The sequence below is a fragment of the Sparus aurata genome, chromosome 4 (genome assembly GCF_900880675.1).
Source record: "Sparus aurata chromosome 4, fSpaAur1.1, whole genome shotgun sequence".
NCBI lineage: Eukaryota > Metazoa > Chordata > Actinopteri > Spariformes > Sparidae > Sparus > Sparus aurata.
In genome coordinates this window covers 8,985,273-9,117,909 of record NC_044190.1, presented here as the reverse complement: position 1 = coordinate 9,117,909, position 132,637 = coordinate 8,985,273, and the positions used below count along the sequence as shown (strand labels likewise).

The window sequence follows — 132,637 nt, the reverse complement described above, 5'->3', positions numbered from 1 at the left end:
AATGAGAGCGGTACATGTAAGAGAGATCTGAGGACAATTGAAAACAGCAGACCATAGATGGTCCTGTGTGTCCATTTTAACAGCCGTAAATGAAAGAATTAACACCCGGGTGAGCTATTTTCACACAGATGATTGAGGAGTGGATGAGGTGGAGGGTAAAGGGTTAAGGGTTTAAGTTTGGAGAGTGTGAGGAAGTCTTTGGCTCTGGTGGAGAATCTGAGGCCTCAACAGAATGTGCTGCTCGTCCCCTTCAGGCTTGCTATGGGGATTCATCACTAAGACAGGGACTAGACCTCCCAGCATGCAACACAGCCTGCTGACATTTCTTAATTTAGTCAGTCAGTCAGTCAGTCCCTCATTCATTCATCTGCACAGTACCGCAAAGGAAAAGTGTTCCATTAAAATTAAAGGTCTTGCATCAACACTGCATTAAAAATCAAAGACAAACGAGTCTTCACATTAAACTTTAATCTAATACAAAAACTCCTGTTGATGAATGCTTTAAACAAATTAGAAATATGTGTATGATATCATGGTGCTGATATCATTAGGTTTGATTACATCATGAAAATATTTGGGAGTTAAATCTACAATAATGTATCTAATTTGGAGGAATTCATGCTTTTAGATTGGTTGGATTACACACTACAGAAAAATCAAGTGGTAAATGGAACCATAAATGGTTCTTGGGAGTGATGACATAGAAGAAACACTTTTGGTTCCAATACCAAGAATCCTTTTGCAAGAGGTTCTTTAAATAATTCCCAAAAGTGCCTTGAAGAACCATGAAGAATGGTTCCAAGTGGGATCAAAACATGGTCCATTTAAATAAGTTTGTGGTTTTTGGAGTCAGTTTGCACGAGCTACTCTTTTCATTGATGTCTCACAATTGAATCATCCTTAATCCGTCCATACATTTTGAAATTGAGTGCATGTTTTTATCCCTGTCATGGATTGTCATGAATGGAATTGAGATCACAAATCTGCCTCGAGGGAATTTAATAAACTCAGCAGCGTACATCACATTGTCATAGCCTGCTTGTCTCAGGTTAAGGCAGGAAAAGATGATTTAATTACTTAAACGTTAAGGTCTCTTCTTTTGTGTGTGTGTGTGTGTGTGTGTATGTGTGCATCTCACTGGGCTTAGATGTTATTGTTGATATGATGTTGTAAGAGAAAATCCCTGCGCCAAAGACGTATGTTACCTCATGGATCAATCCTCTTAACTGATTACAGCTTTACCAGAGGTTTCACCCCTGCAGTCGTCCGCAGGTCAGCTGTTACGGAACAAATTGGTTTATTAGGACAATCACAGCTGTTACCTGGGAAACACTGTCCATCAACTTTGGCTGTATATGAGCACCAAGCAGCGATGTTATGAACATGGAGTCCACTACTCTTCAACTCATCCAGCTGCAGTTCTGCGCTCTGTCGGCTCAGGACACGGTTCACCTGTCGAGTGCGGCAGCTTGATCCGAGATGTTGTTGTGAGGACAGCTCTCTGTGGGCGTGACAGTCTCTGATTTCAGGTTGTTGCCAGCCAGAGTCCCATTTTGTCCATTTCCTTTTCCTAGCCAGGAGCAGCCTTAAACCAAGCTGATTCTGGCTCTGTTACTCCCTGGTAGGTTGTGTTGGCCACAGATTTGTTGTCTGCCATGAATTTTTGCCGCTTCAGAGCGAGCACGCACAAGAAGAATTTATGAATCCCAACCAAATAGAAGCGACCGAAATCAGTGTTTACATGGTTAAAATTGCAAATGCATGGACCCTATTATGCCACTAATGCTTACAGGGAATTCAAACTTTGAACAACTTTATCTTTGTTCTCCAAATTCTACTCCAGACTTGACCCAGTTTGGACATTTCAACCATCCAACTATTTTGTGTCTGTACTTATTTGCTGTGTCACAGTAACAGAGACTGTAAGTAGGTCAGACTGAGCATGTGAGGGGCCACGAAAAGAGGCTACCCAGCAGGCAATTGTCCCCCTCACTCCAGGTACGATATAAGCAAGAGAGAGTGTGTGTGTGACTTCTCACTAATGCACTGGGCGTTTTCATTCAACTGATGCACTATTTGTGGAAGTATCCATGGTGATAATGATTTACAGTCATGGAAAAGGGGCGGATGGTCAAGTGGTTGTGTCTATTTTGCACACGGGTGAGATCTCTGATCTCCTTGCCAGTTTACTTACCGACTCCAACAAGAGTGAGGGGATCAGAGTGAAGAGTGATGAGGGTTTTGATGGTGACGAGTTCTAAAAAAAAAACAGGGCAATAAAAGACAAAAGATGGGAACTGGAAGTACAGAGAGTTCAGGGACCTGAGGGCTGACAGTCAGGCCTCAGGGTTAACTCGGATTTGTGAACAGACAAGTCGCTGTTCAGTCCCAACATGACTAAAGCTGCTGAGCTCTGCTTTCCTTGCTTTTCAACAATATAGACTATTACATAACCAGCAGCCTACAGCATTAACGGTGCTGTACCTTACATTTACAGTTCCTGATCACCAGAAACATAATGTACAAATTCACAGAGGCTCCCAAAGTTGGGAAACACAACATGGGGATGTATTTATATGGCTGACTGTAGTGTTGATTGTGCTCTGCAGACATAGAGGGAGTCAGGGTGGGGAGACAGGTAATGAACTGAAAGCAACTGTTACCTGGAGACCAGAGATGGGAATGGGTAGAAGGTTTACACACACACACACACACACACGCACACACACACACACACACACACACACACACACACACACACACACTCTTCATCATAACCACATTTTATAATTCCCTCTCCGTCGGGGGTCTGTTTTGAGTGTGGAAAAGGTGTAAGCTTCAGCAGAATGCTGCTTTCCCCCCCTTTCTGCAGCAGCCTGATTTTATAACTGCAGACTACAGAGGGGAGACAGACAACAGAGGCCAGGTCGTCAGGCATCAACTAATCAAAGCAGCCATCTTAAAGAAAGTGTCCCAAAGGGGGTATAAAGTTTCCCCCGGGGACTGTGTGGCCAGGAAGGACATAAACCTGAAGATTTGCTGTGATACTTTATAGTTTGAAATTTATTTCAGAGGAGCGGCAATGTGTCATATCAAATGCGAACTTGCCTTGCTTGCTACACGTAACTGATTCAGATCTCTTCAGATGTGTTTCAGTGTATGTCACATGTACTAAAAATTGCTGGGACACCAGTTCAGCTGCAACAGATAAAACGTTTGTAAATCTTTCTATGAAGAGCGCATCTGTAGCGTGTTACAAGGGCAGACCATCTCCTACTTGTACAATTATGTTACTCTTTTTTTCTTTGATTGTCATTTCGTCAGTTTTGTTCCAGATATATGTACTTCTTATGGCAGAAATACTGTCATCATCACTGCAGAAGAAAGCCGGTGTTTTTGACTAATGGCAGCAGGCCTACAGCTCACGCCGTCTTTCGACCATCCTACCTGACCAGCTCAACAACCGCAGGGAGGACGAGAGTTTGTGTAAGAATCCAGCTTGTTTAAGGCTGCTCCTGGCTAAAAGGAAATTGACAAACACAAAGGTGAAATCATTTACTGTTATGTCCACAAAGACCTGTCTCCTCCCCGACATCTCAGATCAACTCGATGGCTGGACCATGTTCTGAGACAACAGAGCACAAGACTACAGCTGGACGAGGAGAGGTGGACTCTGTGTTTATAATATCCATGCTTGGTGCTCATTCACAGCCAAAGCTGTTTCCCAGGTGTCAAACTTTTGATATGAAGATGTTGACCACATTATTTGTTTGTATATAAAAAAAACTGTATATATGTTCTGTCATTTGTGTAGCGTGAAGGAGTTTACAAACTTTTATTTCATTATGTTGTATAATGATAAATAAATTATTGTATACCTTGCATCTGTATGTCTTAAAACAAAGCTTTTTCTTTCATACACATTTAGGTCATTGAAACTGACCTACAGAAGAACTCCTTTTCTTTTCAGCTTTTCAGAAAAACTGTTTAAGTTGATGTCTAGACTGGGAGATATTGAGATTATGGAAATGATAATGTGGACGCCCATATTTGCTTTCTTATCAGCGTAGCATCACTGGCATGTTGTAGTCCAGCAAGCCAGTGAGCTCGGTTCAAGACAGCATTTGAATAGTAGGAACAACCGTTTTTTTTACAGGAGACCTCAAGATAACTTCCAGCCGTGACTTTATGGCGAGAAAAAAACATCAGTGTTTTGAGCCAAAACATGATCTTTTCTTAACCCCAACCAAAGGGTTTTTGTGTGTTGTTACAGCTTCAAAATTACATAAAAATAAAGAAATGTAAAGTTTCAACAGAGCCATATATTGCAGGAACTACCCTACGATTGTTCTCATGAAACTCCATAGATTTGATCTACATAAAAAGTGTTACTAAACATCCATCTATAAAAGAATAAATAATGCTTCCCAAATTAGACAGAAAGTGAAGCTGCTTTCCAGGCAATCAGGAATCAATCAAACTAATTTGATTATTCAACCAAAATCTGCGCAAATGCAAAGATGGTACATTAATCGTCTATTATCCTGCTCTAAATGCTCAGGCTTATCTAACTGGGGTTGAGAGGCAGCGGCAGACGAATACGATGTGAGGAGAGATAAAAAACAAAGAGGGAGAGAGAGACAGCTTGCTTGGCTAGCTGCAGGCAGGCTGGTTAGATAACTGAAGGTCAGAAGTGGGGTGTAATGTGCTGTGAGTCGCACCAGGCTCCGAAATACCACAAGCCAGGGGAAACTGAGTGAGCTCTCAGCCCACACCTGACCTCAGCATCTATTTCCCATCACCTGCTCTCTTTCGGGCCATTTCTCAACCGTCCTGACTTCCATCTTTAGAGGCGTTCCCTGGGTAAAACCCGGCCTGGTGGCGGACTGAATACCATAGTGAAAGTGAAGTTTATCGGAAACCAATCCATACACGAATGTTGTCAATTTTTGGCAGCCTTCAAACTGTGCAATCAGTATTTTCTTCAGAATGATAAGAGAAAACAAAAGTTGTCCCTTTCCAGTATAAATTAATGCAGACTTATACATAAACCTTGTGTTTCTGCAGTATTCAACTGAAGCTATCAGACTCCCTCCCCTCAGGCTTTTCAGTGTAAAAAAAAAAAAAATCATCTTAAAGTGAAACTCTCGCCAAAAAGCAACCGAGGCTTTATTTGTGATTAAATATGAGTCAAAACTTCGTGTAAAAACATAATTACGACGAAAGAGGCACTCTTAAGATTTACCGTAGTTTAATTTTCGGGCAAGCTCATTTTCTATGGAGTGTAGGGGCACTTTTACGCTAGCATCAAAATCGCTATTTTTAAAACACTAAGAAGGCGCGACACAACATGAAACTTTGCTTTTAGGATCACCAGGGTCTCTACACATGAACAGGAGCATTGAGAACATTGTTTGTGTACATAGAGTTTACTAAAAAGAAGGTTTTTGAACAACTCACGTTAGCAGTTGTTTCTTTGGCGCACCGCCGTCATGGCAGACAAAAAGTGTCGATCCCCGAGTGTGACCTAACAGGAAGGAGAGTAAAGGTGGACCGGTTCTCAAGCTTAGTTCCATATGAATGCACGGACAATTCATTGTTTTGTTGTTAGAGAAAAACAATACTGACCTTTGAGTTGAAAAAGGAGCCTCATATAAGGAACAATACTAAATCAAAAGCCGGAAAAGTGGATAGTTGTTGCCAGAAGACAGTATGCTCTCTGTGACCTGAGCAGTGTTGGGCATGTTACTTTAAAAAAGTAATTAGTTATAGTTACTAGTTACTTCTCCCAAAAAGTAACTGAGTTAGTAATGGAATTACTCCACTATAAAAGTAACTAGTTACCAGGAAAAGTAACTATTGCGTTACTTTTAATTATCCCCCCCCCCCCCTTTAGAGCTCGGCATTCATTTTAGCATACTCAGCATATGTATTTAGAAAATGTCTTTCTGCATGGCAGACCAGCACTTGCTTTCGCCGGTATTTCTCCATTGAGGGCTCTGAAGGAGTCTGAGTCAGCTGTTGATAACAGGAGCAAGTTCTCAACAACATACCTGCCTATCATTGCATTCAGCTCAGTTTGTGTCACAAGTTTGTGTGAAGCTGGAGCGGGCTCCATGTCCTTCTTTGTTAGCAGAGCTCACGTTAGCCACACCTGGCCTGCTGTCATCATCAACAGTGTCAGCAACAAAGTTTTTGGCCACTAGTTTTGTAGAAGCGTGTGCCACTGAGAGATGATTCATTAGATTAGAGTTGCTTACAACGGATGTGGAGATTAAAGTAGTGTCTGTACTTCCACTTTGAAAACGTTAACTTTCCCTCCGGACTCGCCATTGCTGCAGCTCACCTCTGCTAGTTTGTGTGTGTGAGGCTGCTGTGTGCGTGTGTTGTTTGTGTGTAAACTGAACACTGCCTCTGCTTACGAACTCTCACTCTACCTTAGAGAGCCAATCACCATCACTTATGCGGTTGACTCGCCCCTCCCTCATCCCTCACCAAAGCTGCAACCCCGGTGGCTGAGAGCCGAGTCGGATGGCAACAGCTTCTATGAGCAGCTTCAGTTTGTAACGCGCCACATTTAATAGTCGGTAACGGTAATGGCGTTGTAACGATGGAAATAGTAATTAGTTAGATAACCAGTTACTGAAAAAAGTAACGCCGTTAGTAACGCCGTTAGTAACGCCGTTTATTCTAACGCCGTTATACCCAACACTGGACCTGAGAAACACAGCACAACAGCGAAGAAGACCGAGAGGAGACACCTAAGTTGTCACAGCGTAAATCAAGATGGTTCATGTTTGTGCTTTTCCCAGATGTGGGAAGAAGATGAAAAGTAACAATCTAGAAACTTTTCACAGACTGTCGTTCTGGTGCAGTAGGGATATCCTTAATCAGTGGCTTATTGTTTTGCAAGTCGACATCAACACACCGATCGTCTAAGAAAGACTACCGAGTTTGTAGTGATTACTTTCACCATGACGACTTAACAAAGACTCCAACACGCGGAAGAGCAAAGAAAGTGTTTATGAGGAAAAATGCTATTCCAAGAGCTGTAAAAGTGGCTGCAGAAAGAGTGGAGGTAATGCACTTTTGGTTATATTCTACCGAAATGTTAGTGACGACAGCTTCTAGATAGGATGGGGGATGGGTGCATCATTAAACTTTGTGTGTTTGCTAGTCTTTGAATCACAATGTCGTAAAGTTTTGGAAGGAACTCTACATGGAGTGATATTGTACGTGGCATTTGGGGATCGACACTTTTTGTCTGCCATGACGGCGGTGCCCCAAAGATACAGCTGCTAACGTGAGTTGTTCAAAAACCTTCTTTGTACAAACAATGTTCTCAATGCTCGTGTTCATGTGTAGAGACCCTGGTGATACTACGAGCAAAGTTTCATGTTGTGTCGCGCCTTCTTAGTGTTTTAAAAATAGCGATTTTCATGCTAGCGTCAGAGTGCCCCTGCACTCCATTGAAAATAAGCTTGCCTGAAAACGGAACTACGGTAAATCTTAAAAGTGCCTCTTTCATTGTAATTATGCCTTTACACAAAGGTTTGACTCATATTCATGCACAAATAAAGCCTAGGTTGCTTTAGGCGAGAGTTTCACTTTAACAGCCTGCAAAATGTGGAGAAACCCGCCTGCTAAGGGGTTAATCGTGTCTGGTAATAAGACACCCTTTGACCTCCTAAACTCTGGAGAAAGGTTGCAGATCTTCTAGGCAATTTACCGACATAACTGTAAAGTGGAAACCTTTTACAATCATGCCAGTTTTACAGCCCATGACCAGTGTTCTGCTAACATGGAGCTGACCTATTTAGGACCCTTTTATGCCAAAAGCCTGATGTTCTATAATATCCCACATGTCAAGCTGTTTACACAAGATGCAGGCATGACGCTGGGGTCAGGAACTGTGTCACATCATCATCTGCTCTGTGTGTAATCACACGTCCTCTGTTAACCGTTTCTCAACCAGCCCAGGACGGAGGAAGTGTCCCGTTTCTTCACTTAAAGGGAAACTCCACCAGTTCTACACTATGTTTCCTTCAGCGATGTGAATCAGTTGGTAAGCTGCATTATGGGTAATGTAGGTGCCGCTGATCTACACCCTTAGAAATAAAAGGGCTAACTAGAACTATAAATGGCTCTCCGGTTTGTCCTCATAGGAGAACCCTACACTCGACCCTTTTATAAAGGTTCTACCTGGAACCCTTTCAGAGGGGTCTACTGAGAACCTAACATAAAGGATCATACCTAGAACCACCTGTGAAGGTTGCACCCAGAAATCCCTTACAGAGGTTCTACAGAGAACCTTTCATTGGTGTAATGGTTCCCCCGTAACTCTCTGCACTCTCTCTGGGGATTTTATTGAGAACCTTCACACATCCTAAGGATGCCAGTGTTACGACCACAAAGGTGGTTCCACTGAGAACCCTTTTATTTTCGAAGGTTTTCAACTAGAATCCATCCAAGAGGTTCCACTGAGAACCCTTTTAAATTACAACAGTTTAAACTAGAACCAGTCCAAGGGGTTCCAAGGAGAACCCTTTCATATTGAAAGGGTTTAATCTAGAATACATCAAGAGGGTTCAATGAAGAACCATTCTAAATTCCAAGGATTTAATCTAAAACCCATTTTGGGGGTTCCATGTGGAACCCTTTTGTATTCCACAGGTTTCAACTACAACCCATCCAGGGGGTTCTAAGGAGAACCATTTTACATTCCAGGGTACTTTTAAGTCATTCATATATTTAATCAAAAACCCTGGACAATGATGGATAAGACGGGGAGACAATCCGAAGAGAAGCCAACAGGAGAGTCTGCGTCGTTCTTCTGGAAGGAGTCAAAAGTGAGCTTTGAGAATAACTATCCTTTTCTTGTTTGCTTATGTAGGTCATGTAGAGGCATCAGTATTAAGACTGTTTCGTAACCAGTTCCTTGTAGTGCCTGTAAGTGCTGACTCAAATGTACTTAATGACTTTGCAGCACTGTGAGCAAACACATTTAATGTGCTTTAATGTTTGTGAACCTGGTCTCAAACATCGTTGTCCACATGGACTGCTGAACACATGTCAGACCTTTAAACAGGAAACCAAACCACCAAGCCTGTAATCGCCATCCATGTGAGCTCACAGCGTCACAAACCAAACAGGGTTTATATTTATGCAGTGGATTAGAATGAAATCAGAATATATGAAGTTTTGATAAAGTAGATTCGGGAACTAAGACCACGCCTCGAACACGTCCAATTTTCGCACCTGAAGCATTTAAGCACACCTTATGTGTTTCTTTCTCGTTTGACACAGTCTTCACATCCCTCCCCCCCAAAACCCTTCTTTTTCTTTTTTCTTTTTTCTTCTGTCCTTCTCTCTCCTTTGTCTCAATACAGGAACCACTGGGGATCAATCCCATAAGAGGACACAGAGAGACGGCTCCCCCACTTCCATCCTTGACTTCCCCGATTCCATCCTGTCTCATCACCACCAACTAACACCGGTCCATCAACCTTCTCCTCCATCCAACCGTCCACGACCCTGATTCCTCCCTTCAACCCTTCATCCCTTCATCCCTCTACCCTCATCCTTTCATCCCTCTACCCTCGACCCTTACCCCCCATCCCTCTAACCCTTCATCCCCCTCCCCGAACCCTCGATCCACCCCTCCCACACAATATTGGTCCTCCCATGTTTATGCTGTACAAATAAACCATTCTAAATCCATATCATTACTTGGCGCGGTCTGTGTTAGTGCGGAACTATTAAACATAATACAGGGTAGGTGGATCACAGATGCAGTAGATAATGATGCCGTTATTAAAGACGCACTGGGGACACGAAGCAGTTTTTGTGTTTAATGAGGCAGAAGAGTGAGTCTGGCTCTCCGTGTCACCTTGCTTGTGTTTTTTTCTCTGTGTCTGTTTTTGGAAAAGCTCAAGTGTAATCTGTGCACAGAGCCGCTCACAGTTGAAGGTAACCCGTTGTTTTGCAGATTAAGAGCCGGTCCTTCGGCAGAACACGCTGACCCAAATCGCTGAGGTCAGAAGAAAAATAACTGAATTGTTATAGTCGTGTTTGTGTGTAAAAGCGTGTGAGAATAATGCACACTGGCTTGTGTGTAAGGGAAAATGTTCCTGCTAAGACCCTCGCTGCAGTCTCTGGCCAGTGTCATGTGTGAATGTTTGAGGATCCCGTGGTGAGAGTAGAGTATTGTGTTTCTATTTTATTTATTAGCCTCTTATATAAGCACCAGCAGGGGGAAGGGACGTACTGAGACAGGGCTAAAGGGCACCGAGCTCTGAAATACAGTCTGGGTACACCGAGTTATTACACTGTTGTTGAGGTAGTTTGTAGAATGAACTGAGTTAAATTAAGAAAGAAATACCTTGTTATATATTTAGCAGCAATGATTCTTTCTTAAATCTGTACTTTCTTGAAGTTTAGTGCAAAAGGTTTGTGATTTTCTGTGATTCCAGCAGAGAAGAATATAAACAGAGCCAAACAATAACCCTCCAATCATAACACAGTGTCCGTTTTCAGTCGACTCCACTTCCTGTCTGAAGAGACGATGCATGGAGCAAAGCTTTAAGTTGAACGTCGTGTTTTTCTTGTATTTTAAAAACATTGCTGTATATTAATGAGACAAAATAGAATATGAAAATATAACAACAAAAATGCATGACAGACAATTAATTACACACAACACAGAAAAGGTTTTCACCCATAACGACAGAATACAAGAAGAGAGAAGTAAAAAAAAAACATGATGATGATGTTAAAAAAGATAATCATGGAAGTAGTTTTAAGATGTTTCGTTTGAGTAAAAGTACCGACACTGCAATGTAAAAATACTGCAGTTTACTTAAACCTACAATATGTAACTTCTGCCACCAGGGGGCCCTCTATCAAAACAGACAAAAGATGCCTATTAGTGTTGTGTGGAGGGCCGGGTGGAGAGTGGACAGTGTTCTGATCCGGAACCGTTTACTGACGGGAGGAGAGTTTAGAGATTGGCTAAACAAATATTGTGCAGAGTAATATCTTGTGTTCCAAGCTGGATGGAGGTTAAAAAAACAGATCCAACAAATGTGTTGAAATGATGTGCAAGAATCTCACAATCCGGCATCAAACTTAGTGTCTGAGCATCCAGTCAAAAAAAAAAATACGTGTGGTATGGAGATACACACACTCAGTTTAACCATCTCTGTGCACTTCAAAAAGCTCCCGAATTGGAACTAACCGAGCCGCTGTCTCCCTTCGGGTAGAATAGGCGGCCAAGTTACCCCCAAATGACTCAAGAGTCTTTCAGTGTGTGTCTGTGAGGCTGTAGGATTACAAAACACACCCTCTCCACTCTGCTCTGCTCTGTCACTGTCGCTGTCTGCGCTTTCTTTCTCTCCAGAAGAAATGACATTACGGAGTCCAGCTCCGGGCTGGACGGTGACGCTGGGAAGACGGGATGTCTGGGAGAAACAAGTGATACGGAGAGAAAGAGGAGATGAAAGGGGAGAACGAACAAAAACAGGGGGAAATGCTGCAGCCCTCCCCTCTGTCTCATCCCCCATCAGTCAGCGCTGACTGTGTGTAGCAGTGCCTCCCCCTCCCCTCCCTCTCCCACTCCTTACTGTGTGGAATTGGGTTTACATAACCCACTGCAGTCTGAGATAACGCAGCACACCACTACTGACGACACCTTCGCTTTCAGGGCAACAAAGACACAAACTGTTTGCATGAGCAGCGTTAAACATTCATAGTAGAGAGCAGACTATATATAGCGTACAGAGGAGGCGACTGTTTCTACTCATACATGTACCAACATCTGCAAACACACACACAGGCCTGTTCTGAGTCAATAACAGAGAAGGTAATGGGTGCAGTTTGCCCTCAGCAGTGAGTTGTTTAGCTGCACAATCGCCTCATTTCAACCGAGCACGAACGGCAGTCTGACTCCAAACACTGCTGTCCTGACTGGACCTCTCTCAGACCCCTGTGAACAGCACTCAGGAGGTCTTTGATGAGTCGCCCTGTGCTGAGTAGTCAGTGTCCACATCAAAGCTGTGTGTGTGTGAGTGTGTGTGTGTGTGTGTGTGTGTGTGGCACAGAGGGTCCGTTGCCCGGAGAGAGAATGCAGCCAATTTATGTAACTCTTACTTAATCACTTAAGTGTTTTACCAGTTTTGTATTCTGGGTGGCTGCAGCCAGTTCTGCCTGGACAGGGCGGCGGGAGAGGTCGGATTGGAGGGTTGTTATCTATCTCTGGGAACCCGGTTCAACGCTTCTCTCTCTGTGTGTGTGTGTGTGTGTGTGTGTGACACTGTGCGTCATTCAGTCTGATGAACTTGAATCAGTAACCGGGACAGTTGTCCTCTACATTCCCTTCTCACAAAAGGGATCAAGTCACAAGAACTCACCTAACCTCAGTTTGTAACAACTGGAGGACTGACGCAACATACAAGACTGAAATGCTTCTCAGTGTACTGCACCTTCTATTATTAAATATTTCATAATCATATCATGCAGTTGGTTTTGTGCTCTAGTATTTGACTTTGGCAGAGGTGGCAAGTAACAAAGCATTTGTACTTTGTGCACCAAGTGTAGTACAAGAGGATTTCTCCAAAACATTAACTCATTTAAAACTGTGCTACTTTGGTTCTGATACATCATCCTTTCATGTGTCGTGCCCATAACACCATCTGATTGGTCGAATTAACTGCCCTTAAACACTGAAGAATTTGAATCTCCAAAGTAACGTGTGACCCAAGTTATCATATTGATGTAGTGGAGAGGAAGTATGAAGTAGAAGAATGTGGAAATACCCATCAGAAAGTACAAAGAGCAGTACTTGAGTAAATTGTACTTGTTCCATCACTGATCGTTCTAAATTTTGAGTTTTTTTCATTTTTACAGCAAATTCATTTTCATCCCTCCCTGATTTCTAATAATCGGCATCAATACTGACCCTAAAGAAGCCATATCAGTCAACCTGTTAGTTTGAATGCATTTGAGGGGAATAATGGATTATCTTTTTCTTGTGGCATTGCATGCCACCTTCTCAAATCACAAGACCGATGAGGGAGACTGAATTGGGAAAAAAGTTATGTTAGTTTCTCATATCTGCAGAGACGATGCCTGGATTTTCCTTTTTCCTCACTCATTTGCTGCTTTACAAACCAAAATGTGTCTATGTGCCGTCCTGGAAATAAAACTCAACAATCAACTATCTTTGTGGTGCGTTTAGGAACAGCTCGAACAAATCCTACCGATTCTACCTTTAACTTTAATCTCTGAATTATATTAATGTGACATAATAGGACACATATGTAACGTGTGTTAAACATGTGTTTGCCACACAGCGTCGTCTTCCAGGTGTGGATGTTTTAATTCCAACTATGCTCGACTCTTTCCCCTCCGCTGGGCGGGAGCTCCTCTCACAGCTCCTTCATCTCAATTCCCAAATCCCCTAATCTCTTTCCATGTCAGGTGGGTTTAGTTGGTTCTTTCAATGCCAGTCTCAGTGTTACCCTCTCCGCTTCTTTCCTCGAGGGCACTTTTTAAACGCGTGTACTGCATGAACTTCAAAACTCAACTGGCACACGAGTAACTCATCAATGCTGCGTTTTGTTGCGACAGTGAGTGAAAGAGTGAGTGGCGGGTACCGCCGCTCACCCAGTTTAATCTGAAATCAACCTACAGCAGTTAGCCCATTAACCTCGTTTGTGTTTGGATACCAGACTAAGCGCTACGTTTCATAATCTCACAACACCACAGTGATTCATCCACATGAATCATTGTGGGTTTTTGTTTTTTTTTCAAAGATAAAGGGGAAGCTTTGGTTACATAAGACAACCATCTCTTTATTTCTCACCTCTGCTGTACACAACATAAACAAGCAAACACACAAACAGTCATTCACACCGACACACACACACGCAGGTCATAAGAAAATCTACAAAACAAAATATGGCTGTTTATATGCCATGTGGGCCGAGCACTGATAATACAGTGGAATGATTTTTAAAAAAAAAAGTGAATTATTCGTCGTCCTCTTCCTCCTCCTCCTCCTCCTCTTCGTCGCTGATGACATACTTCTTGGCCTTCTTGGTGGACGTTTCCTCCTCGTCCTCTGCCTTTCTCTTGCCTGATCCCTCGCCCTCCTGCACATAAGAAAAAAAAATAGAGATGACACTGATATATGAAGTCGAGTTGCTGACTGCAGCAGACATCGCGTTCGGCCTCCCGGTACATTCAGTTTGTCATGTCACAGCTGCATTTTCATTTCTGGCCTCGCCACATTACATTTATTTCTGTCCTCAAAAAGTATGTTCTGTAAAAGGACTTGTATTTGCTGTCCTGGTCGGTTCACATGGGGGTAGTGGTAGCTTCTCGAGCCTCCGCAGAGTCCTGCATCACGCTGCCCCCTGTCTGTGCAGCAGGATACTACACCTACCTCGTCACTGTCTAGCTTCTTGGCCTTCATTAGCCTCTGGGCCTTATCGTCGTCGGAGCCTTCATCACTGTCTGATGAGTAGATCCTGGCTCGCTCCTCTGTGTTGAATAGAGAGAGAAAAGGAAGATGTTCATTAAACTTCTGACTTCTTATAACGTGTTATTGGGAATAAAAAGTGTCTGGTGCATTTCCTCTCTTCCCCACCTCTCAGGCCTCCTCCTCCCTTGTATTTGCTCTTGATGGCTGCCAGGCTGATAGCTTCCTCGCCTTCCTCCTCGTCATCGTAGCGGTCGGGCTCCAGGTAGCTGCTGCTCAGGCCTCTCTGGTGCTGCTTCTCCCTCATCCTCCTCTGCTGCGACTCTCTGCGGATGGAAGCTCGCAGCCGCTCCTCCTCTTTCTGCCAGAAGAGACACCACATGGTGGGAAGGAATTATTCTGAGCTTCTGGATTAAAGGTTGACAGATTTTTGTGGTAATGGTACAGTCATTTTAATATTTGTACTGCATGGAGAGGGGAATGGTGGATTTGATTCATTTCTATTAATATGAGCTGTAAGGTGGTCTGCTGATGTTTATTAATCTGATCACTATGATGATATTTTCTGTTTTTCAGTGTTCTGCTGTGGTTTGGTTTGCTTATTTGTCAGGTTTAGGAAAAGAATCCTTCACAGCATCAAACGTAGAGAGGATAAAAGTGTTTCCCCTACCATTCTGTCGACGGGCCCCGCCCCCTTGAAAACGTGAAACTCTAGGCGCCATTACATTTTTGCTATTTACATTTTACACTTTTCATTCAAACAAGCTAACGTAGCTGCCACAGATGTTTATTTTCATCTATGAGATCTACATTTATCTTCCCAAATGAAGCTATCCAGCCCATGTTTAATCTCCAAAAAGCTGCAGGTAAATTAATCGGCTCGTGTTCTTCTACCGGTATGACGGTGAAGTTTGGGACTTCTCCCAGCACGTCGGAGCAATTGTGCAAACAAGCGTTATTTGGATAAACTGGCGGCAAAACGGGGAACTAAACGGCTACTTTCTCACACGAAAAAGCTTTAAAACCTGATGTTACCGGCGGAATTTAAAACAGAGTTACGGCGGTTTCAAGTTAGCCATAACGAGGGGAGGTTCGCTTCCTGTTTATAAAATAAAAGCGCAAATTCTATCGTTATGGTTTTCTTTATAATTAAAGGACAACGGGTGTTTTATTTTTGTGAAGATGACCAGAAGTGCGTTACTTACTACGGCTGGCTTGGGTAGCGCCGAATGAATCGGAACAAAACTTTAAACAGCTGTTATATTATGTTATGTAAGCCAGCTTGTATGATCCTTGCAAGATAGCATCCCCTGCCCCCCATCCCGCGGATACCACCCCGCCAACAAAAAAACCTAGGGGAAACACTGGATAACTTCTATCACGTCAATATTTTTTGTAGTCTTTTCCCCCCAAACTGCAAAGCTACGACATTACAAACATATGATGCGCCAGTAGCAGTGATGGTCCTGGAGCAACATTAATCATGATGTTACGTATCTGTATAACATCAATGAACAGGTTTGGATTTGTCAGTTTTTATTCTTTAGTCAAATACATTTGTTGACAAAAACTGTAGGCCGAAAATGAGGCTCAACAATCTCCATTTGTGGGCTATAATTATGTTTTTGTATGTATCCGAATATGAATCAAATGTATTCACCAAGCACTTTGTTTCTTATCTGCCTCCTCGAGTGCCCTTATCCTGCTTATTGTTTTGTGATTGATGGAACATGACGGCTGTAACAAAGCAATTCTCGACTTGGATTAATAAAGTGCTCCATCTGTCTTACGCCGGCAGCTCAAGGTGGAGAAAGGAAAGAAAAGGGAGAGCTGGGTCGGACTCACGATGAGAGCACGTGCTGTATTTACTTGAAAGTGAACAGCTGCCATGTTTATCCGTTTTACCGAGCCACAATGGGAGCGCCAAACCAAGCAGTGTCGCACTGGTCTGACCGACGTGGCAATCATATATCATCAGAGTAAACAGAAGCCATAAACATTATAATCCTCTGTCAAAGAATACACATTTTCTTTTCAGTATCAACAGTTGGCGTCCTCCCTCTCTCAACTTTGGCTGCCAATCCGCACGTGCTAGTTCGCCAAAAACAATTCAAGTCATCCCCTCGCTGAATAAGCTGTACTTTTGAAGAAAAAGCTGCTTTGTCGGCTCTTCTGAATCATAACTGAGTCCAATGAAAAACAAACAAGAAAGAACAACTTAACCTTCTGTTGTTCTTTAATACCAGAACAAATGCAACTGGCAAGGACAAGTGCAAATGGTGAGGAAGCTCACGTGTAGTCGTATTTATGAAGGTTGTTGTTGTTTCTTTACACGATCAGCTCCTACACGTGGTTAGGTTACAGGTCATCCTGATGTCCGACTACAATGATACTTATAGCAATGATTAAAAGTTCCAAATGATCCAGTTCATCCAAATCATATGCCGCTGATTGTGATGACTGGACTTCCTTTTATCAATAGAACAACTCACAATGTTTTTGATTTCGGGCAGAGACCCCTGCTTCGCCCACAGCTAACATACAATAAAATCTTTTTTTTATGCCTCTACGTGCTGTGTCGTAGACGTGTTTCAGTTTCTTCTAGACATTTCACTTTTTGTCACCTTTTGAAAGACCTATTTTAAACCCTGTGTGGGAGTGTCTTTACAGAGTTATCAAGGACACGCGTGAGCTCTGAGGTTCAGAGTCGTTAGGGCCACTTGTGGGTCGTTGATCCAACCGACCTTCAGGTGGGTTGCTTGGCTAGGTGAGCACAGGTGTGAATGGCTGTTAAGCTGTCTGGGGAGGGACGGCTCGGATTTACATAGCAATGGAGGTGGAAAACAGTGTACCCTCCGAGGTGGCAAATTGGCCGACCAAAACATACCGCCAATTTGCCGCCTTCTGTCTAAATCTGTGGACCTAGCCGCAAAAAAGACAGCAAATTAGTGGCTTGCTGCCCGGTATAAAAATGACTACAGACTCTGACCTGGGTGCCATTCCCCACCTCTTTTATGCCTTCACACAATGGGGGTCAACACACCCTGACTGTCTGGGAGGGGAATGCCCAAAACTGCTCTCACTCATTAATAAAGAGCCAGTCTGCACTCCCTGCACACAGGTGAATCAATGCAGAGGGACTGAAATCCAGCCAAAATGAAAAAGATAGCCAGTACTACTCAATGGGACTGATACATACTGTTATCAAACATATGCATCTGCACCCCTGGAAACTTGCAACAAGGCTTTATAGCTGAACGGAAGAAATAGTGCACAGCAAGGCTTCATTTCACGAAGAAAGGCAACATTGCAAGTAGTGCTGTCTATAAGATGACAATTTCAATTGAGTGGAAACACCGACAAAATGCTGAAACATCTTTCTATACAACGTGTGTTTAAATTCCAGGAATGCCATGTGTTTGACATTTGACACTCCAAACCAACAGGAGATATTATAAGTTATTATAACTTTATAATATATATTATAACGTTATTAAAACACTAACACAGGCAGGCTTGCAGATTTTTTTTCTTGGACTATGAAAATGTAAATCAAAGCTAATGCTGTGTTGTGTTGTTGCTACAGCTAGCTTTCAGGCTGCCTCCAGCTCGACTACAAATAAACAGAACCGGCAGAACCGATGATGGAACTGGTATCCTCGATTCCCCGCCAAAAATTATAAGCATGTATTTTAAAGAATGTGGGTGTAGGGAAGATTTGTGTTTCTAAGTTGAACTACCGCAGCTCGGGTACAGTCACACCTGCTCAGGTGTTCGCTGAGCGCAGTGAAACTGTAAACTGTGCTGTCAGCACTTCTCGTTTGGGGTGACACACACCCACCAGGCCAGCGTCACACTTGCTGACATATTTACATTCCACTGGCCCTTCGTGACCTCATTATGTAAGCATGTCAGCTTCTGTCTTCATGTTCCGGGCATGATGCTTGACAACAACTGACCTACTGTGACCCCTTTAGTGATCTCTGTGGTAACAAAATTATTCTCAGGCCACGCTGAGGACAGAAGAACACAACAGATGGACAGAGAGTGCGAGAGTGTTACCTTGATCATTTCGTTGCGATGCGACTCAGGATCTCGTCCCGCCATGGGAAGGATTCTGATCTTCTGCGTCTTGGAGCAACGGTCAGCCAGAGACAGGGTCATCTTCCTGTGGGTGGCGCTGTCTGTGGAGTGGGGCCTGGAAACACAGAAGACCACCAATGTCACATTTATGGAAGCCTGACTCACTGTGTGTCGACTGTGGGTGTAAGCTGGCCATTGGCTGCCTGTAAGAGGGTTGTGATTAGACAGGCTGCGTGCTAATGTTCAATTTTTTCCAACAAAACAACCTCAGAGCTAGTGACCTACACACTGTCAATGGCGAGTTACTGTAAGCCTAACCTGGTCACCAACAGTGCATCCTCGGTTTAGTGCCACCCAAGATGATAGCGATTGTTTTAAAGAAATACAAACGAGCTACAGCATTTTCCCTCCTATTGCAGAATGGTAACAGGTGCAGGCAGACCTTTCTCCAGCACTGTGTCAAAAAGTCTGAGATGCAAAACTAGATTTTGGGTGACTACATAGTTCTTTTTATTAAATTATTCCATCAAACATTCTCCACTTGCACAACTTGCGAGGTTAGCCTGTCAGCTAGCCTTGCTGGCTTCCTAAAAAGCTCTGTATATAGTAGAACCCTTCATCCTTCCCTCTGACTTGTGATTTATTATCTCACAGAGCAATGAAAACGTTGCAGTGTATGAAGGTGTATGTTGCTTTCACATCAAAGTCTCTCATTTTTAAATCTCTTCTCTGTCTGGCACTGTCAGAAAAGTCTGAACTCTGTCTGGCTTGAACGATTCTGTGAAGTTACGTAATGCTCCTCTTTAAAAAACTATCGAGCGCTAACCGTTTGAACCCCAGGGCAGCATCGGCCCTAATCCTAATCAAAACTCTGCTCTGACGATAACGCTCAATCTGAACAAGTCCTGTCTGGGAGCATGGAGGGCTGCTGTGCATTAAAGCAGCTTTGGCCAGTGTCCTACTAGACCCATGTGGTGTGGGAAGACAGAACATCCAGGTGGATTCGGGGGCGCTAAGAGGCTTACAGATTTCTTACTGGGAGAAACCTGGGCAGCTTGCATAAGGTGATCCAGGGACTTACAGCATAGAGTACATTTCTGAATGAAGTTTGAATGAAAGCTGCTATTGTTGTTGTTGTTTGGAATTAGAGGCAGCCTGGGGCTTATTTAGCGTAGGGACGGTTGTCAGGGAGCCAGACAGAGGACGAGTCTCCCTGGAAACTCAGAGGTTTCTGCCTTAAGCCTGTGTGAGACTCGGGTGTTAATAGCAGCCTGTCACCAGTACAACAATGGCATGTTACCTGAATGTGAGTTTGGTTTTGAACACAGCCTGTCCCTGCAGTCCAGTGCCCTGACGGATGAACAGGTGGTTGTGGTCTCCCTGGAGAGGCGCTTTGTAAACATCGAACACTTCGTTCCCCAAGTGGAGGGACATGCTGCGGCAGGAAAAAAGGCGTTTAAAAGCACGGAAAGTACAGAGCACGTCCTGCTCAGCGTGTAATAAACCCGACACTCTGCTCGATATCACACACACCTCCCGTCAGACCATTTGACAATGCGTGCGTTGCTCTCTCGGGCTTCGTTTCCCTCCTCGTCTTTCTTGGCTCTCCACCGAATTGTGTTTTCCACCTGTGGGAGAGGAAGAATAAACTCAGATCACACAAACAAAATCACTTCCACGCATATTGACAAGCATGGCATGCGAGATGTTTTACACAGACAACTTCATACACCTTCTCATATACAGACAAGCTGCACTGCATACCTTCAGTTTGAGCCTGGTCCGCCCCTCTTCATCCAACATTTCTTCATCCTCAAATTCATCTTCATAGTACTGCGGGTCAAACGGCCTATAAAGACAGAATTAATTAAAATACAAATAGATATGCTACTTGAGTTACACAGATGATTCTTGTTTATTCAGACCCAAAAACATTTCAGACTGCAGAGGAAATTTAAAGCTGTTTCAGTGAACTTTCACTGTAGTTGATTCTGGCGCCACCTGTGGACAGAAGCAGCGTGAGCGCCACCGTCTCCTGTCATCAAGATCTTGAGCACATTTGTTTTGGAGATGCAACACATTTTTATATATTTTTCTTTTTTTTAACCTAAGTTGTTTCCAGGATAATGAGGTATTGTAACCATGTGTGGCTCTGTAAGATCAATTATTACTACTATCAATCAATTTGCTGATTGACTACTTTCCTATTGCCAGGATATGAGTTTGTCTTTCTGTTTTATGTTTTCCTCGCGTGTCATGACCATTGTCATAAATGTGCTGGAAAACAGGAAACGGTAGAAAGCAGCATGTTATATACTTCATCAGACTGCATCCAGAGGATGTTAAATTCGTTTTGACAAAATCTTAATGAGCTTCTGAATTAGACAATGATTATCTGGAGCTGATGATTCTGGAGTGGGGCATCTCACTTCTTCTTCATCCCTCTTGAGAGTTTCACATGCACAGTACCGAGCGATAATGACAACTTTTCCCTCGTTATTTCCGGTTCCTGGAAATAACAGGGGCGATGACGATCTTTATTTAATAGTCTCGGTAACAACCTAATGGCATTTTCCCTTTAAATTCTGATCCTTAAATATTACAGTGGTTACCTTTTCACATCTTTCACTTCTACAAGTGGTGCTTAACAGAGATGGAATTAAAAGTATTAACAAGCCAGCGTCCTTTACTTCAGTGCACGTCACAGCATGTCTATGTCCAAATTCTTTTTTGTGAAAGAGGTGAAAGTTAAGCACATACTACAGAGCAGCTTCTTTCCTCTGGTTGTGAGACTCCTCAAGTCATCCTCAGCACTCCACCCCGAAAAACGGTTTTAATGTCACAACTTATTAAACCCCCATAAGTCACAATCCAAGACAGACTGAATGCTTGTTAAACCCATATGCAGTAGAAATAGCCGATCTTCTTGCTGATGGACTTATTTACTTTTGTAGGTCATAAAGAGGCATCAGCATTTATTTAAGACTGTTTCATAACCAGTTAGAAGTTATTTGTTGTATGTTGAAGTATAAGCTCTTACAGTTCTCCTCCTCAGTAGCAGCACAGAACAACTGTCTCGACGTAAATCACTGCAGCCTTTGAAAGAGTCCCTTCCCTAATCTTTTTCTTGCAATTTTTTTATCTTTTCCAAATAAGATCAGATATCATACTTAAAGTGCAATATCGGATTATCATTCCTCAGTGCCAAGGTTCTGACCTGGGCTCCACAGACAGGAAGTTGGGCAGCTTGACAAAATAAAGGTCAGATCCCAGGTCCGTGCTGACTTTTGGAATCTCTACTTCAATGCGAGTTTCAGGTGCGGGCTCCTCTTCAGCCTGCTCCCCCTCCATCCCATCCTCTGTATCCTACACACACACACACACACACACACACACACACACACAAAGAGAGGAAGATCATTTTTTTTGTTTAAATACGCTGTATGATTCAATGACCCATGATAATAGGGATCAGCTCAGAAAGGCTTAGTGAGAGGCTCTGAGAAAAAGAGAATTGGCAACTAAAAAGGACTCAGCACAATTAAAGAGGCTGGATGATGAGTGGAGGACAGAGACAGAGAGTGAGAGGTCAGACAGATACCAGGGGCTGTCCCGGGGTCGGAGGCTTCTCCGCATCGCTGTCTGAAGAGATGTCGTCAGCCTCACCAAACAGGTCGTCTGCTGCTGCTGCTGATGCCTTCGCTGTGGAACAGTACAGACAGGTTTAAAGTACACAAAATTCCGCTGCGCCTAATCAAATATAACTCAGGTGTGAATAAAGATGCTACCATGAACTAATAGAGTTCAGCTTGCAGTAAAAGCATCCGTTTCTTACGTTTCTTTCTTCCGATGTCGCTGTCTGAATCTGAATCGGAGGCGGCTTTTGCCTTGCTTTTCTGTCGGAGGAAATCATCTTCACTGTCACTGCCCTTAGCAGACTCTGAAAAGAAGACGCACAACAAAAACAGTTTAATCTTCCCATGGCTGCGTGGTATAAACAGCATAGCACCCACGGACGCATCTTACAGTAAGCCAAAAAGGCTCTCTATCACGTGCAAAAAGTTGAAAAGAAAAATTAATCTCATTTAATCTCAAAAGTTCTGAGATTAACCTCGGCGCTCAGGATAAAATTTTCACATACGGCCTGAAATCCTCTTCCACAAAATCGGATGTGTGAATATTAAAACACACACACACACACACACACACACACACACACACACACACACACACACACACACACACAGCTGGTTCATGATACAGTTCGTGAATAATATTTCACACTGACTGATTTACCTGACTTCCGGTTCCCCGGCCCCTCGTCATCAGAGTTCTCCCTCTCTTCATCAGAGTAATGGCGTTTCTCCTCCTCGTCCTCTGACTGGTCACTCTTCACCCCTCCTTCCCACTTCTCATCATCTGACTGGTTCTCTCTGCCGGAAACTTCAGCTTCAGAGTGAGGGGTACCAGGGCCCCGACTGAGGAGTCCCAGGATCGCTGTGCACAGCACTGAGGTTTAAAACAAGGAACAATAAAGTTGTTTTGTTTTCCGTCTTCCAAGATGAAGAAACAGGTTAACTTGTTAAAACACTGAGTAAATAAAATTATGACAAGATCAGTAATATACTATCTATTTCCATCTGACTTCTTTATATCTATATATCATCTTTGAGTTTTGGGGTGTTGACTACAAAATACAAGCAAACTGAAGATGTCCCTTTAGGCTCTGAGTTAGACATTTTCAACTATTCTTCCATTTAAATATTTAAATTGCAGAAAATATCTCAAACAAAAATAATTTGTTTGTTATTTTACATTTGATTGCTTTCAACAAATCCCTTGAAAAGACCAGAATAAACATCATGTTTAGACGGACAATATTTCATAATTCTGACTGGAGATTTTTGGTCAGCTGTTGACATGATGTCATTAACAGGGTCATGATGTCATTAACAGGGTCATGATGTCATTAACAGGGTCTGGTTGTATGACATGCGGATAAGACACCTCTTCCCTGTTTGTTTCAGTCAGTTTTTCAAACTTTCCTATAATCTACGCATCTATCATGTTAAATTCTCCAAGAAATTCGTATTAAAAACAAACTCTCCACAGTAGACAGTTCACCTCAGCAGCTGCCATCTTTATAGATACAGAAATGTACGTCACTATGCGTTTCCATGCGCAGAAAGCACGCACCAAGAAAGGCACATTTTAATACATCTCTCCTGTGTTGGAGTACCTTCTGTCTGAGCGGATGCTGCCCCTCTCAGAGCGAGGGCTCCCTCCTCCGGACATCCCGCTGCCGGCCGGGCTTCCTGCGTCTGACCGGTGGCCCCCGTCCTCCTCGTCTTCATCCTCGTCTCGATGGCCGCGCTCTGAGCCGCTGTGCTGCTCCGCGTCAGAGTGATCGTTGTCGCCCTGGTCTGAGTGCAAGCTGGCGTCCGATTGGTTCCCTGAGCGTTCAGACTGGTTATCGCTGCCGCTGTGTTGACTGTGCTGCTCGTCTTCACTGTCGTCACCAAACAGCTCCTATTAGGAGGAAGGAAAGGGGGGTTTGTTCAGCATTATAAAAATGACACAACGAAGTGAATATTTTTAAGGGCATCAAGCATGCGTGACCGTTCACCGCTCCCATACACACACTTGCACACACCTTGTTTATACTGGGTTTTCCCCCTTCCTGGCCTTCCTCTTCATCATCATCATCCCGTTCCCTCTCACTGCCGCTGCCGCTACCGCTGCCTGAGGCGTTGCTGGCAGATCGGGGTCTCTCCTGCTCCGAGTCTGATCCGGAGCCAGAGCCCGACTCTGAAACACAACAAATGGAAGGTTTGTCTTATGACCCAAAGTTCAGTTCATCGGTTGGATGCTGTCGTTGCCAAGTGAAACGTATGAGGCTCTCATGTTGTTCTTTATTACCAATCACTTCGCTTAGAACTAGAAATCAACCAACATGTTTTTTAAGGGTCAACACAAGCACAGGTTGTTAATAATCAAGGAGAGTGATAACCAACACTTAAAAATGTTAACTTTGGACTCCAAATGTAGAACTTTGTAGGAACCATTCATCTCCTGAACTCTGGAACTGAGTAAGCTTTAATGATCATGATAGAATAATTTACTTGTCTTGTGAATCACATTTCTTCCAGATCAAATCATTAGTGCTCTCAATGTTGCTGTACTTCTGTCAACCATCAGAACTTAGAACTAAACTCTTTAATCAGTTTAAATGATTTGATCTTGTGATGAAGTCAAAAAAAAATTCCCCCCCCCCCCAGTGTAAAACTACAAGAGTATATATCACATTATACTTTGATCTGGATGTCCAGTGAGTGTGTAGAGGAGGTTTAGATCTGTTCTCACATTACACATTCTTGGACTGCATTATAATGACAACATCACTGCACAATACATCCTCACTGACACCTATACGGTTACATGAATACCTCTCTGATGGTGTCAATCAATACTGGACATTTTCACCTTGTAGAAGCTGTAGGATTGCATTGCTTTACATTGTACACATGCATCTAATAAGGCTAAACAATAACAAACATTACAGATACAGTGATAAATGATTTTGCCCATGATTTCCACCCCAGCGCACACTGTGAATAACTTGGATATTGTGACATGCATATTAAGAGACTATTGAATTCACAGTGTATAGCTGAAACTGGTGTTTCTATGGCATTAGATTTGATTGATAGTTGGGGAGAGTATGTGGCTTAATTAAGTTGGTATATGTGCTGTTGGGATACACCATTGCAGTGTACTCTTAAAGAGATCAGATGCTTTTTAGCTGCTTAATTGTGTGAAATTAAAGCATCTTCATGTTGTGACAATGACGCAGGGGTTGGTGAACAGCTAAACAAAATCTCCTGACGCATTTGACTCTCTTTGAGCGTTGTTTCAACTTTCTGTCTGATGAGGAAATGTGCTTGGAAACACTCGTGTTATTGCAGTCAGTGATCAGACCGACTTCCAGCTTAAAAACAAAGAGTTTCATCGCTCCCATGGGCATGCAGTTTCAGCTAACATTAGCTTGGTAACTCTAGCTAGCTAACACAAACACCAAGTTTGGACTATATTAAGAATAGAGCACACTTAGACTAGTTTCTAACAACGCTCGAAGTCATCCTGTTTATGCTTTTGAGGCAAAAAAAATCAGTGTAACATAACATGCAGGGTTCATCTTCCCGATCATCGGTCGGGCTAAGCTAATGTTTAGCCCTTCGCGTCAGGGCAGGCTAACTAATGGGCTAGCTAACTTAACTTACATCCTAGACAAATCAGACTTTCAGCGGTAGAGCGACAACGTTACCTCGCTGTTCATTGTCGCTGTCCCCATCACTCCCGAACAATTCATCCATGTCCGCCATTTCTTCCAATCTGTAGTAAAAATGTGAGGACCGGAAAGAGACGTTTTGTTTCCGGGTTCAGGTCGAGGCGGACACGTCGCTGCAGTGAGCGCTGTCAGCCGCAGGGTGGCGGTGTAAGATCAGGGTGATCAGGTGGCGTCTGGAGCGCTGGTTGTCCCAACACAAAGTACTGTTAATGAATGAATGTATGTTTAATACATTATATCTCGTTTAAATAGTTTATTTTTAATGCAAAATAAGTAAGTGGCAAACTGTAGCTCCTCAGGTGTAATAGGAGAAGAAAAATAAAACATTGTGTTCCATGTTAGAAACAATCTTTGAGTTCATGTCTAAAATAAAAACTTCTATTTTATTTTGCTTTCCATTGCTTCTAATCTATTATGTATTTGTTGCATTTGTATTGTATGTATTTGTGTGATGTGTTTTTGTTTGTATCAGTAGAAGAAGTGTGAATTAATAACTAGTGATCCTACATGTTTAAAGAGCATTTTTATCGCACAAAAATAAAACTACATCAAAATCAATTAATATCATATTTAAATCAAATGTATTTTTCACTCTGTAGAAACATCTGGTGGGTGGAGTTGAATTTGGGCTTGAACAACCTTGCTATAGAAGATTATTTAAAAAAGTTAATCTAGAAATGAGTTACTGAAAACATGCTTGCAAGGCGGCTAAACTTAACAAGCAGTGATAAAAAGTACATTTACTCAAGAAGAGCACTTAAGAAGAATTTTGCCATACTTGTACTTGACTTGAGTATTTCCATTTTATGCCACTTCTACTGCATTCACAAGTTAAATACTGTGCTTTTTACTACACTTAAAGTTACTTATGTATTACTTTATAACTAAACCGACCAGTAGCATCCAAGGCATCTAAAATTGACTCGACATTGACAAGATAAAAAATTTTTTAGTGATAGAAATAAAATAAAAAATATAACAATGTAATATTCTACAATAAATACTCTGTGAAAGTAGCCATTCTGCAACATGGGTATTTTAGTTTTGATGCAATAAGTACTTCTTTTTTTATTATATATATTTTTTTATTATTTAACGTCTTTATTGACTTTTCATTACAAATGCAAATGCACGACCAGTACGTCTGTATTTTTACATAAGCAACATCTTTATTTCTGGACTTTCAATTAAAACTGTGTATTTTTAGACTATAGTATCATTAAACTAAGTACATCTTCCCTATTTATTACAAGTTGTATTAAATTGCAAGTATATCTGTTCCAACAGGAATATTACAGGAATATTGCAGTTTTTGAGTGTTTTATTGCACATCAGAGTTGTTGTAAATGTCTCTTTCTTTGGTATACTCAAATCTTTCCACTCATCCAGTGTCATTTCTGGAGGCCATATGACTGCTGATGTAAGCTCAGTTTTTACTGGTGTTTCACATGGCAGCTGCTAATAAAATGAGTCTGATTTTTCCTACAAGGATGGAAGACTGAGCTGTAAATGTCTGCCATGTTCCAGGGCATTTGTCTCCGAGCAGTCCCCTGAACCAGCTACCAGCCATACATCCATTAGCTACGCCTGTTTATGATCGAGGATTGCAGCACCTGGTTTATCTCCAGACAGCACAGAAGATAAACCATGTTGATTAAGGAGCGCTCTCACCCTGCAGTAAATTCCTTTACCTTCAGCCAATATGTATTGACGTGTGGACGTATATCTGGTGTGAAGCTGCTTAAAACAGCAGAAGAGTCGTCATCCTCTCAGAACATTTCTGCCTTTAGACTTGAGCTGATTACTATCATTCATCTGATTTCAGCAACAGGCTGCTGACATGTTTCAGCAGCCACCTCTCTGCGGCAGGGCATCTTGTTACTGTGCACATATTGTGTGAACCCAGAGAGTACATGAAACTCTACCTCCACTATTGTGTAACACAGTGTAGTAAAAGGAGGATGAGCGTACTCCTTTCTCTGTACAGTCCAGGGTAACGTCAGGTTTTACTGTACAGAATGTGCTTTTTGTGCGGGAGACACAAGACAGACAAATCTGTGTCTTTGTGAGTCTTTCCAGGTCAGCATGATATATTTCTATTTAAAGACTTCTCTACAAACACGTCTACATTTTGCCTGAAACAGTTAACTTATTGCACTTAACATTTTTATTTATATAACAATACATGTTATTAATTCTTAATTACTATCATTCTATTTCTTATATATTTTTATTTCTCATATTTCAAACAATTCTTCCTTTGGCATTTCTCTCTCATCTGTATACAACCTGACACCTCCTGTCCATCCCTGTGATGCTGCTCTGAGACAATAAGTGCTATAAAGTCCAAATCAACCTCACTAGACTTGACTTATCCACAGTGTGCTCTTGAGCTTTGCTTTAATGTAAATCAAACTGTATAGCTGCAGTCGTTTGACTTAAAAATAATCTAAGCTTAAGGTCCACTGCCTGGCTTTGACAGAGGCTTTCAAGTGACCCTCATTTCCTCCAACAGTAGATGGAGTTTGCTCATGGATCTGTCATACATATTTATCATGATTAGCTGAGGTGATGCAATAATTCAGCTCTAAATCAATGACCTGAGTAATAAGCGTTGTTGGTAATGGATCTGCCCAGCGTACAGATAAGGCTATTTCGTAGACAGAGAAAATATATTGGACAGAACTAGTGACCAGTCGATACATTTTAATTTGTAGTATTAAAATAAGAGAAAAGAGATAAGGCAATTCTTTATTAGAAATGTGCATTATTACAGCAGCAAAGGGAATAGCAAAAAAGAGAAGAATCAATGAAAAACAACAATAATAGATATGTTCAAAAGGTTTTTTTATTAGAATATCATTATTAGACTAATAATTATTTTTTGTATTATAGAATATGTACTAATTCTGAAAAATATGGTATTATTTTAAGGCAATGGGTATTTTTGCTTTATTTTATTTTGTTTTATTTTATCTAGTGACCAGTAAATACATTTTATTCTTAGAGAAAGAAATAAGTTTGTCTTTTGGAGAAATTTGCATTATTACAGCAACAAAAGGGATAGCAAAAAAAGCGTCAATAAAAAACAATAAAAATCAGTGTGTAAAACAAAAGTTGAATTATTAGATATTGTTTGAATAATTATTATATTTTATATTATAAAATACAAAATATGTACCTATTATAAAAAATAATATGTTGAATTAATTAAATATTATTTTATTTTATTTTCCCTTCCCTATACCTCATCTGATTGGCTCTTCTTGCTGTAAGAGGCGGACCAATTTACGCCATTGGCTCACGCCTGGCAGACTCTCCGTCTATTGGCTGAACCAGACGTCACTCGGTGAGCGCTCTAGCCTCGCTCTTCCTGTGTTACCGCCCTTGGGCTGAGTGAGAAATCAAGCAGTGAAGACATCGCATTCATTGGGAGGACTGGCGATTTTTGGTGACTCCTTAGTTAGGTCCCGTTAGCCTCAGGTAAGGAACTTGTTTTTTGGCCGGGGTTGGACCCAGTTTGTCAATTCAGTGACACGTTGGCCGTACTGTGTTACACACTGTCACTTCCATATGTGCTGGTTTAGCTAAAACGGCTAGCAACTTGAGTCAACTGCAAAGGTTAGCATGTTAGCTGCTACATGTCATCGGGCTTTTTCGCATGGTGTTACTGCATCCGACAAATGTACGAAGTTGCTAAAGTATGGTCCCGTAAACCTCTTGGTCTGGCTTTAACCATTTCGTAGCTAGGGTGTGGTATCTTTGGCTGGGCGACGATAATCATTATCGATTTGATTACTGTCAGCGTGGTAATCATAAACATGTCAAGAGCGAGTTAGCTAACGCCGTTCCGTAGCCCGCTATGACCAAACAGGAGAGGGATGAAACTCCTTCAGTCAGGACAGCTGAATACCACCAGAGTAACGTAACTTAATATAGATAAGAGTATGAGTGCAACATGTGTGTTTATGGCAGTGCTAAAAACCTTTTGATTACCTGTCAGGGCAATGGTTCTTGTTTTATTGTGTATGGGTGTTGCTAATTGTATTTACAATGCAGGTCTGATTTAATCTCATCTGCCCATCCCTGTCAGTCTGACAGCAACAGCACATTTCACAAACAGTCCATACATCCCGTCAGTGTTTGTCTGTTTGCTCTATCACAAGAGATTCACTGTTGTTAAGGACGTACTTCTGGTGGGTGACTCACACCACTGTGGTTGCAGGTTTTAGGGAAAGGCAGTGTTGTCAGCAGCAGTGCTAGATTGTGAGATAGGTGCAAGGTCACTGTGTCAGTAAATCTACAGACAGACGCTAATCTTAGAGTTGATGTGTGTGTGTGTTCACAAAGGGCTCAGTGGTGAATGAAGGGTGTGGTCCAAGTCTTAAGGAAGACGTCTGCTTCTGCTCAGGGAAGTGTGTTTTTCAGGTGGCACTCCTGAAGCTGTAAAGCAGGTAATGCAACCAAGAGCAGCGGTGTGTTGATGGCTGACATGGCATTTCTGGTGGTACGGCAGACTGTACCAAGTACTGCAGTACCGTATTGCAGATAAACAGGCTCTTGATTTGTTTAACCTGCATACCTTTCACTGGAGGGTGAAACCTAGCTGTGAGTGCCAGGTTTCACCCTCAGGGAATGGTGACTTGTCATTACTACTTTTTTTTTTTTTTTGTTACAAAGGAGTGAAAGTCGCAGCCTTTCCTGGACCTGTACTATTTACAAGAAAGCCCTTGCTGAGCTAAAGGCACTCCTTGAAAATGCTTCTCATTATACAATAATAGAGGCTAAAATGGGAGCATACAAATCACGCATGTTTGTTTGAGAAACACCCCACTTCCTGTACGACTCTGGCCAGGTCTCTGAGGGAGGTACAGAAATATTTGAGTGAGTGAACAAAATAACTGTTTTTCTGACAGTTTTATTTCCACTTTCAGTCTAATTTGATGCACTTATACAAAGTCAAGCATCCGCACCATAACTTACTACTTAAACACACTGACACTTCTTTCCTCTCTTTGACCTGTTTGTACTACAGTGAAAATATCATAGTGTCAGAATGTTCAGAGCTTCCGATGCTATCTCCGTCTCCTTCCATCTGTTTTCTATCATTTCCGACACCTACAGGCACCTTAGGAGTCTAAACTCTAAAAGGATGTAGGAGAATTGAGCAACACAGGGTGGAGAGGCATAATGGTAGAATACAAGTGAAGCAGAGTAGGTGGGAGGAGGAAGTGCAGACTCTTGTCCCATGGGTAGCCCAGCTGGGTCAGTCTAACTATAGTCTTTTTTGTGGGTGGTGCTCTATAATAATGTAATAACCATCAGGGCTTCCTGTTCATGTCTGAGCTGCAAGTTATTATTCATCCAGATTCTGCCTCTGAGATCTGAAATAGCACCAGGCAACCTGGATACAAACTGGAGATAAACTTACTTTGTTTTTTTTTCAGCTGCTGAGAGTTATATGATATCAGTCAGAGATATCTAGGATGGTATCTCATTTTGTATCATATCTATAATGGCTGGGATAGTCTTGCATTTTGTCTTACAGCATCATTATTTTTTTTTGAGAGAGAGAAGATGAAGCCCCAGACATTTCATTTAAAAACAGGGGTAAGGTTTATCAGAGGTAGTGAAACTGATATTTTATGTTGCACTTCCCCTTAAGGCTGCACAATTAATCAAAATACTATCATAATAGCAACATACAAATTGCAGACGGTGCAGTTGTTTTGATAGACGTAAAAGGCGTGACAAAGAGTGTTGTAATGAGGAACTGTAGTGCTGCAGAGATGTCTGGGGCTATAAATCTTGTTCTCCAGATGTTAGAAAACACATTTGTTTGGTAAAGACCCCAACAGATGTCACATCTAGGGATGGAAGGGTACAAGATTTCATTACAGATCAGGAGAAAAACACGCAGGATAATTTGATCATGGTGAATTTAGATTATTAGGGTAGTTGTGAATTGGGATAATCCGCACATGAGTGACTTGAAAAAGATATCGTGCAGTTCTATAATGATCTCCCTGATTTGTTTAGAATTTCAACAAAATCTTAAGCCTGTCACGATGACTGAAGGCTTGGCTTGCCAGTTGTATCACCTACAAGAGTCCCAACTGAAGAACAACAAGGAGATCAGCTGCCCACCAGTTATTTATCCTTTATTTCGGGGGACCCTGTGATTTATGAGGGTTAAGGTTGTGTCCTATCTGTCATGAAATAATGATATTTGTTTGTCAACATCGTGTAATGTATTCCATTATGTTCAGTGCCATTTAAAGAGTTTTGGACCTATTCTGACCACTATCGGGATGATATCGTGGATCCTCATGATTTTGGCCAGGATAACAGACATATGATATTTTAAAAATAACTTCCCATGCTTAGCCACGTCATTATGATTTTAAACGTTTTTTACATGCAAAAATATCTTTCTCACTAATTATAAATGATGTCACAATTGCAATGTCTGTCATTTTGTGTAGTCTTTCTTCCCCTTTTGTCCATAAAAGAAACAGAGAGACAGCTGTTCATGAACTTATCCTCAGTGTAACTGTGTTAAACGTCTTGTGATCTAGTTGTAAATGATCTGGTCAGAGATGGGCACAGTAGTCTGCATTAAAAATAATCTTTGAGGTTGAGCACACTCTTAAGAATACAATTGACTTAGCGGTAATCGAACCCAAGGGGAAAAAGGCAGAAAATAAAACACAGATGAAATTATATTATTGATAAAAATAAGCATAAAAAGACGACTGTAAAATCTAAGATAAGAAAGGTGGCCGACTGTTTCCAAATTCTCAAATTTAAACAGTATTGGTAATATTAATGATAATGACAAAAAGACCAGCAAGTAGGTGATATTTTTCTATGAAGGCTTGGTTTGACTTTGTTAATGTGGTTAACATCTTGCAGCCTTGGCTAAAGCAGACTGGAAAGTAAGTGCTAAACTTGTATCCTGTCAGGTAATCTTCAGTTTGTCCTTGTGCGGTCCTCAATAATATGTTTATGTGCCCAACAGTAGCCTGAGTGCAGGGGTCAGTGCAGGAAAGTGTAAGGTGACTGCAGCGTGCCGACAGGTTTGCAGTATTATTGGCTCCGAGCCATCTGTTGTTGTCCTGAAGGATTAACCGAGAAGAGAGGGAGAAAGGAATCAATCAGATTGGACTAATGGATCCTCTCAGTGTCTCTGCTCTGGCCTGAGCCCACCCATCGCCATCATTATCCCTGTCTGCATGCCCCATTACTCTGCACTGTCTGCACACTCACTTCAGTCAGTACTGAAGACCTCACTGACTCTAAACAGTGGCTGTTGTTTAGGATGTGCTCAAACGTAAAATGTTTTTGAGAAAGTAGGATGATTGATAATGGTGATGAATGGTGTTATTTTGAGCTTATCTTGTCATAAGAGCATTATACTCTGTGTGTGTGTGTGTGTGTGTGTGTGTGTGTGTGTGTGAGTGTGAGTGTGTTAGTGTGAGTGTGTGTGTGAGACTTAAGGCTTATCCCAGAACAGGGTCTCAGCTTTTTCAAAATCCTGTCCAGAAGTGTTATCTTGTTGTCTGCAGGACATCATATAATTAGTCTGGGTAATTTCACCTTAATTAGGACAAAGGAAGTCATACATCAAACTTCATATGATTCCATATGCTCTGACTGGCTAGCAAATATTTGACTGGTGTTGAAGTACATTTCAGGGTAGACATGTGAGTTTTTGGCAGAATACATCAAAGTTGTTGAAACCTGGCAGGCGGTAAAGCCTGGTTAATCACAGTGAGCCGTCAGATGTGTTTTATGTCCCTGAACATCTTGGTTGTTGATGAGATTTCTCTTTTCTAAAAACATGCAGGTTAGGGCTTAAAATGACATCATGAGAAACTAATCCTGGTGCTGTTTCAGATTGCTGTTGTGGACACAACACACAGAATGACTTCCATATGATATAAATCCATGGGATGTTTTCAATCTCGGACATAATGTTGTTTAAGTCAAAACTTATTTGCATCTGTCAACACGTCAGTCGTCTAGATGTTGCATGATTATGATTTAATTTGATTATTTATATATTTTGGATGACACACACTAAGCTATCTTCCCGTTAATGACAAGGCTAACAGAAAAAGAAAACAGCAAAAACTTGAATGAGTCTGAATGTGTCAAGCCACCAACAAAGGGGCAGCTGCCCTACTGATTGATAATTATATGTTTTTTTCAAGAGTAGAATTATGATGAAACTGTTTTGGTTCTCCAGTTTAAAGCTCTGATCACGCTTCCTTACAAATATTGATTTCACCTGTATATGATTTTCCGGATTTCCCTCTGTCCTTTCCTGTTTAAAGCGAAACTCTCGCCAAAAAGCAACCAAGGCTTTATTTGGGATTGAATATGAGTCCAACCTTCGTGTGAAAGCATAATTATGACGAAAGAGGCACTTTTAAGATTCACCGTAGTTTCGGTTTTGGGCACGTTAATTTTGAACGGGAGTGCATGGGGCAGGATACGCTAGCATCAAAATCGCTATTTTTAAAACAGTAAGAAGGCTCGACACAACATGAAACTTTGCTCATAGCATCACCAGGGTCCCTACACATGAACACGAGCATTGAGAACATTGTTTGTGTACACAGAGTTTATGAAAAAGAAGGTTTTTGAACTACTCACGTTAGCTGCTGCACCTCCTGCGCGTTGCCGTCCTGGCAGGCAAAAGGTGTTGATCCCCGAGTGCGACCTGACAGGCACGCTTGAGGAGCGGTTCACCATCCCTCTCCTGCCTGTCAGGTCGCACTCGGGGATCAACACTTTTTGTCTGGCATGACGACGACGCGCAGGATGCTCTTGTTCATGAGTGGAGACCCTGGTGATGCTACGAGCAAAGTTTCATGTTGTGTCGAGCCTTCTTAGTATTCTAAAAATAGCGATTTTGATGCTAGCATGTCTACTACGGTAAATCTTAAAAGTGCCTCTTTCGTCGTAATTATGCGTTCACACGAAGGTTGGACTCGTATTCAATCCCAAATAAAGCCTCGGTTGCTTTTTGGCGAGAGTTTCGCTTTAAATGACAGTTTTGTTTTATTAAATTATTTTATCACTGGACATTTTTTAACAAGGCCAGATGTTGATGTCCATTTGTACGGCTTCATCACCTCACCTGTCTGACATTTAAATAGTCGCAAGTAACGCTTATTTACATGTTGATTAATTATCAGTTGTCTCAATTATTGGATTCGTTGTTGGGTCTATTAAATGACCAAATGACAGTGATTAACTGATTTCACTTTTAACAGCTGTTTGAAATGTCACAGATTTGTAATGTTAAGAACTCTGCTACACTCAGTGTTTCTGTTCTCGCTCTCAAAAGAGTTTATTTTTCTGATGTGGCGATGGACTTTCAATGTAATCGCCAGTAAAAAGCGGGACTATACCATTTACAGATAAATTAAGGTTCATCTCATTCATCTCGAGTTATCAATTATAAAAAACTGCGTTTTGAACTGACTTTCTGTTGATTTTTGTATCATTTCTATTTCAAACGGCTGCAACTCAAATAAAAAGCCAACAAAGATGTGTGGAGACAAAATACAATAAAACCCAGCTAAAATGCTCACACATCCATGGTGATGTAGCATTAATTAATGCTAATGTTAATTAATTTGATAGATGACAACTAATCGATTTAGCTGGAATGGCTGATCTACTCTCCTCCCAGTTGGTTGTGATAATACTCTGCAGTGTCACTACACTAGACTTTACTGCACCGCCTCTGGTGTCCAGTATCTGATTGAATTACACTGCAGTAGAATATTACGAGCGATATTATTATTGTAGATCATCATATTCATGGGCTTTTATTAACGTCATTCATGCTGACATTTGAGTCAGGCTTCATCGCAGCCACTCAGGCTTGTGAATGTCCCTGCGGTGACTCTCATCATCATTTTAGAAATAGATGAGTGTAGTTAAATTTCTCTAATAGGGGAGGTGAAGGAAAGAATTAGTCCAGCACTGAGGCTGGATTGTGGAGCAAAAGAGCCAACCAGTGTGAGAGACACTGTCAGACTCCTCAGGGAATTCCTCTGTACTGAAGAAGTCGGTCAGGCGACACCGGGGAGAGGACACTTAATGTTTAAAGAATCTTTGGCTGGAGAAACACTGCTGTATTTCACTACTGACGTGACTCTGTTTCGAATGATGTGATATTTGTTCCCATTTTGTATTTCTCAAACATTCAGCTTTTTGTCTTTCCTGCGAAAAAGCTTTTGTTGAGAATAGTGTGAGCAAGCCAGTCAGGAAAGGAGAGTTTGAAGTGTGTGTGTGTGTGTGTGTGTGAGTGTGTGAGAGAGAGAGTGTGTGTGTGTGTGTGTGTGTGTGTGTGTGTGTGTGTGTGTGTGTGTGTGTGTGTGTGTGTGTGATTAGGACTGAGACCATCTGTGGAGTCCTGCAGGGAATCTGGAAATCATGAGGTCATTTTGTGTTCGGACTGTGGCGTGGGAGCGGGAACTGAAGCCTGAAGCGCTTCATTTCGTTTGACAGGACACGCACTCACTCTCTAACTCATTCACTTATCTGAGCTTTATTTAATCTTAACTCTGGTGTTGTTTTCTTACATACACATCTACTTGATGGTTTACTCCAGGGGTATTTCCTGCCACTGTAACAGTTTGCTTTATTTTCAGGCCTTTAAAAATGCTTCTTTTGTTTCTTTTTAAAAGTTTGTCATGTATTCGAAAATTGACGTTCGCAAAGAACTGTTGGTGATCCTCAAGGGAGCGGTCAGATGATTTGTGTGAGCCTGAGAAAGTTCTTTCTTTGTTCCAGCTGTGTGTGTGTGTGTGTGTGTGTGTGTGTGTGTGTGTGTGTGTGTGTGTGTGTGTGTGTGTGTGTGTGTGTGTGAGTGTTGCATCATTGCAAGCCCCCATTATCCAGCCCAGCTGTGATCGACTATTGTTTCTCAGGGATGAGATAAACAATGTCTAATCTGAGTTAAGATGTAATTAGCTGACTGTTTTAGTCGGCTACATAAAAAGGAATCTCATGTCCCGTCATCATGAATGTTTATTTATGTTTCTGTGCCTTCAGGTAGCCTCTCCCTGGTCTGGAGCAGTGTGTAGAGAAGAAACAGTGTGGCTGTGGTCTGCTGTCCAGTGTTGCTTAGCGAGCTATAGCCGGCACCATGGCGTTGTCGTACAAGAAGGACCTGGACAAGTACAAGGATCTCGACGAAGATGAAATCCTCAACAAGCTGTCGGCGGAGGAGCTCAAACAGCTGGAGACGGCCCTCGAGGAGATGGACCCTGAGGTCAGGACTCAATGGGGGCTGGGCTCTTTAGTGGGAGGGAGTTCCTGTGGAAAAAGGATTCACCGGACAATTTCACATGTAAAAATAAGAGAGTTTATGTATCTAATGCACTCGTGGAAGCTCGTTAGATCTTTGCATTTCATTTTCTTAAAGGGTCACTTGACCTATTTGACACATTAAAGTGTGTTTACAAAACCTGCGGTGTACTACTGCATATGTGTTAATAAGTACTGTAAAGCCTTTTGTGGCTCCAGAGGAAGCTGCAAAGTTGCATTGTGGGTAATGTAAGACAGGTTTTAGAAAATATAAGAAGAAGTGTGATATCTCTGGTTCTTCTGCATCAGTTCTACTGCAGCCCAAAAATACTTTTTCTCATAATGCTAACATTATGAAAGAAGCGTCTGGTAAAAATATTTGTTGGAGCATAACAACCCCCACGAAATGAGTTGTTGAGTGACCGTCATAATTTGAGCCATTCAGTCCAATAAGATTTGGTTCACAATCAGAGCAAATGTCCACTATGACTCAAAGATGAACTGATTAGAATTTGGTCGCCAAAGGTCAGAGGTCAAGCTCACAGTGACATCACAAAACTCAAGAATTCATAAAATAAGTACAATCAAATTTGACATATGAACGTCTAACCCATTTGATATCCAAAAGGTCAGCATTAAATGCACTGTGACATTGTAATATTATTCAGCACCGCAGCCCTGGAACAGTAACTAGACTGCGATGTGGTAATTCAAGTTCATAAACGCAGTAATACTCCCTAAAACCTGTAAACACACTTTGAAGTGTAAAATTGGTGGATTGAACCTTTAAATAATGGACAGAACTACTCAAACTCAGACTCAGACAACTTTATTAATCCCACCAGGGGCAATTGGTTTCAGCAGCTTGCATACTGGCACAGTACAACAACACAGTACACACTATAAATAGATAGGGAATAAGGTAGAGTAAATAAATAAAATAAATAAAATGCCGAGGAGTAAAGTGTCATCAAGGATCAATACTTGAATAAGTGAATAAATAAGTAGATAAATAGATTGGTTGCACATGTTGACCTATACGATGTACATGGTAAAGGAATAAGATAAAATCATTATGAAGAATTTAAGAGACGAATAGCAGAGGGGATAAAAGATTTTAAAAAGCGGTTAGTCTTACCGACAGGTGAGACATAGTGACGACCTGAGGGCAACAGAGAATTCACTTGCAAGCGCGTGACCAGGAGAAGACAAAATGTTGTTTGCTTTCCTCAGAAAAACTGGTTAGGTCCCTAAATGTCACTCCTGTGATCTTGGAACATGTTTTAATAATGCTAATGCTTTCCCAGCAGATGAAGGAGAAACACAGGAGACTTTCGATAAAGGACTGATAAAACGACAAAGTATAACAGGCTGACAGAAAAAGAGTTCAGTTTGCGGAGAAGATGAATTCTCTGTTGCCCTCGCTTCACAATGTCTGCAGTGTTCACATCAAATTTCAGCTTCTCGTCAAAAAAAGGTGCCTAGATATTTATATGAACTGACCCTTTCTACAGTTTTGCCATGGATGGTGCTATCTACAGCTGGGTTTTTGTCGCGTCTAAAATCAATTATAAGCTCCTTAGTTTTAGACACATTTAGGTCTAAGTAGTTTTTGTCACACCATGAAACAAAATCAACAAGAGCTTCCTCGTGTCCTGATTCGGATCCCTGAAGAAGAGACAGCAGTGCAGTGTCGTCAGAGAATTTGACCAGGTCGCTTCCTTGCCTAACGCTTCTGCATTCATCTGGACTTGAGGTTTTTCCAAGTCTCTATAGAGGCAGTCAAGGATAAAAAAGCTTGGCGTCCTCCACGCCTTTCCCTGCCTGGTAAGCAAACTGGAGTGGGTCTATGCTCCGCTCCATTTGTGAAATAATCATGTTCTTCATCATTTTCTCAAAGACCTTCATGCACAGTGGTGTAAGTGCTAAGTATTTGGGGGATGAGTTTTTTGGAACAGGGATTATGATTGAGGATTTCCATAAATCAGGTACTTGACTGCAGTTAAGTGACCTCTGAAAGATGTGGTGGAGGACACGGCTAAGTTGTCCTCCACCACAGCACAATACCTTAATGTGCGTCCACAAATTTCATCTGGGCCACAGGCCTTTCTTATATTGACTTTCTTCAGGAGGTTGTTTACACATTCCTCACTGATGACCATATTACAGTCAGTGACAGAGGAAATAACCTGAAGAGAAAATTTGTCTGAGAGGTCATGGTTTTCGAACTGGGAGTAAACTACAATCTTAGACAGTTTTCACAAAAGATGCACTTTGTTTAACCTGCATACTGAAACCTGCTCATGCTCTCTGGCGAGGTTGTAGTAAGTCCAGTGATTTGTAGAAATTGGACATGAAAAAGCCATGAAAAATAATATTGTACCATGTCATCACATCAGCTGAACTTCATGGAATGCTCTGAATGGAACAAGTTCAGATCCAAGGGTGGATTTTTCCCTTGTAGCCCTCAACCACACCTCCCAGTCCCCAGCCTCGGTGATTGGGGCAACAGGGGGAGTCTGAGCTGCAGTAACTCTGTCAGCAGGCTGCCAAGTGTTTGTGTGTTTATTTGTGAGTGGAGCTGAAGAGAATAATGAGCCCCCACCTCCCCTCCAGGCGCCTGGGTGTTTTATTTAAATTCCGTTTAAACCGAGCGAGACAAACAACCCTACATGGTGACCCAAGGGAAACGTGCAGCATCAGTGGGAGAAAGAGACATTTCTGAATCTCATGTCATTTAATGGATGAAGTAAAATTTAGTTTGACCACAAAAAAGAAGCGTATTGCGTCAGAAGCTGCTGTTCGCTAGTGATGTGTGCTGCCACGAGTTTCCTTCAGGTACCAACTAAAACCAAGGCTTGTATCACCAAAACCAAGACCATACTGATACTTGGAATTTAAACATTTTGTAGTTTTAACAATGTGGGGGAGAATCATCAGTTGTACATAAATTCTCTTTGTACCTACATAACGCCTGCCAGTGCTTCTGTAGACCATCGCTGCATAACCTCATCGCATTCTGTATTGTAATTGAATCTCAGCCTCTCAACAAGGTTTGTGGTGCTGCCACAGTACCTCACAGTCCTCCCACACATCACATACAGGGACGCTGCTGTTCTTAGAACTGAAAAAGCTCCGCACATGACTGCGTTTGGGGTCAGCCAACATCAATGCCAGCTCTCTGTGGCGCCGTACTATCTCAGGCGGAAGGAGAAGAAGTTCCTATCAACTGGGTATCATTTAGACTACTTAATGGTGATAAAACACACATTCCACCCAAGTTACAGAGTTAAGGTGTTGATCTTTTAATATGGGAATCAATCCTTGGAACAGAAATGTTTGGGATCAGACAAATTCATATTTCTGTATAGATATCTGGCTGGCTAGACACATTTTTTCCCACATCCTCGTTCACTGCGTCCCACCTGTAACAAATGGTCCACAGGTGGTTGGTTTCTTTCAGGTCTTTTAAGCTGTCAGGCTTTAATTGATTGACATGTTTCCACTTAGATTAGTTCATAGTATGTAAGTATACATCCTGTTCGAGCAATATTCTGGCATTTACTTGCAGTGCTGAAAAGTTTGATAAAATGCCAACATTTGGAGTATACAGGCAGCATTTTCACACTGTAGTTCACATGTACAAGAACACTAATATTGACAGGTGTAACAAGTCTCCTCATCTCGTCTCCTCAGAATGCTCTCCTCCCAGCGGGTTTACGTCAGAAGGACCAGACAACTAAGCAAGCAACAGGATCATTCAACAGGGACGGCCTCCTCAAATACCTGGAGAAGGAAGCTATGGAGCACAAGGACAGAGAGGATGTAGTGCCCTTCACTGGAGAGAAGAAAGGTGAGTGTGTTTGTCTGCAGCTGTCCACGATAGAGCACCAAACAGAGTCATTCCAACGTGAATATGAACTATATTTAAAACTTTTTGACCTTTAGTTAAACTCAGTTCATTGAGGTGAAACACAGATCAACACTGTTGATGTCACAAAGGGCTTTCCAACAAGTGATGCTATCACATGTTAGTAATGCATTTCTCAGGGGATGAAGAACCAAGGTGTGTCTGTGTACGTTTGTGTGTGTCTCAGCAGTTCACTCACACAGCAGTGATTACCACTCCGCTGTCTTCACAGGTATTATTAATGCATGTCTGCTCTTATGCAACATACAGCAGTGAGTGGGCGGTGTGTTTGTACCAGGGGAGAGGAGGCAGGGAGTGTCAAAGCAGCAGGCAAAGTCAAGATTAACTGTGTTGAATCTATTTGTTTGTTATTTGCGTATCGATGTTTGGTAGATTTGTTTCTTTTTGGTTCAGTTTGTAGACCTGGTACCACTTAGATTAAAATGAGCTTATTTTGAGTTAAACAAATACAAAAAAAGCAAAACAAAAAGATTGCACTTTATGAATGTGCTTTCAGACAGTGATGATATCCGTCTTCTTCAAGCAGCTAAAACCTTTACATTTAGCAGTTAGCCACTTTTGAGTTAGATTTGAGTTTTCTTTGGTCCGCTCAATTTGGGTCCTGGCAGACCGTATTGATAATGACTGTATCAGGATTTGAAACAAGGAGTGAAACAAGTACTGTTGCGTAACAAAAGGCTGCAAGTCAGTCAGTATGCTCCAGGCCTTTTTGTACATTGGATATACTGTATCAGCATTTTTTAGAGCCTGACCTATACTGCATTTTTGGGGGAGATGTTGAATACCGAAATACAGTAAAAAAAAAAAAAAAAAAAAAAAAATCCAGATATTGATATTTTGGCCTGTATTCTTAAATACACAGAATACATACAAAAATGCTAATTGGGGTTTTGGGGTTGATCCCTTACATTTTGTTAGCAAACACTTGACAGAGATGTGTATATAATGGAACCAGGATATATACAGTTTATACACAGTATATACAACTGTGAACAATTAAAATATCTGCCAGAATATTCACAATTTGAAGATGAAATGGTAGAAGTATAATAAAATGTAGTTATGTAATGTAGATGTTGCTTAAAACAATGCGCACAGTAATGAACAATGGCTGACTGACGACTGAGGTCAAGGTTGAAGATTTACTTAGACAGAACTATGCAAATCTGTGCCTACATTTGTGCACATGTGCCTTATTTGAATGGAAGTGAGTTCTCAAATTGGCATAGATGTTTTTTGTTTGGCTTTTCTCACTGAATTAAATGTCAATCATCAAATATCCTGATAGTCCACGTGTTGAAGATGTGTCCAACTGAGTCTAGCTGAAGATCTTTTGTCCACACAACGAAGGCCTCATGCTATAAAAATAAATGTGGTTGTATGTGATACTCACACAGTTATATAATCAGGCTTTCAGCAGCTGTGCCTGTAGTATCGGCATTGAAAGAGTGGAGTGTGGGATGGATGATCATCACAACAGTCTGTGATATCACAGAGTTGTCAAACCAAAGAGGAACAAAATGTGTCAGGGGATTCTTGTCACAACACAGCTGATGTGAGGTAAGGATGTGAAATAAAAAAAAGATGCTTTATGTGACGGCAGGACAGCAAAAAAATAAAAGTGAGTGGAGTAGAAACACTGCTGCGTCCAGGGGAATTCCTTTTGTTGTGATCTCCAGAGAACTGAACGCTGCTCCCTTCGCTGCAGAGGAAATATGGAACTGACATCTTCCCTCTGACCCAGCCCTGGCCTGTTAGAAATTATACTCCCTCTCTGTGGGTGTGTGAGTGTGTTAGCGCGTGTGTGTGTGTGCGCGCCCTGTGACAACATGGAAAACTCGACTCACTATGGTGGTTCTGTGGAATGTAGCTGATTCTCCCCTTGTTATAGTCACCCCCTGCTGACAGATAATGTGGTCATGAGTGTGTGTGTGTGTGTGTGTGTGTGTGTGTGTGTGTGTGTCTCCTCTCATAGGAAAACAACCTGCTGCCCTGGCAACCAGTGCAGCCGTTTAACCACTTTAAATGCTCTCATATTGGGCCAGTCCGTCTTATTACTTTTCTGTAATCCTTCGTATGTATTGTTCATTCTTTCGGTTCCTTCAGGGCTTGTCAACATTAAGAAGGTCTAGAAAGAAGATGGTGGAGATGTTTGTGTTGTCAGAGGTGTACAGTATTGCTGGCATGTTCAGTTCAGTTGAAAGGGGCAGAGTAGAGTGTAATTTATCACTCTCGTTGGAGCGTTCAAGGTCGTGTTTCCGTTGAAGTCTGAACATGTTTCTTAAGGTTACAGTGGAGGGTGTGGCTGTTGTTGAATGAAAACGGTGTTCAGTTATTAAAAACATATAGCATGTAACCTTTTAGCATTGAAATGCCCAAAGACGACGAGGCGCTTTTACCTCAACCAAGGAGGTTATGTTGTCACCCGTGTCTGTGTGGCGGTTGGCATGTCAGCAGGCTTACACAACTATTAAACAGATTGCATGAATCTTGATGGAAAAAATATATTCAGATGGCTGGTATCTAAATAGCACTTTCACACTGAAATGACCTTGTATGTGCAGGTTTTTTAAACATGGGTAAACCTGCTAATAATCGGCAGTTAACTTTTTTGACATTGCCAGTGGATGAGTTTGCCTTTCTGTTTTTTCCTCTGTTGTCTTTGTTGTCACGTACGCACCAGACAGACAGCAGCTAATCATGTGCTTCATAAAACTACATCGAGAGGGTGGTAAACTTGTTTTGAAAAGGTCTTAATAATCAGTGATATTCTGAATTAGACACGTGGTTTTTCCAGAGCTGATAATGAATGTTGCTGGAGAGTTGAGACATTTTGCTTCTTTCTGATCTCTTAGTATTAGTGTTGAAATTCCTGAGTCTTAATTTCAACACATCATAGCATCACACCCTGGGGAAAAAAAGGAGATTATAGTAGCGTGTTCACATCACGGCCGAGCCGAGCAGGAGGCGATAAATACCTGTGACTCCTGCTGAGTTAATTAGCCTGGGAGTAAATCCTGATAATACACATTCACATCGCACACCAAAGTCAGATGTTAGCGGGTGCAAGTTGTTTTTTGGCCAGTGTGAAAGGGACAAGAGTGAGTACAAAGAGGGACTGTTGGGCATTGGCAGAGGTATGTGCTCTACTGAGTGGCGTTCTAGTAGAGTATTTTGTTGAGTTGTGTACTTAAATTGATCGCAAATGTTTCCAACTTTGTTCAAGGTTCAAACCCAGAGAAATCCCAAATTCTATTCAGAGCAACAGTGCGTTTCATTTGGTCGGCTATAACTTCCGTGTAAACGCCAGATGAAAAGATATCTGAGAGTGAGGAAGGAAGTCAATGAACGTGACTAATCATAACATGAAACTTTAAACACACCTTGTACATGAACATTTCTGCCAGCCACTTCGATGGATTTTCATCTGCAGTGGTCGTTTAACACTGAAGACAGAAACTCCCAAGTCCTTCACAGTACCATCGGCATTCATTACACCATTACACCATTTATGAAGTTTTTTTTTTTTTTTATTTATTTATGTTGTTTATTTCGGGCATGTCAATTCATAAACATCACATTTCATCATTGTTCAAATAATACAATACACATGGCCGAAAGGGAAAAGCGGGAGAAGCCAAAGCTTATCAAGTCCCGCCCCCATTACCCACAGGATAAAATCTTCATCCTGATCTTTTCTTGTCATTTGCATTTTACATTTTCTTTTCTCTTTTTTTTTTTTTTTTTTTTCAACTTCTTTTGTTATGACCTTTGACAAAACATATTACAGCAGTAGCATACAGAGCTGAATTCAAGCTCTAGACAGTACATACAGATTACATGAAGTTATCTAAGGCTGCATCAGACGAATGCGGATGATGAATGGTTTGTCACGTTGGATTAAATACGCTTCAGACGTTGCTTGCATGAAATATGCTCAGGCTTCTCCTGGAAAATCATGAGTGTCAAGTTAAAACGCTCCACACTCAGCGTTTTCTGCGTCTGATACTCGTGTGACAGGCAGGCACTGCACTATTGATGTGCCCATTTTCCATCAGCGTTTGTACATTGTTGTACCCTAATGTGTTTTCCTCCTTTAACCCATGATTTATGCCCCTCTCGGATCATACAGACAGGACTTTGGCTCTGACTTCGTTTCCTTCTGAGGGGCTAAATGTCGCTCCAGAGGGACTGGCAGGCACAGGATGCTGCCTGATGACTGTATTTACTGTTTACTGGCTTTCAGGAAGTGCCAGAGCCCCCCCACTAGGGACCAGTTTGAACAATTTGACTGGCTTCACTGAGTTAGAAGGAGGGAAGGAGGCAGGGCCAGTTCTCGGGGTGTTTTTGTTGAAGCAGACAGGCAGCATCAGGGAGTGAATGGCACCCACTGGATCGTCGAGCCGTCCAGTGCAAGTGTTTGTTGCCCCAGCAGTGCAGTTTAGATTAGACTACAGTCATTGTTCCATGACTTCCTTCGCTCTTTCCGTTTCTTCCTTCAGATAGGTTACCATGGAAATACCATAGTTGTCAGACAGTCACGTCTGGACTGAGATCAGCTAGTCTGAGCCGCTGATGGCTGGGGAATGTTGTGTAAAATAGCAGGAGGCCCAGACGTATTTAAACAGCATGTGTCTGTTGTTCAGATGTCACCCCATTGTGAGGTATATCAACATCATTTTAAGATCACAATTTCAACTTATTTTGTATTCATTCACAATGGATAGACACTAAAGCTGCAACAATTTGTTAATCTCAGCTTTTAGACTAAGATGTTTATATTTCCTTTTAAATGTTTATCACTTCCAGTTATTGGTCACCCTAGATTACTACTAATCGGTTTCGTTTTGGCCCTGAAAAAATCATATCGGTCGACCCCTGTCACAGATGAAAACTTTTTTGTAGAGATTATAATGTAGAAAAAAACGATGCTTGGGATAGTTTGTAACTGTTTAATTCAGAGCAAAATGTACTGTTGCACTGCAATGATTGCATTTTAAACAATACATTTTATTGGTAAAATGACAAAAATATGTGTCGGCAGGATATTTAACAGTGTGTTTGATAACCACATTTGAGGGATCTGCACTAAAAATCTGTGCGTATCGCCCGATACATCGTTACTGACAGTTTTTTTTACTTCGTAATATCAGGATCAGCATTCATCTCAAAAATGTAGTTCTAGACTGAAGATTAAGCTTGAAACTAATTGGCAGATTAATCGATGATTGAAACAATAGGTTGTAGCCCTATGTAACACTGACTAACGAGAGTAAATGGAGTAAAAGTGAAAACACATTCTACAACTTGATATGTTCTGATTCCCTGTGCATTGCAGTCATTCAATATATTTAGATAAACAAGCCAAGTCACACACTTGGAGATCACTGAAAACAAGTTTTAGAGTAAAGGAGAGTGATGAGTGAGTCGTCTGATGTCAAACAGATAATACAATTAAATGTGTTGTGACTGGAGCCCTGATCAGTGTTGGTGTTAATTCCAGCCTACGTGTGAATATTAACGATACAGCTGCTTTGTCTTGGAATGGCTCCATTTGCTTTAAGGCACACTCTCAGTCACACAGCACTTGGCAGTCATGCAGTCTTATGACTGTGGAACAAGGATAGAATAGGAATGGCCGTAATGTGAGAATAACGAGTCACATTAACCAACAGTTAGACATTTTTTATAGAAGGCAGGGTATGTGTATCATCTCATAAAACCTGCGCTCGACTTGCATGTACCCGTTTCTTCTGGCTTTGCTGATGTTAAGGTATTGCCTCTCCATTTTATGAGGGCTGAATCATCCCCTTCTCTCCTTTCCTCATCGTCTTTTTCCTTCTGTCTCCACAGGTAAAGTATTTGTTCCCAAGCAGAAACCAATAGAAACACGCCAGGACGAAGTCACAACCCTCGATCCAGAGTTGGAGGAAGCCCTATCCAGCGCCACAGACACAGAACTGTGTGATCTAGCAGGTAAGAATGAAGAAATACCTTGGAGGAAGCAAAAAGGCTTCAGAAACACAACTCTGTATGAGGGTTTCTATGTCTGCTGTGCACACCATGACTGCGTGACATGCACAGAATATACAGTTTTTTGCCCTTATTCCTAAAAGATAATATTCTTACTAAGCTGTTCACTTGGCTAATGAAAAAAAAAATGCTCCACTGATATTCCTGTGTACATGCAGCCACGGAGCCTCTTGTGTAATTTTGCTTACTTGCTTCAAAGTAAGATTTCTCTCACTTGATTGTGGAATCGTGTGAACACAGCCTCTTTCATTTCTTCAACCACCTTTTTGAAAAGGTTGGTGTTGCAATATTTGTTCTCATCCCCAAAACCTGCTGATATTTAAGTCTTTGAATGTTTAAAAGTAGGTGTGTTTCTTCTTCCAACCAGTAACACGGGCTTTTCTGTAAGGCTACAAGCAGAGGGCTAAGACAGTTGGTCAGTGGAAGTCTCTAGTGTGCACACTCTATGGGTTGCACAATGTTGAAGATCTGGGTAATCTACATCCAGGAAGTTGAACTTTTTTTGGCTTTATGCACCACTTAGCAGCTTTTAAAGGAATGAATGGGGATTCACTTCCGATTCTGTGTCCAGGCAAGTAAACAGGCAGGTCTGGTTAATTTGATTCATATAGCCAAGAATCACCATCACATTGCCTCAGTGAGCTTTACAATGTGTACAGTAAATCACATCCTCTGTCCTTAGACCCTCATCTGTCCATAGATTTGCATAAGAAAAAACTCTCCAAAGAAAAAAAAACGTTGTAGCAGGAAAAAAAAATGGAGGAAACCTCTGGAAGAGCCACAGAGGAGGGATCTCTCTCCTAGGACTGACAGACATTCAGGGAATGTTACTTATACAGAAGAGAACAGCAAGATCACAGAGTATATGGATTTCATTGACCGATTACCTGATGAAAGTAGATTATATAAAATATAAATGAAGAATATGAATCCAGGAGGATGACTGTGCAGGCTGAGGAATCACCAAGCAGTGCACACAATGTCCTCTCTACCGTGGTGACCTGGAAGAGGACGGACCACTCAAGATAATTAGCAAGAAAACATCCGAATGTATAAAGATTTTGACTTGTGTGACAAAAGTCAATATATCAGAAGAGGCTGTGTGTGGCAAACTGAGGTAAAAACCCAAACTGAGACGCATATTTTGAATATTCTGTACACATGTCAAAGGACAGCGCCTAAACCCGAATAATATTTGCATATCCCGCATGTCTTATTGGAAAATGTTACATTTGGAAAAAGGAATGGAATATTCAAACGGGAGATGTTGTTAACGTGAGCCATATGAAATCTGGCCTATTGTCATACTCTGAATAATAGTAGAAATCAACTATCAAATATATTTAGTAAAACACAAACACACCACTGATCCTGCCTGTCTTTCACAAGGCTCCATCCTCTACCTTGTGTGACGATGAGGATCAGTCACCTCTAGATTTAGTTACTCTTTATTCACTTACTGCATTTTGCTTTTAAACCTTGTAGAACACACCGACACGATGATTCAGCTACTCAGTTTTTGGTTTGCTCTCTCTTGCAGCGATTCTGGGTGTTCACACGCTGGTCACCAGTACTCAGACATATGATGGGACTGGAAGTAAAGAGGGCTACAACAGTAAGTACAATCACAGAGATAGATATGTTAATTCCAATATCCCAAAAAGGATCAACACCTTGATGTCCACCTGTGTGTGTTTTCTAGATGTGATCAAAGGGGAGAAGATGAACCCAGTGTTTGATGAGCCTCCAAATCCCACCAACGTAGAAGACACTCTGCAGAGGATAAAAAGCAACGACAGCTCCTTAACAGAGGTCAACCTCAACAACATTAAGGTACGCAGAAACACAAGTGTGTATCGAGTGTGACTAAAGGCTGGTGTGTATCTCCGGACCAATGGCAGTGTGTCTGTTGGTTTTTCAGAACATTCCAATTCCCACGCTGAAGGACATCGCCAAAGCCATGGAGAACAACACACACGTCAAGAAGTTCAGCATGGCGGCGACACGGAGCAACGACCCAGTCGCTGTGGTGAGATGGAGTGCCTCGTGTGCTTTCTAATGACTTTTGTTCATAACTTACTTATCATTATGTTTTTAAAATCGTTGCTTTATTTCCCCGTTCCTCCTCCCAGGCGTTCAGTGACATGCTGCGGGCCAACAAGACGTTGCGAAGTTTGAACTTGGAGTCCAACTTCATCACCGGGACGGGGGTTCAGGCTGTGGTGGACGCGTTGAGAGACAACGACACGCTCACAGAGATCAAGATAGACAACCAGGTAACAGATGATTCGAAAGTGTTAACATAAATAAATGTACTGAAGTACTTCAGCTGATTACAGTTTACAGGGTTCGTACAGGTGCTTGAAATCCTTGAAAGTGCTTGAATTTCAATGTTGTGTTTTCAAGGTCTGAAAAGTGCTTGGATTTTAGTTCAAGTGCTTGAAAGTGCTTGACATTATAACTCTGTCTTTTATAAAATTGGGATCAGACTGGATAATTAATTTCTGAAGTTTTTGCTATTATAAAATATAATTTTAGATGTTTACAGCATAATACAATGTACATAATTGTGATAAAAAGTGAAGAAAAAAATCACAAGTATATATATTCCTTTAGATACGTATTTTACCCCAGCAGTAAGGGGCTGGAAAAGCTTAAAAATGACCCTTAAAAGTGCTTGAAAAGTGCTTGAATTTGACCTTGAAAAATGTGTACGAACCCTGAGTTTAGAGGTTAAAGTACTCTGAATGATAGTACTTTTGAATACAAGTGTAGATGATGATGAGTTAAGTAAAGGAAAAACATATTTTGACTTTGGGCCGGTTAACAGGGATGGTTCTGGAGCCCTGGATCAGAGGTTTCATAGTTCAGAAACAGTCATGGTAAAATAAAGATTACGATGAAAAAAGAGTGTGAATTTTTTTTCCCCGCTGTTTTCACTTGTTTTGTTTAGTTTTTTGTTATTCCTGTCATCATCCAAGGTCACTGTAGATGATTACAGGGACGTTATGTTGGGGAAGTCTTTGCACTTTTAAATGAAGTGGTTTCACGCTGCCCACAGTAGCAGAAAATGTTTGTGCTACAGTGTTCAACGTGCAGCTGGAGACAACGCCAACCAACACAAACCACTGCCTGAATGAAAACGTAAAAGGAGCAGTTGAGTGTTTCCAGTAGTGGAAAAGAAGTGAAACCTTCCATCTGTGGTCCAAGCCTCGGTCTCATAGAGTTTTCTCCTACAAATCAAAGTGAAGCCGTGACTCTGATGTTCAGATGTTGACCTCCTGTGTGTTTGTGTGTGTTTCAGAGGCAGCAGCTGGGCACCACCATAGAGATGGAGATAGCCAAAATGTTGGAAGAGAACAACAGCATAGTGAAGTTTGGCTACCACTTCACCCAGCAAGGACCTCGCTCCAGAGCTGCTGCAGCTATCACCAAGAACAACGACCTGGGTATGACGCACACGCACACGCACACGCACACGCACACACACACACACACACACACACACACATCCAAACGTCATCAAATTTCCCTCCACCTGATATCTGCCTCTTTGGGAGAGTGAATCATGACATTTTCCATAAGACGTCAGTCCACAGTGACGACCTCTCCTCTCTTTTAGCTCCTCGTCCTGTCAGAGTTGCGGTAGCACAGGTGTGATGCATGGGTGTGACTACGAGTGTGTCAGGGTTTGAATGAAGAATTCACTGCATTAACAGAATGAGGATTGACACCGTGTGAGAGTGACGACATCTCACTTCTTGTTTTCTGTTCACGCTGACACATGCTGTTGAAATGGATCAAAACTTTGACCGCACAGCTCGTGACGACTCACAAAGTGTTTTCATGTTAAACTAACACGCCTGTGCAGGTTGAAGGCTGTGTAGCATGTTTGCAGTTCATTCTTATAGTCTCTACTCTAGCAGAATTTGTGCTTTTGGCTTTCTTTAATCCTGTGTTTCTTCTCTAGTCCGCAAGAGGCGAGTGGAAGGCGACCTGTAGGGACGGAGCCCGACAAGTCTCCCAGCCAATCCTGTTGTTTCATCTCAACGTGTGGAATAATTTCAGCCAATGCCCTGGTCTCATCTCACTGTGTGGAAACTTTAGTCTTGTGCCAAATTACGGGGCAAGGCGTGCTCAACCAGAACATACATCTGAGAAGAAGGGAAATAACTGGAATAGCCCTCTCCCATACACATGTCCATACGTATGTTTATTATTATTATGTTGTTGTTTATTGAAGGTGTAAATCTGATTAGTTTTTAGTCATTTCATTTCAGCTGCTCCTTTTTTTTTTCTTTTTTTTGAGCCTTCATTTGATCTGTCCAGACTTTTTACTTGCTCTTTTTCCTTTTGTACTTTGCTATAATCCTTTGACGTAAACACGAACATTACCAAGTAACAGAAAACAACAGTAACAGCTTTGTGAAAAACAATAATTAACGTTGATAAGCACCTGTACCCTCGACTGTGATAGTTTGCTGTTGAGGCTTAAGCTTCCAGTGGAGTTCTGGTATTGACCCAGCAGAATATGTCATTTGAAAAATGGGGATACCATACAGCCACATCTACTAGCCAGTGAAGCGTGTCTGACTATAAGATAACACAAGTAAGCAAAAGGTAACATTAGTCACCGTTTAATAACCCGCTCGCTAACTCTTGTTTCTGATGTTGCTGATCAGGGGCCTCATTACAGACAGAACTCTAATGGCTTACCCTGGAAATTGAAAGCTAACAGGCTAACATCAGTGTTAGCTTCTCTAACAGGGGAACATCAGTATTAGCCTCTCCAACAGGCTCATGTCAACATTACTTTCTTCAGCAGGCAAAAAATAAGATTTTGTTAGCTTGTCCAACACGATCATCAACATCAACATCAGAGCTACTGTTTCCAACAGGCTAAACGTCAGTCTTAGCTTCACTAGTAGGCAAAACATAATTGTCGGCCGTCTTTAACAGGCTATCATCAGAGCTAGCTTCTCCAACAGTTATGATTTAAATAGCCTTTCTTAATTATAATGTTTTAGTGTTCTGATGTTCCCCATCTTCACTGTCAGTGTCGTACAGACCTGGAGATAGCAGCAACAAACTGATTTTTCACTTCAGACGGTTCTGTCCTTAATCCTTAAAGTTAATGTAGATGAGATTTTCCGTTTTTTGTAACGAGGCCCCTGATCACTGTTGTACATTCCATCTGCATGTTGGTTTGCAGGTGTTGTTTATTGGAGTTGCCTTGTAAAAGCCGGGCTGACCGTCTGCCTGGTGTGTCTAACGGTTAAATGTGTGCTGATCTCATGCCGTAGTCAGCTCAACAACAGACTCTGGCTCACGCCCTTATTTGAATTTATTGCTGTAAGTATCAATGCACAATGTTTTATATTACTTTACTGTTCAAATATCTTTTTTTCATGCGGTTCAAATTCAGATTTTGGTTATTCTGATTACTTATACCCGGTTTCAAGTAAAAGTGGGATTGTTGCTGTAAAAGGAACAGGATATTAACCCCAGTGTGGACTGAAGAGGCTGTGATCTGCTCTCATAAGGGATTTTCTCTGATTCTTAACCATGCCAAAGACTAACAAATGCAGAGCTTAAAGCATCAATATTGAACTTTGTGGTTATTGATTCTGGTTTAAGCCTCCTCGTAGTACAGATCTGGTTAAGGACAATAGTGAGATAGACATTTTTTACATCATGACGTTAAATTTTGCTTCATCATTGTAGGCCATCTATAGCAAAAAGTCCTTCACTGAGATGTGAGGAAGAGTTGGCAACCAGTTGGTGTGAAACTTCTCGGGTTGCGAATACTTGCGAAATGTTTGGATGAACGACATCTCCCAGATAGAAAGTCATTTACAGATTGTTGATTTTACTTTCCCTCACTCCCTCACACCAACACGTTCACTAGGCTTTCAGCTGTAGCAGGTCATTCATTATGTAACAGGTGACGACATGCTGTGTGTGCCTCAAAGTGAACTTCCATGGGTACCCTAACCTGCTCAACAAACTTGTAAAAGGACTTATTCAGGAGTTACTTGAAACTTGTAAATACTGTTTATGTGTAATAGGAACAATATACTGGCATGAAGTCTTCGCTTGTGAGCATCATGTTTCTGTCGACCAAAAATGCTCCTTCATCACAACAGCCTCACATTCCTCGGAGAAGAGCTGTACGGCTGAGTTCAGTACTTTGGGGTTTTTATATCTGTGTACTTCTGCCGTCTGCGAGTATTCCTCCCTGAACCTTTTTGTTTTTACATTCCTGTGACGGTCAGCTAAAGTGGAAAACTGCTTCTTTGCTCGGGCTTGTTATTGAGAATAATCTGTGACTCATAATACTGTATGTATATGAATTGTAAAATGCCATCTCAAATTCAAAGTGCACACAGAACACACACTTGGACTTGTGTACCACATAAATCTGCACAAGTCGTTGCTGAGATGTTTTTTTTGTACCTTAAATCAGAACCCAGGTGTATACTCGACATAAGGAATATGTAAAATCACAGTAAACTGGTAAAATGCACTGCTGAATATAAAACATCCTCAACAATAAATGTTTTTACATACTCTTTGGATTTTGTTTTGTTTTTTTGTAAAAATGAATTCTTTTAATGTATTAATATGTTTATATAGACTATTGAACCAGTTTTCTCTCCTCAGTTAACATCAGCAGACTTCGCTCCGACAAACGTGACTGAAAGCTCCATAAAGATGTAATGAAGTGGACCTCGTGCCGGTTTCTGTCATGCAATTTAGTAATAAAATGTCAGCTGTTTTTTGACATAGTCATAATTCTTCCTGACATTCTGGTCGACGTTTACTCAGAAAATGGAGCCGTGCTGATGTGAGGTTTTTCAGTGAGTCTGCGGTTGCAGTCTGTGTGTGTTTTAGCGTCTGGTTCACTAAAACGGCAACGCATCAGGCAGTCAGCCCCCGGTACTGGAGGAGAGATCATACGGGCAGTTCTGAGGTGGGATTTCTGTGAGGTCACAAAGCTCAGAGAGAAATATTATTGTGAAATTAAAAGATATTTACTGTTGCTGACTCGACCTGATCTAAGATCTAATTTATGTAGGAGGCAAAAAGGACATGAATAAAATATGTATGTTTAAAATAAAATATACGGAAAGTAAGCCTACACGAGTCACGACCAATGACTACAACATCCGATCACTATCCTCCCTTAAATAAGCAGAGCAGTTTATCTGAAGGTCAAGGCCGGCACACTGGGGGAAATAGAGGACTGGGTGTTCATGGGAAGAGGGCCAACAAAGATGTAGAATAAATGGATCTGGAGAGGAGCCCACAAAGAACCTTGTGCCACGCCCCCGCCTGCAGGCACTCTGGGAAATGAGACGCAAACTTCAGCCTGGTGCATCTGCTCGATAACTACAGCAGAACAACAGGCTCAGAAGTCTTTTTGGTGAGAGTTGCTGACAGTATGGGAACAGTTCAAATCTACTGTTATTCTCTGCATAGCAAACATTCACAGCTAATGATGCCACCCTCCCCCAGAGGGTCCGACAGGGTGAGAGAGTTTAAAACAAGACCAGACTCGAGCCTGCAGCCACGCTCATGTTTAGATCAGGGTCCTGACTGCTGATGTTCAGCAGGTGAGCTTCAGCCCATCCATTAGAAGTTCTAAGTTTATTTACAGTGATCACTAGATAGTTATGCAGAAATAAAAAAAGGCTACGTTACGTCTTTTGAGTATCTGGCCATAAACCAAAGTACAGAACAAATTAAAAATGTGACCTGAAGATGATGGTGCAAGAGGAAAAGTCAGCAGGCTTCTTCCCCATATGAGCATGAACTCAGTCCAGCAAGAGGAACCAAAAAAGTCAACCTGACACCAAGACAGAGGTAAGGACCATGAAGTCTGGACCTGTGTGGTCGACTGACAGCACTGCTTCTAGCATGAGGTAAGACACTGTGTGTAACTACTGAAGTGCAGATTTAAATCTGGTTCTGGCTACATCGTAAGTTGAAACAGTATTTTAATGACTGATAGACAGGCCTCTTTGGTTTGGGAGGCGCTCTCGTTGGTGTACGTATGCACCCTTTAATCAGATCCAGTTTTTCGGATTGTTTGCACATGCCTGAGAGATGATGTAACGATATGACTCCATCCCTCTCTGGGCTTCCTGTGCCAGAGCGCTGCGGTGAGCTGCTGTCAGAGAAAACTCTGCACTGCTGGCAGAGGGGGGTTGTGTGTGTGTGTGTGTGTGTGTGTGTGTGTGTGTGTGTGTGTGTGTGTGTGTGCCTGTGTCTGTGTCTGTGTGTGTGAATGACTCAAGTGTTTCCACTCTACGAGAACAGAGAGACGAGAACAGCAGGTTTTTGTCATCTCTGCTAATCACTAAAAGGTGTCATTTCATTTCAAAGGAGAATCCAAACGTTGAGTCATTATCTGACAGTAAACTATGTGCTTGTGTAAGTACAGTACGACTGTTCCCTCAGACCGTGACTAATAATAAACTCTGGGCCTCCGCATGCAGAGAAAATGGACTATAACAGCTTCGAGTCCAGGTCTTTATTATCGGGTGATGTCCAGAGTCATAAATAGGATGTTATGTTCAGCTTTAAGGAACAAGGGGAGTCTCTGGTGAGCAATGAAGCCTTAAAGGAACAGTTCATCCAAAATATAAATGTGTTCATTGTCTTTTCAAACCTGTGGAGGGAAATTCAGGTGAAGTTTCGCAACCTCGCAACCAAACAGTGTTTCAGCATTCTCCTTAACAACTGAAGTAGATGGGGACTTGTTTCAAAATGTAAAAAAGCAACACAATTGGCTCCATGCAGCTCGTCATGTCTCCAGAAGACCTGAGATCCCAAGTTGATCTTTGTCCACACCAGCCCTGTGCTTAAGCCAGCGCATGATAGATGCTGACTGATTTTTCACTTTTGGGTGCACTGCTCCTTTAAAGGAGATATTCTTAGGGCATCTCAAACCTACCTGAGAATACAAACACTGAGAACTACAACATCAAGCAGCCTGGTAAAGCAAAAGCAACAGCACATGATAATAATAAAAACTAAACATGTACAAGTAGCTGAATAAGAAATGGATGGTACTCTCCTCTGCACTTTGGCATGGACAGTCCAATCAGCCGTGATATGAAGCAGCTGCCGGTCAGGAGGTCGGATTAGCTGTCGTCCAGTCCCTGCAGGGATGCAGACGAGGATTAAACATCTCTGGACCGACTCCAACAGCACAGTCCACTCGCCTCCACATGACCGGGACGTGATGCAAAAACAGGCTGCAGATGTTCAGAACATTCACAGATATGAACTCATCCTCTACAGAAGAGGAAAAAAACAAAAAATGTTTGCGCTGACATATTTATCTGTGAGATCACCATGGTTACGTGTCAGGGTGTTTCTCCCAAACAGCACCTCTCTGCACTCTGCCAGCTGTTACACAGGGGCTTTGTTCTATAAACAGGTACGCTCACCTCAGTCTCACTGTGAGTCAGTGCTGCTCTGACCAGCTCCGAGCAGGCCCTCTGTCTTATGACCTCATGCCTGGTAAACAAAGGCTCACAGATTACAAGAGAGGAGAAAAAAGAGACGGGCCCTTGTACTGTACTCACAAACAGCCAAGCAAAGGGAGTGAGTAGATCATTCACTGAATCCAACACTGTGCCTCCGGTCATCTGTTTGTTTTAGAGAGAACGCAGGAGACAAACTGAGCTAACACCCTCAGTAGAAACACACTAAAAGGCACTTTATACTGGTCATCACACAGTCTCAGTTGAACACTGTTGCCTCTGTATGACAAATAAGACCACCAGTGAGAACATCAGCTTTTTCTATACATGCATTAGTACTTATTTTATGTCTATATTTGATATTTTCTATTCTCTGTATCTTATATTCATTCCGTCTTCTAGCTTTGGTACGGCACACTGAATCTCACTGAAATCTCACTGAACCTCGTTGTAAGTGTGCAAAGACGATAAAGGTGTTATTATTCTCATTCTTACTCTCAGAATAATTAACCTTCATACATGTCACCGGGGCGGCTGTAGCTCAGTGGGTAGAGCTGGTGGACCAGTGATTGGAAGGTCGCTGGTTCGAATCCCCGGCTCCCCTGGGGTGGGACGGAGCTACATGCCGAAGTATCCTTGAGCAAGATAGTGAACCCCAGAATTGCTCCTGATGTGCAGTTGGCCCCTGGGGCAGCCACTGTCATCAGTAAGGGTCCTGCAATGAGCTGGTGACTCATTCAGGGTGTACTCTGGCCTTCGCCCATGAGTAGAACTGGATTTTGCCCCAGTAAGCCCTGCAACCCCTCAGGGGGATAAAAAGTGGCAACATCCCGCAACCCTCACGGAAAAAGCGGAAAAGAAAACAAACGAACATGTCACCGGGTCAGATTCAAACTTATCGAGGTTGGAAAGCTGTTTTTCACCATCGTCATCTTTTGCTAGTGTCACAATATCAGATTTTCATCGCCAAAGAAATTCACAATCATAATATCGACAGAAATTTTAATTATTTTTTTTTTTGCTAGCAATCAAATCTATCTCTACCTTTTAGGTTATTGTGGGTTTTGTCTCTTTTCTGGCAAATAAATAACAGTCAAAATATGAGCGGATGGAGGTGGAGAGAGTCTGAAACCGTAACTTTAAAAAGAATATTGAACAGAAAAAACAAATGCGTTCAACTACTTGTGAAAAGACAAACAGATGAACTCGTAAAGAAGTGATACACAAGGTTGGACGACTCTGCTGGATTATTCAGACAATATTATCGTATTGTTTATTATCAACACAATGTCAGTATTGAACTTTTTGACATCACGATCATCGTGAACATCGCAGATATCGTGACACCCCTGCTCCTGAGTGAAGTGTCTGCCAGAATCAGCCAAAAATGAAAGTGTCTGTAGAAGCTTTAAGTAAGAAAGAAAGAAAAGCCCTCAGCATTGGAATCATTTACACTTGGGACACTTCATGTCCACATCAAAAATAGCCTGAGCCAAAATGTTAACAGATAAAAAAGAATTTTCAGGTGCCACTATGTATTTTTTCTCCCAGTATAAATATAAACTCTGACTTCACTCTCACCATAAATTACATACTGTATGTCGGAGGCCGAGCCCTCATGTCACCGCCGCTCTCCGACACAAAGTGACGCCCTTGGTCCTCAGTAATGTTGGGCTGAACTCACCGCCCTGCTCTCCTCCCTCTGCCGAAGCCTCTCAAGGTGACAGCAGACATGTTATCAGGAGAAGAGTAATGACAGTGACCTCCAAACACAGTCTCGCACCTGACTGACTCATGGAACCACCCCGACAGAAAACAAACCTTGGGAAGAAGTAAGAACAGTCTGTGACAGCCTGTTGGAGCTAATCCTTCTCGGACTGAACCTGTTGTCTAATTATTACCAAAAGCTGACGGATCAGCAGTGATGGTGAATTGTTACTTCTCTCAAATTTGAGTTCAGGGAAGAAGCCATGAGCAGGCCTAATGTATTAAATTTGCATCGTGTCCTGAACAGCTTTAAATGGAATGACAGCCACCTCTATTTGAGAGCAGTCAAAGCAGCACTGCAGCATTAATTTCCCTTCCTTCAGTGTTAAAAATAGTAAGTTGTCTCAGCCTCATAATGTCAAACACATTCTGCCAAGTGAGACTGCCAGTGCAATCCCCGCTCGGAGTGGAAAAATAATTAGTAGCAGCGCTGCAAAACAATGGCGAGCTTTGAAATGCTGTGTGTAGCAGCACACTGTGATCACTGGAGATGTGCTGGTTAATTAGTCTCTCATAATGGATCCGGTTAGTAAATATTTATGGATAAAAAACTATTCAAAACAGACGCTGTGCACTGGATAACAAGATCAAACCAACCCAACCGGTTGTCCTCAGTAAAGAGGCTCCCGTTCCTCCAAATATGATCATAATGCACGTATATGAAACTGACAAATACATTTACAAGATCTGTGGAGTCATCAAGTCATCAAGGAGAGAACGTGTGTCAAAGAGTTGACGAGGGAGGATTGACTGGTGAGTGAAAGGCGCCATCTGGTGTTTGAAACTATCAGGGATTTAGCACACGTGCAATGAAAGGGAAACCCAATAGAGGTCAGAGACAGCTGACTGATACCAGATAAGAGAGAGAGAAAAAACTCCTGTGTGTCTCATGTTGATCATGGTTTAAAGATAGTTCACCTCCATGAAGGACCACAAGAGTCAGTTATATGATTGATTAATAACTACTTCACAATACAGTTCGGCATCAAGAAATGTATTTGCAAATGTATTACTTAACGCTTATTTTTATTTAGCGATGGGACACTTTATTTCCATGCCTCTTGGGTTCCTCCAGACGTTGTGATACATTTCTAACAAGTCCTAACAAGTACAGGTACTTACAGGTAAGTACTTTAAATATAATGATTCACCGAGCTTATCTTATCTTACAACAACCATAAACCCTGAAGTCCTGCAGGCTTCACCACATGTGGTTCTACTGCCTGCTTGATTGATTAATTGTGTACACAGGTGTGCATACAGTGGTATAATTCAAAAGTTCAGAGATTCAGAGGTTCATTTAATAGTCATTTTATAACAGCAGGGTTCTAAAAGGAAATGTGTTGGAGGCCCTTTTTGTTACATAGGAAAAAACAAAAAATCATTTTCATGTTGGAGTGCTGAGCATGGACTGAGGAGTTTCACATGAATGAAGCTGCTCTGTAGTCTGGTGGTTCTGCTCATCAGCAGCATGTGGTTGACGTAAGTGTTTTTTGGGTGATTATTTATTTCATTGGGATGTTGCAGTTAAGTCAGATGACATATTTCCTTTGGGTTCCTGAAGTTTTAAAACAGGCAAAAACAACATACAATTGAATGGCTCCGAACAGTTCACACAACATAAACCCAAATTAATTTGAAAAAGACATTACTGACACTCTTTAAAAGCCAAAATTTTGCACTGTGGCTGCTAAGCTAAAACGTTAGCACGCATCTTTAGTGGGTGCACCAGCTGCATCGCACATCGAGGCTGTAAATGATGTCTCTTAAAATCAATTTAGGATCTTGGGGGCTCTGAAGACGCCAGACAAACTGTGTGGAGCCATTTTAAATGAACTTCTTTTGTTTTTTTGTGTCCCCAGCTACTTCAGTTGTTTAGGTGAATGCTGCAAAACAGTTTTGCTGTCAAGCTCCAGAACTGTTCTGGCGACTTCAAAACTTCACCCGACTTTCGGCCGCCGTTTAGCTCAGTTGGTAGAGCAGCGTCCCATGTGCAGAGGCTTTGTCCTCGCTGCAGCGGACCCGGGTTCAGCTCCCGGCCTGGGTCCCTTTGCTGCGTGTCACTCCCCCTCCCTCTCATCCTGTTTCCTGTCCACGTCTTCAGCTGTGCTATCAATAAAGTCAAAAGGCCAAAAAAAAAACTTCACCTGACTTTCCATCTGGAGGATTTAATGAGTGAACTGTCAGTTTTGGGTGAACTTATAACTAACTTATAAAGGGAAATAAACTAATTGCAGTAACTTCTCTCCCACCACCTGTGGGTGCAGTTGGACCTGGGAGACTGTCGTCATGGTAACGTTGTAACAGATGACTCACGGTGATATTGCTCGTCCTCCCACTTAGTTTCCTGTGTTTGTTTTTTCCTCGTAGAGAACGGGTGGAGATGAGAGTGGAGTAAAGCGACTCTTCAGGTGGGTCAGTCTGCTAATGCGGTCTCCTGCTGTAGCTCTGACTCCTGAGAGGATCCCAGAAAGAAGTGCAGCTAGAGATTTTTAAAAAGCTTTTGGAAAGAACTTTAGATTTTCGTAGTTTTAACTTAACATGGCAGACTACTACCCACGTGCGTCAGCCAAGTACGGACCAGTGATGTGAAGACAATACTACGGGCTTATTTGCAGTTCAATCTAAAAGAGAATCATCTCACATGGAGAGCATCATGATTAATTAATGAGTCGAGCTCCCTCCTCCTGATCTCTCTTTGTACTCATAGGTTTAATGACCTGATTTCCATTAGAAAATGTAAGACAGTGGGATTACTGCAGCATCGTCTATAACCAAGCGACCAACTGAACACATGAATCATTCAGAGATCATGAATCCACTTGTTGCATCTCAGTATTAGTTCCTCAGAGTTGGATTTCATGGAGGTGCATCTCAAAGTAGCACCTGCAGCCTTTGTGTCCTAATTAAATTACGTATTACTATCTCTCACCAGCGCTACATCAAAATGACATATTAGGTTAATGATACATGTACCATCATAGCTTTCCACTGCCAGCACTGTCTATAAGTAATAACATGGTTTTAATGTCCTGACAGAGCGAATCAAAAAGGAGAAAACAGCTTCAGGGAATTCATCCTGCGTTCCTCTGAATAATCATAAACTGTACACAGACATGAACAGATGACAGGGACAGACGCCAAGAGCTCCAGTAATGAATACATAATGAGAAGAGTACTGAGTGCTGAGTTCACATATTGGTCATCGTGTACCTTCAACTTGGATCCATCTTGTTGTTCATTTATGGTCTTTTATTTACAGTTCTACAATGATTAACTGACCTGCTGCAGGCTGCCGGTTCATATCTGATCATATTACCCAGATTTCCATCACACCATTTAGAAAAAAAGATCAGGTACAATGGATTTTTATTGCACGTCGTCCTGTAGAGGAAATCATTCATGCTTGGTGACGGCAGTGTCCTACAAAGAAAGCACCCATTCATTTACTGCGAAACAGGCGTTCCCATTTTAATAATTGTTGTAACCGAACCAAAATCTAAATTAGATTGATATAAAACAGTGCAGCCAGTGGAAAAACATACGGCAGCTCTGTATTCTCAAACATGCCAGGATCTACTTTTAGCATTCAGAATCTGATCATATGGGTCAAAACATGATTCTGAAGTGAAAAATGTACCTTTGAAAAAGAAATCCTCAGAGCAATTAAATCAAAAGTGTAAGAAGATGAAAATATATTCTTTTCAATATCTAAGTCTTTTTTTTTTTTTTTACCATAACTGCATCACCTTGATTTTATTCTCCCTTTACCTTCTAAAAATAAAGGTCACTGTTTTGTTTGCACAACTGGTCTCAAGATGATTAAAATGTATATATGGAAAAAAACTGTTCAGTATATGAACAGTCAGGTTCTCATTTACTTTATGACACTGATATCCCAACGTAGGAAAATCCCTCATATCTTTTATAGCTGTTACCATGTGGTAATAATCATAAAGACGTTATTTTTAAGCCTGGTTGGTCATGAGACTGTTAACCAGGTTCCTCTCACGCAGACGCCAACTACAGTCATCCTGCATTTGGCAGCACTGGCTCCAGATGTCACATGCAGCAGTTAGTGGTCACAGAGACCTGCTAAATGTTTCCACCCACCATGGAACGATCTCACTTCATCATGTGTCACACAATAAAGTGAGTTAACTAGTTGCTCAGTCTTAAATCTAAGGACCTTTAATTGTAGCCTGTTAATGAGGGAGCGTTGTTTTATGAGATCAGTGCAGTTATCAGAAAGCAGATATCTGGTACAAGTCCAAACTCCTGCGCTGGCTTTTAATTAGTTAGTGATCAATCACTTGTGATTACTGTATTACCCACAATTTCATTTAGGAAATACAGTATATAAAACCAATACATCCCTTCTTCTATCCAGCCAATACTTTCCATATGGTTCTGTTCAACATAAACTGGGTCTTGTCTTCGTCTTCTCTCAACCTCAAGTCTAAAGGCCTTCTATAAATATTGCTTGATTTCTCTTTTGTGATTATTTGTTTGTTGTTTTCAGTTTTCTTTTAATGTCTTGGGTCATCTTTAAATCATATCACCTGAGAATGTGTTTGTGCATACTTCATGAATGAATTAATGCGTGAGTGTGATGTTGTCTGATTTATAACACTTAACTGTAACTGATGGGTGGTTATGGGATGAATTATTGACAAATAATGTCTCTGTCTTTTACTGTGCTGTGAATTTAATTCATACTTATAACTGTTTAATTTCTTGTAATCACTTCCTGGAGAATGCAACTTTTCAAGCCAATGGAAAATTTTCTATTTCACATTCTTTCTTTTTTTGCATTGTATATTTTACTTTTTTCATATGTGGACTTAAAGAAAGTTAGAAACCGAGAAAGCCCTTTTAATGAAGTCTCAAAATTGTGTTATAATGCAGGTGTTCCTTTGGTCCCATTTCATTTTATACTGTGATTTGATGGTGCATATGATATTTATAAACACATTTGGCAAGTAATTAATTTACCAAATATGGCAATTAAAATGTTTCACTACATACATAGGTGACAAAGCTGTACAAATGTCTTAAGAAAATAATTATAATTTTGATTAATTTTAATAATTTTAATTTTCATTGCTAGTGAATGCATTAAATTCTAAAATGTATATTCACACACACGCGCACACACACACACTTTGTTATTCGATGCTAACCGAGGCTAAAGTAGCTAGCTAGGTTAGCTGTACGGTGCTGTGGTTTAAAGCTAGCTCTCGTAGCTAACATAATTACAAGTTAGAACCGGTAACCAGTGACTGTCATCATTATCATTACATATTTTCATATATGTTCGTTCATGTCCTGATAATTATTTATCTGAATTGGTCGTAATTATTTTACTAGTCTGTGGTATTCTAAATTATTTTGAAAGTGTTACCGGAAACTGTATTTTTGTTGTTCCTCCTGGACGCTGGGACGCTCTTTACGTCTTTACGTCAACGTAACGGATCTATGACCAAAGCGAGCCGTGAGGTAGTGGTCCCCGAAACATGTCTCTTCTCCCCCGGGTTGACGTGCTGAAGATGACCGGGGATGGGAACCTGCCTGCCGCCTAAACCAGCGATCTGCGTCACTGCAGCGACCCGACCGGAGCGTTAAGACACACAGCGGCGGCAGGGCGCTTTATTTATTCAAGAGAAGATGGCGGAGTTTTCGCCCGTCCTGCCGATGCGGGATGGAGGAGGACGATTCGGCCAGCCCATCTTCCCCCGGTCCAGGTCCGGTTCCGAGTCAGAGAGCGAACTGTCCCAGAGCCTGGCCCGGACCAAGATCCGGTCGTACGGAAGCACAGCTAGCGTCACGGCCTCACTGGGGGAGAAATACATAGAGCATCGGGTTACAGACAGTGACACCCTGCAGGGGATCGCTCTCAAATACGGTGTGACGGTAAGGTTTCCACACAGCCGCTGCAGCGTTACTGTGAGCTCCGATCTGACGGGACGTGAAGCCGGTTTCAATTCATTTCATCAGTCCTCAGTGAGAGATGAGAGGAGCCAACACCACGCCTGTTTAACACCATGTTTAACACCATGTTTACTTTGTGCTCATCCTTGTCAGAATCAGTGTTTACAGTCAGTTCATGGGGCAGGAGTGCAGAAATATTCCATGAAAGCTTCCGAACATGCGGTGTAGATGCAGCCAGAGCTCGGTAGAAATGATCTTACTGGCCTAATAAAGGGGATTTTGATCCAACACATACTAACACGACAACTTCTGTATTCACTTTCATCTTGTGGGAATTGGTGATGTAACTTTCATATTCCAACATGTGCCAACAGCGGTGATGTTGACAGTTGTGAAATGATGTAGATCACACAGAGGTGGGGAGTTAAGGCACAGTCATTTATTGGGCTCAGTCATGCTCCTGCAAGCAACAACAAGTCACAGCTGTCTAGATCGCTGACTGAAAGAGAAGCTTTGTCAAGCTTGCAAAGTGGCAACTGCCTTTGGACCCAGTTCCCAAGAGCCCACATGCCCCCCAAAGCCCAGGAGTCACTGTACGTCAGCACGTTTGTTAATTTTCTTTTGATAATATTCCGATTAATTGTTCTGGTCTACGCCAACATGTATTACACCAGGTCACAATGGCTTCATTAACAGGTGTCCAGGAGGAAAAATCACAGGCACCCCGAGCAGATTAATGGAGCCGATCCTCCAGATACTCACAGAGACTCGTTTCATTTCAGACAATATTCTTCATTCTACTTTGATTCTACTTTTTGAAGAAGAATTTCTTATCACCCAGAACACAGCCTCTAATATAGCTTTTACACATGTTAACATTAAAGGGGCGCTGTGAAGTTCCTTAATATTTACAATATTAATGAGGTCGTTACATAAACAAGCTGCTCTTGCCTTGGAAAACAAGGCACCAAGAACACTGTCTGAAGCTAGGAAGGTGGCAGGGTCCGCCACATATGAACAAAGTACAGCAGTATGAAAGTGTGTTGTCCTCTAAGGTCAGTTTGTTTATTCCGTCATGGAAACTAAGAGAGTTTGTTTATGTAGTTGTTATGTTGTTCGGGCATGAAAAAAAAAAAAATCAGTCAATGAACTGACATGAACTTTCGCTTCTGATTGAAATTTCTTCACCACAACTACAAAGTGCACCTTTTAAAGGCTCAGTATGTAAGAATTGGCTGCTCAAGTAACTGTAGCTGCCATTAGCTTGTTAGCTCAGTTAGCCGTGCAGCTAGCGGTTCTGACTGGGAGTTCAGAGCATCGGGGAAGTGTTGGTGTTCAGACCGCTAGTTTTAGTAAATGTTGTAGCCTAAACTCTTACATATTGCAGCTTTAATTTAATCTTTATAAGAAGCTAAATCTCCAGTTAAAGACAGAATTACATTATTTTCCCTATAAATTTCCAATGCATGCTCAGACAGCTGCTTACATTCCTAATCTCAAACCTTAAGGTCAAAGTTTCTGTGAGGAGTTTTCAGTCCATGCACGTTTGGTTCACTCGCAGGGAATCAGTACGATTTAAAGACTGACCGTCTTGTCGACAAAATTAAAGCAACTACCTGTGTTTACATCAGTGACTTTTATTAGACTCGGGTCAAAGACTAAAGAAGCATTTCACTGCAGGTGAGAAATCATTGCTAAAAATGAGAAAACCTACAGAAACCAGAATGCACTGCACAGCACGGGACCAGTCAACGCTCATGTACAAGTGCAATCTGTGGTAGATATGACAGCACAAGAATCTGTTGGATGACTTGTTCAGCATCACTGGTGACTTTCTGCTGGTAACAGAGTGGGAATCTTTGGGTGGCAAATGGAGAAATGTTTACCACTGTACATGTGCATATTCTACCAACACTGTAGTGATACGAAGCTGGTTGAAAGTCTGCAAAGTTCCTGTTTAAGTGCAGAGATTCAAAAGAAGGAAGGTTTAGTCATGGAACTGAGCCCGTTTTAACCCGTGTTCTCTGTCGTCCTGATGCACCAGATGGAGCAAGTCAAGAGAGCCAACAAGCTGTTCAGCAATGACTGCATTTTCCTGAGGAACAGCCTCAACATCCCCGTGGTGTCGGAGAAGCGCTACATATTTAATGGACTGTCTCTGGAGTCTCCTGACGGGGACGGCGAAGCAGCGTGCCAGGAGGCGGACTCACCCGGCGTTGTGACGCGGGACATCGAGGGGCCCACGCCTCCTCCTTCCCCGCCCCCCGCGGACTCCAAACCCCCCCAGCCCGAGGAGCTGTCAGCCAAAGACTTCTTACACAGACTGGACTTGCAAATAAAACAGTCAAAGCAGGCAGCGCGCCGGCTGAAAGAAGAGGAAGTGAGGTGAGGCGCTGAACTACCCGCAAACCAAACATCTGCTTGTGTCTGTCTGTCTGTGTGGGTGCAGGTGTTTGGTCTTCATCCTTCCGTACTGATACATCCACAGACACGAGTTCCAATTGCAACACATCAACTCAAAACATTTTTTTTATTGAATACACTGAATTGATGACCGGCTGTTTTATATTGACAGTTAGATTGTATCTAATTCCCATGAAGTTATCTTTCATTTAAAAAGTTAATATAGGTAATCGACCACTTGCCAGCAATTATCTCCAGTTAGATGGTGTTAATCTTTGTATGATGACCAACTGGTGCCCCACTAAAGTGATGGATACTGGTCAGCAGCAAACTACGCTATTGCCTCTCAGTTTGCCCACCAAGGGATCATAAATGCTGAGCCTTTTCTTTTACTGTCAAACTGTGGCATAGACAGCGTTTAGACAGGACAAGAATGTTTTCTCTGAGAAAGTCCAGCATCTGTAGTTGTGCATCCTGAAAAAAGTCTTTGTTGTTTTGTCACTTCCTTGTTACCGTTCACGGCCCCATTTGTCACCTAGCTTTGAGATGCACACAGGAAGCGGTGACCTGACTCTGTGCCATGTGCTCAGTGGTCTCGATCAGCAGGAACAGAAACCAAGCACGGGGAATGAAAGTGTTCTGACAGAGGCAGGATCGAAGATGAGAAGAATCAGGCTCTTACTAATCTGCTGTACTAGTCAGATGCCATGTTATGCAACACTCAGGTATTTAGAATGGAGGTTTGGCCTCGCTGACTCAGGCGTGTCCTCCTGACACTGCAAGCTGAGACAGAGAACGCTCTCACGTCTGCTCAGTAGTGAGGTAGCAGTGGACGCCTGGCTGGCATGCACCCATTCAAGGAGCAATAGGCTGTGTTGGTACTATCACCACTGAGTCACACTGCAGCAGTTTCTCCTACAGACGAAGAGCATCAGCTGTTTATCCAATTCAGGCTCCCTGTACTCTCTGTTTTGCTCATACGGCTGTGTTTCAGAGGATACAGGCCTTCTTGTGGCAGCCGTTAATTTCCTTCCTGTGAGTAAAACAACCTAACCGGTTTTGCAGCTGAGCTCGCATCAACTGTCCCTTCTATCTGCTGTCTGTTGTCACCGTGGGTCTGAAGACATGATGTACAGCTTATGTCCACTTTCTCCTGATCGAATTAAAAGAGTCTTAACATAAACAGCAGTGCTGGACAGTACCTGAGTACATTCGCTATTATTAGGTACAATTTGGAGGTACTTCTGCTTTATTGTGCTTCAGTAATGCCGTAATTCAGTTTTCTGCTGCTGACAACAACTGGTTCATAGTTACATTACAGATTTAGTACTTTTGTTTGAGTAATAATACAAAATATAGCAAACAAATAAACGATGATGGAACATGATCGTATAATTAACTCACAAGCTGCTCAACTACATAAAGTAGTCAAACTACCGAGGCCAGCTTCAACATTAAAGTTATGAATGAGTAATTAAAATGCAGTGATATATGTTATTCTGAAACTTGTCATTGTGTAAAATGAGTACTAGGAATAGAGCGATGATCCAGTAATTGGTACTGGTAGGTTTTTATCAGATAGCTGATAAAATGATTTAAAAATGTGCTGCTTCAGCTTTGGATGAGCCTCCTCCGGTCTGTGGTCACCAGTCTGTGACCTCATCGAATCTCCTGCCACGACACGATCTGATTGGTTAAAAGGCCACAAGCGATGGCATGTCAACAATTCAGAAAAAGCTAGTCCCATTTAACTGAAGTTATCAAAAACATGTCGTGGAAAGGAAGTACCTCATAATTTTAGTCAAGTACAGGACTGTAATTTATACAACATCCCGTGACTGGTTATTCCGAATGTTGACAGTCTGACACCAGGTTTTCCTTTTTGCTGCAGATGTGTATCAGTTCCAGATATCAGTGATCTCCTTGCTTATTAATAATTGGTATCGATACTAAAAAAAACACAACACCTAAAGAGAACTTTCACTTTTGGTACTCTGAATACACATTTTTGCTAAATCTTTTGCACTTTCACATGAGTACAAATTTAATTGCGCGACTTTTGTTTGTAACAGCATTTCTACACTGTGGTTTTGCTACTTTTACTGAAGCACAAGCGTTAAGTACTTCTGCCTGTCTAGTAGTTCACACCTTATCATATCTTTCCAATTCAACCACATCGTAATAAAATGTGGGGCGTCAAAAAGGTCATTTTGCACTCTGTCGTTAATTTAATTTGTAGTTTTTCGTTTTATATAATGATCTAATTTTCAACAGCTTTTTTATTTTTACATGAAAAAACTCTGAGGAATCTTTATGGCAACTGTGTTTATTAACTCGCTCATACTGGTCCATGTTTGAAATCCAACAAAATACTGTAAACACTCTCTGTCAGCGCAGTGCATGCATTTCATTATTATGCAACCACTGTTTCCGCATCATTTAATTTTATCATCGCGTGCTAGTAACTGCAGACCGCGTCTCGGTTTACAGAGCTGCAGATTGTTCAGGACAAAGTTTTTCCTCTTTAAATGTTTACGTGCCAGCTGAGGCAAAGCCGAGCCTCGTGTGACTGCAGCCACAGCGGCGGCCGACCTGCAGAGCTGTTGTGAGTTCAGACAAACAGAGGCTCACTTCGCTGTGTCCACACCGTCCCAGAGCAAACACGGACCGCACGCCTGGCTCAAGTGACACAAACCACAAACCATTCAAGCTGAGCTGGAGGGAATAGTTGACTGATTGACACTTTTTTTCTTAAGAAGAGCCTAAATCTTCATATAACTCAGTTTGATGTCAGTAGCTATGACAACACTGTGTGGATTTAAATTGGGAGGAATGTTTTTCGTAGCCTGCGTGTGGCCTCGTCATTCAGACTGTTCAGTCCTGCAGTTAATGAGTCTTATAAGTCAACATTCAAGTTTTAAGACATCCTACACAATCCATTCATCTATTTTTTGTTCACTGATTCTTCCCTCCACAGATCATCACCACTGTAGGCAAACTCTACTGTAGTCATCTCAATGATTTTTCATCCCCAATTTGTTAAAGTATTCGAGGAACAACGTTGGATTCCTCCACTAGATTCTCTACTTAGTTTGGAGTCTGTCGTTCCGATGAATGGTCTTATAAAGACCAAGCAGCGCTCGGCTCTTGTTAGCAAGTCCTTCTCAGTTTGATCCCGTCACGCCTCAGGATGTTTTCTGGTTCAGAAGTGGAAAATCAATAGTTCTATGCCAACACTCTTCCCGCCTCCTGCCTTTACTTTCCTCCTCTCCTCTTCCCTTTTTCCCTGCTCGGTCATCGTGTACACCCTTCCTCTCCGTCCTCGATTGATTTTGATCTTTTGGTATTTCTTTCCCTGATTAATTGTGACTCTCGGGAGCCGGACTGCTCTCTCAGCCTTGTGATTAGTTTGAACATGTTTGTACAGCAGAAACTAAGGAAAAAAACAAGTCTACTAAATGAGAATGCCTGCACTTCTGAGGTACTGTAGGTCTTCTAAAGAGACTTTATTATCAAGCTCAAGACAGTGGTGTGTTGTATACCTCGAGGCCAGATGAGCCCTCAGCTGTGACGGAGAACAACACGTCTCTCTGGTCGGCCTCATCCATTATTCACACGCCTCGACGCTGCGGTGACCAGTTGAAGCAGACGGAGAAGGAGAGGAAAGGAGTGAAAGAAAGTGTGTGTTTGTGGAAAATGTTTCTGAAGCGTTAAAGCTGTTCTGTCTTCTTCTCATTTGCAGGAGCGACGAGGACTACACGGCCCCCGCGACGTCATATCAGGAGATTTAAAGGAAAAGTCTGTTTACCTGAAGCCCTGCCTCAGACACACAAATGCTCACACACGCTGCATACGTCCACACACACGCACACGTGCACGCACACACACACACGCGCACACACACACAGACACACACACACACTACCACAGCCTCATCGCTGTTTTTCCCTCCTCTTTACCTTTTTGCTTTTACCAAACCACGTTGAACAAAAGTGTCATGTTTGCCTTTTATTTATTGATATGCAATTATGATGATGTACATGATTGTTGTTGTCCTGTTCGGTTTTACTGGGAGACTTAAAGGGACAGTTTCACCCCAAAAACAAAACGTACAGTTTTTCTCTTATTGTTCTGAACATATCATCCGTAAAGTTTAGAGCCTGCCCGACACGTCAGTTGGCCTCTCACAGATGCATCTGCGTACTCTGTCGTCCATTCTTTGTGAGTTTTTTTTAAGAGATAAAATGCCAAAAAAGATGCTTATGAAATTATTAAATTCCCTGTGAGGTTTAATGTTTCAGTACACTGATGTCATTGTAGATAATTTAGTTTGTTGTTAAACTGCCTCTATGACATATCTTTGTCACGACCACATTTCAGGGATAATTCCAATTCGATATCAGAAATCGTTATTCCAATATTGATATCTGTCCCAAAAATGCCGGTCGAGCTGTAGCAGAGATGTCCTCCTTCTCTCTAATACAGTAGAACCGGATGGCACTTTGCTTGTGGGGCTCGAAGCACCAAAAAATACATTTTTAAAAACTCAGCAGCAAAGCCTCTTTCCAGAAATCCTGACCCAGTTACTGGAGATAATCAACAGATCCTGTTGCGAGCAGTTTCATGTAGGAACGTGACGGAGCACGACGTGAACATTAATGGTCATCTCCTCGGCTGAGCTGTAACCATGAATGTATTCAATGTATTGTTACAAGCTCAGCTCAGCCTTGCTTGGGATGTTGCTCAGTGGCCACTTGCTGTACTGCAGCGAGACGTCGACCTGCAAACATGGACAGTTACGACCCTTCCATAATCATTTTTTGTTACACAGAGGTTTTATACTTGAAAAATGTTCTTTGGGTCGAGAAGATTAATTAAAAAAGCAAACATATTTAGAGGGCCGTACGAACAGGAAGTAAACCCGGAAGCTAGGTAACTTTTTTGGCGTATGCACCAGTCAAGCAATTCTAATTGGACTGAATTGGCGCCACCTTTGCGCTCACTAGGTAGTTCTTTGTAACGTTAGCTTAGCAACCTAATCTCTCGTCCATGAGTAGATGCACGCTTCCTTCTGCTGTTGAGTTTGTCGACTGTTTTGGTTCTTTGGGCCTTTTGAGCGACATCTAGCTCCATAGTATTCCAGAGAAGGCAGTCATCTGTACGGCCGATATTTTCAGAACTGTGCGACTCCCACTAAAACAATCCAGACTGAAAAAACAACGTATGTTTTATTTTAGGGTGAACTATCCCTTTCACAGCGCAGGGCAGCATCTGATATAAATAATATCTGAGCACACATCCACTCGTCATACGCCTCTGAAGCTGTTGTACAGAACCCACCTGCTGCATACGTCCACACACACACACGCACACACACACACACACACAGCGCTAAGCAATTCCAGAAGGATTAGCTTGTACAACTTGCTAACAGCTTCTGATGTTCTTAATCCCCTCCTAGAATAGTATCCATGGAAAGTATATCCAGGCCTTCCTCATCAGTGTTTACCCCGTACGAGCACTCCACAATCAGAAGCAGTGGACGGACTCAAGCCTTCGAACATTTGCCTCATAGAAGCTGTTTTGTTTTTTTTTGGGAACAGAAAGGGACTGCTCTATTTTCGAGGTGTGAATGCATTATTTATATGTGTGGAGAACTGTCTATTACAGCTGTTTTATTGTGCTTTAAAGTTCTATTGGTTTTATTTGGGAGATACGAGAATAAATGTGTATTTAAACCAGGTGTGAAGTTCTCAAAGTGCGTTCATGTCGATGCAGGCTCACGTCGGTCATTCGTCAGCGCTGCTGCGTTATCACAGTTGAGTACACAGATAAAGAAAAGGCAATGCTTTAATTGCTTTTAAACTTTAGGAAAAAATCACAAATATTTACATTTAAAAATACTTATCTTCTGTCTCTACAGAGATGGAAACGTTGCACTCACAGAGACATGCAGAGAGAGTTGATGGTACAGACACGGCCCCCTAGTGGGCCCCAGAGGAACAACAGCAGAACTGAACAGAGGAGTACGGAGGGCACTGACATGATACACGACAAATATATTTTTGGTAGAATAAAAAGCAAGAATACATTAAGATCTTACACATACACTGGAGAAAAAAAAAAGAAATATAATAGGCTAAGACAGGTTACACGGAATGAGTACAATTTGATATAAGTGTGTGTTGTTGCAAAAAGATGTGCTGGAGACGGTTGTAGATGACGAAGCTACAGCATCGTACTCTCTTAACATTCATTTCCCACGGGAGTCAGGTTGGAGTAAATGCCAGCGTTTAGTTGGACGTGTGAGTCGGTTACTTTGAATTCTCTCACAGTAATATTCTAGTGATTATTTCTCTGCGATCATGGTGTGCAAATGTTATCAGTTAGGTAGCCGTAAAGAGTAATTTCGCTGATTTTTTTCATAGTGTTATTAAATCCCACTTTGATACATTTTTGGGAACGTCCGGGAGGGTGAACAAGTTCCCCTAAGCAGGTAGTTTTGAACACACAGTATATGTTTTACCATGCCATGGGAAATAACTGTAAGTAGATGGGCTTTAGTTGTTGTCAGATTGAGTCCTGTGATTTAAGAGGAGGGGCGACGGCGTTACAGGCTGCTGTAGATCCTCTTGATGGTGTCGCCTTCATCCTTGGCGATGATGCCCTTCTCGATGTAGGAGTCGACCTGCTGGTCCATGAAGTCCTTCAGCTTGGAAAGGTCATAATCTGGGAAGACAAACACAGCAAAAATGGGTTTACGGTGAGTTCCAAAGAGGAAGATCATGAGGCTGTGGTGTCTGGCAGGATAGATCAGACATTAAACTCCAGGAGCTGTCTCTTCTTAAGACGCCAACACCCAAACAGCCATAATCTGGCACGGTAGTTCATTATCAAGGGGGATTAAGGTCAGAGCTGGCATGTCTGGGGTTAAGGAGATACCACATACAAGCATGAATTAAGAAGGTCGAAAGATCACAGGGTGGAAAATAAAGTTTCACTACAAATGAAATGATTTCTGGTATTTTATCAAATAAAATTAGTTTCACCCACAAAACATGGGCCTCATTACAGAAACGTCCTGAGACTGAAGTTATTACCTCAATTAGTTTCTGAATTTTAGAATGAAAGAACATGGTTAGCATGAAATATAGCTAATGCAGAAATGTAAGAACTTTCTAAATTAGGAACTAGGATTTCACGGACCCTGTCCTAAATTCAAAATAGCTGCTAAAAATGGCAGCACAACTGTTGTTAAGTCTCTAATGCCGACTAGTACATTGATGTTATCCTGTTGGAGGAGCAAACATTGATGTTATCCTGTTGGAGGAGCAAACATTGATGTTATCCTGTTGGAGGAGCAAACATTGAGGTTAGCCTGTTGTATCAGCTAACATTGATGTTAATCTTCTGGAGAAGTTAACTATTGACTATTAGAGATGATACCAATTGATTGAAGCCTGTTGGAGATGCTAACAGTGAAAAGTTAACACTGATAGCTGAAGAAGCGATGACCAAAGTTAGCCTGGTGCAGAGGCTTACATCAATTTAAGCCTGTTTGAGAAGCTATTATTGATGCTAGCCTGTTGTATAAGTCAACAAAGATGTTGGCCTATTAGAGAAGCTAAGTAAGATGTTAGATTATCGGATATGCTAACATCAATACTAGCCTGTCAGAGAAGCTAACCTCAATGTTAGTCTGTAACACAGGGACTTTGTGGATATTTAGAGCCTCGTACACCTTTAAAAAAACGGTTACCTTTTTCTTCGAGGCACCCTGTGTATTCACCTTGCTCTAGACAAGTCAACATAATTCAGCACACCAGAAGGCCGCAGCAGGATGGGGCTATATTTAGAGGTGAACTCAACCAAACTCTGTGTTATCCATCATGGTAACAAATGAGTTTCAGGGAGCGAGCAAACAGCTGCTGCCCCTCTCCTCCCTGCTCCTCCCTGCTCCTCCTGCCTCTGAATAACAGAGGTACAGGAGGATAGAGGAGAGCCCAGAAGTCACAGAACAACTTCTGCGCCTACCTAACGACATTTAAAGAGATGGCATGTTACTGCACTGCTTCGAGATACAGTTGCTGTGCTGATGACAAACAGGACGTGCGGGAGGGATTAACAAAATGTGATTAGGGACGGCGACGCTTCTCTCAATCTTGGCCGTGAGGCGCCAAGAGCCGAAACCAGGATGTCGCCTCTATGTCCATCTGCTCCTCTGGCTAATCTGTGTAGTGTGTGGGCGAACACACACACACACACACACACACACACACACACACTGAGCTCGCTGAGAATGTCCTAATGGGTGCTTCTGGTAGAGTAAACACAATAAATGGCCCGTCGCCCACTCTGTTACTATGACACTGCTCGTTGGTTGAAAAGGCTTTTGTTCTCCTGCAGCTGTACTTTCTCCGAACTGAAAGGGAAATTATGAGAATAATGACGAGGTGACATTTTCAATGTGGCACAATGAGTGCTAGAAAACTAGGTCCTGATGGCGGACCATTTTAGCGACTGAGAGTCTCAATGCAGGAAAATCTGTGTGTTTTTGGAGGCGCACTCTGACTCTCTGCATGTGTTCATCTCTTCTGACACCATTATCTGTCTGTGTCCTCCGCCCGGATCATTGACAGGCAGGCGGGGAGGCCCCTGTTGTCCCAGACAACCACTGCACTCACCAGAATGCTAATGAGGCGTCCTATATAGAGCAAGGTTGGAGATGAGCACCGAACAAAACTTCCCTGCTGTTTCGGCCCCTCTGTTCTGGACTCTGCTGCGCTATAAGCTCAGCGTCTCCTTCTTTCTCCTGTGTTTAAGATGCGCTCGAGAATCTGGGTCAAACTGTTTTTTATCTGCAACGTCTCTGTCTTTGAGTTGTTTTTCTCCAGCTCCAGCAGAGGTGGACGAAAATAGCCGACTCAGATTTACAAGTAAAATGTGCGCGTGTGCAAGTCTAAAAGTATCAGCATCAAAATCTACTTTGAGGTACCAGACCCAACAGTGCTCAATATGCGGTTCAAAGACTTGAACTGGCTTTTACTGCGAGGTCTTTGAGATTAAACTGATCTGAGAAGATCTGATTTTGGTGTCTCCACCTCACCTTTTAATTGTTTTCTCTCTCTTTACTTAAGAAAACATAAACTGGCTCCATACAGCTCATCTGGCGTGATCCAAGACTCTGGCAGCCCTGAGATCCACATTTTTTAAAGAAAAGATGTTATTTTTCCCCGTTTAGAGCTAAATTCTCCACCGGAGTGGTGAAGCTAAAAGTGCGCTGGACCAAGTCTTTTCAAATCAATGTTCATCAATGGCAAGTTGCCTGAAGCCTTTTGTACTTATCTATTTATTTTTTTGTTGCTTTTTTTACGTTTTAAAACAAGCTTCATCCCATCAGCTATTAGCAGAATGCTACAACACTGTTTTGCTGTGGAGCTCCAGAAACGACGTGACGACTGTGAGACTTCACCTGACTTTCCATCAGCCTGGAGGGAGGAGACGACGACTGGATATTTATTTTTGGGTGAACTTTTCCTTTAAAGTTAAAGCTGCTGAAGGCGGTTCACCTGTTTCATATAGTTCATCTGTTTCGTTGGTGTGTTGTGAATTTCAACTCAGATCACTCAAATAATCAAGTTAATAATTCTGTCATAATTTAAATGTTGATTTTATATTTTGTTTCATTCAGCTAAGTCTGAAGGGGAACTAGTAACTAAAGTTGTCATAAATGTAGTGCAGTACAGTACTGAGTACAATAATTATAATAACTGTCATGGAGTAGAAATATAAAAGAGTAGAACGTAACCTTAAATTTGTCAAGTACAGTCAACAACGATGATTTTCTTTATACTTCCACTCCGCTACATTTTTGGAGACAAATATGTAACTTTTTTAATACTTTACTGCTATTTTACTGCTAAACTTTAGTAACTAGTTACTTTGCAGAGGTGCTGCATCAGGGGCGAAGTAGCATATTTTAAAATGTATTTATTGGATCAGCCATCAGAATCCGATAACTGATCGACGCATAGCACACAAACACTTTTACTTGTGAGTTTGATACTTAAGTACATTTAATATGAGATGCCAAAAGACTTTTACTATTCGTACTTGTACTTTAATATTTCAACATGATATCTACACTTTTACTCGTATGGCTTCAGGGTACTCTCTACTACACTGAGTGCAGTACTTGAGTAAATATACTTTTTTGCTCGTCTGCTCACCAGTGACTCACCTATTGATTTGATTAGATTAGATTAGATCCGGCTGAACAGCAGTAAATGTAAATCTCACAAAACTAGAGCGTTTGTCTTTTTGTGCCTGAGACGTCCCGCTGAGACGATCGCCGGTGGACTGATGGCCTGAATAGTGAAAACTCATTAACATTTCCTCCTCCGCTGCTTAATTGAGCACCGCTGGGCATTGATTGTACACAGTGGAGAGTCCGGCAGCAGGCTTCTCCTGGTGTGTGTGTGTGTGTGTGAAGATACATCAGTTTTCACAGCTCTGCAGGCTGGTGCAGTTTCTGGGTCACTAGCTGCTTCTTCCTTTACAAGTACAGACAGCTACAGTGTGACTCGGGCACCAAATGTCAATACACACTCACCGATATTATAAATCTTGAGACTTTCATCACATAGACATGAGGGTCTTTTGTTGAGACAGAAGTGCTAATTATGCACCAGGACACGCACACAATAACTGTTATTGAACAGGTAAGAGGGAGCAAATGAAAAGGCCTTTGTCTCCGAACAAGCAAGCTGTATCTCGATTAATTAGGACAGACTCATCAAGAATGATCCATATTCATGAGCTCTGGAGTGAAGCATCCGTCCCGCGTATCCCACACTCATTTCAATTGCAAATCAGGGCTGACAAAAGAGGCTTCAAATTTTGTTCTCCTCAGTGCGGCGCCTCCGACCTGTCTGCGAGCCACCGCGGTGAAGTGAGGAGACGAGGCTCTTAAAACTCAAAGACGGCAGAAACACAAGATTAAAGGTCTGCTTTCTCTCATCTACCCTCTGCTGTGCGAGCGTTTCTCACCATCTTTGCCTTCTTCTTTGCTGTGTTTCTTCAGCCACTCGATGTTCTTCCTGATGGCCTCCAGATACGTCTCTGACTTGCCGGGCTGACCTGGGAACAGACGCAGAGAAAGAAGGAAAGGGGACGTGAAAATCTTCCTCTTTTTAGACAGCGGAGAATAATTGAATAACTTCTTCTGAGGCACGATAGCACTCAGAGGAGCCTAGTTTCCGTCCGAAAAGTAAGCTAGTGCTATCTAAGACTTATCAATTATTTACACCACTTAATTTTCCTAAAGCAAGACTTGTGCTTTATCTTTCAAACTTCAGCAGCGCTGGGAACACGCTGGCAGCCAGAGTTGTACTTTTATATTAAACTTGAAGCACAATACTCTCTCAGAGAGGAATGTTTGCTACAGTATGTAATGTCTACAGTTTGAGATATAAACTGACGTCACTAATCAAGATCAGACTATTGCTTAACCGCAGATTACATTTGGATAATAATGCATGGCCCTGATATTTCCATAAATCTTACGTTATGCAAGCTAAACGGACGTTACTCAGGATTTAATTAATGTCCTGTTGAAATGAATTCCCTGCTCGTAATCCTGCTCTACATTTCATTCTGTTTTTGTTTTTCCCTGCGCGTGTGTGTGTTTGTGTGGATTAGACTGATGAGCTGGTGCAGTGCAGTGTACACTGACAAAGACTAACAGCATCCTTCCTGTGAGTGTTATTGGACTGGCCTAGTTCAGGGACGAGCAGGGACTTAACTATGATTGGCTGCACAGTGTTTATTTCCTGTCAGCCCTACTGAGGCCAAACAAGAGGACTGAAAAAGGGTCACGGCTGTTACATTCAAACCGATGTTCACTGAGGTAGAGCAAAGAAATCAACGGATGTGGTTGGGATTTGCTATATGTGAGGATTCTGAATTTATTTGAGACATTTGACACAAAAAAAACAATAAAAAATAATAGAAAAAAGAAGCAAAACATACAAAAACAAAAAAAATGGGTCATGAAATCATATTTGTCATATTTGAGGGGCAAAATGGTAAAATCATTTAAGATTATTTTATGAACTATCACTGTCACTAAACAGAAAGCTATCATGTTCCCTCAGGCTGTCAGGAGTGGGTGGTAGACTGACTGCTCTCAGTTGACGGCTGCTCCTCTTTGGTTGAGTCTTTCAGGTTCTCATACTCCTTCTGCATCTTAGCGGCCTCCGCCTTCGTGTTGTCGTCCTCGTCCAAGTTTTTTCCTGAAGCACAGAAACAGACCGCGGAGCATTAGAAAATGTTGTACTGTAGGGGAAAACCAACTGTGACCCCATAAAAGTTGGGACGCTGTGTAAACTGTAATTAAAAGAAAAATATAGAGACAATTTATTTCATGTAAAACGAGCCACAGCTTCCCAACATTCTTTCTTCCAGTCAGGGCTGTACTCTTATTCGAGACTAATTCATCAATTAACATGTTATATATTATATATCTGCTGTTTTACGGGGGACTGTGTTCAGGACTACTTCCTGGCTGGGGGCAGTGACTTCCTGGAGGTGCTGTTTCCCAACAACTGCTCCCACCCAATCCCATCTGGATTAAACAAACATTATCATGTGGTTGTAGAAAAAAAACAGGCTTGCTGTTTAGACCTAAGATACGATGAGCTCACTGGCTGTTGGCTGTAGTATATAGCCTCATATTTAACGGACAGATTTAAGAGTCTAACATTCTGCCAGAAATCAAATGAGCATATTTACCCAAGTTATGTTCAACACAAACATAACGAAGAAGAACACATTTTGCCAAGTCTATGTTGCTCCGCATAGCTTAATATGCTAATTACTTCTGACCGTGTGGAACAAAAGTACATTACTTTATCGTTGCTTGAAATGTTAGGAGGAAACTCTGAGGCCGTTTACCGTTGGGTCCGATGACGTCAGGAGGCCCGAGAGACTTGCCCAGCTTATTCTTGGTCTGCATGGCTATCATAGCATCCAGGTTCTCTGCAGGGGAAACAGGCCAAACATTTACTTTAGATCTGATCAGCACTGTGTCGTCAGCTCGCTGTACAGACGATGGAGGAAACGCTCTTAACCTTTAAAAAGACCCATGCTGTTCCTGTGTGACTCAGAGGGGGATTAGCATTAGAAAAGGGTTGCATCTAATTAATGGAAAGGAGGCTCGATAGTATGACGAGGGCAATAAACTAAATCGTGTCTTTTTTTCCATGATGCAGCAAAAGGAATACAGGAATAATTGATCCACCAGTGAAAGAGAGGTGGATCAATTTGGAAACAACCAAATGTATTTTGTTTGTGTTGACCTCAGGTTGTGTTACACAATTAATACCACGGGCTACACTTTCACAACGAGATTAGAGAATTTTAAAGACCCCATACAGCCGGGGATTGACACAAACAGATCATATGTTTCAAACGGACCCAAGTTAAGTGACAACTGATCCGCTGCGGATTAACAAGGCGGTAAACATTATGTTCAAAGCATGGCGGAGGCAGATGTTCTGGAGATACACACACCCCAGAGATCAGCTGCAATTACACAGAAATTACATCCTCTGTATCAGGTTCTGCACGCACATTATCCCCCCATATAAAAGCTCTATTTAAACACTTTATACATGTTTTATAATTCACTGTAATCTAGTTGTAGCAGCTATCAGGACAAGTGTTTATACTGAAGAGTGTTTGTCAGTAGTTTCTAAAATGACGACATATTTTCTATTATTAAAACTGTGTTCATCATCTGTTCATATAGCCGTCACCTCTTATGGTCTCCTTACAGGAGGAGTTAAAGATGTTAATAAGTACATTAATAAACCCTTAAATCTGGTTCTGTCTACAGTGATGGGTGATGGAAACCATTTTTTTAATGTTTCTAGTGACGCTGCTCAACTTCACTTCCAATTTTGCCCATTGGCCTTTCGCGGTATTACGACAGTAATTCCCCTGCGGCCCAAAAAGCATTTCATCGTAGAGCGCTGAATAAAAGAGACATCGATAAAACTATTGACAGGACACCTCAGACAGCAAACAAGGTTAATTACGACTCTTTCCATTATGATTTTTTCATTCGTGGAGGTTTGATATTTGTGAACTTTGCAGTTCAGTGGGCCGCATTAGCAGAAAGAAAACCCCTGAGCTAGAAAACGCTTTGAGTGTATGCACCAGGCGAGACACACTAATTTGATTTAAAAGATGCCACCTTTGCCTTTGCATCTTAGAAATCAATATAGCCTCTCGAACAGGCGAACATCAGGTGAGAAACTCTACTGCAGATATTGAGTGTGCTGCACATCCAGGAAGAAACATTCAGGAGATAGAAAACTCTTCTGGAGTAATGAAAGCAATCCTCGTTGGATATTAGAAATCTGGATATTAGGACCTGAGGACAACAAGGAGATAAGAGAAGCAGAAGAGGCGTCGAAACCGAGCGTCAGGGAGTCTCACAATTTCCCCCTTTCATCTGCATTCACTCCAGCCTGCTTTCATTTCCTCTCTTATTATCTAAGCATCGCACTCTCCCTCTTTACTTTCTGTGTTTTCAGACTGCCTCCTCCCACCTGTTGCTGAGAGGAGGCCCATTATTTCATCCATCTGCCCGCCCACACACACACACACACACACACTTTCTCTATCTGTCTTGGGGCTGTATCACCCTCAGGCAGATTAGACTTGATTGACAGCTGGGTGTATTCAGTTTTATACCTGGGTGACTCATCGGAGCATCGCGGCCAGCTGGGGGAGGAAGGGTGGAGGTGGAGGTGGAGGGGGCATTAACATGTTGCTAGGCGATGGTGAATACTGTCCACTTATCTCCTAACAACCTATACGACATAAGAGGCTGCCTTGGAGACCGATGTCTTGTGTAAGCGTATATGCCTGTTTTGTTCTGGTGTGGAACGTCAGCAGCAGCCATTCGCTGCGCCAACAATGACCAGAGCCGCTGCCGCCAGCGGTCATCTGAAGGAGTATTGATTTATCCCGTTACAGCCTGCATGGGTAACTTGATCGCTGCTCTTTTAACAGGACATACGCATCGTAGACCTAAACTGATTAGTTACGCAATTATATTTCTGATTGAGGTTAAGGCTGAAACAAATAGATGAGTGGCCAATAATCGGAAAATTAACTGGTATTTGAGTCATACAATGAAAAAAAAACATACTGTCTTTGGTTTAAAGGAGACCTATCATGCGTTTTCCTTTTTTCCTCCCTTTCCTTGGTCAAAGTCCGCACCAACAGAAGCTCCCCTCTCCTACACAAAACACCAGCCTCCTCGCTTTTTTAAGATTTAAAAAAACAAGCAACATTAGGACATAATCTTTGGCTCTAGAAACTTGTGATGGTCAGTTTTTTCACAGCTGTAATGTTAAATGACCGTAAAATTCAGGAAAACATTGATTAATCGACACATTAATCAATGAATACAATAATCTCGCTGCCCTAGAGACAAATACATGTATGAAAGAAGAGACGTTTTCTATTTTTTTTCTGTCTGGGGCTGAAGACGTTGGGTCTGGGGCATCCTGAGGCTCTCTCACACACAGAGATGACAGCTGTCCCTTACAGGTGACTGACCTTTCCACTGACCGCTGATGTGATGGCCAGCCATAAAAACTGGGCTGGTTATACAGGGTTCCCCTGACACTAATCTGTCTGTACAGGCTTCACACTCCACCGCACACGCTGATAGGCAACATTAGCTCCACTGAACACACAGAACGAGAGCACATAAACCACACAGAGGGAGAAATGCATGTGCACTAGTCGGCAAATCAAGCGATTGAAACTTTGATCTTTCACTGTGAGGTTTTCTCTTCAGCGTGGTTCAAATCAATATCAAACTATTATTAATATATGGCGTTGATATAAAGATAGAAACTGGGCTTCAAAGCAGTGAACTGTGTTCCACTGTAATGCAGTTCATCAGAGAAAATCTTTGCAAGTGTAGAACAACAACACTCAAAAACCCTTCTTATTAGATTTTTTTTTACAAATCACTCGAAACAACATTATCTTACAATAATAACTCAATATGATTGATAATACCAGAATGATTACACAAAAAGTAGATATACTATATAATAATTTGATAAAATAATTTTAAAACAGGGTGTACAGTCCTTGTTGTTATACAACTTTCACACAATATCAAGACTGTAGAGTGCTACTGAACGGTTTGCAAAAGCCAAGAAATCTAGCTACGTTAGCTAGTTAAAGGTGCGATGTGTAAGAAATGCCAGATGGTTATTCATACTCCAAACAAATAATGGTGCACCACACCGACAGAGTGACCTCTTAGTGGAGCTGCCGTTGCAGCTGGTATTGGTCTTCTCCACACCACTAAAACCTGAACCTTTGGCAGGGGCTAGTTGGTTAGCATGCTCACTTAAGTAGATATATATGCAATACAGTACACTGACCTCTGTGACACAACATCAAAACTGATCGTTTTCCTGTACATCATTTTAGTTAGTGCGGTTAATGAGATGGCACTCTGCTTGTGGCGCTCAAAGCGCCAAAATAGTACATTCGAAAAACTCATAAGCAAAACTCCCAGAATCCATGACCCGATCGACAAAGACAATCCACAGACGTTGCTGTGCGCAGTTTCATGTAGGAACTATTTTCTTTAAATGCACAGAATAAAGCGTGTATCTGTTCAGTTGTTTTCCTGTTTTATGTTGAAAAGTGTGTCATGTTTTACTTTCCACTTCCTGTCTTTGTCTGTTTTCCCGCCCTTTTTCTGTGTACACCTTGACACCAGCTCGCCTGTCTCTGTCTCTGTCTTTAAATCCTTAGTCGATGAACTGTGACTAGACTAACTAACTAAAGCTAAATAATCTCGCCATCATTAGAGCTCAGAGGATGCAAGTAATGTTTACATCCTGCGCTGTCACAGGCACAAACTTCTCTTCAATGAGCAGATGCACAATTCCTTCAGCGTGGTGATGTGGTTGATGGGTGCAGTTTGGTAGACAGAAAATAGTTCCTACATGAAACTGCTGATGACAAAGTCTGTGGATTATCTTGAGTAACCAGGTCATGATCTCTAGTGTGCCTTCTGGTTCCATTATATTGGTAAGAAGGCAGGCATCTCCAGGGACAATATCTCCAAAACTCTGCGACTGATACCAAAAAAATATAGATGGATGAAGAGCACTACAGGTAAGAGGTGATCTGTCCCTTTAACCAGCTAACTAAGCAAGATTTTAGAGCTTTATCCAAACCTTTCAACAGCACTAAACAGTCTTGAGATGTGTGAGGGACGAGGAAAAAGTCCCATAAATTCCCATCTTCAAGGACTGTGGCACCAATAACAGATTCTATGTTCCACCTTCTGTCAGTGAGCGTACCGGACTACGGATAAACGATGCTTGTGTTGTGTCATGTCTTACCCAGATAGGACACTCCCTCCTCTGGTGTGATGGTGCCGTACTTCACCATCATCTTAACAAAGTCAATCAGCGTCTTCATGATGGTGATCAGTGTCTCTCTCTCCTGAGTGTCTTGGTCTGCAACAGCAAACCAGCGAGCGAAAAGAAAACCACGATCAAACATCGATGTTACTGTAACGCTAATTGGCTTCCATGCTGTGAATGTTACCACATGGTGATAGCCTGTCGGGGTCATAATGATGGGATTATAAATAATGACTCATTATGTGTGTGAAAGCACTTCAGAGGAAATTCTGTCTCTTGGTTGAAGGCTGCTGTGATGCAACGACTGAAAATGTCACAGAGCCCCCGCAGTGCGTTTGAGTTCTCACCTGAGTCGAGGCTCCTGAGCAGGCGGTAGAAGTTGGGGAAGTACTGCAGGTCCTGGAGGCCGTCTTCAGGGCTCACCTCGTTGCCCTCCTCAGCATCTTTGTCCCAGGTGTTGGCATCTGCGTCACCTTCCTCTTCTTCTGCGTCCCTGTCCACCTCGTCTTCAATCTCATCGTCATCTTCTTCCTCGTCGCCGTCATTATAGCGGCGTCTGGGTTGGTCCCACGCGTCCTGGAAACACCAGATTGTTACTGTCATTGTTGTTATTCTTCTGATTGTTGTCACACTACCATTTTGTTGCAGGTTTTACCGTGTTTGCGTCTGAGCCCTGGTCGTCCTGCTCTCCCCTGGTTTCTTGGTTGTTGCTCTCGATGTCCTCAATCTCGTTGTTCTTGGCGTTTTTGGTGATGAGATCCTGGAGAGCCTCGGCCACCTGGTACTCCAGGGTGTCCGCCTGGCTGTCTGTGATCTACAGAGAGACAAAGAAAAACCGAACAGCCGGGTCTGTAACAAATGTGCAAGAACAGAACAACGTGCACTGACGTCAAACCGCCATCTATCACATATTGATCAGTGAGAAATCAATCTCAGGGAGCAATTTGGCCACTGCCAGACTACTTGAAGAGTGTCGAGAATGTGATTCACAATCGGAATCAGGGACTAGAAGACAATTTACACCTTTCTACCTCTCCTGGTGAGGAGGCAGGGCTGTGGAGAGACTTCCTGTTCAGAAAATGTCAGGCGGCATGCTGTGTTGGACGCCATACGAGTACAAGCTCAGAACCTACCAGCCCAAGTTTGAGCAGTTTGGAGACGATCCGGTCGAACACCCCTCTGTCGTCCTCCTCATAGATCTTGTTAGCGATCTTCTGGACGATGTCTTCTGCCGTCAGCGGAGTGCCGTCGACCTGACGGAAGCTCTCTGTGTCATCTGAGACGAGACAAAACAGAAAATGTCAATTTTCATTTACTTTCGGAATGTGCTTCCTAGCTGGGTGCAGGTGTCTCTGCTTTAATTCCCCGTCTGTCCGACTTTTATTCCGACTTTCTCCAGTTCTACCAGTCAAACAGTAAAAAGCAGTTTATTTCAAGCCGGTTTTCTTTGTTCTCTATCCCTCTTTTCCGCTTCTTCTCCCCCATAAAATGTTAAACCTGGGCCAAGACGAGAAGTCTCTCTCATTAGAGGGAAAAAGTTTGTAACAAATAAGCTCCCCGCTCCTCTCTATGTCCGCAGGGCCGAGCAAGAAGTGTACAATTGTTACAGCTTGACTGTTACATAATATTCCCTGCTGCTTTCCAAGGTCTACACACAATCAAAATGAGCAGTGCCAGAATACTTCTGCCTGCATTGGCAGGCTGAATCATCGCCGATGTACTTCACCTCCAAACATTTATTTCTGTCACACTCCAGGAACTAAGAAATGATATCGCAATTTGCCAGATTTAGATGTGGCGTAACCCGAAGAGCTGCTTGACATTGCCGGGGCCGACCCCGGGGGTTGATGAAGTGTAGCACTCAGCGCTTTGAGTCTGAGTCACCTCGGCTCAGAGTCTCTGCTTTGTGCTGATGATTGGATATCAAATTACATGCTTATACGGAGAAATGTGTGCTGATCTGATGAAATCTGTGGATACGAGAAATCTGTAGGGTTCAGCGTATTGATTGGAGTTGCAGTGAACATGGATCGAAAATCTAATAGAGGGGCTGCTTCTGATGAGAGGAAATGGGGACAAATGTATAATTCAATGTATCTTTTCTCAGATCAGTCAGGAATATGACGACGCAGATAAGATCTGATTGGTTGGTGCATGAGAAAAATCCAAGACTTATACAATATATAAAAGTCTCCTGTGAAGAGCAGTACAGACTCTAGCTTTCACAACCGCAGTCTCTGAGGAGAGGCGAGAGGATAATCTTTCCCTCTTGCCACCACGTGTCCTGTCTTTGACTCTTTCTATCTGTCTCTGCTTATCCCCATCGCATGCACGTGTTTTCTCTGTCCACTCTTTCCTAAAATGTCTGCCCGGTGGCCAGTGACAGACGGAGGCACGCGGCATGAGGCCAGCCTTTGGGGGGTCAGACACGCAGAAAGACTCAGAGGGGGGCTGATCAGCTAAATCACCGCACCTTTACGAACAAAGGTGTGTGCGTACCCGGGTACTTGCCGTAGTCCATCCCGTTCTTGGTGGAGTCGTAGTCCTCGGCCAGACGTCGGCTCTTGGTGGAGTCCGATTCATCTGGGACGTACTGCTCCTCCTTTTTCAGCAGCACCTCCTCGGCGGCCTCCTTTGATTTCTGGCCATCAGCCAGTGACTTTAGCACGGTTAAGTCATCGAGGTCCTGCTGAGACTCGCCGTCCTTGGAGGAAGCAGGACGCTGGCTCTCTGAAAGGCAGCACAGACAATATGAGCAACGTGGAGCAAGGCATGCGGTGAAGACATCACTGTGGTTCTCTGCACTGATGAAGCCTGTTTTACTGGAAGTGCTGCAACATGAATCCACTCAGCAGGCAGGATATAAAGTCTTTAATTGATTGGCAACGAGGTTTCCTCTTACCAGCCGACTGAACTGCAGCCTTCACGCTGTCCGCCTCAGCGATCTGGGGAAATGACCAACAATAAACTCATAATTTCCAGTCAGGATGTAAGCTCTGATTAATAATGTTTGCCGGGCTAATAAACAGATTGTTTGACAAGTGGCAATAAAGAACATTTGGCCGGATATTGGAGGAGAACATCAGCTGTGGGCCTTACCTGCTCTTGTAGTGGCCTTTCTTCTGTCAGCTGTCTGTTGTACACCGTCTTATCTGCAGCACAGGAAATAAAGCAGAGTTTGTTATTTAAAAACAGAGATAGATTTTGTTCGTCATAGACGCCAACTGCACACAGACAAGATGAAATAAGTCTATGACATTTATTTATCAACTTTGATTTATTGAATTCTTGTTTTTCTGGTCGTCTCGTCACATGTTCTGCTCTCAGACTTATGTGATCACTCCTGCTCTCCCAACTCAGCACCGCAGCAGAGGCAGAGCTTAATCGGATTATCAAACAAAAGATTAAACTGCGGCGAAAATAGACCACAAGCGGCCATAACATGCGACCAGCCAGCCGGTCCGAACCGAACCGAGCCGAGCCGGGCTGGAGAGGAACTCCAAACACACTGCTTTTATACATTTTGTGTCAGTCAACAGGTTTAAATCGGAGTGACTGAAACAAAAAATGAAACATTATAGAACCCGACAAACCCCGTGTGTGGACAGTACAAAGTGTACAACTTGTATACAACCTGTTTTTAATGTCTTGCGAATGAAAAACAGAGTTTTATGAACCTTATGCGCTTTAAATGCTTCTTTATAAACCACAGAAACAGTTGGTTTTCTGCAGTAACACTTCAACACTACTACGGTAAATGTGAGTTGCGCGGCAGAGGCGACGTCCCACTCACCGTCCGCCGAGGCTGTCGGTGTGGGGAAGGCAGAGCTCTGGCTCACTACGTTCAGGACAACGAGGTGGAAAAGGACGAAAAGGCCGACGGATTTTGACGCCATGCTGAAACCTCGGATCGTCCCGGAGGAAGATGTATCCCGGCTCTGTGTGGTCTGCTTCCCTCCCCCAGAAGAAGAAGTGCTGAATGCGTGGACAGCTCCGCTCCGCTGCGCTGCGCTCCGCTCCGGCCGCCCGCTGGTGCTGATTCTGCCGCGGAGGCTGCGCCCTGGGTATCCGCTCTGTCAGACGCACCGGGGCGGGGAGGGGCCGCACAAATCTCCGCTGTGCACTGGAGCTGTTGACGAGCCGCGGTGCTGAAACCAGGTCACCTCTCTATAATTACTAGCAGATAAGCTGGGAGCTCTTCAAGCCCCGTGTGAGCTACAGCGTCACCTGCCAAGGCAGTAATAGAGCCCACTACAACAAGACCTGCCCCCTCGTGTCTTCACCCAGGAGGAGGAGGAGGAGGAGGAGGAGGACACTGCAAAAAGTGTCCATCTTAACAAGACTGACAGAAGATCTCAGATAAATTCAGATTGTTCTTGAAAAATGTTGAATTTATTTGGGTGCCACATTGAATCCTCCCCCTAAACAATTACAGAAATATATAAATGTTTATGTCCCTGCAGCCTCCACAGAACAATAGCACATGGAAAGCACCTCAGGATTCATTTCTTTTGTCATATTTTATAGCAAAGAAAGATGTTATTTGAACAATGACTGCCTCTTGGCTCATCAGTTTATCAATTATTGTTTTTTAATCAGTATTGTATAGAAGGAAAGTGAGTGTTCTCTACCATTTCATTTCAACTATCAACTAAAAACATAAACTCCCAAATAAATATGATAAAATGATGACATCACTTTACTTCACTTGACCTATTTCCTGGAGATCTATGAATAATGGGCGAGGTAAAGTCCACCGTCTCTTTCAGTTATTAGAAATGTTCACGTGTATCTCCAAATGTCACGTGAAGCTTTTCGTTGACGTCAGTGATAGAACACAGATGGATTGAATGAGAGGATTTATTGAGGTTTACATGATGTGCTTTGATGCCCTGCAGCAGCCATTTGTTTTCATGAATATTGTTAAGCTTTGATTCATGTGTGTCCATAGAGTCAGTGAGTTATGGAATAATGTGGCCTGCGTTTGAATATCAGAAAAAGAATCTTCAGACATTTTGTTCTTTCCTCGGTGGACCGTTTTAACTCATAACGTTATTAAAGGTGTGTTATGTAGCTTTGGGGAAGTAATTTTAATCAGAGGAGAAAGATCTTCACAGATAGATGTCTTCATGCCTAAACAAACTAAATAAATGTTTACATGTGGCGGACCCTGCCACCCTTCTAGCTTCACACATTGCTCTGGGGATCTTATTTTCCTCTAAGAACAGCTTGTTATGGAAAAGATAATTAATGAGTTTATGCCTCTTTGACATTGCAAAATATAAAAATTCTGAGTTTGGATTACTTCTCTGAAAACACACAGTGCCCCTTTAAATGTGCTGAGACTGAACTAAATGCTGAGTTTGACACTTTTCGCAGCGTTTGAGCAGAACATCCTCCCAGTCCGTGCGTCACACACAACCTGCGTCACGGTTGTAGATCTTCCGCTGGCCGGTCGATAGCTACCATTAATAAAACGAAAAACAATTAGACACATAAACAAAGAGGGAGATATATGAGGCCAGCTTTATGACTGTCCGCTTTCACGAGCGAAGCGTTGGAGTAATTAGATGGAGGCCTGCGTGTCTACCTGATGATTCAGGTGTGATGAGGTCCAGTTCTGTTCCAGGCGGGAGGCTGCGAGCACAATGATGTGGTTTAATTTCCCTGTTCTTTTATTAGACTTGCGCAGAAGGAGAGCGTGAAGAAGAATCACTGGTATTATAAAAGATCGTCGCCTATAATTTAGGTACTGCAGATATTATAGTAGTAATAGAAATGGCTTTTAACATTTAGGCTACTATCTAGATAGCTACTAGCTATCTAATGTTATAAAGTTTGTGATCCACAGTGTATTAAAGGATAAGTTCACCCAAAATTAAATCTGACTCACGATGATAGAAAGCTGGGTGCAGCTCATCTGGCGGAGGGAGCCCAGAGATCCCAAACTGATCTGTACATAGTCAGTTTAGTTTGTAGATGTTTGCTATTTTCAGTTTCTACCTTTGACAGCTTGGATATAATATCTGTGATATACAACTACTTAAAATGAGTTGGGGATAAGGGTGCTTACATATGGAGATGCAATTAAAATCAAATGAAATGTGCTGCGTTATTTTTGAAGAACGAAAATATTCCCAAAACACAAAATAAAATGTATTACTTCTTATTTCTATGAATGTGTGATTTTTTTGATCCGGTTTGAACTGTGCCTTTAAAGACACACACCATGTTTGTCAATTTAAAAGATCATTTTCCAATTGAAGAGATTCGCTGCGGTGGTCGTGAATAAAGTAAAGTACCATGTAGTTTTGTGTTAAACTGCTCAGTGAACTACATCACTTGCTCAACATACGCCACCAACACCAGCATGGCCGCCGATTTAGCGCCGTGGACCTGTTAGCTTAGCACAGAACAAGTATGAACAAAGGTAACGTCACAATAAATCTATTGACAACTGTTATGTGACAGGAGAGCTGCTGACATACAGGAGCAGCTGTACAGTGTTATTACAGGTTTCCGATGACCTTTCAAAGAGATGACGTCACTAACAGGACTGTTGTCTGTGTCCTCTCATAATGACGTATTTTCAGTCTTATATTTAATTAGATTTATGCCAAACTGCGTCTCTCTTCACTTGTTCAATTAGTTACCAGTCTCCAGACACTAACATACAAAGGTTCTCTGAAATCAGGTCCCGTGAGGGAAACCGGAAGTGGCGTGACTTCTGCTCTCCAAGGCGGAACTAATCACCTGCTGCTCCAATGTTCCGCACGTAATTAATTAAATAAACACCCTGAAGGCGAAGCGCCAAGATTAGCTCAGGCTAAACTAAATATTAAACATATGAAGGGATAAAAACTAGATCAAAGAAGACAAGGAGACGGACGAAATGAGCAAGATTCAGCCCACCAGGTGTGTTTTGGTTCGTGTTTATTTTATACAGTAAAGAAGTGCAACAATTATACAAATTTGATATCACAGTTAAGTGTGTAAGTGAGTGTATGTAGTGTTCAAGTTCACAGAATGTTTCATACATGAATTAATAACTCACACAGTCAAGCTGCACGTGATGTAACATGTAGAATGGCTCCAGGGCCATGAACTGTAAACACATACATGTGTTTCACTCACTGTATTGTTTATAGGGATGTTAATGATTAATAATAATTGATTAATAAGAATGGAACTGATAGAAAATGAAATGGATTAACTGACAACTGACAGTATTTGTTACAAATGACTAAAGACTTCCTTATCAAATGTAATGATATCAACTCAAAATACCAGTCTGAGAAATTGTATTTAATTTACACACAAGTAGTTTGTAATTTTAAAAATGCAAAAAAGACCTTCGATGCCAGCTGATGTTGTTACATGTTATCATCATCGAGTCACCTCAGTCTGGGTTGGATTTTGTTGGGCCGGTGTTATTTCATCGATTATCCAAGTAACTTGTTGTTTACTTTATCTGTTCTTTTAATTCCTAATGTGGCCTCCAAACAAAATTCTGATGGAAAAACTTGCAACATATTTGATATATTATTAATGATTCTCACAGGTCAGTCTGGAATAAAACCCAGTTTTTATAAGGACTCGTGTTTGTTACCGGAGGGTGCTACAGACGTTATTTACACACTTTCTTAAGCCAAAATCTTCACTGCAGCCCGTCTGAAGCTCGACTGCAGGTCAGGGGTGTAAATAAAGTCTTTATAAAACAGTTTAGGTCTCGGCAGTTCCATATAATGCTTGGATTATGCTGGAAGAGGATTTCATTTGCTTTCCTGTTGGTTTTCGTCTACACTACTTATGTGTCTGAGGACTGATGAGTTTGTACAGCATAATCCAAATGTCCAGAAACCCTGAGATCCAAAACTGATTTGAAAAAGAACGCAATTATAATCTTTTTGAAGCTGAAATCTTGACTGTGGCTGCTAAGATTAAAGCGTTGGTGCACACCCTGACTTAAGTGGGGGCACATGATCGAGTGCATGGGGATGGTGTAAACAATGTCTTTATAAATACATTTTGGATCGTGGGGCTTCCTGAAACTTGGATTACAACAGACAAGCTGCATGGAGCCATTGACATTTGTTTTACATTTAAAACAAGCCCCCGTCAACTTGTGTTTTTTTTAGGTGCGACGCTGTTCTCTTTGTGGACTACGAAACTTCACCTGCCTTTCTACTCAACATGGGGGTGAGTAGATAATTACTGAAGTGTCAGTTTGTGTCCTTGCGTAGCGGGGACAACTTAACTGCTGCATTAGGGTTAGTGATGTGGATGATGCGGCGTGTTGCTGTTAATCTGCTGTTTTATTAGAGTCTTGTGTGTGGGATTAAAATGCCCCCCGGCGGTCGGTGATGTGACGGCTCTTATCTCAGAGGAGTCACTTCACTTCCCATCACACATTTATTTGTCATTATAACAAACAGAAAACGGTGCCAATACCTTTCCCTTTGGTAGCAGAGTAAATGTAGCTGTGTCTTTATGTTATTTACCGTCAGTTGTTCCCCCACACAGTAAGTGGGAGTGATGTTCTGTTAGCTGTTAGAATTTAGTATTGTTGCTGCTGGCTGTGAGCCATTAGTGGCTGTGTGAGTGTCTCCTGTCTTATACAGCTCAGCTTCCCCTCAGGCAACATGCAAAAGATTACAATATGATGAGATAATACCATGTGATACAAAAGTTATTTTTCGTAGCAGACATATTGGATAATTATAATTGGAGAAGCACAAGTGTTACCTTTAGGGCTGCAACGTACAATTATTTGCATGAAACTATTCATCTCTTGAGTCTATAATACACCATGATTATTATTATTTCCCAGGGCCCAACGTGACGTCGTCAGATTACTTCTTTTGTCAAACCAGCAGTCCAAAACTCAAAGAAAGACAAAGAAAAGCAGCAAATCCTCAAAACAAGAAGCTGGAACAAATATTTAACACTTTTTCTCAAACAATGAGCGGAACGAATGATTGATTGATTGACAAAATAGTTAGATTTTCTTTTGTTGGACTAATTGTTGATACCAGGACCCTGACACCAAAACAGCCAAATGGACTTTAGCCATCATTAACCTTATTATATATCAAAGGATCCGTCCCACACACAGGCATCAATTACTCCTGCTGATTGGGTCAGGCTGACGCTGTGCGAGGTGAAACAAAGCTACCAGAAAAAAGTGAGGGCGAAGTCAATTAAGCTCAGTCTGTAGACGCACACACAGTCCAGAGAGGAGGTCTCATCAAGCACCATCAGTGGACACTTCTCTGTGGGGGAGCTCTGGGCGGGTTCGAGCTCGGATGATGGGACCAGACCACGAGTTGAAACTGTTTTCTTTTTACTGTCTCTAACCAGCAACGCGTATTTCAGTTTTTATTGCTACATAACATTGCTTGAAAAACATCCAAAATATTTAAAAACAACCACGATCTGTTTTAGCTTCAGTAACTTTTGAATTGTCTGCTTTGCACCCGAATTTCTGCGGAGCTCTGACTGGATATCTGTCGATCATCACAAAGCTCTGGTTGCTCTAAGCATCTGGAGACATTCCCACCTCTCTTCACTTTCAGTATTATTTCCACACACACACATCCGCTGCTTTCTGACAGGGCAGGATTAAGCGTTCGTACCATTTATTGTCTTTATCAACCTGGAGAGGGTATTTGTGATATTTTAGCTCTATTGAAACTAACATGCTTATCCTCTAGTACGCTGTAGTTCAAACTGAGTGTTTATTTTATGCTGCAACTTTATATTTGTTTAGGTTGAATTTTCCATTTCTATTTCTGTCTTGTCACAACGCGGCTCTGATCCCTCGGTTTGTCTTACGCACAATAACCTCTTGGTTACGGTGAGAAATAACATCACGGTTTGGCTTAAAACACCTGTTTTGATTGCCATGATCACGGATGGAGATGGTGCGACCTCCCATGAAAAATAGGCGGTTTTGGTCACCATAAAATGTCCACACATATAGAACTGTAGAAATGTTAACTGCCAAAATGATATCCTGCCTGGTGACTGGCCTGAAATGCTCGTGGTGCCTCAAGTCCCCCCACTTTTAAGGAATATAACTCAAGATGTCCATGTTGCTTAATGACCTTTGGTGGCTCTTAGTGGTTTTAGTATTTATAACTGATTATTTTTTTACAATCTTTATTTTTTTTATACATTTCTTCTTCATATTTTGGATATACTGTTGCATTTTTTTTCATTGCTTTAATGCTGTTTGTGTGCCTTTTTGCTGCTTATTTCTACAGCACTTTGGTCAACCCCTTTTTTTAAATGTGCAGCATAAATGAGATTGATTTGATCCGATCTGATTATTCCTCCTGAATGAATTTGTACATTTTGCAGTACTGGCTGCACTTTGCTCCAGGCTCCTCTCATTTTAATGTGCTCCCTCTCAGCTCAAGCTTTCCTTTTTGTCTCGTTCTCTCTCTCTCCTGCCTTAAGCAGGATTTCAGTGAGCGAAGACCAAGAAACAGAGCCCACATTATACCCAACATTTATCGAGCAGTGAGCACTATATATTCACTTCAGAGTACACAATGACGGTTAATTGTAGCCAGGTTGGACAGCCTAACAGCAGCTTTCAGACTCATTATGTGTTCACAAAGGACACAGTGCATTAAAAGACACAGTTACAGCAGTGGATAGCATATATATAGATTACGTAGGGGTGGACAAAATAACGGAAACAATGCACTCCACTTCTACAACATCAAAGCTTCAAAAGTGATCAGAAAGATGACACCGCAAGATTTTGTAAATTGTGTTATTGTTTTACATGAATGTTGTGTCAGACAGAATAAACGCTTCAGTTAAGGATATGTACGATTATCAGTTGAAAACTCCCATTCTGACTCTTCGTGATAATATAAAAAACTCACTCAATGTGCAATTTTGCCAACGCAGCGAAGATTCTTTAAGATTGTAGAGTGATTTCTGCCCCATCACTGTGCTCCCTGCGCAGCGCAGGATGGGATGTTTGCCACCTCCTGCAGGATGACTGTACTTCCTGTCCTGTGCCTGCCTCAGCAGTCTAAGAACAGGATCACTGCCAAGAGCCGGCCTATCAGATACTCAGTCTGCTAAGAACACCAAAGGACACCTCTGAGAAATATCATGTAATCATCCAGATCAGCGATGATCACCAAGAGGGGACGGAGGGATACCGAGGATGTGCAGCTGTGCTCATTTCCTCAAGATTACATTGATTTATTTGTTTATATTTACCATCATTCCCTCATATTTGATTTTTATTGCTGATCTTTTCTGCGCCTGTCCTAGTTCAGGATGTCATAATCTGCAAATTGAACATCACTACTGACATCTTGTGTGTAGCAGCTGTAATTACACAGACTCTTCTGTTTGATAAGTTGCCAATATTTAAACAAAAAACCCACTATTCACTCCCAGGGGAAACATGATTATCCGTCAGCTTCCACCCCTGATGAGAAACGATATTCACAAGAACTGCCTGACCCCTGAAAACTCTTGTAAACAACTGGTTTGGCTCTGAGTGTACGCTGGACTGTAAGAGAGCCTCAGTCCCAGCACACTTGGGAGTAATATATTTTGTCATAGATCAGGGGTCAGTTTGCAGTGGCTCCAAGTGGCTTCGACTAAAATTACATGGAAATGAACAGGCCTTATGGCAGTGATTTTTACATTCTCCTGATGTCCTGTCTGCTCCAGCAAGTTGTGATTTTGTCGATGAACTGAACATGCCATGAACATTTTTCTTTATTGCAGGCTAGTTCTCCAATTTCAAAACTGCACCAAAACATAGTATTATTGTAATATATATGTAATAAACATAAATGGCCCAATGCATGTGTTTTAATCTTAGCCATGGAAGCTCTGTCAATACCTCATATACCAGATGTAACTACTGAATTTGAACAATATTTGATCTTTTGTCTTCCTTTACATCGTGATTTTGTAAAAGTTCCTACACACAGTAGCAGAAGCCAGTTACCGCTGTCACATACGTCTATAGGTGGGCTGCTGGCTTGATAGTGGACCCTGATCAGAGAGTAGAACAAAAAGAGCTCATTGGACAAATACAGGTCGTGGATGAGCACAAGGCCTGCGTTAAGATGTTTGGGTTTGTGGTTCTAAAGAGAACAGAAGAAATTATTACACTCTGTCTTCAAAAACACTCACACAAACACTCTCACACAAACACTCTCACACACACACACACACACACACACACACACACACACACACACACACACACACACATTTTGAATAATTAAAGAATTGGCCAACTGTAACTGTGAGAAACCGCTAACTGCTGCTAACTGCCATTATCAATATCCTTTATTTAACCAGGTAAAAAACTAATTGAGATTTAAAACCTCTTTTCCAAGAGTGACCTGGCCAAGACGGCAGCACAAAAGCAGAATGGTTACACCAAACACACAAGACACAAATAAAATACGATTGCACACACTACAGGAAAACAAGAGTGTGATTACATGATTACACAGTGCAATGACAAGATCCAATAGATACTTAGCTTGGTTAGCTTGGTTAGCTGTGGTCCAGACTTGGGCCAGCAGGGAATTGTTGGTGTTTACACCAGCAGTTTTGGACTGGGAGGGGACCAGCAAGTCCCCAGGAAGAGTGCCAGGCTTTGAAGCCAACTTTCACAGTGGCCAAACCATGTAATTACAACGTCAAGTAAAGACATTTCCCCATTAGCTTACTTTGTCAAAGAAGCATCTCTTAAATGGTGGATACATTTGTTTTGAGCATCACAAACCTCGCTTCACTGTCATAAATTTAGCCATTCGCTCCAATAAAATTTGGAGAGTCAAGACAAGCCGCATAATTAAATTATTTTATCTCAATTCAAGTTAGCCGGGCGTTAAGCCAGAAGTAAGCCAGCTCGGTTGGTGGAAGCCTCTAATGTGCACGCTCTATGGGCCACACAACACTGAAGTTCCAGGTATTTTTAGCGCCAGGAAGTCGAGTCATTTTGCCTTTATGTGCCAATGAGCAGCTTTCATAGGTTTTAATGGGGCTCTGTCTCCAACACTATGTCCAGGTTTTAATGTAGCGTCCTTGGGGCCAAGGCCAGATGGTTGGTATGCTAACTTTAGATATCTCTGTAACACAATACAAAGACATCATAATGTAACACCTGTTATCTCTTGACATTCTGTTTATGATTTTAGTTCATTTTTAAAAATGATCTCAGCCAAAATTCGTACACATTGCACCTTTAAAATATATAATCATTCATTTACAATGAATAAATCTGAAGTATTCTCACATCAGTCTGTGGTGTGTATATATAGTGAGTCTACTGCCATCATGTATTTACTGAATAAAACACAGTTTGTGCTGAAATGAGGCTTTTAATAATGATCAAACTATACATTTCATACAGGTGCACATTTTTGGTGCAGTGGTGATTAAAAACTACATTGTAGTTATGTAGTTTGTGAATATCAATAGACTAGGGAACATCACTAATCAGAGAAGACTTAAGTGGTATGGTGGCAAGGTATTGGACTTTTTTATGGTTAAGAATATTATCCAATAAATTACCGGTTAAGACAGGTAATTAGTTTATTGTGAAGTTTGCAGTAGAGAAGAATCTCTCCGATTCGCTTGAACAGCAGTGATCACGACATGTCTAATCATGAGACCCATCACAGTCTTCAGCCTTGAACGACACTGACAGAACTTGTGGCATTTCATCAGAGCATCAAAACACTTAACCTTTTCTGTTTGAACATTTGCAGTCATACTCAAGGCTGTCAAGGCCTGTAAACACACCATGAAAGCCTGTTTTAAGGCCCGTGAACAGACCTTGACAGCCAAACAAAAAAGTACATGAGAATCATCGTCTCTGTGTGTCGCTGTGTGTGGTTGGAGTAAGAATTGTTGACTCAGTATTCATTTGTCTCTTTCTGTTGTTTGAAAATGCCCTCTGACTCTCTGTTTGGAAGGTCTAAACAGAGTCAGTCTCCAGAGAACACGGCAGAGAAGGAAGGACATACATTTTCTTTTCACATGGGACCCTGGGGTGAACTGTTTGTATGACTTCAAAGACGGGAGCGCTGCCTCACGGAGTCATTCCAGAGGAAATTGAGGGAGGGAGGGGCTTTTTGATATTTCATCTATTTACAGCCTTTTCAAACACTATACAGAGGACACTTTATTTGTTCAGTGTTTTCCAAGAAATCCTGTGGTTATTTGAGACAGATGACCCTTTGTTTGGGCACATTGATCCATTCTTTCATTCAGATTGCTATCTGTTGCCACGGGGCCATTGTGAGCGGTGGTTTATGTGGTTTCTTTGTTTCATTTGAACATCCAGTTCGACTGAGGAAAACACAACTGTGAAATCTTTTGGATAAACCATATTAGCCACTTGTTTCTCATTAGTTACACTGATTTTGTGACTGAGAGCATAGAGTATCAGTGACGTCTTACTGTGTGTGAGGAGTCCGTTCACCACTAGAGGTCAATGCTTTCCTTTCTAACACTGTGGGGAACAAAGAGTAGAAGGAGACGGCGCATGAAATCAGATTAAAAGTGAAAGAGGACAAAAAAGGAACGAAACAAGCAAAAATCCGAAACATCCAAGATTTTGTTTCCATTCGTATTGGTTTAAATGAAACTTCATAGATGAATGAATGAATGTGTGACACGGCCACATCCTGATCTATAACTTCCTTTTATCTCTTTGTAGTTTGACTAGCTTTACTGTTTTTACCACCTTCAGGCAGTTACAGTGAATGACCCGGTAGTTCACTGTAGCGTTCATTTCATTTTCATTTAATTTCTTTTATTTTTTTAAAGGACAGTGCACATTAATCAGCATTTCTGTAAATGTGCTAGTGTTAGCCAGCAGGCTAATTTTCAACTGTAGTCCTTTGGCAAGATGTTAAGCTAGACACAGGGTTAACATATTAAAGAATACACGCAGCAACAGATGTTCTGCAGTGGGGATCAAACGTGTGAGCCAGCAGTCGGGCCTCTCTCTCACCAGCTGACATGAAGCTGCTGACATCTTCCTCGTCCTCTGATCCTCTGGTTGGTTTTATTAAGTCAGAGGCCACTTTCGTCCGCCAGCCCTCCTCAAAGAAAGGAAGGTGCTATATTTTGTTTGTGTGTTGTGTGTGTGGTCTATTAGCTGCAATACTGAAAACACTTGTTTAATGTCATCTGTGGCTCGAGAGGAACTTTGTCAAGTCTGAGAAAATGACCCCTAATGATGTCTTGAGGTTGAAATCTGAGTTATGCACTCAAGCGTGGGGGCTTGAAGGATGTGTTCATACCAGGCAGTTTGGCTTTAAAGAAGATATGCTGCATTATGGGAATTGTAGTATCCAGTTTGATTAGAGAGTAAAAGTCAGGATATCGTGCGTTACGGTGCTTCTTTCTTTGCCCATTCCTTGTTTAATATGTCTTGTGAGTCCTACATGTTGCGCAATACCAGTGTAGTGAACTACCCCTTTAGGATGAGATTTAGGGTGTGGGATGATTTTAAATTAAAGGAAAAGTTCAACATTTTATAGATTACACATATTTGCGCTCGCCAGCTTAGAGTTTAGCATGGTGCAGTAATAAGTGACATCATAATACCTCATATTAGGCTATTCAGAGCTTAGCCTTCTTCCTCAGAGTTTGGACATAAGTAATTAGCAAACTAACCAGTGTTGCCAGATCTGGCGAGAGAAACAAGCAACAGGTCTATAGAGACACGTCAAAAGCAACCCGGCCTGCCCATGCAGGCGATCCCCCTCAGATGCATCCAATTGATCAGTTTATACTGAATTTACATTTATGTGTGAGTATATTTATTTCCGATATCAAAAATACTAAACCTTGTAATTTTATATTTTACTTTTTTAACTCTAAGGAACTCCGAGAAAAATGGGGGAATAAATGAATCAATGAAAATGAGGACAAAGAAGTTGCATATAATGAACGGACCAAGTATCAGTGAGCATTGTTGGGGATAACAGTAATATATTACTTTTAACAGTAACAGTCATATAACCCAATACTAGGGATTTTAATAATAACAGTTCATTCACTATATCAAGTGCTGCATTATCACCCATGAAAACTGGGCTGTTGGAGGTCAGATTCAGTCCTTCAGTAAAGTCTCTGTCTCCGAGGCTTTGGTATATTCTTTCCTGTGTTTTGGCCAAACTCCATTAATTTCTGCCTACATTAGTTTATGCTTCACTGGTTGTATTGGAGACCATGTTGTCGGATGAAAAAGCATAATAAACCTCTTCAATCAAAAATTGTATCCTCAAACTTCACGGGATCAGTTGATGGCTGTGGAAATGCTCAGTACTCGTGAATGCTCGGATTCGCTGTCTTGCCGAGAGTTGCGTGAGAAGATTGATGCCAATTTTGTGTCCGTTCATTGAATGCGATGCTAGCCAGGAGACCACAACAAAAGAAATAATGTGTTAATTAGTGAGCTTTAGAGGTGCCGGTAGGGGGATTTTTTGACCTTTGGAGAAAGCCAGGCGGACTGCCTCCAGATGTTTCATGTCTTGATGCTAAGCCAAGTCTGCTGGCTTTATAATTACAGAACAGAGATGAGAGTAGAATCGATCCACTCTACATGTTTTCCAAAATATTCGTATTATTCTGGTAAAAGAATTGACACTACCCCTTAGTTTACTTGTGTTTGTTTCTGCTGTACCACACGAATAGTGTTGACTTTTCTGGCAGACTTTTAAAGGTCAGCTGAATAATTGAAATGTTTGTTGGCTTCTAAAATCTCACTGCAGTCAAAATCAGAACAACCTTAATAGATATGTGTGTTCTCTCCCTGTAACACAACTTATCTACATGATCTATCTGTTCCTCCTAAACCATCTGATTCAAGAAGCTGTAGACGAAGGAATAAAGTTTCAATATACAAGTATACAATACGATTAATGACATAAATCCTCACCTTTCTCTAGTAACATTCAAATAAACTATAACTATATAACAAATCTGCCGCAAGTACGTGAGAGAAAATGGAGGTCCAGCGGCTGGGTGGTCTGTCTGTTTTGTGTCTCTGCGAGGAGACAGAGACATAAAGCTGGACTTCTTCTCCACTGGCTGCCAAAACAGCCCAGTTGGAGTCACACCAAGCCACCAGTAATATGTTTTCCTGGACTGCAGAGCAGAATAGACGAGAGGGCAACTAATGAACCAGACATGACAAATCACTGATTTTCTTGCTCGTTTCAAAATGAGCGTTGGGAAATTTATGCCTGGCGTGCATGTGGGTCAAATGGACGGGAAAGTGGTTGCTTAATGCACCATTTGTGGCTTATTTTCCAGATCCGATCCGCCCGTCCATTCTCTGTCATTGTGGCTTTTTTCCCCTAACGAGGCAGCATTATCTTTAGTTGTTTAAATTCTAATAAACATGGGCAATTTTTGTGAAAGTAAGTGGTTAGCAGGCACGTAAATCATTGCTTCCCCCTTCATGTTGCCATGAGATAAATATTATCATCATGACTGCCAACTAGAGGGAACAAACTCATCTGTCCTCAAACTTTCCCCAGTTCACGTGAAGGGATCGTCGTCAGAAGAACTGCAAAATCGTGTTTACAAGAAATCTTTAATAAAAGACAAGTGTTACACCCTTGTAGAGAAGTTTGACACAGATACATATTACATACACACCATGTCATAGTTGGTCTTATATACAAACACATTATTCAAGCGAACCCCATACAAACACTTGTGCACACACGCACACACACACACACACAAAGAGAGAGAGACCGATTACTACCACTGATTATCTTCCATATCCAAATATACCTACTGTATGTTTTTTGGCCATTGGTACAGTTCACGTTTGCACACAAAAAGGATGACTTGGGATGCTACAATGCACACAACATGATACAGGCTGTCCCAGTGTGCAGCAATGATCCACTGAATGGAAAGACAGTCTAATTCCCTCATTGAACCACAGCAGCAGGATGTTACAACTAGCGTCATGGAAATGGGTGAAGAGGAAAGAGGAAGACGAGAGCGAAAAGAAGATAGAGCAGAGGTGAGCGAGGGAAAGGGAAATGGAAATGGAAGGAGGCAGGAGAAACCAGCGAGAGGTGAACGAGGTCAGGTGTGAGAGGTTAAAGCGTTCCTTCGTCCAGCAGTTTGTTGATGCCGTTGCAGATCTTCCTCAGAGACAGTCTGTACTCCTCTCCGTCCCCGTACAGCTCCGCCAGGAACTCCCCGTGGGCGAAATGGTTGAAAACGTGATCGATACGAGCATGTGAGCGTGCGGTCAGGTGCTGCTCGACCAGGGTGTGAAGCAGGTCCCTGCACTCCAGCAGGAGCTCTGACAGAATATTCCTGTCGAAGGTGTACTCCACCTCATAGAACGACACCGCCGTCATGGCCGCCTGGTTCATCTTCTTCTTGAAGCGCTCCACCGTGTCCAGCTCGTCGGGGCTGAACTGGTGGTTGCGATACAGGATGCCGATCTTCAGAGCGATCTTGATGACGTCCTTGATGATCTTGTGGGCCTCCTTCTTGCTCTTGGTGAACTCCCGGCTCGTCTTGTAGAGCTCGTCCAAGATCTCGCTGCTGGTGTCGTCTGTCAGCATGTTGGCCACCACCATGGTCGCCATCTTGCTCAGGATCTTCTTCTGGGCTTGCAGGGCCAGGGAGCGCGAGTTAAAGCTCTCATGTCCTGAAGGGAGAGAAGAAGACAAGTTGTTTTTGGATTAGTGCTACATGTTGGGAGTGGATGGATCAAACAAGTACAATAATGATCCTGTTCTCAGGCTTGGCAGTATATCAATATGATATCATGCCCTTAATTCAAGCAAAGGTATGAAGGGGTCTTGGAATAGGGTGGATGAAGTTGACATTTCCAAGCCACTCATCCTGTAAACATATACTAACTTTATTATTTGTAGTCTCGTTCATGTTCAAGTGATGAATAAGTCCAATGTTTAGTCTCTTTGTAGCTCTGCGTTGGTCTCTACCAACCCTTGAGGGAAAGACTTGGCATTTGGTAACCTGACAGATTAAAGGGTAACTCCAACAGTTGTACAAATTAAAATGTGTTTAGAGGTCTTGGAGAGCACTACTGCATTTGTGAGAAGTGTAGTAGAAGGCCTTTTAATTTAATCTGATATATTGCCTCCAGTGATTTCCAGTGACAAATCCTGTAAACACACTTTACTGCGTGACATTGGTGGAGTTACCCTTTAACAGACAGTGTGTTGTGCCTTTAAGAGATATTGAAAGATTGTATTCATGTATTTTTTAATACATACAGATGACAGATAATTGTAAAAACAACAACAACGTTTATCTCTATTATGGTGGTATTTAACCACCGCTCCTTAACATCCAGTCGGTGTCTTTACATGTAACAGCTGACTGTCACGTGGACAAAGCTTTCACTACTCTGTTGACCTATAAGGGTAAATAGAAAATAAGGGTTCTTCCGTTCTCCATTTGCCACTGACTCTGCTTTGTCCTTACATAAAGAACTGTGTGCTCAAAAAGGCTGAGTTTGGGTAAGTTTTCTTAGTTGTTCCGAGGAGGACTTTTTTTCTGTTACACAACTTGCTGTTGTGTAACAAGACAACTGGTAGCAGTATTAAATGCGACCCCAGTAAAAAACTAAAGGCACAGCACTGGTGCAAAACACTCTCGGATGATTCAGTGTGTTTGGCATGAACAAAGGCTAAATCCAATCCATTCCAAACTTGGATCCACAGAACTTTTACTAACTAAAAGTTTATTTGACAGAAAGCGAAATGTGTCATCATTTGCGGATTACAGATATTGTAAAAGTTACAAACTCAATTCAGAGCACAGTCTGATCAGGCTGGGGAGTAGATGAAACGCGGTGAAGCCGCATTCAAAGCAGGGCGGCGTCCTTCCTGGAGTGTGGTTGGCCGACTTTGGGAGGAATGACTATCTGCTGTGGATAACATCAAACAGCTGTACACCGATAAGAACCCCTCGCGCTGTCTCTCTACGTGTCCAGAGTGATCACAGTTTCACATCGTGTCCCACTGCAGTCGCAATTTATCCCAGAGGAGAACATCAAAGACTGCCCGTGTGCTCATACAGCGGCGGCAGCAGCTTAACACGTGTCTGCGTGAGAGTGTGGAGTGGGAGGACGGAAGGGGGTTTTATTTAGGTGCCACCCAAATACAAATTACACACCAGATAACTCCAATTATGATTAAAGCTCAGGAATGACACCTCACTTTTCCCTACTGAAGCCTGGGCACATTGTCAGCCTCCTCCACATGTATGTCCACAGAGAGAGGGAGAGAGAGAGAGAATGGATGGGGGCGTCCTTACTCGATACAGAGCAGCAGATGAGCCCCGATTCAAAGAGGAACACCTGCTTTGTTGTCATTTTAATTTGATTAAAACAGACAGCTACGCGACCGTTTAGAATTCACACCATCGTCGCATCATCTGCGTGCGTGTTCCTCTTTATATGTCCACGCGTGTGTTAATTAAAATCGCACATACACAAGAGGTTGCACAACAATTGGGAGAAATCCTCTCCTCGGCATTTCACGTGTTCGTCTGAAGCCAGATGACATTTCGTACATATAATTAGCCCACTGTGACATTTACATCTAATACAGCAAATGTCTTTGTCTACATTCATTTCCCGATACATACAGTCTGATGCTTCATGAGAGCGGGGGTGACTAAATGTAATCCAAGTAAATACTAACTGCTTGCATGAAAGAACATTTAATCAAGGCTTTTGATATAAGGAAAAAAAAATTAAAATTGGTGCTTTAAATTGTGGGTTAACCTCCTGAATATTATAAAATATTGTGCCCTTGTTTTTTTCTTGGGTGTCACATTTGTCATCATGAACATGCTGGAAAAACAGGTCGGATCATAAACCTCAGCAGACTTCATCCAGAGGTGACTGAACATGACTTGGATGCGCTGATAACAGAAGCCACTATCCGTGGTTACTTTTTAATATCTTTAACTTAGGTCTCTTTTTCAAACTCAGCTCCAACTTGAACGATGTCCAAGTGCTGCTTACACAGAGATGAATTGAGAAGTATTAAGCCAAAGACCTTCAACCTTCAACACACATCATAAAAATCGGGCCTCAATAGTGGCGAATGTTGCTCGGATGTTGTGTTCACATTACAGCTGATCCGAGGGGGAGTCCATGAATAACTGTGACCCGTGAAAGCCATATGTTAGCGGGTGTTTGTGGGTTTCTTTTCTGACCGATTTGGAAAAGGCATTATAAAGTTATGGCCAACATATTAGCTAACAATTGCCAATTCACACTCAAATGGAAGCCTATATCCACTTTCCCTCTAGCTCTGTTTTGGTCTCTACTGACTCCTGAGGGAAATATCTGGCTCCGTAGCTGCTAAATGTTTCACTTTCTTCATCTCTTAGTCGCTAACTTTGTCCAACGGCGTTTTGGTTGCTGGGCAGGTATTGAACAATTTTTCCCCCTGAAAACATCTGGCTGCAGCGGACGAAAACCAGATTGATGAGAGTGGTGGGACTGAACGAAAGCTTCTGCGTTGCGGGACGTACAATCAACACAATGAACGAGTGCAGCTTGAAGTAAAATAGAATAAAAAGTACATCCTCTACACATATAGGATTGTAGGATAGGATTGTACAGTTGTAGTTATGTGGAAGGAATTATTTTGCATCACTGAAAGAACAAATCTATCCTCAAGTGCAATATCTTGTGACCACTAGCAGCTCTCAGTACAAAGAGTGGCATCCAGTGACCCATCTTAGAGCGTCCCATCGCTGCAGGCTGTGGTTTAGAAACTGCTCTTAAAGCAACGAAATGTAAATAATGTGGCCTGGAGTGATGGATAGATAACACACACATATGCTCCACAACAGCAACACTGTGGTTTCCATGATATTTGGATTGCAACACCGGGACATATAACTGGTTTTCATTAGGCAGATCTGTGCCTCTCATCAACAGGCTCTCTTTGTCACTGTTATTTCCTGTTTCTCTGAAGCAGCTCTTTGTTCCACTGAGCCTCTGATATTCAGAAACCCGACTGGATAGATTTCTGAAACCCTGGCAAACTAGAAAAGGTGACAGCTCGCTCCATAAAGCCGGCCTTGTCAGGCCAGTCGTCGTTCGGTCTATCTGGATTTGGATCCAACCAGCGTGTGTGACTTTCTCAATGAATTTCTCTTCTTTTCAGTTCAACATCTGCAGCTATCACTGCAAAGATCAGCTTAACTGAAAAGAGTCCTGCACCAAAGATTTGATCTTTTCTGTTTTTAGTGCTGAGCTAAAAACGGACTAATTATTCTCCTGCCACCCCTCAACACACAGCCCGGAGCCAGTTTATGAGGACCAGCAGGTGGCTGTCGACTCACTTGCCTTGACCCCTGTCTCAAGTCTGTTTGCACATCCGAGAGCGGCGAAGAATGTAAGCAGAAATGAAGAAGTGTGGGGGGAAAAAAAACACTGTGAGGAATGGACGTGAGGCTGCTCGAGGTGTGAGTCAGAGTGCCGGGGAAGGAGGTGGGTGAGATTTTAGCACATACAGTAAGCGAGGATAGATGAGTAGAAGTGCACACAAGGAGACTCTGAGAAGTCCGAGCTCTCTGGTACACTCACATACAGCCTGTCACCCAGAGGCTGGCATGAGTGACATGCTTGAGCCAGACTGTCAGAACCAGTTACAGAAGAGTCCGAGCTGTCAGGAGAGAAGACCGTCTCCCCTCGCTTATCTCCCTCCTGCTTTCACACTTTCTCCCCTGCCTGCTCATTATTTTCTCTCATCACTTCTCCTCAAGTGTGAAGGTTTCACAAAGTAAAGTGGCCATTCTGCATGTGAGAGTAAGAGACTGAAAACAAACCAGTTCTCCGCCAAAGTCGGGCCGGTCGCAGCAGCCGCCGGCCCATCAGAGCGGTTACACAAGAGTGTTTTGGGAGATGGTGGAGTTTACTTTTAACGTCAGGATTAGTAAGGTGCTTGCTGCTCTCTGGCCGCGGCTGTTGACCAGACAGTCTCTCTTTGTTCCGCCTGATGTTTTTAGAGCGCTGAGTCAACAGTTTCTGCTGCACTGCATCAGAACATACATCCAGTGTGGAACATGGAGAGCCGCCAAACCTGCCCTGCTCAGAGTGGCGCTCTGAAAAAAATGTCCATCTGGGCCGATTTATTTTCATTTCTGCCAGAGACACTTGTGTCAATGAAATGATTGTTTATAGCAAGTGGCTGTTCAGCTGACAGTAATTTGTCTGGCGATAAAGATTATGCACGAAATGGATCTTCCCTAAAATCGATAGTTAGACAGATCCGTAAATATAATTATTTAACGCTTTCCAGAACCGGAATCAACTTTATTTTAAGAAGGTCATGTACACACAAAATAAATTTGACTTTAGTTTTAAGTTTGGTTTCAATGTTCACAGTTCTGTGAATAATTTAGAGTGTGGTAGAAATAAAATAGCCAAAACAGAGCTGAACAAAGATAAAAACTATAGAACATGTGAACCATGTTCACATTATGACACATGAGTACTCAACAGCCATTATTTCATTATCAAGTCTCATTTACGCTCCACTTAAGCCTGAAAATAGATATGCGTACTTTCACTTTGGGCGGGGATGTTAAGCAATACAACCACAGTCACTAGAGGGCGCCTCCCAGAGACAGATTCATCTTACACTGTCCAACTCACATTTAATTGTCGCCCAGCCTCCTTCCAGCTGTTCTCATAAACGTCCACCATTTTTAACTATTGGCTACGCTGCTACTCTGCCCCCCCCCCACGACTACCAGAGGTACTGCTCTGTTGGTCCGTATGTGTAAGCTTTAAGAAAACGCGCAAAAATACGGAAATTAACGCAGAGTGCGGACAGAATGCTCCGACTGGATCCGAATGTGTATCTGACGTGGAACATAAATAAATAGCCTTTCCATGAGAACACATCCATCCTTAAATTCTGCATTCATTTTGATCCCAGTTACACACCAGGGAGGCCCCCCTACCTCCAGCCCCCTTGCTCGCCACACCCATCTTCAAAGTTAGGCTTAATTTTGATCTCAACTACACACCTGGAAGGTTTCGTGACTGTCTTGCATGGTTGACACACATGTAAACACTTGGCAGAATACTCTAAAATTGCTCTAGTTAGTTCTTGCTACAGCAGGTGTTTCCAGGACCACATTTTGCCATGAGGGCACACACACAGACTCAACTATTTTGCACGTGTTGTATCGCAACACATCTGCATGGAAGCTCATATGTGTTTCTTAGTGCATTATCAACATGCAGATGCGGCCACCAGCTTGGTTTATCTACTGTTAGCACCATTATCACTGTAGCTGAAGTACCAGTTGGAGTGGTACAATGGCATCAAATGCAGAAGCGTAGCGCCAGGCCCTTGTTTCTTTGGTAACAAACTGCTAAATGTATGGCTATAGCAGGAAGCCTTTTACATTAGCTTAGCACAAGGACTGGAAAAAAAAGTAACTTTCTTGAGTAACTTTCCAGATCTGCCATCCATCTACCTGTCCACCAGATGTCCTCACAATTTCCCCCTAATCCTGATCACCTGACTCCCGCTTGCACGTGGTCACCTGTTCACACTCTAAAATCACTACTTAAGCAGATCACTCAAACATCATTAAGAATGTGTTGTTGGTTTCGTTTCGTTTTCTTCATGAAAATAAGGATAACGCCAGTGGGGGTTACTGGGGCCAAATCCAGTGACTCTATGGGTGAAGGCCAGGGTACTCCCTGGATGAGTCTTTGCTGATGGCAGTGGCTGCCACAAAGGTGCCAACTGCACATCAGGAGCAATTTGTGGTTCAGTATCTTGCTCAAGGATACTTCGGCATGTAGCTCAGTCCCACCCCGGGGAGCCAGGGACTCGAACCAGCAACCTTCTGGTTACTAGTCCTCAGCTCTACCCACTGAGCTACAACTGCCGTGTTATTGGTGTAAACAGTAAAAATCACAACTATGACTATGGCATGACTTGCTAATCTGGACATTTTCTGCAGCGTGCTGAGCTGTGAGACGGTCCTGAAGCTTGTGTTGGTCTCGCTCCAGAGCGACCAGAGGAATGAGCCATTAGGACCAGCAGCGAACAGCGACGAGGGCCGACTGGCCTTTACTGAGTCAACGCTGGAGGCACTTGTGGGCTTATTAGCCGGAACGCTGCAGAACACACAGGGTGAGTGTGTGTGAATCCATGTGTGTGTCTTTCAGAGGCTGTTGGGCTTCATGTCTGGACAGCAGAATAAACGGCTTTGAGATAAACAGAATGCAGTCATTCATCATCATAAGAAGACTGCTTGTTTACAGTGATGATTAAAGATATTCTTCTGTGTTTAGCTTCAGCCGCTCAGGGTAATTATTCATACTGAGATCAAAGATGAGCAAGAAGCCTATAAAAGGAGTCAACTATATTCAGTATGTTAACAAAAGTCCAACACAATCACAATTTTTTTCTGTTCTAAGTAGAAAACCAGCTGTTGTGACATGTGGCTACACGTGACAAAATCAACATTTTAAAATCACACATGTATCATGTCTTGACATTTAGTTGAACATTCATTTGATTGTAAAGAAAGCCTCTTACAGTACTTGACAATTTTGATAAAAAATCAATGGATTTGTAAAGTACTCAGCTCAACTGGTACTTTAAATGCTGTAAAGAAAATGACAAATTTCCACTGCAGCCTTTTGTGTGTTAATACACTTTCATCAGCAGAACTGTACTCATGTCAGGCTGTAATAAGGGAACTTTTGTATGTGTAAATGGGTGAGTGTGAGCTAAAGTAGTGAATAGCATAACTATGAAAATTCAGTAAATATGTACTGAGCCTCGTGCTGATGGAACGTTGGGGAAATGTAAAAGCCCTCAAAACATTTCTGGAGCATTTTTTATTCTCATGTATTTCTTCACATTTAAAAACAAATGCCCCAAATCGTTTTTTTAGGAGAATGCTGTGAGGCTGTGAATTTCCAGAAATGTCTTGTGGACTACGAAACTTCACACGACTCTCCACCAGCATGAATGATTGATTCTTTAATGATACCAAACTCTGCATGTTATGAATTGTGTGCTAGATCTGCAGAAGATTATTTAACCATGAATTTTGAAGTTTCTTTCAGTTTTTTGCTCTTTTGTTTTGATTTTTATATATACATATTATTATTTGGACAGAAAGTGAACAGACTTTAAGTAAAACACATGTAAAACTGCAGAATCTTTAAACAAAATATGATAGAAGTGAAGAAACTGAAAAATCTAAATTAAACAGCAGTAAAGAAAAAACATCCTGAAATCGAAAGAACAAATGGGGAACTAAACTATCTAATGATCCAAATAAAAAAAACAGTAAATGTACTTTCATACAAATTTTCAAATTATGTTCTTTCCTGAGTTTTGTGCCTGAATAGCTGAGTTGTTTACTTCTGCAGCCACTAATTATGATGTTTTTGCTCTGACCCATTCAGCGCTTATGCAGGACTCCAGATCCTGACTGTATCAGGTATCTGAATCTCACACACACACACACACACACACACACACACACACACACACACACACACACACACACACACACACACACAATCACGGAGCACATTGCTGTATGGGGTTGCTAATGACAACACGTTCAAGACCAGGTCACATTCTGCACAGGTGCCCCAGATAGACGCGCCTACATGTGTTCACCACAGGTGCTTGTATGTGCTCACACAACAAACAGCCGGGTTGTATTGGATAAATTCTTGCCCGTTTAGAACGATGAAAGAAAAACACGTGTTTACTGAACTGTTGGCTGCTCACCACCTGTCACTCCTTCCTCTAAACATTATCGGTCCAAACAGGAAAGGTCGCTGACAGACATTCTCGCTCAGGGATGCAAAACGGCAGGACAGGTTAGGTGTGTTCATGCCGAGTGACAAAACAATGAGCTATTGAGCTCTGCAGAGCTTCCTCGTTGCCCAGGTCTGCTCGGAATTCAGCGTTATACATTCACTTTCCATGTGCAACCTATTTTCCATTCACAGTAATAGCAGTAATGTATTTTAATACTGAATAGCCGCTCTGAAATGAGTGGTTGCCAGGCCATTCTTTGCACCCTGTAAATGCTAAAACGACAATCATTTTCCAGACATTTTCCTTTTCAGATACTCTCTTTTATAAGGGAAACAGCAGCACAGCGCTAATCCCTGTTTGCCTCATGTGTGCTGTAAAGTTGGACTCCTGCTGTAGTTGCATACGTTTTCACATCACAGACAGGCCGACTTTAAAGTTTGCCAACTTGTGTGCTCATACTGTAGCAGTACTAAAGTCTGACACCCATCAGCTCTGCCATTTCGCAGCGAACAAACACGAGGATAACAATGCATCAACGCTCAGAAAATGTCAGGGGAAATGCTCTCAGTTCAGGGGGAGTAAACGGGGGGTGACAGCTTGACTTCCACTTCTTTTGCCTTGGCCTTTTCATCTGCTCTTGGTTTCCTATAAGGACTCGCTGCAGACTCACTCTGGCTGCATTTACAAGGCCTGAGGAAAACAATGGAGAGGGTCATTCAGCAACAGTAAAGGGTTTTTTAATAGCCTGCAGGGTTGGTGTTCAGCAAGCCTGAGAGGCCAGTGGACTGGAGTGGGGAGCAGAGGATGGTGTGCTGTGCCAGCTGGTACCAAAGCTTAACTAGTGGAGCTGGAAGGAGATGTATTTACTTTCCAGTGTCATTCTACAAGGAAGCAAGGTTTGTGTTTGTCAGTTCGCCGTACCTACCAACATCAGGCTGTGAAAAAGAGGGAGATTTTTGGGGGTTCCCGGCACATGGCGTATATAACCTTAATCCAAATATTGAAAGAAAAAAATACTGAACAGGCCGCCACCTCCAAAGCTTTATCCAGATTTTAATTGTTAGATCCATGGTGGCTACGACTGCAGCACATGATCATGTCGTGGGAGACAGGCCCGTATTAACCCCATTTGGTGCCCCTGGGCACTATACCTCAAATGCCCCCCCCCGCCCCAACGCCCGCCAATGTAATAATGTCCGCAAAACGTAACAAATCACAAATGTAACAAAAATAACTATTACTAACTATAACTATAATAATAACTATCATTAACTATTATGTTTGTGAGGACGTGAACATCTGCATTGTAATAACTTCCCACAAATGTAATAATACAATGAATAATGATCGTAGTGGTTGTTGCTTGTTTGTTTGCCTATAAACCTACTAATACTACTGACTGTGGGTGCAAAATCCAGCTGCTGACTCTCCGCTCCACTATCACACAACGGATCAAATCTCTCTCTCTCTCTCACACACACTCAATATTTTTTTGTGGCATATAAATATCTAGTTTAAACAGATTTATTTATTTGCATAAGCAAATTGCTTCTTGTTAATGAGGATCATTTCTCTCACACACTGCTGTCCACATGCTGCGCATCACTACCTGCGTGAATGTGTTACATCCAAATGAGTCAGAAGCAGCAGCCCGTTCCTAGACGTGGTCTTACATGAAGAAAATGAATTTTGGGCTGTTTTGGTTTTACATGTGTTTCAGAATTAATCTCAGCTTTAATATATAGACCCTAGTCAACATTCAAATGATAACACCTGTAACACCTGTTATTTAACAGAGCTGAATCGAGTTTATTGACAGAGGAGACAGATTGTGGTTGACAGAGGGAGGTAGCAAGCTTGAAAAATAATAATTTCCCTGAGGAAAACATCGCCTGACATTTAAATTTAAATTCCCATTGGCAATACAAATCTGAAGAAATCTGGATGTATTGTTAATTTGTAAATACAACACTTATCAGTCTATAGGCAAGAATCGAAAGGTTTATTTAATTCAATTGTATTCAAATTCGCTTTATTGGCATGAATGCCACAACAACAATATTGCAAAAGCACCAAGAACCACGAAAAGAGTACCCAGCACTAGAACGGCCAAGATTCAAATTTATATGTGCGATAACTTTGTTGAATTAAAAAATGCAGTACTGCTGTTACATGACTTTTCCTGAAGGTGTCTGTATTTTGATTTAAAACAGTTTTTTATATGAATTACACAAAAGAAAAATGTTTTACCTATTTTGGCCATAAGCGGTCATATTGACCGCACATCATTTCGCAGGGTTTGCTATTTTCATTGTCTCTCTTCTCTACCTTTGTTAGTGGTCTCCAGCTGTGTTTCTTTGTGAATTTACTTGTAAGTGAGTCACTATATAGTTGTATTATTTAGCCTGGTTGAAACCATGGGCAAACAAAAACCCCTCCGTGAAACAGAAGGCGAGCTGTTCAACACTGAAGTGTGGTGATGAGACTCTGACTGTGTAGCAGGGAAATGAGAGGAAGAATGTCTGCATCCTGAGCACCTGCACAGGTGTGGGCACCTTTAGTGGGGCGAAGGCAAAACCAGAGTCTGTGATGTACTACAACAACACCAAGTACGGTGTGGACGTCCCGGACCAGATGGCGAGGACACTCCGTCAAAGGCGGTACGGCCGGTGACGGTCTTCTATAACATCCTCGACCTGGCTGGGATCAATGCCCACATCTTACTCAAGGAACACCAGCAGCAGGAGAGCCCAGAGGAAAGTCCTGCAGCAGCTGGCAGAGGAGCTGAGGGCAGAATACATGGAGAGGAAAGCGGCCGCGGCAGTTGGCACAAGGTGGGCAGCAGCGGAACCAACCACCGCAGCAGCAGCAGGCATGGAGACAGAGGCAGTGCCGGTCCGAAAGAGCTGCAAACGGAACAAAACGCCAGACGCTTGACACGCCACAAGCCCGTGTGCGGTAACTGTGCAGTAGCACTGAGGGCTCTCCCCCGCTGGTGGTACCGTCTCCACAGTTAGCTTCAGCTTCGTCAGCACTGCACCTGCTGCTAGTGACCGCAGTTCTTCCTCCTCATGTTCTCGCTGCTTTGTGGACCAGCTCAACTCTGACCGAGGGGGGGGGGGGATGGGGTCATGTAATCTTGATTTATTATATATTGTTGTTATTTTTATGAAATTGATATTCATAAACGAGTAATGTATGGTCTTTCAACAATTTCCAGTGAATAATATAAACATTTACGTAAAAGATTTTTAAAGCTTTTATAATGAGGTGCCCCCCCACTGGCTGTCAATGGTTGGTGCCCCTGGGCACTTGCCCAATCCAGTCTATGGATAATCCGGCCTTGGTGGGAGATGACTCACAGGAGCGGGACGCACCTTGGCACCTAGCAAAAGTTACCTTGCCTGTCTGGGAGCTTTCTTGGATTTTGTACATTTTCTTTCCATCTTTACCACTTCATCATGGGTGCAACTTTAAGTGCGTCCTGTCACTAAAACTATTATTATCATTGCTAAGCCCACTTAGCTAACACTTGTGTCAGTTATCATGATACTCCTGCAGTGCACCGGAAGTATCACCCACACACATTTCCCCAGTGATGTCCCCAGGAAACCTGTGGATAGATGTCACCATAATATTGTTATGGTGAAATCTATTGGCCACATAGTGAAAATCTGATTCGTGACAGCCCCAGTAACGATCCATCACGATGTAGGCCTTCATACATGAAGGCACTGAGGCTGTCTTTGTTGCTTCATGTCATGTGTCTCCTCTGCTTACTCTGGACCTGCAAAGGCTCCGTTCTGGCGTATTATTGACTCCTACTGCTCTAATCAGAAGATGACTCAAACACACACCATCCCTCCCCCCTCTCTGTCTGATGTAGAGCATGTGTGTGTTTATATGGAGATGAAAGTCACCGGGGATCATAAAGATTTAGAAAGATATGCTTTCTACTGAGACAGAGCGAGAGAGAGGGAAACAGTGGAGAGCGTAGTGCATTAATGTGCATTATTCATGACTTGTTAAATCTGACTCGGAGCCAGTTTCCAAAGGGCACCCTGGTCATTCGCCGTGCCATTAACAGCTGCTCAGGATGTAGAGCGGCATCCAGACCTTTAGGGTTAATAAATAACTCCCTTTTAATACCTTAATGACTCCCATTTGTGTGAAGTGGGGTCATGGAGTTTAAAGTTCGTTCCCTTTTGTACATGTGGATCATTTAGTGTCTCCGGCTGAAACTGGAATGTGCAGGTTACAGCTTCCTCATGCTTTACTGGAAGACAGTGCAACGGCAGGAAATACCGATTTATCCTCCTTGCAGCACCCCGAGGCTCGTAAAAGGCACACTGCTGTGTAAACTCTGCGGACAAGACAAATGGATGTTATGATTTATTTGCTCTGGTAATGGTTTGTGCAGGTGTTATCTATCTCTCTCTCTGATCTGAACTTATTTGTCCTGAATGGGGAATATGGATGGGATGAGAAACAAAAAACTACATCCTCGCGAAAAACTTCTAATTGATGATAAAGTGCCTCATTCACTTTGCAGTTAAAACGCAACAAATGCTCAGACCAAGTCCTGATCCCATGAGTCACACATTATGATCTTTTTGTTGGAGGACTGTGTGAATTTTATCCCAATGAGACGATGATGAAGAGCAAATGGCCGCCGTGGTTTCCCTTGAAAGTCTCGCCAGCGCAGTAATTCAACAGATTTACATTGACTGGATATGTCTGCTGGGTCGATGCATCAGTCAGCATCAGCTCAGTGCAGAAACATGAGAATCAGCGTGTATTTGAGCCAAGAACTAAGAAACCGTAGCCCAGAAATGTCAAAAGATATACATCTTTATAATTGAGGTAGCAGTGACACATCTGCGCAATTCATCATGGAAGCAATGAAGTTCATAAGTTCACATGTTGGTGAATATTGTTTAATAATCAGAACTGTTGATTTCAGAAATTTTTACGTATTTATGTAACAAAAGAAACGTTGCCTGATACATCATATATTTTTTTAAATAGTTACACATGTCAATCCTTTATCCGGATGTCACATATTATACTGTGCATGTTCTAATGACATCACACAAGCTACATATATTTGATAAGTGGATAATTAGTGAATTTAGCTAAAGTTGTGAATATGCAAAGCCCATTATGTTTCATATTGCGGTAGGGTGCTATTAAAGGAGAACTTCGGTTGATTTAAACATGCAGCTTCATTGCTCAAGCTACCCTTGACTTGCCAGAACCGAAGACGCAAACACATTTGGTCCAACCATTACAGAGCTCCGTGAACGGAGACGTAGCATTGAACGCTAACAGCATGGGGTCAGAACTTTACACTGTGTTTTAAGCATCTCAACATGCTCCACATCTCACACCGAATGTTATGCAACATCAGCAGACACCTTAGCACACAGCACTGTAGCGTGTATGACTCAAAATGAATAAAAAAGTAGTTAAAACAGTGTGTTTGTGCAAGGAGCTACTTACATCCGCGTCTTCCGGTAGCTAGACCAAACTAGCATATCTATCGAGTGTGCACTTAACAGGCTAACAGGCTATTGTAAGGCTCATGGCTCATGACAGGTTGTAACATGGACATGTACATTATGAACATACACACGAAAATGCTGGAATACGTTTCCGTCTCCGCCAGTGAGGGAGTAAGTGCACGCTCGACGGATTGACTAGTTTGGTCTAGCTACCGGAACACACGGATGTCAACAAACAGGTAAGTAGCTGCTTGCACAAACACACTGTTTTAACTACTTTTTTATTCATTTTGAGTCATACACGCTACAGTGCTGTGTGCTAAGGTGTCTGCTGATGTTGCATACCTTTTGGTGTGAGATGTGGAGCATGTTAAGACGCTTAAAACACAGTGTAAAGTTCTGACCCCATGCTGTTAGCGTTCAATGCTAAATCTGCGTTCAAGGAGCTCTGTAATGGTTGGACCAAATGTGTTTGCGTCTTCGGTACTGGCAAGTCAAGGGTAGCTTGAGCAATGAAGCTGCATGTTTAAATCGACCGAAGTTCTCCTTTAAGATACAGGCGAGAGTGCTGTTAAGCTCTGAAGTGCATGTGAGGACAACTAAAGCCCTATTCGCGCGGGACTAGTATAACCTGGGGACCTCAAGTAATTTGTAATAATTGCGGAGGTCGTCTGTGATCTTAATCCCGTGCAAATCTGCCATGTCCGTACTTTGTAAAGTAAAAATTCCACCACAAATTACTTACCATATTTCGCCAAACACAGAGGTTACGCAGAGCCTTGACATCATATCCGAGGGATAATTTCGAGTTAAAACACAGACTTTGCTTATCCCAAAATGCTGTCAAAATCATTTATAATTGCCAACGCAGCCTCCATAATTCTCGACCGGGAAAAAAGGCTGAAAGAAGGCACGGAAAACACAAAAAAACCTTAAGAAAAATAAAAAAAAGACCCCAAATCACAGAGATGCCGATTCGCATGGGACTAATATTATCAAATTACCTCTGTGTTTGGCAAAATATGGTAGGTAATTTGCGATGGAATTTTTACTTTACAAATTATGGACATGGCAGATTTGCACGGGATTAAGATCACAGACAACCTCTGCAATTATTACAAATTACTGGATTATACTAGTCCCGTGCGAATAGGGCTTAAGACAAACCAAGTGCTTGTTGGATGGTTGAACAGTGTCTTAAAAACCTTTCCGATATCAGTAATCGGGGTACGAAACAAACAATCCGACACTCAAGACCGCGTCGTGCAGTTGTTGGCCGGATGTGGAGGGTTGTTAAAAATTAAGAATTTCCATAAATATGCACTGTTCCCCTCATTTCTTTGCTGATCATTACTATAACAGCAGGCTTTTCGACTGACCTTTTGACTGTGGCTGTTTGTTTTGAGCATGCTGAAACCTAGACAGAGGTCTGGACATTAACAAAGAATATGTTGGAATAAGAAACCACAAAGCGAGTCTGTCTGATTGCATAATAAACCCTCGAACATTATATTGTCTGGTGATTATATTGGTTTAAACAAACAGTATGTGATTTCTGCCACCAGAGGTTCCTCAATCAAAACAAAACAAAAGATGTAAGTAGCGTGGGATCATGGGTAAGTTTGTCTTCATTGTTATCCACAACTGCAGTTAAACTGATCTACATGACTCATGCACAAATGTTCAAGTTTCATTTTCTTTACTTTTTGTCACTTCCTGGAAAATTCCAAACGGTGGCTTTAACAAGCAGTCTAAATGAAGATGGAATATGGCAACATGGCCAGCGCATTCTGGGATATTCACTGTTTATAGCTGATCAGAATTAATAGCAACGGGCAGCAAATCAAGGCTTGACTCAGCTTTACTGGCAGACGCATAACAGATTAAACTTACTCAAACAAACCTGTCATGAGTCAGCTGATGAAAGTTAATGTACTTGTAATGAAGAGGTCTGTTAATACAGGACGAGACGGTGTTTGGAACTAGAAGTGTGTTTATCCTGGGACCGGTCTAATAGTCCCTACTGTGAGGAACAGTCGAGGGAAAAGCACTTAGGAGTGTCTCTGAATCAGGAGGGACACAAGAACAGATTGCTTCTGGCCGCCGTGCAGCCTTATTTAATGCTCCATCCTTCATCTCTTTCTTTGTCTCTTAGTTTTAATGGCCATGTCCCTGTAGAGCTGAACCAGAGAGACGAGGCGGAATGAGGCAGCAGCCGGAGACGTCTGATTGATTAACGTGCCGCTGGCTTGATCAGCTGTCACAAGGCAAAGGATGAGAGAGAGAGAAGGGAGAGGGAGAGATCAGTGATTTGACCTCCACCTTTAGCTCTACCCTTGTCTTCCACTCCTCATCATGAGGACCAGAGACGCGGCTGGTCCTCAGAGGATGAGACATCCTGTTAGGACACAGCCGGGTGAGATCCGTGCCCTCTGACCTCTCCTCTGGTTTAAAGCTAATGTCTTCACCAGCTGTGGTTTGCTGATGTGCCATTGTTTAGCTAAGTAAAGAGCCAGGCCACAGCTAGCCGGTGAAGCGGGCATGGGAACTGGCTGGAGGCTGTCTCCCCTCTCTGCCTTTCTCCTCTGGGAGCTTCTCTGGAAAACTACTCTGCCACGAACATTCGCTGACAAATCCAGTCAGGTGGGCGTTGGTTGAGGGGAAGAAATGCTGAATTTTCGGTGTGAAGAAAAGGCAGATTTTTTTAAACGTCCACCGATCGTTTCAACAACACAATAAGGACTCAAACTACAAGATAAGATTCATGACTGGGGACACTTATTCTTCTCATCATCGCTTGTTGTATGAAAAGGTTGGGTCAGCCTCTCTTACAGTGAGACGTGACAGACGGTTTCTATTTGTTTCTAAAGCCCTTGACGATGACTTGCCATCAGACATCACTTCCTTATTAATCTGGTCCTGTCGTCATTATCTGACCCATTCATGGGATTGTATCGAAGTCCTGCGTGCAAAGACAAAACTTGGGAAAAACGTTTTTAGTGCACTCTCAGCATGAATTTAAATAAAGGTTAAATGAAACAGCCATGTGTTTTGAAGTCTGGGAACCTGTTTTGTCTTACAGGAAGTGTTGCAGCAACCACAGTGTGTCTAGAATACACTGAAGGCTCCATGGCTGGACAGAGGACAAGTAAAACTTCACTCCATTTACAGCTGGAATCAGCATGTGGATACATCCGGATAATAAAAGATCTGATCTTGACTTTGCTTTTACACCTGGTTTTATAAATGCATTCTCCTCATCCACATTAAGACTGGATCTCTGTCCTCCGGAGGGGGTGGAAAATCAGCTCCAGACTTCTTTTACAAAATCACAGAGTTTTGTGACTTGTTGAATTAAAGGAAACCTTATAAACCTTTTTATGTACACGTAGATATAGAGTCACATTGTCCAGTCGTGATCTAGTAATAGCATGTAGGCTTCTCTGTGACTAACAGCTCTTACTGACATTTATTTCCCGCCCCTACTGCTTTCATTTTCATGCAGTTCTGTTGAGTTTTCTTTCCTCTTTTAGCACAAGACACAAGTCTACTTTATGAGTAATTAGAGGTGTGTCTCTTTCAGCCTCCTCGCTTTAACGTTAGCTAAAAACAGATATCCTTATCAACGTCAGTTTGTGCACACATGCCAGCACGTTGTACGGATTGCGTTTACTCCGAAGAGCCGAACACAAAGCGAGCCAGGCGACCTCCAGATGTGGTCACACATATCTCATCATATTTCATTTATACCTTGCATTAAACAGAGTTTTTCCTTAACTGGATAACGTGTCCGGATACAGGTCACATTTTAATACCTGATCTAAATGAGGTATGTGGGACAGCACAAGAAATCCAGTTTAATTAACACGATCGGCGGAAAATACAGCTTAACGAAAAAAACCTGTATTTAACCACTTGAAAATATTATTCGACTCATAAAACGCCGGCCTTTTATCTATTTTTAGAAAGCTGGGTACAAACGAGTGGGTGTGTGGGTGGACTGTAATGATAGACTGTGAGTCTGAGGCCTAATAAAAAACAGAGGAGGAGAAAATATTGGGGGTTTTCTTACTTTATCTGCCCTGGCAAGCCGGCAGAAAGTTCCCTCAACTTCTTCCATCTGAAATAAAGGAGCTAAGCTATTTCCAGACGGAGAGAGAAAGAGGGAGGAGGTGGGCCGAGCTGGCAAAATGCACATTTTCATTTCACACCATTCAGTCAAGATTAGAATAGAAGTGAGGAAAGAGAATGTATTTGCTCGGAAAACGCTTTGATTGAGCACAAATAAACAAACAGAGCCGGTCTGAATGTCTGCAGATGTGTCAGTGCGATTGGAAACAGTGTGGAGGAGTGACTGAAGTGAGGATGGAGTAGGTGGTGGTGTCTAAGAGAGAGGGAGGGGAAATCATATGTCCATACTGTGAGTGCCAAAGTCTCTTAACATCAGACGGCATCAAGACATCTTCTCGCCATCTCTCCCTGTGGCGTCATGTGCTGCTGTCTTGAAAACCGTCTGCAACGCGCGTCTTTGTCTGACACTCACGAAGCTCTCGTCTCTTTTTGTCTCCGTCCATTTCTCACCAGATCTACGACACTGAGCCGAGCGCCAGTGGCAAAGGAAGTAAAGTGTTTTCCGGCCCTGGGTGAAACGCTCCTCTCATAGACCCCGGCCAAGTCTCAGCATGCCGTGGCATCGTTTACAAAGACACATACACACACACGTGCACACACACACACACACACGTGCACACACACACACACACACACACACACACACACACACACACACACACACAAATACTCGCGTGCACAGTCATCAGAGCCTTGCCAGCTTTCCCCATAACTTTGGCCTCCTGGTTTGTTTACTAGTTCACCCACTGTAGCTGAGTTTACGTAAAGCGAGGCGCTGGGAAGCTTTGAATCACAAGAAGTCTTGTCTGTCAGTGCCCTTATATGGAGCTGAAGCCCCGCCCCCCCTGCCCCATGTGCCCTCTTTACCACAGGCATCCAAAGCTCAGATGGTTTTCTCATGTTGCTGTCATGAAAAACAGAAGCATTCCCCAGGTTCTCTCGGTCCATAATCTATGTTTCATGGGTATTTGCTGTCCTTTACGGTTCAGATGAAGACCAAAGATGAAGCAATGATTTTGTTAGGATGACCGTGAGACTTTGACAAGCATGTGGAGAGCTAAACAGATGCTAGAGGGCTCACAGTGTATTTGTAAAACAGCAGTATTTCAAGTATTTTCTCTTTAACTTTTTGAACTTTTAAATTTTTTAGTTTTTTAAAAGAAGAAATGTCTCTCTCTGAAATACTGTGTTACAAGGAGCATCTCTTTTTCTTCGAGTAGGTTGACATGACGGCTGTGTGCGTTTAAACGCATGTCAGTTCATGTGAGACCCTCTCTGTCCTCCCCGTGTCCACATTTAACATTTCTGTCCGGTAAGAAACTTTCTCATACTACAGCTAAACCTCCAGTTAATGCAGCTTTTTAAATTTAAAGATATTTTACATGCACGAGAGCACACACTGAACACACTGAAGGGGAGGAAAACAATGGAAAAAGCATATTCGGTCTCCTTTAAATGAATTGATCTCGAGTTAAGGTTCCTGATGCTATCCTGCTCGAAAGGAGCCTCGTTCTATGTGCCGCGCAATGTGGAATATCTGAGTAATTCCATACCAGGTAAAGTCGAGCGTTTTTGGGACTGACTTCAATATGGCACGGATGACTCAAACACAACATTCCAGTGGCAAGCGTCAGGTTTTAATTTTAAATAGACAAATCGTAAAAAATCGACTGGTGCAGTAAATGTTTGAGCTTCTCAAGAGCACAGATGAGATAAATCCTCAATGAGAAAATAACATGGAGTTCTGACTGTTCGTGGAGCAAAGGTTATCCAGGCCGGGGGGCGGGGCTTCCGCTGTAGATGCTGCCACAATTAAAAGGTTGCTGCTGCTTTGATTGGTGATAAAATTGGACAGACTTTGAGCTCTGGCCTTGAAGGGCCTCACTATGCATGACACGCTTTAGTGTAAAGCCAAAGTGCTGCTGCTCTCTTGGCTGCCAACCCACCACTAACTAATGACCAGGAAATAACTGTGGTTCTCTCACACACACACACACACACGGACGCACACACACTCACACAGACACACATTTGTAGATCCGTTCCTTACTGTAAGTGACTACATTCCGTCTTTCAGCTTAACCCTCTCCACTACCAGCACAAACCTAATCCTTCTGCGACTTAATTCAAATCCACACCTTTAAGAATAACAGCGTGGATGTTTGGTTTCTCTCTGTTTCCATCACTGCCTGTGGGATAAACCCACAAATGTTAATTGCCACATTTGCTTCTTCTGTCCGTCTGTTCTGCAGCTTTCTACCTCCCTGTGGCAAATATTTAAAAAAAAGTGCGAAAAAGAGCTTAATGTGACACTAACTGTTGTTATATATCAAGCTGAGCATACAGTATATTCTACATGTTCTACTTTTTCCATCCACAACATGATATAATTATGCTATAATCAGCACAGTTAGCTCAGTTGTGTGGAAGTTGGGCTGTGAAAAGCTTTGTGTGTAATTGCCTCCCACTCAGCCTCGTTTTCTATTGGCTTTTTTGTTGCCATAATAGGCACGTGGGAGAGGAAAAGTCTCTATAAAATGATATGATCTGCATGTTAAAGTTATAAGAAGGTAGGCAAAGCCGCAGCAGCTTCCATAATAAGCACATCGGACCGTAACATCTAGGGTGAAACCAGAAACCAGACCTGAAACAGCAACGGACTCATGAATTTAAATGTGCTACAAGGAACTTTTAGCTTGTTATGAGACAGTTTCCAATTGATACTGATGCGTCTGTATGACCCACATAAGGAAATATGACCATCAGAGAGAAGACTGGCTACTTAGGTATAATAATTATAGTAATTCTTAAAGGAGAAGTTCACCCAAAAATTAATATTCAGTCATTTTTTATCTTCACTGTAGTTGCTAAGCTACATGCATTAGCGCGCAACTCATCTGAAGTGGATGCACAAGCTCGACCGCACGTTGAGGGTGTAAATAAAGTCTTTTCAAATCAATGTTTGATCTCAGAGCTCCCAGAGACTCGCGCAGCATGAGCAGAATTTGGATAGGTAGTTAGATAAAATAACGACAGTGCTTACTGCAGCTTTCACCGCGTCAGAAAAGTCATAAAACAGTTTTTATGTTGAGGACGACTTGAGGAGTCTCACAGTCTGAGGAAAGCAGCAGGTCTGGTGGTGAGGTACTAAAACAAAGCTAACTTTTCTTCACCATCGTCATCTTTTGTGCACAGCGGCTGCCAGAATGAACAACAAAAAAAAGAAACCGGCTTGCAGGAGCTTTAAATCAACGCACGTGCTGAAATAAAACACCGAACTTCAGAGCCTGGATCACAGCAGACGCGCAGGATCCACAGATACCTGTACAGGCTCAACGCTCCTCTGACGCCAGCCCAGCCGTCCCACAACACACACACCCCCCTCCCTCAAACAGCTCGCCTCACACACCAGGCGCCACTACTGACTGTTTGCTTTGCTCCAACTGGCCCTGCAGGGAAACCACAGCCCCTCTCCTCCTCCTGAGAGTGTGTCTGTGAGGCCTTGTCAAAATGCCTCTGTGGTCTAATTCCATGTTTCAGTAATGGCTCAGCCGTGGGGGAAACGATTCTCTCTCCAAATGTCCCACAAAACACCATGAGATGCCACAGTATTATTGTGTCAGCGCATGCATGTGCCTAGGAGGGAGAAAGCACTCACACACACACACACACACACACATACCAGTCAGGGACCTGGGAGTTTTAAGATTTGTCTTTTGCTGCAGCCAGAGGAAAATCCACTTTCTTCTGAGTCGTCTTTTCCACTTACAGCTTCACTCCTGTTTTTTTTTTTTTTTCTTTTTCTCAGTTCATGTTACAATTTTCCAGAACCAGCTCCTGGTGTCTCGAGTGTGTGTGTGTGTGTGTGTGTGTGTGTGTGTGTGTGTGTAGTGAGCACTCTCCATCTGTGGGCCAGATTAAAGGCGGAGAGGAAAAAAAAAAAAATCCGGGATGCATGCGTTGAGAAGAAGTGCGGGCATATTTTCAGTGCGTGTATGGGAGTGTTGCAGCGTGTGCAGGGCTGGCCCACTCCGCCTGTCTCTCATGTGAAAAGCATGTGGTCGGTCTGCCAACATGGCAGACGTGAGGCAGAAGATCTCCTCTGATTGCCGGGTGCTCCTGGCTCGCTTTAATGCAGCGCCGATTTATTTTCTGAGATCTTTCAAGTGTTTATGGAAGTGTGGATTAGCGGCAATTAGCGGGGGCAAAAGTGCTGGAGAGTGGTCTGAATGGGGGTGAAGATCACCTGGCTGAAGACTGAAATTTTCAGTTGTGTCATCAAACAACATCTGCAGCTTTCTTGTTTGTAGTGGAACCACAGCAGCAGCCCTCATGCCCTTATGGATCCCACAGCTGTTATCACAACAGCCCAACAGCTCTTCAACAAGTCTGCTTTCCATGGAAAATTTGAATAAACACAAACGGCTGGAAATAGCTCCACAGATGGCAGATTGGGTTATGGTGTCGCATCACCGTGATGAATCAGCCAAATGTAGACCGTGGGCCGATTATTCACCAACACAGTGTCACACTAATGTAACAACCAGAAGAGAATTCCAACCAGAATGCAGAAGTATCTGAAAATCATCCTGAGGTATCATTGTTCAGTGAAAGGCCCAGTAGAGAGCCGCAGTCTTGCTTCTTCCGGTGGACCCCGTGGGACCTTATTTTGGAAAAACTTTGTATGGTACTGAATGGAGAGACAAATGCCTTTTTGAACCCCTCCATCTCGCGTGTTCATGTCTTGGTCCCATGTAGTGGGTGAGCAGATTCTTGTTCCTGGTGTTCGGGCTCCATGGATGACTGTCAGAGGCACACTTCAAGCCAAACCTCTCAATCATTTCCATGTTATTTTCCTTTTCTTTATAACAAGCATTAAAACAATCGCTACTAGGTTGCTGATGTCTGACTAGCTGGCTTTGAAGCTGATAAAAAGCTCGACTTCCCCAGGATGAAAATATCCAGATCTCTCCTGTTACGGGGCCCACAGACTGTGTGTACAACAGACACCCAGCGACCGAGACGGCTAACTTCAGGTTTAGCACCGGCTGAACTAAGGGGAAACTATTTTTTTTATAGTGTGGCTCCTCTAGACTTTCAAGATTTTATCGGACCAAGTGGCTCCAGTTATGACAGTGAAATTAGTCATTTCAGTGTTCCACGTTTTAAAGACGCTTCTTCACAACGTAAGGATGGATAAAGTTATCTCACCTCAGACGAGAAGAAGAAAAATAAAAGAACAGTTTCAGGGGGAGACTTGTGAATCATAATTAACGTGTTTATGACAGTTCATCATGTGAGAGTCAGGCTCTGGACTGTGGAGTGAAAGAGGATTAATGTTTTTCTATCTCTGCTCCACTGTCCTCTGTACATTTTGTTGTGTCAGAGCACAAAGACCAGCCTCAGTGCACAGAGTTCAGTTGTAACTTCTCTGAGAGAAATACACTTTGGACCTTACGCACGAAACACACACACAAAGGTTCACATATTTTCCCATCATCATCCAGCCATCCAGTCATGCAATGAGCATGCACTGACCATACCGAGAGCCACAAACTGATTCACCCAGCAGCCCTGTCCTTCCTTCCTGTGGTGGAGTGGAGACGACCGCACCTCATTATGAGTCAAATCGAGGAGGACTGTCAACACACCTGTTCGGCTGGAGGACAGTTTGAGTCACACAATAGAGACTTAAGTTCGGTCTCTATTGTGATTTGCCCATATTTATTTACTCAATCTTTTAAAACTGCTCTGTCCCACTGCACATCGACAGGTTATAATGTAGGCCTACATTTGCTGTATTTACCCCAGAAAAAACTCGTTTGCTTTATCTATTATGTATAATTATAAAGGTTTATAACTGCTTTCTTACAAAACGTTTGTATGTGTGTAAAGAGGGAGAGAGCAGGATGGAGAGAGAGAGGAAAGACAGATGGTGCAAGACCTGGAAGAAGCAGGTGAGGAAAGGGCATTTATTGTTTTGGAGTTCATATTTTACTTTGTCTTAAATGTTTTACCATCCATTTTCCATATATACCATGTGCAGTTTACATCGAAAACCAATGAGTTTCAGCACTGTGTAAATATGATACAGAAAAACTGTACCGTCCATGGCATGGAGGAAGGTGGTTCATGTCTCAGTGCGTTTTAAATCCCATTTAAAGGCATAGGCTTTTAAAAATAGCCCAAAATAGTCTAAAGTTCAAAATGGTCTTTTATCCCTTTAGAGGCCAAAAAAGCTGAGACACAATCTTATAGACAGACAGCTGTGGTCAATTGAGCATTGACCAATCCTATTTCCAATTGTTACCCCTACCAATCGCTTGGCCCCTCAGAACTCAGTTATAAGGGGTGGTGGTTGAAGTCTCCCCCTGAAGACCCTCATACATCATCAGAAGTCATCTATGGTGTTTATGTGAACAGATGCGACTGGGTATTTCCAATATGTCGCCTTCAGCTGTGGTGATTTCTCCTGCCACTGTTCCCGTGGCACTCCTGGAATTCTCACAATGTCATTTGCCATTTTTCCGACTAAGTTACAAAAGCATTGACGCTCGCAGTGTGCTCACAACTTCATGCCATCAATCAAGTTATCAAATTCAAAAGAACACTGCTTCATTACCTCACCACTAACATCAACAATCCACTCCTACACTGCGAGAGAAGTAGCTGCAAAAGGCTGGATACAATTATTTTTTTTTTTTTAAATGACTCATTTCACTGTCAGAATTCGAGCCACTCGGAAAGTCTGTTTTATTCATATTCAAGTTAGAGGAAGGCTCATCTAGAAGTTAGCAACTCGGCTGGACCGTGCATGCCAGTGAGTGTATATACACACACACACATACACATACGCGAGAATATCATTTATTGCATCCATATCTGATGTTTCTGAGGTAAGAAACGTTCATGGCAGCTTCATCTAGTGTGCTGATTCTGTTTTTATATTTTTGACTCCTGTTTCTGTCCAGGACCTTGTGTTTAATTGTTTTTGGATGTGCGTACTGCTACAAACGTTTTTGCATGACAATGAAAGAATGAGCTCTCTTGTCTACTCGCTCTTGTTCCAAGCATGACAGCAAAATGAAAATATGCACAAAAACACTCAAAGCAGTTTCCCCAAGATACATCAACAAAAAGTTATCCATCGATCCATTCTATCTTCCTGTAGTAAGTCATCTATTTACAATATCCTCATGATTCAAACGGCTGGAAAGCCAACCCTAATGCTTTCTCTTGACTTCCAATATTGCAAACGCAACTTGAAGGCAGCATAGCCTCCAGCTGAAAGGACCAAGGTCAAGCACGCTCTCTGGCTTTTTTCAGAGGGCACTGTGGCAAGAAGATATTCTTTTAAATGGTCTTGATGGATCTCTCTTTAATTTAAGGGAGCATGGAGCTCTCAGATGTCAGCCGCACCCTCTAACAGCAACCGCTGACAGCTCAAGGGCAGAGGAGTCACCTGAAACAAAATATCTCAATATTTACGCTGTTGAACTTCAGCGCTGGAGTACAAATTAAAGGCATAGATCAATCACATCCACAAAGCCCCTCATCCACAGCGATAAGGGTCATGTTTGTGTACGCGCTGTTTTCACAATACTTTTTGTCAGGTTTCGTTGGGCCAGTTGACCTTATAAAGTGAGCAATACCAGTTTTTCTTCACTGGCGGCCGACTGAAGAGCAGAATCAGCGGCCGAGCCACAGAGCGTGATGAGTTTGGAGCGTGACTCAGGATCTCGCTGTCTCTTGACCGGGAAAAATGTCATTCCGCTTTTGCTCTCATGTCACCCGTTCTTTTTATCACACGATCCTACAGGAACTTCCTCCCCTGTTACAAAGAAGCTGCCGGAAGCTTCAGCAGATTAGAGCATCTGTATGACAATGAGAAACGTTTCCGTGATTTACCTCTGACCCTGTCCCTGGATATCAGTGTGCTTCAGGTGAACAGGTTGAGTCCTGGTTGATGTTGTGACCTTGAACTGTCTGCCTCAATCAGCAGGTCATGTCATCATTTCATCTTAGATCGTGTTGTCTTTTCCTGGTTTCAATCGCTGCATTACAGTAGGGTGATGTCATTTTCTGAACCTGCCAGACTGTTTGACTCGTTCTAATACTTTTGCCTGTTTTCGCCCACTTATTGTCTTTAAATTCAACTGACTGACGATCATAAATATAAAAAATCTTGACTTTGTCCATCTCACCCATAACCCTTACAGAGCACTTCAGAGTTGTTTCAGGCTTCTTAAAACTGCACAATAAAGCATTTATTTCCAGAAAACTATTGGCCAGAGTGGACGTCAAAAAGACTGAATGTGTAGAAACTTAAAAAAAGAAACAATTAAATTATGTCTGTGAAATCAGGCATTTTTGAAGCGCTTTAGAGGAGATTTCAAAATATCAAGATATATAGAGTGCATTGCGATATACACATATACACATCCTCATATCTAAACGGTGGAATGGGTTGATTGCCAGTGACTACCACAATAACATGGCTGTTGTAGAGACAGTGTGGTTAGGTTCAGGCAGAAGAACTATTTGGATAGGTTTAGGAAACATCATAGTTCAGCTTCCAACGATTACGTACCTGCGCTACGTACGTACCGGTAACTTAAATGATGAAATGTGTCCGACTTAACTGGATTAGAAAGGTAAAATGACTTAGCAGTGCCTTTGCTCAGCCCAGTTGTCAGCAGTTAATGTTTCTGCAGATGCGTCCAAGGTGGACATCCGTACCAAATGTGGCATATCACATTTTCAATTTTATGTTTATAAGCCACCTTTTACATCAAGAGGTGGAAAGGCGACGGTGGTGGAGTTAAAACAAGCCAACAAGGCTGCCAAACAGCAGTTTGAGTCACACAGCTGGAAAGACACCTGCGGAGTTAAGTGGCGACAATACTAGATATTTTTAAGGAGACTTGGGGATTTTCACAGCCGTTTTTTGGAGTTGCCAACAGCAGCTATTTTTCCATGGGACATCGGACCACCTCTGTCCCTGATCGTGGCGACCAAAACAGGTATTCTAAGGCAAACCATGATGGTTTTTCTAACCCAAGCCAATTGGTTTTGGTGTCTTAACCTGGCCAGAGCATAAGCACACTGTTGTGACGAGAGAGAAATAGAAAATCCACTCTAAACAAACCTACAGTCTCAACGTAGAGAAACGTCCAGTTTGAAGTTATCTTTGGTTTTGCTGAAACGTACTCAGCCAACATTTATTCTGGTGATTGGGTTGTTTTTGCTTTCACAAGGGACATGAACAACAGCCTTCTGGGTGAAAGTCCTGTTTCACCGGTCCATCCATCTCTGAGCTCCTCTCGATGCGGACTCGCCTGACTTCTTCTTTTGCTTTTTTGCCGCAATAAATACAACAACCACTAGAAGCTCATCAGAAGTCATAATAAGCTGCCTTCACAGTCACAGCTGGATATAGCCTAGATATATGCTGCAATGTTGTTCTAGGCCATTTTGCTGAGCCCTACCTGCTGATGATGTGGGTAAAACTTGTCTAATTTCTCATATGAAGGTCCCTTTCGAATGCACCAATAGACAGACAGACAATGGTCCAGATGGACGGACAGATGGGTAGAGTTCGACACAGCATTACTAACACACGAAGCTCTGCGGCGTCAAATAAACTGGCAAACATCCACACCAGCATCAACATTAATACTTGATTACTAACTGGGGCAGCAACATGCCCTGAAAAATAATGTGAATCACTTGACACCTATAGCAGGTCTGCAGATAGCAGCCAGGGACGGTTAATACACGCAACTAATGGAGGATAATTGTAGTATTTCTAGTCCTCTGATGAAGGATTAAGTCATTTAAAGCTTCACATAAAAAGTTCCAGCTCCTGATGACACACAGTGCCTGTCTTTGACTTCAGTGTGCCGCGCTGTTATGAAAACCTCCTGGAGACTCATTTGATTCCTGATCTCTGAACCCGTTGAAGCTTATCTTCCAGAAGGCTGTTTCATCTCCTGGCTTGAATTTTTGTACAAGATCACAGTTCAGTAAATCGCCCACACGCGCAGAAGGCTGAAAAATATCCACCAAGAGAACACTGAAGAGTAAACTTTAAAGAGTGTTTGTGTGTGTGTGTGTGTGTGTGTGTCTGTGTGTGTCTGCACATTTCCAACTATAAACTTTCATCTTCGCAATAAAACTTCCTAAGTCCTGTTCTCTTACACCATAAAACAGACTGAATTACAACCAAGCACACCTTCCAGTAAACTGTGGATCTGAATATTTTCTCCCTGATTGTAAGATGCACCACAGAGGAGAGGACAGAAGCATACAGGGAGGCTGTCATCTCTGCCTCTGTCTCTACAGCTGGACGTGTTGATGAGCAGACTGGCTGCACGTGTCGGAGCTTGCCTGTTCCTGGTGGCGACTGAGCCGGTTTTCATCCGCACACTCGGCGAGGCTCCGCCAGTCACCAGAGTCACAGTGTGCCTGAGCAGAGCTCCGAGCAGCTTGACTTTGATACGCGTCGGGAATGAGCTACAGATGCTGCATGAGCTGACTCTTAAAGTTGAAATTAAGGAGTTTTGAGTTCGGGGGCATTAAATAAGTTCCGAAGAAGACGTCTATATTTTGAGAGAAATGGTAAAGAGTTGATGAGGGCACATAATGTGACAGGACGTGTCTGTGCTGAGGGTCCAGTGCCTCAGAAAAGTGCTAGAAAACAGGCAGCAAGACCTCACAGATCCTCTATGTAAACTAACACTATGTAGAATGTATTTGCGTTTGGTTAGCACAACATGTCACAAGCGGACGTTGTTCTTCCATGAATGGTCTTGTGTCTTACCTGGAGAGAGGTCTCCGTCACTCTGCTCTCCGGAGTCTGAATCCATCTTCCCCTGCAGGAGGACACTCGGAGGCTGCAGAAGCTCTCTGATTCCTCTTTCTTCTTCTTGCCTCTCCTCTCCAAGGAGTCTTCTGATGTCTTCGCCCAGATAAATAAATTGAAACAATGGGAAAAAAAGAAGCTATTTCTTATATGTTTTTTTTTTTTTCCCCTCCTGCTGAGCTAAACTTCCCCTCCCAGCCTGGATCACTGCAGCTGTGAGAGGATCGCTTCTGGGCTGATTTCTGATCTGAAATCAGATCTGTCCTCCTTTTCCTGCTCTCCTCTCTCTTCTCCTGACTCTCACAGTTTCCCTCTTGCCTTCTCCCTCTCGTCTACTTTCTGATGCTCCCTCCCCTCGCTCACTCTTAGTTCGTCCCCCTCTCGGTTCCTCCCTCCCTTGTCCCTGCCACTCGGTCCCTCCTCCTCCTCCTCCTCCTCCTCCTCCTCTCATTCGGTGCTGTCACACTCAGCCTCTTCACGCTCTCTTCGCTCAAACTCTTTCTCTACCTCTTTCTGTATGCTGTAAGTGCAGTCTCTTCCTCTCTCTCTCTCTTCCTCTCTCCCTCCCTCCCTCCCTCTGTCTCTGGGTAAGAGGGCTGCCTGTGTTTCAGCACAGACTCATTCATTGCAACTTGAAATTCATCTCCAGCAGTAAAAATCCCATGACCCCTTGTTACTGCGCGCTATAAAATCAGTCACCTACTATCTGCGGTCACATGAAGTCAGGCCAGGTTACTGTTTTACGATCTGTGGTAATCATTGAATGGATCTGACACAATTCGGTCATTTAAATGCGAGTGTGTGTGTGTGTGTGTGTGTGTGTGTGTGTGTGTTAAAGAGTGGAGATGAAATGATGATTCAAACTCGGAAGAAAAGTCCATCTGTGACTGATTACTTCCATCTAAAGCCGAGTTTATGTTTAGAGTCTAGAACAGTTCAGTGCCACATTCTCCCATTAAAAAGATAATAATGTTCTTTTACACACATTTACAAACACTATACC

The 132,637-nt window shown here is 42.4% G+C and overlaps 5 protein-coding genes across 7 annotated transcripts; 2 read left to right on the top strand and 3 right to left on the bottom strand.

The window, feature by feature from the left end:
* Nucleotides 1-13,829: 13,829 nt before the first annotated feature.
* leo1 (LEO1 homolog, Paf1/RNA polymerase II complex component) lies at nucleotides 13,830-26,035 on the bottom strand. The gene is given in 15 exon segments (XM_030415481.1): nucleotides 13,830-14,150; nucleotides 14,444-14,541; nucleotides 14,648-14,840; nucleotides 18,542-18,677; nucleotides 19,863-19,997; nucleotides 20,096-20,190; nucleotides 20,327-20,411; nucleotides 21,780-21,928; nucleotides 22,164-22,264; nucleotides 22,398-22,502; nucleotides 22,859-23,037; nucleotides 23,039-23,071; nucleotides 23,802-24,091; nucleotides 24,216-24,370; nucleotides 25,887-26,035. Coding segments are annotated over 15 exon segments (1,935 nt in total). The 5' UTR covers nucleotides 25,945-26,035; the 3' UTR covers nucleotides 13,830-14,027.
* Nucleotides 26,036-29,260: 3,225 nt separating this feature from the next.
* Nucleotides 29,261-53,777, top strand: tmod2 (tropomodulin 2). Its single transcript, XM_030414634.1, has 10 exons — nucleotides 29,261-29,393; nucleotides 36,987-37,206; nucleotides 40,938-41,094; nucleotides 47,026-47,148; nucleotides 48,746-48,820; nucleotides 48,908-49,038; nucleotides 49,127-49,234; nucleotides 49,338-49,481; nucleotides 50,510-50,654; nucleotides 51,176-53,777. Exons 2-10 carry the CDS (start codon nucleotides 37,081-37,083, stop codon nucleotides 51,205-51,207), a joined length of 1,041 nt encoding a protein of 346 aa, XP_030270494.1. The 5' UTR covers nucleotides 29,261-29,393; nucleotides 36,987-37,080; the 3' UTR covers nucleotides 51,208-53,777.
* A 10,131-nt stretch (nucleotides 53,778-63,908) lies between these two features.
* lysmd2 (LysM, putative peptidoglycan-binding, domain containing 2) lies at nucleotides 63,909-72,543 on the top strand. Of its 2 annotated transcripts, XR_003983826.1 has the most exons (4): nucleotides 63,909-64,379; nucleotides 66,442-66,782; nucleotides 70,543-70,672; nucleotides 70,709-72,543. XR_003983826.1 is itself a non-coding variant. In XM_030414299.1 (3 exons), the coding sequence occupies exons 1-3, from the start codon at nucleotides 64,134-64,136 to the stop codon at nucleotides 70,589-70,591; spliced, it is 636 nt and encodes a 211-aa protein (XP_030270159.1). In that variant the 5' UTR covers nucleotides 63,909-64,133; the 3' UTR covers nucleotides 70,592-72,543. The 2 variants fall into 2 exon arrangements, 1 of the variants encoding a protein (XP_030270159.1); XM_030414299.1 differs by having other exon boundaries at nucleotides 70,543-72,543.
* An 89-nt stretch (nucleotides 72,544-72,632) lies between these two features.
* On the bottom strand, nucleotides 72,633-88,534 carry scg3 (secretogranin III). Of its 2 annotated transcripts, none has more exons than XM_030414297.1 (12): nucleotides 88,071-88,534; nucleotides 87,377-87,429; nucleotides 87,180-87,222; nucleotides 86,777-87,007; nucleotides 85,411-85,553; nucleotides 84,933-85,091; nucleotides 84,625-84,853; nucleotides 84,254-84,370; nucleotides 79,755-79,838; nucleotides 78,983-79,093; nucleotides 77,850-77,939; nucleotides 72,633-73,529 (listed from the first exon to the last, which is right to left on the bottom strand). In XM_030414297.1, exons 1-12 carry the CDS (start codon nucleotides 88,171-88,173, stop codon nucleotides 73,411-73,413), a joined length of 1,482 nt encoding a protein of 493 aa, XP_030270157.1. In that variant the 5' UTR covers nucleotides 88,174-88,534; the 3' UTR covers nucleotides 72,633-73,410. The 2 variants fall into 2 exon arrangements, with proteins under 2 accessions (XP_030270157.1, XP_030270158.1); XM_030414298.1 differs by having other exon boundaries at nucleotides 86,789-87,007.
* A 13,338-nt stretch (nucleotides 88,535-101,872) lies between these two features.
* Nucleotides 101,873-132,028, bottom strand: tnfaip8l3 (tumor necrosis factor, alpha-induced protein 8-like 3). Its single transcript, XM_030415583.1, has 2 exons — nucleotides 131,593-132,028; nucleotides 101,873-102,977 (listed from the first exon to the last, which is right to left on the bottom strand). The coding sequence occupies exons 1-2, from the start codon at nucleotides 131,636-131,638 to the stop codon at nucleotides 102,415-102,417; spliced, it is 609 nt and encodes a 202-aa protein (XP_030271443.1). The 5' UTR covers nucleotides 131,639-132,028; the 3' UTR covers nucleotides 101,873-102,414.
* Between the last annotated feature and the right edge of the window lie 609 nt (nucleotides 132,029-132,637).

Excerpts from the sequence above, each read along its gene's own strand:
- tmod2 (XM_030414634.1), top strand. The coding sequence starts at position 37,081 with ATGGCGTTGTCGTACAAGAAGGACCTGGACAAGTACAAGGATCTCGAC. Across the intron at positions 41,095-47,025 it reads CTTCACTGGAGAGAAGAAAG|GTAAAGTATTTGTTCCCAAG; the intron begins GTGAGTGTGTTT and ends CTGTCTCCACAG. Across the intron at positions 49,482-50,509 it reads AGATCAAGATAGACAACCAG|AGGCAGCAGCTGGGCACCAC; the intron begins GTAACAGATGAT and ends TGTGTGTTTCAG.
- lysmd2 (XM_030414299.1), top strand. The coding sequence starts at position 64,134 with ATGGCGGAGTTTTCGCCCGTCCTGCCGATGCGGGATGGAGGAGGACGA. Across the intron at positions 64,380-66,441 it reads CTCTCAAATACGGTGTGACG|ATGGAGCAAGTCAAGAGAGC; the intron begins GTAAGGTTTCCA and ends CTGATGCACCAG. Across the intron at positions 66,783-70,542 it reads CTGAAAGAAGAGGAAGTGAG|GAGCGACGAGGACTACACGG; the intron begins GTGAGGCGCTGA and ends TCTCATTTGCAG.
- scg3 (XM_030414297.1), bottom strand. The coding sequence starts at position 88,173 with ATGGCGTCAAAATCCGTCGGCCTTTTCGTCCTTTTCCACCTCGTTGTC. Across the intron at positions 87,008-87,179 it reads GGCTGCAGTTCAGTCGGCTG|AGAGCCAGCGTCCTGCTTCC; the intron begins GTAAGAGGAAAC and ends GCTGCCTTTCAG. Across the intron at positions 77,940-78,982 it reads GCAGCCGTCAACTGAGAGCA|GTCAGCCCGGCAAGTCAGAG; the intron begins GTCAGTCTACCA and ends GTCTGTTCCCAG.
- tnfaip8l3 (XM_030415583.1), bottom strand. The coding sequence starts at position 131,638 with ATGGATTCAGACTCCGGAGAGCAGAGTGACGGAGACCTCTCTCCAG. Across the intron at positions 102,978-131,592 it reads TGACGGAGACCTCTCTCCAG|GACATGAGAGCTTTAACTCG; the intron begins GTAAGACACAAG and ends CTCTCCCTTCAG.